We start from the raw sequence: 143,746 nt of genomic DNA, 5'->3' as shown, positions 1-143,746 counted from the left end.
TTGTGACAGTGCCGGGACGACTTCATATTCTTTCAGGAGACGAGACTTTAGACTGAACAGTGGTTGTTGGACAAACGTTATGTGGAGGATGTCAGAGTCCACTAATATTTCCCAGCTGCTACTCTGGAGATAGAATCACCGATTTCTGATTGTTCTCCTACTCAGCGAGGAGAACTACAGAAGTTAAGTTAACATTATTGGCAGTAACATCTCAATGAACTCCAGTGAAAACATCAATACCTCTGATTCTGGCTGATTTAAAACAGTGTTTGTTTTTGAATCGTGACTCTGAGGGTAACCATGTTGGAACACTGTGTGAGCACAGATCAGTAACACACAGTTTCTGTAGACGTGCCATGAATGCTGGTATATAATTTAGCACATCCTTGATTTGGAATTCATGTTCATCTTCTTAGTTTTCCATGCATACTCAATGTTTCTTATGAGTAATTACACAAAGAACAGATGTTTTTTTTTGCATATGTCTACTGCATATAAACTTCCCCTGGCAAGAAAAAGTAAAGTCACAGAATCAAGTTCATCCCCTGGGGACCACGAACAACTTAAGTAGTGAAAAGAGGAATCCACAGACTTCTGCATCGCCATCTGTTGTGACCTGTAGCTAACGTAGCTTAACGTAAAAATAAAAACATTAAAGATGGATAGTATATTTCTACTAACGTGGAAAAACAGAGCCCTGGGTTTAGACTCAAAACAGATTTTCACAAGAAGCCCAAACTGCAAACTGTGTGTGTGTGTGTGTGTGTGTGTGTGTGTGTGTGTGTGTGTGTGTGTGTGTGTGTCTGTGTGTGTGTGTGTGTGTGGCCTTTGTCCAAATCCAGCTTCGCTCAGTATAACATGACAGATAACAGACACACACACACACACACACACACACAGACACTTCCTGTTGAAGACTCAGGTGCAGTGAATCATGCAGTATGGACTGTGTTCAGGATCAGACCAGTGATGTATGTGTCCCTGCAGAGAAGTGGAGGAGGCCTCTTCAACAGACTCCAGGAGCCTGTGGCTGACACAGAGAAAAGCAGAGTCCCACAGTGGATGAATTATATTTGACTCTTTGACCATCAGAGGCTCAGATTCCCTCAGAAGGAAATCCTGAACATCTTTTTTGACTCTCTATCCCTGAGCAGTGTGATGAACCCTGTGCGACTGAAGCCTCAGCATCTGTCTGAACTCATTAAAGTGTCAGAGTTTGCTCATTAGCTCACGTGAAGGAACCTTCTCCTTCACTTGTAGTAGCTGCAGATCTGTTTCACCTGCTTTGATTGACACCTCGTTGAAAACGTTCCTTAAACTCCAGATATTTTCACAACCACATGTTGTTGTTTCCCCCCCCCCCCCCCCCCCCCCCCCCACCTCTTTACACCTGTTGTTTATGCGACTTCATTAACACAACTGTGCTTCAGGTCATTGACTCATCAGTGTCTTCGATAGTCAATGAAAACACGAACCTAATTACTTCCTGGAATCCAATTCACCACCGAGCGATTCACAACCTCCTGAACTAGGGACTGATTTAGGACACACACTTACTTTGTGTGGTTTTGTGTACAGCAGTGTGACCTCGGTGTAATTCCAAACTCACACGGAGTCGACCGACAACGTTACGGCGGATTTCTGTTCCTTTCATCGTCCGACCGAGAGACGAAATACAATGGAAGCAATTTCCCAAATACCTTGATACTATAATAAATCAACAGAATAATAACTGAGCATGAACACACACACACACACACATGCAGTATGTTCACCCTGCAAAAAATTGTACAAATACGCAATGAATAAGTAATTACTACACTGCTGCTAAACGGGGAATTTGCATAATGTTTTTCCCTGGTAACCAGATTCGGGGTCACGGCGAAGGACAACAAAAACCCGAGGCTGTTTGTTTACTTGTTGGTTTATAGTCTCTGAGATTGCTGCCTCCAACTCAATAGCGTGTAGGTGAATTGAATTCTGTTTGTGGTGCTCACAACATTAGAAGGAAAAAAAAACACAATTACATTTTAAAATATTCTCTTTTTCGAGACGCCGTTCCCCTCAAACGCCGACTCGCCGAAACAAACAGTGAACCGTTTCCATCGGAGCTATTTCTTGAATAGAAAGTCGATTATTGTGAAGATATATTTTTGTAACTGCTCGGACAAGCAGTTTTTGCAAATGCCGACGCTTGAGCGTTGAGAAGTCGATGCAATTTGGGGCCAAGCTGTCGACTTCCTGTCCTCAAGTCGATAGCAGGTGGGACTCTTCTCCTGCAGAGCCCTGTGAGGGTTCCAACGTGTCGTTGTGTTGTGTGTGTGTGTGTTGTTGTGTTGTGTGTGTTGTGGCACCTCGGGGCACGGAGGAGCTGTGACAACTGCACAGTACAGTACATCTGTGGTGACTGCCAGGTTCTCCGGGGTCACAGTGAAAGATAAACGATCAATAATCTCGACTATCACGTGTCACCTCTGGGAGGAATCCACATATTTCTCCCATCTTGCCTGTTATCCCCCCCCCCCCCCCCCCCCCCCCCGCCTTGTTTCCCCCTCACACACCCCGTTACTTCCATCCCGCTCCGAGGCCCATATTACCAGCCTATTGATTGACCCCCTTTTGCTTTTTCCTCCACTTGCTTCTGCCTCCTGAAAAAAAAGATGGCGCCCCGTCGATACCATTGCTTGTCATCTAGAAACAGAAATGATGTGTGGGGATCAAAAACAGGTAGAATAACGCTACAGGAGAAAGAGAGTGAAGGTAGGACGGGAGTGTGTGAGTGTGTGTGTGAGTGTGTGTGTGGGTGTGTGCAGATGAAATACAAACAAAGGTAATATTCATCCATCATAAAACCAGAGGAGAGAGGCTGTCAGGTCCCTTGTTTGCAAAAACCTCAAATCCTTGTCACTCCACCGCGGTTTCCCCACATCACGGAAACTCAGGTGTAGGTGCCGGTGACAGAGAAGGAGACGTGGGGGCAGAAATAAGGATCTAAACCTCCCCCCCCGTCCCCTGTCCCCTCCCTGTTTATTCCAACCAGCTGAAGAGGGAGGCGGTCTGTCGTCACCACAGAGATATGACAGGGATGGGGATCCACGAAGGGCCTAAGCCTCTCATTTCATCCATGACAGAGAGCACCGGGGAGGTGGGCTTCACAGAGGGCTTCTGTGAATACCTGATGAGTTCAACCTGCCAGAGGAGGAGGAGGAAGAGGAGGAGGAGGAAGAGGAAGAGGAGGAAGAGGAGGAGTAGAGGATTGTGGTGGTGGTGGTGGTGGGACGTAGGTGCGAGGCCGTCTCATCCTGAAAAGTTTCCTTCCTCCCACCTCCTCCATTTCTCTCTCGGAACACCTCTTTCATTCCTCCTCCATCCTCCCTTCCCTTTCTCTCATCACAGCGTCACCGAGTTGCGTCTCTCTCTCTTGGCTTCCCCCTCTGCGAGTCTCTCTCTCTGTTGCTTCATCACTCTCTGTCTCCTCAGCCGCTGCATGCCGCGGTCCCAGGAGGGCCACTTTAGCTAAACACGGGATTTGAAGATCTGAGGCCAATCTGCAGTGAGAGGTAAACACAGGAGACTTCTTCTGTCCTCGGAACAGACGGAGCGGCGGCTGGGGAGGAAGGTATCAACTGGGCATAGGCACTCAATTGCGTGTTAAAGGGTTTAATACTGATATGAGTCATTGACAGCTCTTAATTGAAAACCAGCTTTGTGCTCCCACTATGAGGTCAGGAACTAAATGTGTTTCTCTAAGACACAAGCTCTACCGTAGCGGCCGCTCTGTGCAAACAGCCGATCACGGAGGGGTCAGCCTTTTGTGTCAGAGCAGCTGAAGTAGACAGAGAAGTGACGGCTGAGTGAGTTCCTGCTGCTTCAACACATGCTATCATATCAAACCATAACGTGCTGTTCCAGTGTTTGTCCATCAGGGATCAGCGAGGCCACCGCCGCGTGATCCGAGAGAGAGAGAGAGACGGCATCGATCCTCATGAGCCGGGAAGCAAAGTCAATAATCATCTGAGAAGACACTCGTCTCGCTGGTGAGACATATTTTCTTTTCTATTTTAAATGTTGATTTTCTATTTTGTACTATTTCTATTTTATTTTTTTTGGTTGCATTGCTAGAAGAGAGCCTGTGACTCAAGCATTTCATTGCCAGCAACTGCTTATTGTTATTGTTGTGCATTTGACAAAAAAAAATCTTGAATCTTGAATCTTGAAAGTCGTTAATATGATTCAGTTTGTTCACTTTTAAAACTGTTGTGGTTCGAAACTTTGCTGCTAAACTCTGCTCTGGCCCTGTGACGACCTGCGACTGAGCTGGAGACATCATCTGCTCATATTCATTCATTCATTCACTAATTTTTTATTTGATATATTTTATACTTATTTATATAAATGTATTAAATGTTTGAATTGATGCAGAAATGCAAAGACGTCACCTCATGCCGACCTGGATGATGATTTCTCACCAGTTCCTGACTGAAGTGAAAAGATTAATTGTGCAATCAAGAAAAGCAGATTATTGAGCAGATAAATCGTTAATGTAAAACGATCATTAGTTCCAGGCTCAGTTGTTGCAATAACACGACCTTGACATCGGACACATTAAATATTCAGAAACTCTCATTATGACATTCACAACACATCGTCGTCCCACGCATCCACTTTACAGTCATAGCTGATACCGAGCACAGTCAGTTGTTTGCAGATGAATAAACAGAGTCGGCCCCAAAAAATAAAAAAAACATTTCCTGCTGCTTCATTAAGAAGATCTGCCTCCACAGTCTCGCTGATCCAGGATGACTAAAGGAGCACAGAGAACCGTTTGTTGCAGTTACATAAGACTGTGCTGTCGTCGTGGAAAGAGCACGTGAGAGGAAACGTGATGCACAGTAAAGGTGGACCGCTCACCTGAGGCCCACTTACAGGAGGGGAAGGCAGTCTTTGTGTATGATGTGAGGCTGCAGCAACACACACACTGTGGATGTTACACTAACACTAATGAGATGAGTCCAAGCAAAGAGACACCACCTCCTTATTGATTTCCCTTCTTTTTATAAAGGAGCAGATTGATATAAAAGAGGAGCAGATGGTTTTTCAGGAAGATCTTTAATCTGGGAGAAAATATAGATTGATTAAAAAAGGGAAAAAACGGTCTGCAGTTAAGCATCAGGGATAAACTGCACATTCAGTCCATCTCACACACAGGAGCTGCGTGTTGTGAACAATTATTAGTGACTAAGTGGGTAGTTAACACACAGGAGATAGCTGGAGAATAAACGTGGTAATAAAAGATGATCACCCACTGAGGAGGGGATCCCCCGCTGCAAAGGGCCTCGCCTCAACTCCTGCTCTCGTTCCGAGGCCCACGTGAACCCATGATGCATTGCGGCGGCGGCGGCGCACGTTTCCACCCACGCTCGCCCCGAATCCACCGAGAGGCGCGGGAACTCCTCAGCTGAGGGGAAAAAAAGGTGTTGGCAAGTTGCAGACCGCGGCTCGGAGAGGGAATATGCAAAACGGGTTTGAGATGAGAGAGCGTGACAAAGATAAAGGCGGCGAACCAGTGGAATATGTGTTAATTGGATACATCTGTGTACTGTTTCTCCGTGCACCCTCCCATTACTGCTGCAGGGGGGAGCGGCCGCGGAGGCGGAGTGATGGCGGTGGACCACAGCAGGGCATTGATTATGCATCCTGGGGGAGACAGCGGCAGCAGCGGGACGAGGCTGTGTTTAAAGAAACGCTCTAAATGCAGCCCCAGCCCGTGTTATGTGTGGGCGTTCACACTTTCCTACCCAAGCCCCCGAAGGGATCAGCCCCGAGGACTGAGAGGCAGTTTTGAGACAGACTCGTGACGGTGCCTGTGAAGAGCACTCTCTGTGTCTGCTACCCTGCAGCTGCTAATTTCTATCAGTTACCTGTCCAGATCCCTGTCGTCTCCGTTCAGCGTGTGCACACAGCAGCAGAGCAGCAGCAGAGCAGCAGCAGAGCAGCAGCAGCAGCAGAGCAGCAGCAGAGCAGCAGCAGAGCAGCAGCAGCAGCAGCAGCACCAGCCTCTAATCACATACAGTAGCAGTCATAACATCACTCTTATAACAGCAGCAGAGCAGCAGCAGCAGCAGAAGAGCAGCATCAGAGCAGCAGAGCAGCAGCAGCAGCAGAGCAGCAGAGCAGCGCAGCAGAGCAGCAGAGCAGCAGCAGCAGCAGAGCATTAGCAGAGCAGCAGCAGAGCAGCAGCAGCAGCAGAGCATTAGCAGAGCAGCAGCAGAGCAGCAGCAGTAGCAGCAGCAGCAGCAGAGCAGCGCAGCAGAGCAGCAGAGCAGCAGCAGCAGCAGAGCAGCAGCAGAGCAGCAGCAGAGCAGCAGCAGAGCAGCAGCAGAGCAGCAGCAGAGCAGCAGCAGAGCAGCAGCAGCAGCAGAGCAGCATCAACAGCAGCAGCAGTAGCAGCAGAAAAGCAGCAGCAGCAGCACCAGAGCAGCAGCAGCAGCAGAGCAGCAGCAGCAGCACCAGAGCAGCAGAGCAGCAGCAGTAGCAGAGCAGCAGCAGCAGCAGCAGCAGAGCAGCAGAGCAGCAGCAGAGCAGCAGCAGTAGCAGAGCAGCAGCAGAGCAGCAGCAGCATCAGAGCAGCAGCAGCAGAGCAGTAGCAGAGCAGCAGCAGAGCAGCAGCAGTAGCAGAGCAGCAGCAGAGCAGCAGCAGCATCAGAGCAGCAGCAGCAGAGCAGTAGCAGAGCAGCAGCAGAGCAGCAGAGCAGCAGCAGCAGCACCAGAGCAGCAGAGCAGCAGCAGCAGCAGCAGCAGAGCAGCAGAGCAGCAGCAGCAGAGCAGCAGCAGAGCAGCAGCAGAGCAGCAGCAGCAGCATCAGACGCTAATGACTTACAGTAGCAGTCGTAACATCACTCTTATAACAGCAGCAGAGCAGCAGCAGCAGCAGAGCAGCAGCAGCAGAGCAGCAGCAGAGCAGCAGCAGCAGAGCAGCAGTAGAGCAGCAGCATCAGCCTCTAATCACACACAGTAGCAGTCGTAACATCACTCTAATAGCAGCCATTATTTCAGTTTTACAGCCGCAATCTCTTCCCACAGAGTCGCGGTGCGTTGTGTGCTCTGCCAAAAAACAATCAGAGTCACGACGACTGCAGGAATGGAATCGATACACTTCACCAGCTAACGGGCAGGGGTGGGGGGGGGATTCGAGCATTCATTTTGCTCTGTTAATCAGTGGATGTTTGTGTGACAGACGTCTGTACAACTCCAAAACCCCATCGGATGTTCCCGGTTGCCACATGTCATCCTCGGGGCTGCGGGAAAATGGATGTGCTTCATTTCACCGCCCATCGTATCTGCAGGGGTAACCACTCCGGCCCCCAGAGGACACGTGCTGCTGTATTAAAACTGTCCATCGTCTTGGCGGTCGTGTCTCCTGCCTCCCTTGCACGACCTACCAGGGGGTCCCAGAGAGACGAGGGTCTCCAAGGGCCGCTCTCTTTCAGCTCAAATACTGCATGAATAAAAAGGATAAAGGGAAAGAAACTGGCAATGACGAGGTGAGGGATGGAAGATGAAGCGTGTCGGAGTGAGATGCTGGAATTAGTTGCTTTTCTTTAGAGAAGTTTAGCTCTTTTTTCCCCACTATACAGTTTTGGGTTTTATTGAAGATCATGTTTGAGCACGGATATTTCTGTGCTGCTTCTCTTTAGTGGTGACGGCTGAGAACATGAAACTCTTTGAGCAGTCGAGGTCAGAGTGGGAAAGAAAGAATATATGAATCTGCGTAAATAACTCAAGCTCTTTTTACGGCCTTAACTTTTCTATTCAAGTCCAGAACATTCAGCTGAGGGCTGGTGCCTGGACAGAGGAGGAGGCAGGACAAAAGCTCTCCAGTCCTCTGCCTTTCCAAATGGACTTCTTCTTCTGTGACCTCTATTTATTTTTATTTCATCCTGAGATGTGTTTTCTTTGCATCCATCGGCTCTGGAAACCTCAACACGCCCACTCGCCCACTGCAGATTCTCAAACTCTGGAGGATGCTGAAAGCAACTGGTCCCTCAGATTTCCTCTGGAAAAAAGCTCAGGAGAATATCAAGAGTTCAGTACACAGGAGCATCAGTTCGGTTTGAAAACTAACAGGCAGGAGCAGGTCACTCTGCAGCACTAATACACATTAAATAGGAGAATATGGGTCTTGCATCCTTGTCATTAAAGAATAACATGGGTGGGAGCACATAATCAGTTCACATGTTGCACAGAGGGGAGAAGCTGCACAGGAGGTTGTGCACTGAAGGCTTTTTGTGGGTGAAAGAACTTGTAGCTCACAAACAAGCCGCCCGTCTGCCTCTGCATTAATTTTTTTGACAGCAGCGAAAAATGTTTACTCGTTCACCTCTATTGTTTATTCATGCCAGAGAGCACGGCTCGCGAATATTAACGAAGAAGAAGAAGAAGCATCACACACACACGAACCTTAAACATTCAGTTAGTTTCTTTTTTTTCACAAATGTGTTTTCGATAAGAGTCACGAGAAATTACTGGAGAAGAAACCTCATCAGAGGCCGGGCACCGTGAGCAGAACCCGGAAAACAAGAAAAGAAAGAAAGTCTTGATTATATTTATTTCTCTTTTCTTATATTTCTACATTTTTTTTTCTTTTTCTCATCAATTCTATTCCTAGGCAGTAATGGGTAACATCTGATACTCATCTATAACTCTCAACTGCCCTAAAAATGTCATCGCGGCACCACCACATCTCCCTGAGGGCCAGTCTCCTCCCCCCCTCCCCCCCCCCCCCCCCGCTGCACCAGTGAGAGACTCTGCCTCCTTGTCTCATCTCTTCCTTGCCTCCTCTACCCTTTCAACTTGTGCTGCGAGCCGAGGCCCCTCTAACGCTTCTGTATTTTCTTTTTCCAGAGCAAAGAAGTGAAGCGCAACATGATCAGACCGGTTTTTAAAACAAAGGCTTCAAAATGACGTAAGATAGCTCTTTGACTCGCTGTCGCCTTTGTTGTGGATGTGGACGCCCGCGTGCTCTGGGTTTCTTGTTAGTGATGTATCGCATGCATAGAGAAGGAGGGCGGGGCGGGGGCGGGGCGGGGGGGGGGGGGCCTTCAGGATTTTTGCAGAAAACGTTCAGGGACACCCACTAACATTCTCAATGACATCTGGCTGGACATGACAGGAGGAGCGGCAGCATTCTGCAGCGTCCCTGTCTTTCGGAACGAGCCGATCATATCAGTCGTGGTCAGTCACCTTGCAGCCTCCCCCCCCCCCCCCCCCCCCGTGCCCCGGCAGCGTCTGTTCTGATCACTGACAACCGCAGCGTATCACCCTCTGCAGTGGAAGACGACACCTCGACAGGATGAGTTCATTAATAGGTCGGAGATAACGCATCATCCTCTTCATCTACCACGACGTTGTGTCCTTAAATCCGCAAAGTGAAAAAACAAAACGTTCTGAAATCCCTGAGGTGATAATAATGAGTATTTTTTTTAGCAGCAACTAACTGTTGTTCCCGGAATAGGTTCATGATGGACATACCCTAATGAGCTACCAGTCTAGTTGTAAGGTTATTTATTTTTATTCCTATAGTGGTGTGCGGCCTGGTCTCCAGCATGGGCCCAGTAGGACTCCAATTTATCCGGCGCAGCTTGATGTCATTGTTCGATCAGCTCCACCAAGGAAGCCGAGGCTGACGGATTTCTCTATTCATCAAGATATATACGCGGGGAATAAAGTTGCAGCACACCCGGGGTTCTAGGTAAGCCATGAATAGCGATTCCTTTCATTTCAGTCACAACAACATGGCTGATATATAACACGTTACATGTCCATATAGCTGGAGGAGAGATGGCAGAGCCGGCGAGGGAAGAAGTGCAGCAGGAGAATCACCTCTGTGGCCCTGATTTGTCTTCCACCTCCATCTCTGCGGCTCCTGGAGGAGGAGGCTCTGTGCTGCAGTCTCTACTCCCAGTGTTCGCTTTGTTGTCGTTCTCCTTTTCTCTCGCTCTTTCTTCACCTTCCTCAGATCCTTGACACCTTATTCCTCCTCTGCCTCACTCTGCTCTCCCCCCCCCCCCCCCTCCCCTGTAAGATTCACTCCTGCCTCCTCGTGTACCCTATATGATTCATGCGCTGTGGAGAATTTAAGCTTTTAGGGCGTGTGGGCCTCTTAATCCTGCATGTACCAGCGCCTGCAGCGGCCTGTGGAGCTTCTCTCTGATCATTCCCAGCGTCGGCCTCGCAGGTCACCGATGAGGTCATGTTGTAGAAAACCGGCCCCAGAGAGAGAGAGAGAGTTGTTTCCAGCAAACACCCTCATTCAATCACTCAAACCAAAGCTTTGCTAATTCAATTTTAGAGAAAGAGGCAAGAGAAAGTGCTGATTTTCAATTACTTTCAATAAGAATCATTAGTCATCTAATTAGCTAATATTGGATTAGGTGGTGGCATAACGCGGCGATGAAAGATTAATACCTCCAGAGGTTCCCCCCCCCCTCGCGGGCGTCGGCTGTGCTGAGCTTTTGCTTCCGTTTGCTGAATTTCACCTGACGTGAGCATCGAACTCCCGATCGCAGAGTTAATTGTTCCTTTGCTTATTTAAAGGAGAGGCTGCGAGATTCACTCCGTCCTGTGGTCGGCTGAGCACAGAAGAAGATGACTAATCTCTTTTCCCGAGAAGCACTAATGAGGATATTTAAGGCTTCAGAGTGACCGAGACAGATGGACAACAAGTGTTGCCGAGGTTGGTCTTTTTAAATTTTCTCTGAGTCATGGCCGCTAAGGGGAAAAAGTGCCGACGTTATAAAGCGATGGATCATGCTCACCAGACTTCTGGCTCCCCTGAGAGCTCGCAGATAGCCGAGGAGAATCCTGGAACAGAATCCTGGCAAATTACAGTTTCTGGCTCGCCCCGAGGAAAAAGCACGGCTCCAAAATAACAACGGCCTTTCCTGCAGCGCTCATCCAGGAAACATGATTCAGCGGCGATACAGAATAATGACTCTTACTCCAGGGGCAAAGGAAAAAATGCTCTGACTATGATGCTAACCTGTTCTAATAGATGTAGCTGCGAGGAGCCTCTGGGAGCGTGTGACCGAGATGAGTGGAGTTTGGTGGGAAGGGGAAGCAACACGGCAGCAGACGGGTGTTGTCCTGTCGTCTTGGTTCACTGGGATGTTAAGAGGGAACTCATTTGGGTGAAAGACCGATTTTGTTTTAACCCGGCTCCGAGTGACCTCCGACCCCAGAGATGATGTTATGAAACACTACAAAAGAAAAAAGTCCAGAGTCCTGATATTTGATGATAATCCTGACTCGTACTCCAGGGTTTGGATCTCTGACTGATCTTCAACTCAAACGTCACGTGGAGGACTGGGATTTGTTATTCTACTCGCAAAAGGTTTAATGGGAAATATCACAGTTTGCACAAATCGAGCAGACACGGAGCAAATTAGCCCGAAATCATTACACAGTGAGTTGAATTTTATTAAAGAAGCTAAAGAGGAACAGATGCAGAATGACACATGTTACCTCCCACATAGAGCAGGTCATCCACTGTCAATAACAGAACATTTTCCTGATAAATACTTTTTTTTTACATTTCCATAACAGTTTTGATCAAGATAAATGAAAAACATCTTCCGCCACCGGCTCCAACTTTTCAGGCTGATCAAGCTCAATAAATCAGGTGAGTTCAGATCCACCTGTAAACAGCCTGGGATGGGACCCGGGGACGTGACGACCCCCAGAGGAGAGATGACGGACGAGGCTGCACACCACATTATACTCACTTATCAGATTAGGCCTCAGACTACAGGAGGCGGCTCATTGTCGGCCGAGCTGCACCGTCATCTGCCTCAGCTGCACATTTATTTGAATAAGCCGACACTGCAGAGCGGCACGAAACACCGGTGACGGGCGTGAGCTAATGAAAGTAAAACAGTGTCCGGATAATTCCTGTAAATTGAGCCTGATCCGACCAGTGCCTCCTCCACAGAGGCTCCCTACTCCTTCCATCCAAGGGGGCTAATGTAATGTACCGAGCGGAGAGAGGAGCACAGCCTGTCTCAGGATTGTTTTTTTGCCGTACGGGTAAATATGTCCCGTTAGTTCTCAGAAGGAGCCGCAGAGGTCTGATGCTCTGGTGAACGGACTGATATATATATATATATATATTTATATATGAGAGGCAGAGTGTTCCACCTCTGTGACACAAGCTGTCGGGGAGAAAGGAGGCAGTTATTCAAACCTTCATTAAGTCTCCACTCAGGCTGTGTGAGAGGGTTTTATGGAAAATCTGTATTTTACTATTCCACGTTGGGGCCTAATGACTAATTTGTACTGTTACTTCCATCCTTGTTTTTTAATAAATCAGGGATGGATGTGAAATAACTGTGAGGGTAGTTTTTTACAGCAGTAGAAGACGTTGCTTGATGCCAGCTCACATGATTGTGAGCGAAACAGCTGGAAGGGAGTCGTGGTTCAGCGAGTGCACATCTGTGTTTCATTTAATTGCTCAACAGATGACTTTTCAGAACGGTATGATTCATAAATTAAAGTGTATTAAGTGTCATCGGCAACATATTTGAGTGTCGCACGAGCTTGTTAAATGTGACATCTGTCTGGCAGCAAAAATTCATTTTTCTAGTGCCGCTGTGCATCCAGCATTTTCTAGATCTGTTTGGTTTGTTCATCAGCAGAACACTTGATGGAACATGGGTAATTCATAGATCTTGTAGATAAAAATAAGGCCTATTTAAGGGAGTGATATCTATGAGTGTGCTTGATTTACCTTGATTTAATGTAAAGGGACTGCTGGGTCTTGGCGGAGGCATCGACTCCACTCAGTGACTCTCTCTGTGTTATTAGGACCATGAATAATCAGTGTGAGTTGTGATCCGAGGTGTGAAACCAGCGATATGGAACAAATCATGGTTGAATTGTGTCTTTTATTTATTTATGTGCATTTAAAGTTGAAAAGTTGACGTTTTAACTTATAAATCCAACATGTTTTTTTTTATACTTTCTTGATTTGTAGTGACAACTGTGCTGCAACGGTATCATTTCATGTTAACGTTTTTATTCCACTCTTCAGTTTCGCTCACTCACAGCGTTTTGCACATTAGTTTATAACACTGTGAATAAACTCATGTTGCTGCTGCAGGAATCACTTATTGTGCACTGGGCAATTTATATCAGTGAAAATCTCCTCAGCACTGGTGTGTTAGTGGCTTATCAGAGTCTATCGTGCAACTCTAGACTAATATGACAAATGTGCATCATTATTTAGACAAAAATTACTGTAAATTATCGCTGCAAATTCTTTAAATTGCTGTAAATCTCCGTAATGTTCAACCTAACAACCAACAACGCCTTTTCCCACACAGCAAGGTGCTGAGTCTCTGTCTTATCCTAACAATACTAAGTTCCTGCAACCTTTACAAAAGTGCTGCTGTCGGTCTGACAGCAATTATCAGACACGGTTGTGTTGCGTCTGAAAGTTGCACCGGCTCAGCACCACGAGGAGGCCTGCTAGGGGAGTGAGCTTTGTGTAGTTTTTAGGTTTTACACCAGTTCTCCCACAGAGGAGGGGACATCATAATTGAGAACTTCTTGAAAGCTAAAGAGACATATTGTTTTTTTTTGCTTATTTTGGTATTCATAACACACATTTCCTTTCAGAATACATTGGTGCTGGTAATGGTCATGAGGAAGTGACAGGCGCCATATCGTGATCTTGGAGAGTGTGTGTGTGTGTGGGTGTGTGTCTGTGTCTGTGTGTGTGTCTGTGCACATATAGAGAAAATGACAGGTGTGGATGGAGGGAATAAAAAAGGATCCGGTCTGATAATGGCTTGAGAATGACACCTCGACTCCCCAGAGGGCCTATCACAATGGGTGTTTTATAGTAAGAAATCCCCCCCCCCCCCACACACACACACACAAACGCACACACACTGCCACCCTCACTCACGGCCAATATACTGGGCAGTGGAATGAAGTCGTTAAAACAGCAATCAGTGCTTCTTAATTACTAGGCATTTGGTCTGGGGGGACCGAGGGACATTTCTTAAACGTTCAGCTCTTTTCTCAGTCAATTACGTGGACTTGCTCAAGACTCTCCATTTCCATTCAGTCCTAAAAACAGACTTAATGAAAATGCCCAGCTGTCTGAAAAGCCTGCCGCTTGTTAAAAGTCAAAATACAATCAACACCAGACCCTAACTTGAATTTGTGTCAGGCGCTGCGTTAATCGCCTCTCACGAATGCCATCAACAATAGCCAGGCCCTCTAAACAAGCCTAAGCACAGCTCAGGGTCAGCACTCGCTTGGAAGGCAGGTAGATACGTGTCCAGCTTTGCAAGGTAACGATACACCCCCCCCCCCACTCAGTTCGTGCAATAAGCCTTGCGTTCTCGCCGAGCAAGAGAAATAAGTCCTGACATCGCTTGCAATTCAATGAGCTTGTTTGATTGGATATGGCCTGAGGGATAGCTGCATAATCACCAGACATGTTTTAAATATGGGGATGTGCCGCGTTGCCTCTGTCTCTGCTTCACTCCTCACAATAAACACAGTTTCTCTTCACATGCCCTCAAACAGGCACATCCTGTATCCTCGCAGGGGCGGCACCAACAGTCAAGGATACTCTGTGGGTCCGTGTCTCTATGTCCCAGTCTCACTTTCTGTCTGCATCAACAGCAGGTAGCGTGCCCTGTCCAGACCGAGCCCTGCGTCCTGATTGGTGGTGGCAGTTCCTGTGAGGACAGCTTGGAGGGCTCGTTTGGAATAAACGCTCGTCTCCAGGACTGGAGGTTAAGAACCCATTGAGATGCTCACAAATATTCTGTCTGACTGAGTGGGATCTCCACTGAGAGAAGAGATTTAGAGCAGCACTTCCTCCAGCCTCAAGGGCACAGGAGGCAGGAGGTCACCTCATCGATGTCGGGGTCAAAGCTTTACGAGCCAATCAGGCAAATCGAAAGCAGTCGTTACTCAGCTCCGCCATGGAGGTTGTGTTTTCTGTTTCCTTGTTTATTTGTCTGCTGTATTATGTCAAAACTACTGAGCTGATTTTCCACCAAATTTGTCGGAGTGATGGGACCCGGGCCTCGGAAGAAGCATATTTAATGGCCCAGGATGAGCGTGTACAATGTGGTGCGGATTCAGCTGCTACCTATTTTCAGATTTCTTTAAATAATTTGTTCCTAAACTGATGTTTGTGGTTGTTACACTGTCGCTTGTCTAGTTTTCATTTTGTGTAACCACAGTGGACGCATTCACATCAACCTTGTTTGGTCTGGATCTCTGGACTTTTTACTTTAGTCCCAATGATTGGTCTGCCATGTAAAAACATTTTGTTGGCTAGTTCGGACTTTCAGACCAGTTGCAAGAAGTTGAGACGGCATAAAGCGATAGAAGAAGAAAAAGAAGAGGAAGCAGATCACAGGATCACTTGTAGTCTTGTGTAAAGGATATAATGTTTGAACAATGAGGACGTTATTCTTGTTGGTAATAATACCTTAATGATATACATTAGATTTTTACCTCCATTCAAACAGAAAGACGACTTTTATTAAAATGCTGTTTATTCAAAATAGTTAGGAAATACAACGGCACACACGCCAACCAATCATGTGTAGGTACACAACTCCAACGTAGGTGATAACATGTATATCATAGTTAGATGAGCTCTCATAAGAACAATGTAAAACCAAAACTAGCTGGATCAAATGTAAACTTTATAATAAAGACATGAACCTCGGTTTGTTGTGTAAGGTTTATTGTTCTTGAGCAGATTCATGTAGGAGCCAAACAGTCATGTGTGGGATTGTTCGGCCTTGGTAGAAGTGTTTGCTCTACTGAGTGTCATTCTAGTTGATCCGAGTATTTACCTTGAACAACAACCCATGTATGGGCTCCAACAACTTCTGATGAGGAAACTCCACCTCACAGCTCCACAGCCGCAGTTTAAAGTTTGATTTATCGAGATCAAAAGTCAGACTTTAAGGGAAAATCTTCCAAGGAGACCTCAAAACAGCTTTGAACCTCCGAGTCAGCCTCCTGGTTTTCGGGCTTTGCTGCCTGTTGTGCTTCGAGTGGTGTTGTTAGTAAAGGTCCTCGCTCTCTTTTCAGCTGCTCCGGATTAGAATGTGTAACCGCCAAGCCCCTGTCGGTTCACGGCGTGAAGCCATTCACAAAAATTCAGCATCTCAGCATCTTGACTCCTCTGTTGATGCATACATGAATGTCCAAATAGCGTTGCTCCTCGAACACGGGGAGTCGGCTCTGTTTTCCTGCACATTAGACAAGGTCAAGGTGTAGGCTCTCAGCAGGGGGGGGGGGGTCGGGAGGGTGAATCCCAAAACTTTATGAAACTCAACAAAGCGCTAATATGGCTCGAGCTAACCCAAGGAGCCTGGAAGCCTCTTTTGGAAAAAAAAAAAACAGATAAACGCCTATCAAGGAGTTGCTGAATTATTTATCACCTCTGCTCTGCTGTCAATTTGTTCCTGCCATTCGGTTTTGCTGTAAATAAAATCTTTTTGAGCAGCAGATGGAATACAGGGGAATGGGCCACAATGGAAGACTGGGAGGGGGGGGGGCGGATTATGCCTTTCTTTTGTTTGCTTTGGACTTTTGTGCAACATTACCAAAGCCCCTCGGCAAACAGAATCATCTCCCAACGAGCAATCGGCAAACAGCGTCGGCTTAAGAAGATTTAATTAGGCCTAATTGTATCTCTCTCAGTGTGGTCCCATCAATCAGTCGGAGCCACTTTCAGGCTCTTATGCATATTTGAATAGAAGGAGTCGTGATTCTTTGATACCGACGAGAGGGTGGGAGGAGAACGTGAGGAATCCACGCTTATATAAGACGCCGCGGCTCCTATGCTCAACATATCAAGGCTCCGGGTGCACGCTGCCATTGAAGTTGTTGTGTTTGATCCCCCGCTGCCATCAGTCGGACTCGGCGTGTGATGCAACCGACGAGAAAGAACGTCGCGTTCCAGCCCGCGGCACAAAAGAGTGACATGCCACAAACAACTGGTGTCACGGCAGCTGACCTCCAGACTGTTATCTGCAAACCAGTCGCACAGAAGTCGCTCTCCGTGCACCCCGGTGTCATCGGTGTCGGCCCGTGAATGATGGCCCCGGAGGATGAGCGCACCCCCCCGCCCGACCAGGGGATTGGTTCCTCTTCCCTCTCAGCCCTTGAAGTATCCCTCTAAACGGCTCGAGCTGCCTTCTCTCCAGCCTGTGTTTATAATAAACCAGTATATACTGGTGATGGCTTGGTGTGTGCAGATCAAACCGGTCATTTTTATCAAGTTCTGTTCATTTAAAACATCTCCAGCATGTTGTCCTCCTCCGTGATGGATCAACTCTAAACTGCTGCTTTAGTAACTTTAATAAATGTAAGATCTGTGACAACTGAGACTTTTATTCGACATGATTTTACAGTTTCTCCGAGGTTTCAACATTCTGCTTCAAACTGAGACTAATACTTTTAACTTCCCTGCAGAGACTGGACCCCACTCGCAGCAGGAACTGGGGGCGGACACATTTTGAACTCGATGGTTTCAGAGCCAAGATGTGAGTGTTTCTTTCATTTCAGTGCTTCAGTTCTTTAAAGTGGCCGTATTATGCTTTTCAGGGTCTTATTAAGCAACAGGTACATCGACCGAAGAGAGAAGACACAGCTCCTGAATCACCTCGTCTGTATTTCAAAGTACTACTTCACATACTTGTGTGTATATCAGACAGGAGGTGAGAAGAGACACTGCAGCAGAGGTATGAGACTTATAATGTGGATTTTAAACATTACCTCCACGTTATTCAAGTCGAGCCTCAAATTACAGTCATGAGCCTGTTAATGGCCTGAAGAACGGACATTAAGTCGAAAACAGTGTAACACAAACACAAAGTACAACTGAGGCTTGATGGGCACAACAGTGTTCTGAAAGGTATTAGATCATAATGATGATGGTCAGAGATAAAAGGCTCAAGAACTTTCTGATATCACAAATTATCCTGAGAGCAACTTGAAAGTCTGTTTTAAATTTCAAAGCATCAAAGCACAGTTCCCGAGATAAAAAACCTCAAGAGACAGAAAGAGACGGGATCATATAATCATCAATTTTTAATTCACATGGCTTTTTTATCACAAATTACAGTTGTCTCAGTAGAATATTAAGTGTTATTGTCAACGACTAAAAACCCCTTTTGCATTATTGACAACTTCTTATTACACTAGCTGTTCATATTTTAATCATTTTAGACGTTTATGTTCCTGTTCCATGTTGTGATCAAGTGTTAAACATTCACTATAACTTCTATCTTTTACAAAATTTAGTATTTTTAAAGAAATTGCACTTTTTTCTCAAAGGCAACTGAACAAATATTTGATGTTGTTTCAGTGTGTTTTTGTTTTAGTGGATGTTTATAACCCCTTAATGCCTGAATTAATTTCCAATTATATAAAAAAAATATTATTTGTGTTTTTGGCTGTCATACAGATGCTTAATTAATTGGAGATTGTTAAGATCAATATATCATATACAATAGATATTAAATTCATGTATGAGTCAAATTAGCGACATTAGGCATAATGGGGCATAACCTTGATTTAACACATTTTCCAGTGTCTGGTGTGTAGATTGAAGCTACTTTTGCTTGAAATTGAATAACAACATATGTTTCTGTACAATCATTGCTGTTCCATCATCACAGTATTTCAAATACAGCTTAATACCCCAAAATAACTTTGCTGCGCAGTCGCAAGGGGCTTGTATATATTTTCCAATACCTTCCTTGGTATGTGTAGTATTTGCACCATCAGGCACAATCGTCACCTTGGCGGCATTAAGACCGGAATGGGGTTTGAGGCGAATTCGCGACATTCGTCCACAAGGAGTTAAGTGCATGTCTTCTTTTAATTATCCTTAACCAATGGGCCTTATTAATAATGTTGTATTGTCCTGTAAGTGGAATCCTATGATGATGTTCAGCTGTTCTCGTGTTTTGTCTCTGTTCCCTCTCTCTGTGAGTGAAATTCAATTTCACTTCAGGCCAATTTAATTCTATTTGTAGAGAAGCCAAATCACCACATCCAGAGAGACTCTGTACAGAGTAAGGTCGAAACCTGACACTATTAAAGAGATATGAAACCAACAGTTCACATCACGAACTAGAAATCCTTTAACAGAGAGAAACCTCTGACAGAGGCAGACGTCCTCTGAAGTCCTGTCTGGGCAGAGAGGACAGGAACTGGGGAGCGAGGCTGTTTCTGTCAGACTGGTTGATATAACGTTCATAACAGTGGTTTTACATACAGGTGCAATAATAATAGTAATAAAAAAGGTTTTCATTTTAAATAAAGTGTGCATTTTCCACAGCGTTGATTCCAGTTCAATCTTTTCCTTATGAAATGCTCTGTCATCACACGTCACGTATGAAATGTTCTGGTTTTATTACTGCAGCTGCTGCAGCAGGCCGACTTGTCACCAGACCCCCGAGCAGCTCCCTCAGTCTAATGATACTGGCATACTTACCCTGTCACAGTTTGAGTTACTGGCATTACCCAAAGAGACGGCCGAGCATTTCCCAAAGACGACTTATGCCGCCATTACTTTCATGTTTCATGTGTAGGTGGGGGGGGGGGGAGTGAAATGATCTGCTATAGAAACTGATGGCCGGCGTGATATTTCAAAAGGTTACGCTGCATCTTGCTCAGCGATTGTTTTCCCGGAGATTTATATTTGTTTAAAGGGGGGGTTGTGGTTGTCAACGATAACAAATTCACTGACAAATAACTGGGCCGAGTGCCATTTGGAATTCATTTAGCGAGACAAGGTGGAGATAAAGGCGCTAGCCCGACTGTCGGTGGGCGACACTGCGTAAATCAGAGCGGAGCACGGATGAATTACGCCGCTGAGGAAAGTCTCTCCTCTGAAGGACAACAGCAGTGTATCTATTTACAAGCAGCTGGCCTCCGGCATAGGTCAGCACTCACTCCTCCTCGCTCTCTGTCCTTTTGGAAATGTCACACCGGGCCAGGCTGCGGCGGCGAGCGGTGAGAAGACAGAACACCGAGTGTCAGTGTCGCTGCTTTAAGGCCCCGACGAGGACTGAGGGGATAATTTAGTGACTTTGTCTGCGTCTCATCATTCATTACCGTCCGGCGATCAGTGCGCCAGATCTCTTAAATTAGACGGGTAATAAAACAGAAGAGGTTTGCCGAGCAGTAAATCTCGAAGTGATGGAGACCTGCTGGGAGACAAATCCAGATTTATGGAGAACTGCAGTTATTTCCCCTTTTTCTTGCGGTAAAACAAATGATTTGCAGTATTTAGATTGAACCAGTGTGTTGTGGTGTTGTTAGAGGATAAATCTCCTTCTTCATGGGTCTCTCCTAAACTCATTCATTTCAAGGGATGAGAAAGTGATGTTCAAATGTATGTATGCGACTTGTTTTCAGAGAGATTGACGAGAAAATGTTTTTTTTTCCGCAAATGAGGAAATAAAAAGCTCTTTTGTGAGATCGAGCCAAATTTTCCATAAATCAAAACGCAGCTTTGATTTTCTGGTGAATTTGCGAAATATGTTTTAAAAGCCTTTTTCAGAAAATGATTCCCCCTCCCCCCCCCCCCGCGTAAAACACACAAACCACTATATGCAAATTTCAAATATCAGGGGCGCAGTTAAAAGCTCATCTAGCAGAGACCATCGCACACATCAGACACACAATGTGGACTCTTCTGCCCACTGAGCAATCTTCATCACGACTGAGGAAAGCGAAGGAAACTTCCTCTTCGCCGGCTTGGGCCAAGTTTGTCTGAGTCAAATGAGCCGGAACGAACGACGTGATTTCAATCAACTTTATTGACCCAAGAGTAAAACTTGTCAGCGGCTGAAATTAACCAGAGAAGATTTATTTGATATTGTGTTGACCTGCAGAACAGAGTCAAAATGTTAACGGCCAATTTACGCTTTAAATCCATTATCCCACATTGGATTAAACACTGACTTTCCCTCTTGTAGTAGATACTCATTTCCTGGTTTGGTCAACCGAGATTAATTAGGGGAAAAATCTGTTAGATTTGTATAAAATATTAATATAATGTGAGTCAGTCTTTCAGATTCTGTCCACATAAGCTTTTGTTTAAAGAAAGACAAGAGGATCCAGTGAGATACTTTCGATGTCATTGCCCCTGAATAAGATTAATGGGTGTCGAGGTGGGGGGGGGGCTCCCAGTGAAGTGACCCACTTCAGGGGCTGGAACCTTTGGAGGAAGACGTCCACCTGGTCCACAAAGGTCACAGCCTCCAGGGACTGAGGAGTCCATGAAGGCCGAGCCGAAAGGAGACAGTCTGGTCCACAGAGGATTTTTTTACTTATGTCACTTTAAGAGCATGTGCTTAGTGCAACTCAGCCACCTGCGAAGGTCATAAGCTTCACCACCAAGTGAGGAAAGAATCCCGGGATAGTTCGGCCCAAGAAGGATCCATTTCTGAGGAATGGAAGGACACATTTGAAGGAGCCTTGGAAAGTGGGACAGCCAGGTTGTGCTGTTATGATGCACTTGATCCTAAAGGATGCCGAGGATGCAGCTCCTGAACTGGGACACATCTATTTTGATACGTCCACTGGGGGCACCGGAGGATATTTAAAAATTGAATTAAAAAGTGATATCCCCAGTTCTTAACCCTGCCTTCGAGGTACAGTACACCCGGTGATCAGATCAGAATCCAGTCCGACATGACGTGATTTCAAAATGATGCAGATTCATTCAAATTCGTGGAGCTTTCGCTGAGCAAAACAAGATTTAAATTTGACTAAAAATCAGATTAAAAATGCAGCATGAGCATCCGTCTACCTCCGCGTTTCATTTAGTTTAATGAGGAGCGTGTGTTTGTTGTACAGGACAGATGATGTTTCCATCTGTACCAGATTTACGTCCCTGGCAAAAGACACATTAATGCAGAACGTGGCGATCGCTAATGAATAAACCAATCAGAGAAGCTTTTCTAGCAAATAGAAGTAAATACATCACAGTTAGTATATGTACATGGAATACTCAAATCATGTATATTTACAGCCACACAACAATAGCACTTTCCAGGGTGCGCCTGTAAGTAAAAGGTACAAAGATGTATTTATTATTTGCAAATGCTCGTGGCTGTCGTGACATTGAAGAGTATAAATGAGTTCCAACTCAAATAACAAATATGTTTACTCTAAGTTTCCCCTGGCATTCAGCTCCACAGTTTCGCCAGCTGAAGAGCAGAGAAAGGGTGAAAACAGACAAACAGGACTGATCCATAATTTCTCTCCTCCATGTCTGTATTATGTATGCGGAGTCCAATATTTATCCACGCCAGGAGAAGAAGCAGAAATGCGCTGAGGTATGCAAAAACCTGCAGTGCAGCTTGAGATACTTGTGGCATGATTTATTTCAAGAGATAACTTCAGAGGAGAGACGTGATGGGAGAAAAGGGCAATGTTTTATTCCAGGGAAAGAATGGCAGCGTGTTGGAGATTTTCTTATCGTTCATCAAAACGCCAGACGCTCTGCAGCCGTCTCCCCGTGTTGGTCGCAGACAGCGGCATGTTAAGGTGTATTATTCAATGTCACCTTACCTCCCGCTGTTTACAGGGGCTGACGCGGGTTTGACACAGTTGCGTTATCGGTAACGCAACTTTGTCGATACATCATCAGGAAGCGATTCGGTGTCCCGCTCCATCCTGGACCAGACGTGAGGCGTTCAAGGTTCTCAGTTTGACAACTTGTAATTGTGTTAGAATGTAAAGTGGAATGTTTAACTTTATCCAATAGAAGGGATCGATTGAGGTCAGCGAGTACTTGGCAAAGACTGTTGATGGGGGGGGGGGGGGGGGGGGAGTGGTGAAGGATGAGTCTGGAATGATAATGAATTTTCATATTGTTTCACAAAAAGCCTGAAAAGACCAAATCCAACAGAGTGTTTGACGTCTTTCAATGAGTTTTTGATTTTCTCATCACGTCTGCGCCCTACGTCCACTGGCTGCTGCTGTGGAAGGGCCACACATATGGCTTAATTTATTAGGGAAGAAAAAAGTCATTTCCTAAAACAGCTGGACACTTTCAGACGAATAATACTTGCGAGGAGGTGGGAGCCGTTGGGGTTCTATATCGGCAGCCGGGGATTATTCTACATTTTGGAACAGGAGCGAGTTTCTTGGACAACGTGAGATTGACTCAGAGGGAAAAGCTCCAGGGACCAATAATGAATCAACATGTCAGTCATTGCAGTGGCGTGGCTCAAGGATGTCTGCTGCAGACAGGAATGGGCGACATCGACTTTATAGTCAATACCATTCACTGGGAGAAATCCTTGGCTCTGCTCTATTCATTGGATTTGTCGTCATTAATTAAAATATGGAATATCACCAACTTTATTCTCTGAGACGTAAAATGCAGCTGACGGAGTGTTGGGGGGGGGGGGGGGGGGGAAGAATACGTTTGCAATATTACAAGAAATAATTAGGATATGATCGAGAATAAAGTCCTGATTTTAAGTAGGGGCATAAATATCAGGAGTCATCTGTGTTAAATGAGGAATTTGAAACTTTAGCATAGGTTTCAAAATTAAAGATATGATCTGTGGCTCATTAGCTCAACACTAAGTATAAGACCTGATTAAACTGATTCTATTCCAAAGAAAGAACAACCGGGACATCTGGGTAATGAATTGTTTTCATTATTCTCATAACATTATGACTATTTTTCTCACTAAATCACGACTTTATTCTCGAAAGCTTTGAATTTTCTTCCTTAAATATGGCTTCAATATTCCGTCTTAACATTAACTGCTTTTTGCAAACAGATAAAAACCCAACGAAGCCACTAAACAGGAGAAAAGCTCAAATATAAGGTGATATAACAAGAGAATTTTTCCCAACAGAGTAAATTGCAGATGAAAATATCCGAATCGCTGGATTCAGGTCAGCGGTGGAGTCAGTTTACAACAACAGACTTTGTGAAGGTTACCCTGAGTACTTCATGTGGGGCAGGGACGGTGCCCGGCTTTATTTCTCGAGCTGAGTGGCAGATACAGCACAACGCTTCATTGCACTCCAAGCACTTTACTCCGGGCCCAAGCATGTGGCCTTGATTTAGGTGAATGAGCACATCCCATTTATATTCCAGCAATCAGCGTTCTCTGCACAGAGACACATGCATCCCTCTCGCTCTCCTTCTCCCTCTTCTCCTCCTCCTCTGTTTCACCAGCCAGCGATGCTCATTACACGGCTGAGACGAGTGAGGGGAGAGAAAAACAGAGACCCCAGCAGACACAGGGGAGATCTACTCCCACACCGGGCTGTTCAGTCCACGCCAGCAGTCTGAGAGTCAGTGATCCTGGCAGCAGCTGCCCGGCGCCTCGCCTCTCCACTCTGCCAGGGAGGTGTGGAGTGACAGGCCCCCCTGACTCGGACCTCCGGGGCCCCCAGCACGACGCTCACGCAGTGCAGGTGCTGAGTGTTTCTGCGGGGGGGGGGGGGGGCTTCAGAAGAGCAGGTTGGAGGCAGTAAGGAAGGTGGGGGGTGCACGGGAAGGTAAATTCAGCTCGGCCCAAAACTGACAAGGCTTTAACTTTCCCTCAAACCATTTTCCACATTCAAATTGTGAATTGGATAGGCCACGCCCTTAATTTAGGCAAACTGGGGGAAACAACCCACCGAGCTGCAGAAGCTCTCAACTCTTGCATTTCTTTGTCCCCCTGCCGGCACCAGATAGACCGGTCCATTCTGTCCACCGAGGCCCCGGCAGACTCCTCTTTTGATGATGAACTTTATGATTTGATTCGTTCCCTTGGGGGCCTGCATGGAGAATGGTGGAAGAAAAGATTCCAGTACAGGACCGAGCTGAGGACGGTATGCAGGGAAGTGGCCAAGAAACCCCGGTTGAAGAGTTCATCGCTCGAGTGGCTGAGGGACTTTTGCTGATCCCCAGCCAGTCTCCCGGGCTGCTGGCCACTCCGGTGTCCAAGTTGGCCGGGCACCAACCTGTCCCTGGGTCAGTCGGCCTCCAGTCTGCGTCCCAGTCGACGAGCCTGTTAGCCTCAAGCCAGCGTCTCTCTTGGCTCGCCCGCAGCCTGTTCGCCTGAGGCAGCTCGTCCTCGGTCTGCTCCTGCTCTCCATCTGAGGAGCTTCCTGTACGATCCCGACCCTGCAGCCTTTGAGCAGTCACCTCTCCTTGGAACTGGACTGTGGCTGTTTCCCTGAGATATCTCTGGGTTCCCTGCCCCTAGAAGAGAGAGACTCATGCTTAAGAAAATAAACCAGGTTGTATGTAGGTGTGAGTTTTATCTGAGTACATCTACACCTGATATTAGGATAATTCTCCAGTGTCCACTTTGAAATGTAATTGCTCAAGCTGCCAGATTTTGTTTTTGTTGTGAAGATCGATGCGTTTTACTCCGGAAAACTGTGCAAAATGTAAAAATAACATTTAATCCAATGTCACTAGAATTAAAGAAATAAAGAAATAGGAAGTTTGTGCCTATGAACCTCTGTTATCGTCTTTTCTTGCTTTTCGAGAGATATATAGTATTGAAGTTATCCTTCAAGTTGTTTACCCTCATCAATGCTGCAAAAAACTTTATTCTTGATGATGTTTTTCTGCACGTGACATCGTGGGATCCCTCACATGTGGCTCTCTCTGAGGTTTCTACGTATTTTTACCCTGTTAAAGAGTTTTTAGTAGTTTTTCCTGACTCTTGCTGAGGGTTAAGGACAGAGGATGTCACACCCTGTTAAAGCCCTATGAGACGAATTGTGATGTGTGAATATGGGCTATACAAATAAGATTTGATTGATTGATTGATTAACTAACATGAGAGCTTTACCTGCGTACATGTTAATATGACTTAAAAACGCAACAGCAGCTACATTTGAATCCAATAAGGTCACAACACGTCTTTCGGTGCATTTGTACACGTGTATCTTCATGTGGTCAAGCAGCATCTGATTTCAGTTTGATCGCCCAAAGCACAACTTTAATCCCAGGTATCAATAAAGTGTACAGGTTTCAGACTGCTGGCGTTTTAGAGCGAGGAAGGCCCACACAGTGTAAGTGTGTCTCTGATGGAAAACCACAGGATTTAAAAGCGTCTTCTGCTTCTGCTGAGTCAGAGATGTAATTATTTTTTGGGGTATAAAAAATTGAAAGGAGCAGAAAACAGAGCCCATTTTTTTTTGGTTCCCTTTTTTCTTTTTTGGACACGGCTGGTTCCAGCTCCTGCAGCTGTCGCTCCAGATCCACACTTCACTCACGTGCACAGGATTATTACAGGAAGCTGTCAGCACGGAGGGATTATGTGCACAGCTTAATTAGACCACTGCTTTGCTTGCAGAGATGATAATAGTCATTATTATGTGTATGTAATTGTAGCCAATGATCAGTTGAATAATCTATTACACTAAATTGAATTACACGTAACATTGTGGATTTACTGGGAATTATCCTTCTTTCCATCGTGGGTGGATGGTTCACAAATGTTATTTATATGAAATCAGATCCCATCGTTCTTGATGCATGACACAGACATAGGCAGTGAGGATGATGGAGGAGGGATGGACAGGTTGGGCTGAAGGGACGGGCTGATGATGACAGGTCAGGCGAGCCGGGCTTCATCTCGCCTCAGGTTATAATCTAACCATCAATCTGCGCTCGACCACGCCGGCGTACAGAAAAACACACGGCCCCTGAAAGCAGCGCTGTTAATAACAAATGACGCACTAAATGAACAATGACTGAAGGTGTAATGCGATTTCCTCCGTGAGCAACAAATTTCTCTTTCCAATATCACATTAGGGGCTGTTCATGTCATGTGAGGGGAGGGGGAGGGGGAGGAGGGGGGAGGGGGAGGAGGAGGAGGAGGAGGAGGAGGACTTTTAAACACCCTGCAACAGATAGTCCCTTTAAATAAAGTGGACGCCATCGCGCTCCCTGATTGTGTTTCTTGGCTCGGTTGGTTGTCACTGATGAGATACAGCATGACATCATCTGCAAAAAAACATTATTTTTCTCAAGCACACACAAACGAAGGGTAAAGACGGATAAGCGGGGATTAGTGGCAGAGGACAGATATTGCTCTGGGAAGATCACACAAAACGGAAGCTTGTGTGTTCATCTGTGAAAACACTCCATTCCACGCAGGCCACGTTGAATCCATCACGCCGGGGGAGAGAGAGCCCCGAGTTGTGTGTCGGGAAAACATACGTTGTTCCGTATGTCTGATTCCCTGAGATGTTTCCCGCTGCGCCTCATGCCAGAGATGCCCGGCGACCCCCCCCCCCCCCCCCCCCCCCCCCGAGAGAGGACAGATGAGAATTAAATGACATCTCCTGTCAACAGTGGAACACATGTCCCCGTGTCAGTAAAGCATGGCGCTGCTATAGTCACAGGATACACTGATGAGTGTCTCAGGAATTGCAGAATATTGTCGAGGGTTTCCTCACTCCCCCTCGCAGCAGAGCCGTTGCTCTATGCTCAGATAGAGACACTTCTTCTTCAGTCACTCCCATGCAGGAGCTAAATGGAAATAAGACTCTTGTTTTTTTTTTGGAGAAGTCATGTGTGCTATTCTTTTTTCGGGCCCTGCAAAGTTCACGCTAGGTTTTGGAAAAACTTTCCAGCGAAGCTTCACAACCCAGAGTGGCTGAAAGTCCTAATCCGCATCGTCACATCGATGCACGGCCTGGAGCTGCTCCATTAACTAGGATAACGGGGGGGAGGGAACAAACTCTTCTCTGTTGGTTCTGTCTGTGGAAGACTCACTAACACAGGCTGAACTCTCCGAGGGCAACAAGATGACATATTTTAAAAACCCTCAATATGGCGGTTGGCTTCTTTGTATTTCCACCACCTCCGAGGCTTCAACAACTATCGCCCGTGGAATTCTGATGTTTCTAAGCACAAGGCTGGGATTTCCGAGGGAGAAAAATAATTCTAGTTCACGCTTGGATTTCTATTGTTTCCGAGAGTAAATTTTTTAACGAGCATGACTCAAAGTAAACTTTCCCACCCGTACAGGCCTCGCTGGGAGCTTCCAGAATAAACTCTAGTGTCTAATCTTTATTGAAGTTTCTTCCTTCTGTCCCAGTGGCTGCCTGGTGAGAATGACTCAGCAGCGCAACCTCTCCCTCAACTCTATCCCAACTCCTTTTATCCACCACGGGTCCGTAGGTGCGAGGCGTTACTCAAAACCCACTTCCAATTCGCCAGAGTGAGAATTTCCTTTGCTTCAATATTAACTGCAAGGGAATGTGGGGGAATCTGTCATTTCAAACTAAATTAGATATTTATATATGTAGGTCTGTGGATATATTCTGAAATACTAGATCACACTTAAACTTTCTCGTCTCCCCCCTAAAGTGCCACTAAGAGAGATGTGAAATGTTTTGATAATGATGAATCATAACATGTTTGAAAAAAAGCAGCACGGCAGCAACGTGTGAAACTTGATTCAAGCAGATCTGAACGCATGAGAATCGAGACTTTCAGCTGAATCCTCCGACGCAGAGCAGCTTAAACATGCTCTGTGTCTGGCTCCTCTCTCCAACTCGGCCTCGCTCTCCGTCCCACCAGCTCCATCCCTCCTCTCTCCCCCCCCGAAATCTATCGCTCCAGGCTTCCTCCTTCTCAAGCCCATGCTCTCTATCTCCCCTCATCCTCCTCTTCCTCTCCCACCTCTCCCTCCATCCCTCCCTCTTTTTAGTCCTGTAAGCTAAAAAAAAAAAGAAGCCTTGCTCCCATCTTATCTCCAGCCTCCATGTAGCGACATCAACCATGACCAAAAAAAACACTCAGGACTTACATGTCCTTGGCCGGCTGTCATCACCTCGGCCTCCCTCCCTCCCTCCCTCCCCGCGGCTCTGGCAGGGTCATGTATCTGCCTGCCAGCAAACTGAGACGGACAAAGTAAGAAAACAGGGAAATGGTCCAGAGCTGCTCTACGTCCACAGGAGTTGGCCGAGCGGCTCCTTCAACACCGAAACTCTTCAGGTTGAGCAGCTGACTCCGACATTACAGGTGTTTACTTGGAAATTTGGGAGGAAAAGGTCGACACTGAGACTATTTCCGAAATCATAAGGGTTCTACAAAACAGTGATAGAACTTATATTAAATATATTAATCGTACTGTAAGGAGCTCAGCTGTAGGCTCAATAAAACCAACGTTGCCAGAAAAATAAGCTTGAACAAACATAGGAGTGATAAGAACTAGTTCAAATCTTTGAGAAAAGTTTGATGTGTGCTTTGACCTTTTAGTTTGGCCCATGTCCCATCCACTAACAAGGAGGAGGCCCATACTGCTGCCAGTCACTACCTTAGCTTCGCTTTCACAACAAGCCATTAGATAGTTTAGTTGTTTCAGTAAATTCAAAGAACTAAAGTGATTTAGTTAATTCAAAGTCAATTTAAAGAATTAAATCAAAAACAACTGCTGAATGTCTCAATTTTCTGTTGTTCTAAGTTACAACTTTACGTTAGCTTAGAATTAGTTGTTAGATTTTGATGCAGGAGCCAAGTTTAAACAGTTTGTGCTTCAGCATCAAATACACCAAAGTGTGTGTGTTTTTTGACAAACTAGCTTATTATTTTAAGATAGCTACTGGTAAGCTTTTAAGAATCCCACCTTAAGAATAAGATGAAATCCCAGCAGGACTAAAAGCTAACACAAAGCCTCTTAGCTCTGACGATGAATCCTAAGGTGCAAAAAACTTGTTAAAAAGTCGGGAGGACGAATCTCGTGGAGCTTCAGAGTTTTTAAAGCAAATGTCCTCGGGAGGAGGCGACGGCTGGAAACCGCTGCAGCCTCCGAACAACGGGGAATTAGAGAGATGTCATTTGAGATGTGTGAGTCGCTCAGTCGCTGCTGTTAAATCCTCGTCTTGTCATGAAAGCTCTCTCAGCCTCCGCTTTCACCTGATGTGTGCAAATTGCCAGTCTACAAATCAGCATTAATGAATACATGGTGCGGCCCAGCTGTTGTGTGCGGCGGGGGTTCACTGATGGGACACATTTGCATCATTGCTAGACTGCTTTTATTTAGCATGCCTGGTTGTGTAGTCTCTTTTACCACACAACTCTTTTACTGTGGGTGAGAGCCACGTTCACCGCGTTTCCAAATGTTTAATTGTTCTAAATATTTGATGAAGCAGGGTTCTCATCAGCGAGAGGCTCACAAAATAACACAAATCGGATTTTCCAGAGAAGATGTACGTGAGAACACAAATGTTTGAGTCAGTTGCTTCCCCAACTTTTCTGGAGCTTTTCCTTCCAGACCCCAAAGGTCAGAGTGAGAATACAACAGGAAAATGATTTAAGCACATGAATAAAACAGACACCACACGTAACTGAAAAGTTTAGGAGGAAAAGAAAAGGAGGATCTCATTGGCCCGTCATCCAATTTTAACAATCTACTCTGCTAACGTAAAGAAAACTGGAAGTTCAGACTGGAGACATTGCTCCTCTCGTACCTAATCCAACCAAAAACCAAAGAACACAAATATCTTCGGATGAAAAAGAGGTGTCACACACTTAAGATGCCGACAAATACGACAAATTGGAAACACAATGAGATTTGAGAGACATTTTCCCGATGTCCTGAACGTGTCTGAGCAGATTATCTCCTGCTGTGTTCTGCATATGTGTCCGGAAAAGAACCAAGAACACATTTTGAAAATGGTTCACTTCATTCAAAGCCTATAAGGTTCTTATACTCAATCCTGAGAGTGAGTGAGATCTTTCCTGAATCCCTCCTGTGCTGAGGAACATCGTTTGATTTCTGTTCTCAGGAATATACCCCCCCCCGAAAAAAAATAATTGTGAACACATTCATAACAGTATGAAAACATTCTTCAAGTTGTGTTTAGAAATCATCACAAATCACTGCGTGTGCCCTGAAGATCCATGGCGGGGCGACACGGATCAATAAGTGTGTTTACCATGGCTGCTGAGTGACTCACAGATACAGAGTCTCTTTCCAGAGTCAATATGTCCTGATGAATAATTCCTTGCATGTGAAATCCTTCTCGCACAGAGAAAATAAAACCATGAATGGTGGTAGCAAAATGGAATCGTTACCACAGTGGAAAACATTGGATGATATATTGACAGATTTCCATTCCAGTCCAGAGGCAGATATAGAATTCGAGCATCACGTCTGTGTGTTACTGGTGAAATAGTGTGTAGATGCTGGCTACACACGGCAAATAGATGTGTCTGTGTCGGCAGCACTGGTGACTGCAGCACACGGCCGATACCTTTCTCCTGTGTGTTTGTATCAGAACATAATTATGACACCCACGCTGTGACATTATTATTATTATTATTGCAACCCGACTTTCTATTCTACCCAAACACTGTGAGCCCCGGCATAATAAATAATAAACAAAACTGGGAGGGAGGAGAGAAAAAAAGAAAAGAAAGAGGAGACGCCAGAAAAGCCAAACCATATTTGCACTGGAAATGATGAATAATTGAATCTGGGAGGCATACACACAAACTCACACACCGACACACACACACTCACACACGAGTGCAGACACAGACATGGTTGCATGTTACACACACACACACACACACACACGTGGGAGGGAGACCACCAGGTCTCCAGTGCCATCTAGAGTTATTTTCCTGAAATGTGCATAAAGATGCTAATGTTTGGATTCTGTTTTTTTTGGAGTTTTATAGTCATGGTGGCTCAAAGGAGTGTTTTCACCAGGTTGTGTGTTTTTTCCTGCCACTGTTTAACCGTGCAACCAACACACACTCGCATGATGATGAGTGATTTACATTTATTGATGTTAATGCTGCATCTCCTCCTGACTCTGGATATTCCGTGGATGCGATGACAGGTTGTTGTGTGGAAACTGAGGATGTTTTAGTTTGGTTCATCTCTACAGTGAGAACTGGAAGCTGTGACCCTGTGAGCAGCGGCGTGGCTCGGCCGAGGGGCCCGGCGTGTTCCAGCCCCCGTGTCTGGCAGCTGTGTGGACTTCCCATATGTTCCCCCGGCCAATAATGAGTAGATATGTCATTCTTTGGGCCGGCTGCTGCTCCACACAAAGCGAAGGAGCCGGGCACGAGGTTTTTATCAGCTTGTCAACACCAGCCGAGCGATTACCCCTCGGTGTCGGTACACGGATTGACTTCTTTCCTGCATGTTCGAGGAGGGTAACAGCTTCCACAAGCACCAGTTGACACCAGCTCCACTGTCAGTCTCTCACCCCCCCACACACACACCCGCTTGTCGAGTGTGAAACATTTCTCTTGCTCCTGACTCTGTTTGTCTGATGGAATGGGAGGATCTCGACTGGCACTCAGAGCTGCGATTGTCTCTCATTTGCACGGTGATGCTTTTTCCTCTCAAATGTTATTTCAGTGTAATTTGCAGATCGCGCTCTTCTTCTTCTTCTTCTTCAAGTGTCTGTTAGTTCAGAATATATATAAAAATGTGATGCAACACATTCGCTGAAGTACTGGAGTCAAGTGGAACTTTGAAATACTTGCAATTGAGCGATTGGAATCCATAGGCTACCTGTACTACCTCAATACCAAGACATGTTGTACTTTTACCTTAACTACATAGATTTAACTACTACAACCAGACTTTAAATTCTATGAGGGTTCGATGTGGTGGTCGGATCATTCTAGATAAAAAAACAGAAGGATGGAGAAGAGTATCTTCACAACAACAACCCTGCTTCCTGGTTGTGTCAGAACCAACCAATCAGAAGCTAGAGGGACTCAGAGGTAAAGGTGCGTGAGAAACAAAGATTCAGCAAATAAGTTTAACCCTTTTAAAGATGCTGATGTAAATAATCAAACTTTGTGAATGTATTTCAATGAATTAACTTAAAAAACATAACTATAAATCAGCAAACATTGGCTGCTACCTTCCCGTTCAAATGGGAAAGTGCATCTTAAATTTGAAATTATTTTGCTGCACTTTTATTCGAGTAGATTTGTTATAGTTTCATAATTTACACGGTGCCATATTTTCTGCCGCCTGTAGAGTTGATGGATCCACGAGAGGAAAACACACACGAATGCCACTGGCCGGACCTGGACCTCCGTACATGCCCCCCCCCCCCCCAACTGGGAATCGACCACACTGGGCAACTGGAGGTATACGTCCGGGGCAATTTTAGTTGGTTTAGAGAAATCGCTGATGCTGCTCTTTGGACACACTCCTCTGTCTTTTGATCCGTTTTTTTTTTTCTTGCACAGTCGAGTTGAAACTGGAACGAAAAAAAGAAAGGGAGCAGCCAATACTGGGAGGTGAAGAGATGGAAGGGAAACTTTTAATTGGCTGTTCAGAGCACAGCTGTGTTTTGTTGTTTCCCCCAAATTCCATTTGTCACAAGTGCCGAGCGCTGTGATAGGGAGGCAGCACCTGAAACTAATACTTACAGTAAGCACTGGGGTGTGGGGGGATTTACAGTCAGCTAACTAACCAGTGCACTAGTATTCAGATTGCAAGCTGTAATATTTTGGGATGTTCGGAGGCTGGGTCTGACCCAACGTGGGTCTGCACACACAGGCAGTTTTCCAGTGTTACACTAACTTTGATATGTTTTATTCATTCTTCTTGATTCTACCAACGGGAGGAGGATAAGGAAGAGGAGGAAGAGGAGGAGGAGGAGGAGGAGGAGGAGGAGGAGGAGGAGGAGGCGAATCAGACCGTGTTTCCAATCAGCATCAGTGTCGTCTCATTTCGCTAATCATTATTCAAAAAGCGATTGATTTGCTTCCCCACCCCGGTGCCTAGTTTGAGCGAAACCAGTTCAACCAGTGCAGCGGAGCCGAATGTCTCCGAGAGGGATTTGTACGGTAACCCCCCCCCCCTGCTGAATAGCGGCTGAGTGGTCCCCAAGTTCATGACAATAAGCTCATGAATAGTGGAGCAGTGTTTTATTTTCCTCTGCCTGGCTCGATTCTACTCACTGTCATGAAAGGAATGGAATCCACTTGAAAAGAAGGCCTTTCAGATCATCTGCATGCGAGCTGGGCCCAGTAATGGAATGGAATATGACACCAATTTAATTACTGCTTCAGATTCCTCAGTCTCGCCTCGCAGTATAAATATTGATTCAGGCTTCTCTCTCCTTGGATTCCCTTCCCCTATCCCGTTTCACTTCTTCTGCTCTTTCTTATTCCAATCTGTTTCTCAAACACACTCGCTCTCTATCTCCGTCGCACACTAAGTAAGTGCTGCTGCATCCCCCTCTCCCTCCATCCACCTCTAATCAGCCCCCCCCCACCCTCTCGGCCCAGCCCTTATTTTGCCTGGGTCAGGTGATGCATGTCATGTTCTCGGGGCAGAGACTGGGCAAATGAGCAACAAATATGAGACTCTGCCCCGGGTGCCTCTTCCACTCCTGTGTGATGATAGCAGTGTGCTGTATGCATGCCCGCACTCTCACCGGTAACAGCCCCTGAAATTACACACAATTTTCATAGCAATGGGCTTTGTGGGAAGTAAATGTGTCCCTGAGGGGCGGCGGCCACCCCTCTGCAGTGCAGGCCAGCGCAGGGGGAAAAGAAGATGGGCAGTTTGTTGAAAAGCAGAGTGGAGGAGCAGGGGGGGGGGGGGGGGGGGTGGGGGTAGTTTCCCGCCGCGTGGGCTTCTGTAAACTTGTTGGCTCTCCTCCTCGAGTGTTTGAGGGGTTGGCCTCATGGCAAACCTCAGCGCTCAGCGGGGGGGAAACCAGCCCAGAGATGTGGCCCTGACTGTGAATTCACTGGCCGTCGCTGCCACGGGGGCAACGGGGGGTGAAGATAAACTGCTGGCAAAGTCCAACACAAAGGGAGGCTGTAATGAATTAAACACGTTGAGCTAAAAATGCTCCTTTCACACGTCTAAATGGAGGAGATCAGAGAGCGCCGCTCCGAGCTCCTCGGTCCATTTCCTCCTCCTCGGAGCTTTTCCAAGAGTCGAAGGTCAGAAAAACATGCAGCATCCTTAAAAGCACCAGGTGTTTGGTAAACAAGTCTCCTCACAAAGACTAAGTGTTTCTCGTGTTTTCCCTGAGCTTTTAACAGGCTGAACGCCTATAGGGCGTCTGAACAGGAGACGGAGGACTGGATCCTCGTTGGAGGAGCTCCATCCATTAAAAGTGCAGCATCAACATCCTCTTAACAGCTCGTGTTGTCTTATTTATATTAAATAGATTCCATTTAAAAAAAAAAGTCACACTAAAGAAGTGAACTTTTCACTGAGTCAGTCACGAATGGAAGCCCGGGAGACAATTAGGGAGATGGACCTGTCGGAGTGTTTGTGCGCCAGATCTGCTCCACACACATAAAGAGGGTATGTGGGCTATTAGGGCGCCTGCCTTTTAGAAAGCCTGCACTTTTAACCAACTCGCTCTCCTTCTGGCAGGGTCAAGAAAACATCCATTTTCTAATGGCTCACTCATGTGAATCCCGGCAACACGGCCTGAAGAAATGGTGACGCGTCGTTAAGCGCGCGGACCTGGAGAGGGAAAAGGAAAGAAAAGGGGGGAAAGGCAGAGACACGGCCTGGAGACAGATTAATCCCCCAAACAACAGAGCTGAGGTCAGTGCTGAGGCCGTGAGCCGTGCAGCTGTAATCACCGACGCTGAGAGGCAGGAGAAGTAACATGTCAGAATGTTTTGGCACCTTGTGAAATTAAAGAGTGTTCAGAATGCACGAGGTGTGAAAACTGCATTTGGAGGAAAGTGTGGAGGAAGGTTTTTATTTCTGTGATTAAACACCTCAGCCTCCGGGGCTCAGAGATGATTATGCGACAACTGCAGCCTCTATTTTTATTTGTATGTCTTCACGTCACTTTGGAGACTCTTGTGTTGAAATACTGGATTTGATTTTCTGAAGTAGCTTGTGATGATGTGTTTGTGTCATTTACATAAACTTGTATTTCTCTTTAAGGCAACGCTCGGATGAAATATATAATCGGATCAATTATCAAATTCTTCCCAATTAAAAAAAAAGCCTTTGAAAAACATCTGAAAAACACTAAAACCCCAAAAGTAGCTTCTTATTTCCCAAACAACCCATCCAGGATTTATTTGAGCCGTGGTGAGATTTCTGGGTTTCCAGCTACAAAAGTCATTAGCGACCCCAAGTATCCCTTTAAATATGTAATAAGTATATTTTTTTCACTGCCCCATAGCACAAAGCAACCATAATACATCATCGGGGGGGGGGGGGGGGGGGTTGCTGGGGTTATGCTTTAAAAAGTCGTTTTCTACTACACACTCGGTTCTGGAGGAGAAATGTCTCCCAGAAGCATTTGAAGACACAAGCCTCCCACTTCTCTATTCTTCTCAGGGCAAAACTGTCAATGACAAAACACTAGTTAAATTAGTCATTGATGCATTTTTTTATTGGTACGTATTAAATCTTCATGTGAAGTTTCTGCTTGTGCATCTCTAATGTGAGGATGTGACTTAATTGCTACTGAGGATTGCAGGGGGACTTGTCCCTGGAGGCTGTGAGACGGGTGGGGGGGGTGGGGTGAGCGTGTGCCACAGATATTTGTCAGTGATGCTGCTGCTCCATCTCCAGAGACGCAACCTCCTAGTTCACAAGCAGCTCCAAGCCCAAAAATTCATGTTTGGAATAAAGAAGGGGGCCGATCCATCTTTAAATCTCACCCAGATTGCAACAGAAGCTCATCCCATCAGTGTGTGTGTGTGAGTGTGTGTTTTTCATTTTGAGCCCCAGCTCAACGGCTCCAGCTCTGCCAACCCTCAAAGGAAAAGGGTTAAAGGTCAAGGTCAGGGATAAGGTTTAGGCTTTCCACAAAGAATGGACGTCAATGCAAAGTCCTAATAAGGATAGCTGTGCAAACCTACTTCTGTGTGAGTTGCAAATGCAGAAAATGCATTCTTATAAATCTGCCGGCCAATCACTGGCCTGGTCATTAGAACTGTTCAGGTCCCTGTGCAGCCACTGTGCTCCATTGTGTAAACAGCATGTAAAACCCATATAAAGACAGTAATGTGGTTTAAGTGAATAATACAATATATATTAGGGTTACAGAAGTGCTTTCCATACAGTCCAGTGGGATGTAATTTAAAAAAGAGATATATTTGATCATTTTCATTTTAATCAAGCATTTCTGGGAGTTGGCATCGTTTCGCTCCCGGAGGAACTGAGGGAGCAGAGAGCAAACATTTGAGAGTCCATAAAACTGGAACAAATTTAATTCTCCAGCATTCTCACATGGAGACACGGGGCCTCTTAACCTTGATGAATATTTCATTTTCTCTCTCTGGATGATTCGACGAACTTGTTGCACGACGACTCAACACACAAAACACAGAGAACGAGTGGATCTGGTGAGAAAAAGAAAGACTGAGAGAGAGAGAGAGAGAGAGAGAGAGAGAGAGAGAGAGAGATACAGGATGATATAAATTTTCTTAATAATTCAATATGCAATGTTCTGAAAAACTTGGCATCGTGTAGGTGGAATGAAGATGTTTCGTAGGAATTTGTAGTATTTTTTAATAAACACGTCTTCTTGCAACTTCTTGCAGAACGTGGAATAGCAGGTCCATTTTATTCCCATATAATAAGAAGGGCTCAGAATATTTTGCAGGTTCTCTTGCTGCTGGAATATACAAAAGCAGAATGGACGATGCACGCGGACAGAAACTCCTCATCCTGATTGACAGTATCTGTCAGTCATACCCTTAATATAAAGCGTAGCCCTGAGAGCTGCCAGAAAATATTACATTTAATGTCACCATGTTATCTTTGTTGTTTACTTCCCAGTTGGGAAACAAATCCTGTGCATTATTTATCTTCAGATTCTCCGACAGGCCTTGTTTGATGTTTGAGGAGAGGGGTTCAATCCCAGTCATCCCAGCTCCGGTTTAATTGCTTCCCCGTCAGACGCCACCGACTCCACAGCAGCTTTTCCTCAGGTCAAACCAGGTAGTTATATTTTGCAGCTTTTTCACACCTGGTCAAACCGACTCTTTATCTCCTTCCCTTAAAATAGGCGTGGGCAGCGGGCAGAAAATACACTTTGGCTACCAAGTCAGGAAGCTTGTCCCGGACGTAATGAAGCAGGCAACATCCTTAATCCCCCCAGTTACCAGTGCAGAGCATTTCTGTCTATCTGAGCAGCATGTTGTCCCACGCAGGCTAATGTCAACTCAGCTGCTGCATCTGCCCCAGCTCTCCAAATCTCCTCCTTAATTCCTCCAGCAGGCAGCTGGAACCAGCCGAGGGGACGTGCCAGAGATGGAGAAGCAGGTGGCCGCCTCGCCCCCCCCCCCCCGTCACCAGAGTGAGAATAAAAGCTTTTTTCATAATTCGATTTCTTACAAAGTGTTCCCTCTTCAGAGCAGTGATGTATCGCAGCTCGCCATCACTGATTTGTAATGGCCGCTGCACATTTCCACACGCGGCGTATCTGTGAGAACGTGTGAACGATATGCTTTCCAGAGTACCGGCACTGAGTGGAACATTTAAGAGATTTCACAGGGCGCTGTGGAGATAAGGGCAATGACTGTAATAGTATACTAATCCAATTACAGCTACTCAATTACATTAAATTACCCAAATTTCCCCTTTAATACCGTTTTATCAGTGGAGGGGTGACGCTGCGACTAGGTTTCCATGGCTACAGACAGTCGTAGTTAAATGAAATATAGATTTGGAATATGACACCCACACACTGCACCGCTTCCAGACTTCAAATATCCCCCCCCCCCCCCCCCCCCCCCAATCGGCTGGTGGGTATTTGTCAGGGAGAGGAAACAGATGGAGTCACACAAGTCAAACCCACGGTTGTGAATTCATATAATTGATGGATGGGTGTGCGATGATATTTATCTAAAACGGGCCGGCAGTAAATGAACAGGTGAGATAAAAGAAATGAGCACATATTTTATCCAGACATCCCCAGTGGAGGGAGGGCGGCAGGGAGAGGAAGAGAGATGAGGGGAAAAGATGAAGGCTGAGGTGGGAAACTGGGATAAAACCAGTGGGGGACTGCACTGGAACTACACTGTCAGAAACGCTGATAGGATCATACACTATTTGTTAACTGGGGACTTGAGCTTTGTTCCATTCAACAGTGTGTGTGTGTGTGCATGTGCGTGTGTGTTTGTGTGTGTGTGTGTGTGTGTGTGTGTGTGTGTGTGTGTGTGTGTGTGTGTGTGTGTGAACAGTATCAAAACAAGCCCCATCACATTTCTCTGGGAGACCAATTAAACCATAACCGAACATGGAGCTTGTTAAATTATCAAATTTGACAAGTGGCCTGAAGAGGCTGTGTTTTTATTTATCTGTTTGTACCTCTGTGATCACTTTGGGAGGGAATGTTAAAAAAAAAAAAAAACATCAATTAATAAAAGCAATTTTTCAACTTGACACGCGGCATGATTCAAATTACAACACCGGTGATTTCTGAAATGAGATTCCAATGTTTCCCATTAACAGACTCAATTGCGTGGAAGATGGCACTCATTCATTTCCATTGAGAAAAGCTGCTGCATTGGAAATCAGTGCAAAGAGACAGAATGGCCCAGTATCTATCTCACAGCTTCATTCTGAGCCGTGAGTGAGGAGAGAGAGGTTTCTCTCAGAGTGTTGTTTACCTCTCTAACGAGCCCATTAGCTGAGTCCCGACTCCGGGGCCGCGTCCCTCTGAAGACTCATTCTACAAAGGCCTCCATAGACGTGGTGGTCCACAAAGGACGAGGAGAAGAAACGAGTCTACGGAGGATTTCTTATTTGCGTCATCGGCTCATCCTGCTCTCACAGTGGAATTCGTTTGCCACTTTGAATGGCTGCGTCACCGACATGCAAGGAATCCAGGAATAGGACGCAGTAATGGAAGGACGCCGCCGAGACGCAATCAATCTTCAAATGCTGCCTCGGAAGGATGCAGCTATTTACTGCAAACAAAGATGGACGACATGACAGCTCCCAAAACATCCTGATCCTCCTCTGGTGGCTGCCTCCACTACGTTAGCAGATGGGACACGGACCAAACTAAAGAAGTATCAAAACATAATATTCCAAAAATGGTAACTATCTTTTTAGGTCGTTCTTGTTCAAGTTTTGATTTGTTATTTGAAGCTGTAGACTGGTGGAGAGCTCGTACCTGAAGGCACCTTGACCTCCAGCTCCGAATGACATCACAAGGCACAAGATGGCAGCGCCTGCATCCAGGATATTTTGGCTTCATTTTGCGCAGTGAGAGGAAGTGGAGACATTTTTAACCCGGCCTGGAAGTAAACATCGAGTTTGTCCCAGATGTGGAACAACATCTGCTGAGCGAGCTCCTCCTGCTGCAGGTCTGACATCTTCTCATCCTTCCTGAACTTCCTGGACGCACGTCAGACTGGACTTCATGAGCTTGAGACGTGTCAACACTTTAGCTTAAGCAGCGTGACTGAAACTGATCTGAGGACACACTGAGCCACCACTGGCAGACAAACCTCAGCACTGCTTCAACACTGGCCTGACATAAACGGCAACTTCCCGACAACACAGAGGCTGCTCATCCCCACCCCCCCTCCCCCCTCCCCCCCTCACCTCCGACAACACACCTTAGAGGACACTCAAACTATGATTCATACTTATCATTAAATTTAGGAGCAAGCCATTTATCTGTATTGTCTTCTTTTCCTTACACAACCCTATAATGACTGTAAGGTTTGAGGGCCACAGAATTACAGGATACAAGCATCATCAATCTGTCACCGCCTCTGAACTTCTGCTCCGCTGGCAAAGCCGTGAATTAATCAACAGAATCGTTATTGCCAAATTACTGACACGGGTTCAAAGATAAATGTCTCCTGGCTGACGCCGGCTGACAGCCCCCTGTGAGTGATGCATTTCACTCCACCGCGGTGATTGGCAAGAGACGTCGCACCACACGTAATCTCATGTTCCTTATTTTTTCCCCATAATCTGGATTACAGCAGAAATCCTTATTGCTTTGCAGACGGAGGCGGTGGCGAGGTATTAATTTATGATTGAAGCTTGAGAGGCACTGAAGCCCGATGTTCAGTGTCACTGTGTGTTCTGAACTTGAGCTGGAGGAACGAGTGAGTGAGGAGGTGACTGTGGGACAAACACAGTGACGCTCAACTTTTAGAATCATTTTCTCAATTTACGTTTCGGAAAATCCTCGTAAAAAAGCCAACCAGCTAGAATCATGACCATAAAACACATTATTAAAAATATAGCAAAGGTATAAGCTTCTGTACGTAATTATTTTAAGAGTTAAGAAACCACAGATCCCATAAACCATTGTGAACCCACTGGCTGGTCGAGATTTCACTCATCCTGGTCGCTCTGTGGTAAACGTAATATGACGGTGAACAGTCCAATCATAGCCGACATGATTACCATGACTGTGGTCAACATTTCCAAGGTGACAGAGAGCTTCACCAATTAGAGATATGGCTGTCACATCTGAGGATTGTGGGTAATGTAGTTCTTCTCATTGACATTATGAATAAAACATGTGTCTCTGAGAAGCCAGTTGATATCAAACAGACTTGTGGCTTCTACAGGAGCAAATAAGATCTTTTTACAATCTTTTACAATATTATGGCTGAAAATCAAAATCTCTTTTAACAATAAGAATGGAAAAGAGAGAGTCAGAGAAAAGTTTTTTCCTCTTTGTGTCCAGGGATTTATTTTACACATAATAAAACCTGCTGCATATAAACATGCATCTGTATCCATTACATGAAAGACACATCTGGATCGTTTCTCTGAAAAAACCTCCCTGCAAAAAGTCTATTTGGTATAACCCACATTCACAATAAACCATCTCTAGATATCCAGTCACACCCCGATAAGAAATAATCAACTGCAGCAGTAATGTGTAAGTGGAGTGAAAACATCATCACTTCTGATCTATGCCTGTTAAACTTAACACTCCTATGAGTCTCTATGTGAGTCCCGTGGAGAGAAGATCAATCACATCCATTATCTGGATTTTTGTGTTCATCACGTTTCTTTAAAGCTGCAGCAGAGAAGGAGGTTAGATTGCTGCTGAACTCGGTGGGAAGCCGGCGGTAAAGAGAATCATCCTTGTGCCAGATACCAGCAGCACGAGCGGTGGAGGGGACCGACGCTTCTTTTGTTTGCTCGGCGTTCGAGGCCTCGCGAATTTAATGCGTGCGGGCGACTGCAGATTCTCCTTCTCCCACCTGCCCTGAATGAAAGAGCGGGAGGAGACGGGGAAAGCTCACGGACAATATCGAGTCAAGGCAATATACTGCCACAGGTGCCGGGATCTGGCTGAATTCCTGCATAGTGATGAAAGCCACTAATAGAATTTTGTTTTCAGGGCTCAGAATTGGTTTGTACCCGCGCCACAATGCAATCATCCTGTCGTGCCTTCCTTCAGAAAGGAGAGCCGTGTGGCCCACCTGCAGTAAAGCTGAGGCTGGGTTGTGATGTCTCTTCACTTGAGGATTGAACATTAGTATTCACACCAGCTGCCGAGTGTTCCCAGTTCTGCTCACAATCTCACTGACTTTGAGCTGCTGGAAACCAGTATTTACACTTCGGTCCAACGCTACAATGATGTGAGGGAGAGGGATCTGTGATGAGTCGTTTTCACACAGAAAACATATTATTATTATTGCCTGATGTGTTTCTTCAGGTTGTGAAGGACATTTTGTGTTTGATGCTAAAATCCAAATAGCCTCCATGTATTGTTACAGGCACCAAGTTTATGTTTTAATCTGTTTGTTTGTTTGTTTCTTGGTTGGTTTGTTTCAAAGCAAGATTATGTAAAAACTACCCGACCACAGAACTTACTGGAAGGAATGATTTGGGTGAGGGAAGAACCAGTTAAATGTTGGTGCTGATCCAGATCAGAGGGAGGATCCAGGTAGTTTAAACATGACTTCCATATCATGTCTCCTACCAATGAACAAATAAAGCCCTACTGAATGCTACCTGCCTGTAGAACCGAGGAGCAGAAAGATAAAGTTAGCAACTAGCTGCTGCACATTGGGGAAACATTTCCCGGATAATATATTTCTCAGGAGTTACTGGAGACCAGAGTGAATACAGAGCATTTGGCAGGTGGCAGGAGACACGGCTTCAAATGAATGCTAATGTTGCTCTGTATCTGCGGCTCTGTCTGTGAACAGGCTCACTGTTTCAGCTCTAAAAGGTGATTATGTCAGTGGTCATTTGTGTATTTACAGTTTTTTTTTTTTTCTCGCCTCCCTGGGATCGGAGAAATCGTTTTAAAGCTGATGTGCACGGAGGCAGGAAAGTGGCTCAGCTGAAGTCGGTCCCACGATACACATGCTCGACCAATCACGTGTCAGTCTCAGCTGTCAATCATGATTTTTCAGCCATCAATAGCATCAAATTAAAAAACACATTTACTGGAATAATGACGTGAGAACAATGTTAGAACTACCTAAAATGACAGAAACCTTTATACGGGAAAAAAGTATTCAAGATGACTTTTGACTTTGCTCCATGTCCCATCTGCTAACATGGAGGAGGCAGAGTTTATATCCTATACTGCAGGTGTTCACATTTGGGGAGCTGTCTTGTCGTCCATCTTTATATGCAGTACACGATGGGACCATAAAACATTAAAACATTATAAAATATAAGGGCACCATGATGAAAAGTGCCTGTCTCCCTCCCTCTCTCCTGTCTGGTCCCAGTTCACACAGGCTGTTGATGACTTGATCACGACTCTCACCGAGACTCCACGCTGCACTAAGAGGAGCGGGGAGTACTTATGCTAGTTTCCAGAGATCAGTGAAAGACTTTGCCCCTAAGCCATTTGAGAGCCACAATGTCAGGCTGGAATCCAGAGCCTGATTAGGCACTGAAACACAATGTCGTGCAAGGTATTCAGATGAGATGAGAGGGAGGAGGGATAAAAGGGGAAACGCAGGCCTGATCTGAACGGTGGACAATGTGATTGCCGTGAGATAGACGGCCGGGAGGATCTGCAGCAGAGTGCGGGAGATAAGGTGAGGGGAGCGATCCAGGTGGAGGCGACTGGTTTGCAGGCGGCTGAGAGTGAATGGCTGATCTGTTTCCACACGCGTACACCTCGTTTAGAAAACGCCTGGTTCTTCACCTTCAAAGGATTCCCACACCCAGGAACCACAAAGGAGCCTTTTGAAGCAATATCTCCGGGTGATTCAACGGGACAGCAGAAAGAAAATCCTCCTTAATGTGCAGATCCACCCGCCGCCTGCTGCTTCACAGATGTTTAATTAAAACTGGACCCTGCTTTTTCCTGTGAGATTCCACTGAGAAGATATTGCAGCTGCGGCATTTTCACATATTTGATATTTTCAGCTCTGCTCAATGAGGTTGTCTGTTGTTGTTTGTCTTTCTATCTGTTAGAAGGATCTAGGCAAAAACAGATTGCAATGGAACTTGGTGAAAGAAATTGGTTTTTGGTCTGGATTGTCTCTAAATTTTGGTGCAGGTGGGAATCAGAAGGGGGATTTTTCTTGCTTTCTTTAACATTTAAAGATAATATTTGTTGATTTTTAAGAGAAAAATTCCTGGATCTTAACGGGTAAACATCCATTTGCTTTTCCTGTGTCTTCTCTGCTTTTGCATAGCAACGCCTCCATCTTCAAAAAAGGAGATTTGTCCTCTCTAATGAGCAGAGAGAAAACAAGAGAAACTTTATACGCACCAGTGGCACAGTATAGGTATCTGACTGCACTGAATTATATATCCATCCATGAGGCGGTGGGGTGCTGGAGCCAAGCTGCATTGGGTGAGAGGCTGGGTATTGTATCCTGGAAATCTTCTCCCGGCTTCAACGTATAGAAACAAACAACCATTCACACAAAATGTTGATTCTCTAATTAAATTGATCTTCGTTTCAAGGATGAAGCCAAAGTAAAACCACAAAGAAAAGCCCTGAAATGGAATTTGAAGCGAGAACCCTCCTGCTAAGAAGTGACAGTACTAACAACACTGTGCCACCCAGGTCTGAATTATGAAGATGGTTAATCGTCTGTTCTTATATAATGTTTGTTGACCCTTTGAAGGGCTTTATGTTATTATTTTCACGCAGTGCATCTATGTGAAGTGCTTTCTCTATCATATAACACTCACATTCTGTCGGCACACAGCACACAGGTACAATTGTATCTTGCCCAAGGACACTTCAGCAGGCAGAATCCAGCAAACAGGGATCTAACCTCTGACTTCATGTTGTTGTGAGCAGACGACCCACTCTACATCCTGAACCACAGCCGCCCCAACAACCAAATAGACCAAAACAACCAATTACCTGATAAAAACCCTGGAATACACTGTAAAGTAATATTCCTATGCAGGCTACCAGACACACCAGTAGAAGGGTTCGATTGGTGCAGCGTTCCACATCAAATCCAAAATCATTTGGAGGAATATATGTGACATGAGGTTCCAGAAGGCAATTGATAAGGGGATTACTCCACAACTGCTTTCTGGAGTGGGCCGATTGCCCGTTCTGAGAAGTCGGAGGGATTTGGGGATACGACATGGCTCTTGATTCCGGTCTCAACGAGCACATGCAGCGATGAGTGCACAAGCACACAAACATGCCGAGTCTAAACGCACAGGCCTCGGCCTCTTATTGCAGAGGAGAGCAGAGAATTCCCCCAGAAATCCCTCAGCAGGGCCGATATCAAAAGCTTGGAAGAGCGGCTCGCCTGCCACAGCGAGGCTCGCACCGCTGGGAATTCTCCCCGCTAACATGAAGCCGAGAAGAAAGGGATTTATTGTCAAAGTGTGTTTCGATTTGACTTATACTTACATTAAAGGAGGGAAAAAACAAAGCAATCTGGAGCGTTTGAAATATCCCATCCATTGTTTCTAATGAAGATAAGATGTGGACGATGGGCAGGAGACTGAGGCACTCTTTGAGGAAATGGATGAATGCTTAGCCGCTAATTTAAAAAACAAAGCAGTGTTTATTTCCTGCTGCCAGTTTCCGTCTCCCAGTATCTTTCATTGTAACACCTCCCATCAGTCGACATATGGACCTGCCAGGTGTTGTGTGGCTGTCACCATCCGTGCATACAGGAAATGTGTTGTTGCTTTAATTTTTTTTATGATTCTTGCAATCTTGAGAAGAACATTGTCTCTATGAATTATACTGTGTAACCAGGTTGTGGTTAAAATGATGTATGTGTACTTTACTTAAGTAGATTTATTTTCAGGTTTTCATTAGATAAACCCCATAGAAATAATTAATAAGGGTATAATTCTTGAATCAAAGTTAATATAGGGTAGATTTGGGACTGCTTTGTTTTCCAGGTGTTATCCATCTTGGGATCCATTCTGAGGACATGCCCGTACATTGCATCTGCCGACATCTTATCTATAGCGCCACACTCTGTTTTTTCATATATGTCTTCAAGCTGTATAGATTCCTGGTTTGACTCTTGGCAGATGAACCAAAAACTGCATTTCCTTCCCCTCCTCTCCCCATGTTCCCTGTCTCTCTCTCGACTGTCACAAAACCAGACGAAGGCAAAAAGACCAATGAGAATGTACTTTAAAAACTAGACATTGAAACATATAGACACAACAACTATAAGCAAAGAATAAGCAGGTTTGAATAACCCCCTGGGAGCATATTTTTTTTAAACAGCAACAGGTTTTCAAAGCCGGCTGCAGTTCAGGAGCTTTACAGGGAGGTGAAGACACGGCTCGGTAAAGGGATGAGGTAAACAACATAAAAACATGGATTAAGGGAGGGTAAGAAATCCCGATAGTGGCACATTATAATGGCATTACTGCCTGGTGAGACACGAGTACACAGAGCAGGCTGGAGGTTTTTCTGTGGGATGATGGGACTGACACGCCGGCGTCTGACTCACAAAAGCTGAGCAGAAGGACGAGGATCACAAAGACTGCTGCTCGGCTGCGAGAGCAGGAGGAAAGCTCCGGTGAGTCACCTTCGCTGGTTTCAACCTGTGTTACTCAGACTTGTCTTCATACAGTATCTATAGCTGTAGCTCTATATGGAATTCTGTGTTACGTGAACTTCCTCGTCTATAATGAGATTCTTTTTTTCTATTAGGGTTTCTGTTGAGACTTAATGTGATCATGAGAACGTTGTGATTAAGAACACATTAATCTTATTCTGATATTTATTCCAAGCATATGTCAGTGGGATAAGAACTACCTAAAATCACAGAAACCTGTATTTTAGGTGTATTTTGACTTTTAAATTTTGCTCATGTCCCATCCACTTACCTGGAGGAGGGTGGCGATCAAAAAGCTCCCACTCACTGAACTGAAAACACGACTAAACAGTGGATATTACCCATGATCCCCGGCTTCCTGAACAGGAAGAGCTGCCGCTGCAACAAATCCACCAAACTCTGTAGAATTCTTCATATTTTAAAAGTTTCCTGCTGAATATTAGGAGATAAACACTGATTTATAATGACTTTCTCTAACTGATCTACAGCTCAGCTTTGCTCTTCCACTTGCCGGATGTGATTCAGTCAATTTAAAAACTGCGACTCTCAGTCAGTTCCACGCTTCTCACAGGAGAATCGTACCCACTCACCGAAGCTACATATGGAGCAGGATCAGAAGTTCAGGGTGAGGAGTGGGAATGAAAGAGGAAACATTCCCAGTGAACCATCAAAGTCATTTTGAAGCTGCTATTTTAAAAAGGTAAAAAGTTGCATCGCGTTGCTTTTAAATGCCAAACTACTGCAGTAACTAACAGGGGTAATTATATTGGCTTTATCGGTTCATGTAGACCTGCACAGAAAATATCTGAACCCGAGTGCAACAGCCACAAATCCTGCTAAGCCCTGCAGCAGCAGCACCAGCAGCAGCAGCAGCAGCGTGTTGTGTAGTGTGTTGTGTAGTGTGCCTGATGCTGACCTGATTCATTCCAGGAGCTGCCCGGTGGTCCCATGTACCTAGTTCATTTTGCCAAGCTTTCCCATCCAAGTCAATTTCACAGCCTGGCTGTCGAGTTTCTCTTTTTTTCTTCTTCTTCTTCTTCTCTTTCCCTTTTCGTCTCTTTCAAACTCAATTTCAAAGAGTTTCCGTGAGACAGCAGCAGTGGCCTCGGTGTCGGTCGATCACATCTTCCCATTAATTTAAAGGCACCGTATAGATGCCTTCCGATTACGCCATGAATAAGAAATAGGCCTCTGGTGGGAGTAGCCCTGTTTAATTCACCGTCTGACCACGTGCATTAAGGAAACTGCTTCTGCACGGTGAGACAACAGGAACAGCTTCAGACTCAGGGACATTGTTGTTCCAGACTTAATGAACAACCCACCAGGATGTGTCACAGAGGGATGTTCCAGTGGACTGAGCTGCACAGAGAAACAGTGTCAATGTAAAACCACTATAACGCACAAACTGGTGTCAGTTGTGATCCTGGCGCATTCGTTCTATGATCTGTTGCTTCACATTAACACCCCCCCACCCCTCCTCCTCCTCCATATTTCACTGTGATTATGACTGTATCACTTCCTCAGATCAATAGCTTTGATGAAACTCCAATTTGCAAAGTAATTACAGATTATGACAAATCTTCCCCACGGTGATGAAAGAACAACCTTCAAAAGTGAGAGGCAGAAGGTGGAGGAATTTACATTCTGGTGCACAGCGAGCGTGCTGCAGGCGGGGGGGGGGGGCACGGGGGGGTCAGCGTGCATCAATTCACGAGTGAGGAATTACACCGATCACAGGATCTTTGGCATCTTCAAGAGATCGCCATTCAGCGGGGGTCTTCCTGATTATCATAACATTAATGCTACATGTGAGAACCGCCATTCATAATTCAATGAGTTGTCCGCCTCGATGAAAGCACTCGGCTCTGGTCACATCTCCTGTTTGCTCGACACGTGCTGCTCCTCTGCATGATGACTGTCAAGGTGTTATGTCTCCCCCTAAAGGCACCCTGAGGAACAGGAGGGGGGGTCTTGTGTTTGTGTGTCTGTGTGTCTTTGTGTGTGTGTGTGACAAGATCCTGAACTGATAGGCAGGATAATCATATAAACACTCGGAGCAGTTTTCTAATCACAGCCAAGAATACATCTCTGTCATCTTTAATGATACTTGAGGTACATGTGGATGTGATGAGGTTTTTGAAATGAGTGGAATTCAGGGGGAGATACTATCTGCATCTTATTACAACTTACTATATCTGTACAGTTATAAATCACAAATAGAAATAGTATATTAAGTACAAACCACTATTAATCCAGTTGTGTATTATTCAATACAGGTGTTTTAATTTAACATGGACAATCACTTTAGACAATAATCTGTGCGTTCTGTACAAAATTGGCTAAAAATATACAATAATGTTTACTAAAGGGTAGAAATTACATGAATTCCCGAAGTTTCTCCTTGACTTTCTCCTCGATGTTTGCGTGGTATTTCATCTGGGCGAGAAGAGCTCTGGCAGTCTGAAGCTCCGCTGATTAAAAAAGACAAAGCGTGCAAAAAAAAAAGGAGATTGAATCAATGACTCACTCTGCGACTTTAAGGTAAGCTTCAGCATAGATTATAGAACAAACAAACGAGCGCGTGGGCGGAACAGAAAGATGCTTCGCTGCGGCTTTATACCTTCACGAAGGGCAGCGTCTATCCGCTCTGTCAAGTCTGCCAGCTTCCCTGCAAGTGAGGAGGAGACAAGTTCCAGTTCTGCATAAGTTAACAAGACATGGGAAACATCATGCTTTTCTTTTTTTCCCCTGGAAATTCAAAAGCACGCTCGCCTCTGAGATGAAGTGCTTGATTTGAAGTGGAACAGACAACAGTGAAATCAAAGAGTGTCAACACAGTTTGATGCGTGTATCATCCGGTACTCGAGCACAGTTAAATACATATATATATATATACAAATACAGGCAAATATACAGTAGATCTGTCAAGCACGCATCAGTTAGTGACCTTATCTGCTCTCTATATCAAAGGCAGGTATATGTATGGGTGTGTCACTAGTTCACCCTTTGTTAAAGTTGTAATCCATTATTTTTCCATTAAATCAAATCCCATAACATCTGAGGTTAATATATTAATCTGGAATTACTGTGATTTCTATGTATTTTGCTTCATTATTAGAAGTATCTTCAGCAGACACCTACTCACCTACATGTTTGCTTCCTGTGGCTGCATTTAAAACCGCACAAATCACATGCTCATCACCTGCTCTTGTGTTGTGTTGTGTGCTGTTGTGTAGCTGCTCCAAAAAGTGATGTCTGTGGTGTGAAATGACTTGCTGTTACCATGGTAACCGCAGGTATCGCCACATCAACGGGGGGGGGGGGATCTCGACAACTTTAACCCTTAAAATAAGGCACATCTCAGCTAGGCCCAGTGAGCAATTATGACTTTTAATGCTTGGATTTAAATAGTTTAAAGGCCCGGAGATGTCAAAATATTCATTTAACTTATCATAAATCTGAAATAGATGATGTGTCAGCACCAATTAACCAAGAACCGGTCCACTTGAGCAAATGTATGTTTCATAATGAGCTGAAATCCCTCCGACAGTCTTTCAATATATAAACTGAATCGGTTTTGTTTACCTTTCGTGTCTTGTCCGATCTTATTGGCTTCCTCCGGAGTCTGTGCCTCATCCACAGCTTCATTGATCTCCATCAGCTCCAACAGAAACTCAGTATCAGCCCCGGAGTCGGTGCCCTCCTCTATACGCATCCCCTGCAGCTCCAGCTGAAACACAAGGGGGGTCGGGGGTTCACCAGGCTCCTTTAAATGCATGTCAGTTCTCTCCAACGTCAGATGGTGAAGATGTTTCCGTCTGGACGAGGGATCAGACACGCAGAGCTCGCAGTTATGGAAATAAACTATTCGTTAGGAGCAGAGGCAGCGATTTCAGACTCACCATGTAAAGGCCGCGACTCAAAGGCTTAAGCAGAGTCGTGTATGCTTTGTTCACGAGGGCCGATTGGCTTTCTGAAAACTCCTGCTCCGTCTGCAAAAAGAGGGTTCGGTTAGGTGTCTGTCTGTATTCATTTGTTGCACAATGGAAAGAAAAGCTGTGTTGTTGTTGCTTCCAGACGTGAGCTGGGCTCCAGGATGGGGCTGGATCGGAGAATGCAAATGTCTGGGTCGGTGGCTGGGGACATTCTCTGGAGTTTTTATCCTGTCAGCCACCGAGTGACATGTCCGAAGAACAACCGAGAGAGAGAACACTACAGGAACAATGTGTGGATGCAAAACTGGAAGAACACAAATATTTTAGGATGAAAAAGAGGAGTCACACTTGTAGAAGATGCGGAAGCTGATGTCAACTTGGAAAGACAAGAGGATTTCAGTTTTTGGTCATGAGGGCCGAACCAAAGAATACCCAAAGACCATGTCTGACAACAGCTTGTGATGCTTTTGCTTTTTGAACTACAAATATGAACATTATCAAGAGCTTCACATCAATCCGTCACAAAGGGGAATTCAATCTGAGGCGGGTTTTCCCTAATCGAATCTGTCAATTCTCTAAAAAAACCAAATCCTTGGTGATCCTGTCAGTGAGGTGTGTGACATGCAGCTGCATCTTCACAGCCGAGCGGTTTGAGACCCTTCAAGGGAGGCAGGTGCAGCTTTGACACAACAGATGTGTAAGAAACAAGGAGGGGAAGTAAAGCATCTCGGAAGTGGTTGGCAGATCTGAGTACATTTCCCAGCTATCAGCTCTGTCAGCTCTTGTGAAAATCAATAGGCTCAAGCGCTGGCCCATGGGCCCATTGTGTGGAGCTGTTTCTGTAATAACAACCAGTGCACTAGGTGGCTGCCTTGTAGCCTTGTATAAGTAATGAGTTTTCTATAGATGATGTAGGCCCCCGAGGCAGGAAGATGTCTAATTAAGAAAAAATGGCCAGAGGTGCTGATAAATAAAACAGAGTCAGTAGAATATTGGACAGGTTGTGTGTGTGGAAAGCGTTCCGGCTCGGCTGAACGCGAGTTTAGCTTTCATATCGAGTCCTGACAACATTCTGCATTGTGCTTTTCCACCTGAGTGTACAGAATAAATTACAAGTGGAGCAACAGACTACCGCTCCTCCCTCTATACAAAGTGATGGGAGATCATTATCCATTATTATTTATGACTCTGAAATAAACTCTGAACACATTTGACTTTAAAGTGCTCTGATGCATCGGAACAAATCTCATTTCCTCACTGAGAATTTCTTTTTAAGATGATCTTGTTGAGGTTTTTATGCAAAATATAGTCTCTCCTCCGCTTCAGGCCGATTCTGATTTACCGAGCACCTCAAATCTATTTCATCCATAACAACATTCTGGTGTGAGAGACGTCTGGTTTATAAAAGATAGACAAATCAAAAGTGAAGAGGAGGAGAGTTTCCTATACAACAGTGAGTGAGAGCTCCATCCAAAGACAAGAGGAAGAACCATAATCACATCTCTTTCCTGAATTGACTTCGGTATCCTTAAGTATAAACATTCACAGTTTGCTTTGTGAATCCTATAAATTATATTGGAAGTTTATTTTTTAAGCAGCAAAAGCAGAACTATCCAGATTTTTAGCCCCTGGCATTTTAAAGCTCCAACTGTAGCCTACATCTCCCATAATGCAACTTGCTAGAGGATCTCATGAGGCACTGTGTGTTAACCACAAAAAGAGCTAGAGCAAATACTGAGGTATGAGTAGTTCTCAGATATCCACCATATGAGAGCTGAAATTATTTCATCTATCAATTTGTCTATTTATCGATCAGTTGATGAGCTGATCAACAGAAAATGAATCCGAAGCCATTTTACTTTAAATTTTTCAAGCAAAATACACAAACCTTCATTGTTTCAGCTTGTGTTTCAAAAGGTTTTATACAAACAAAAGTTATTTACTCATCATACTATTAATGTCAATTAACAAACTTCAGACAATTGAATTTTCTTTTGAATTTCTCTTTCTCTTTTCTTTCTTTACTTTTGCCTTTGTTTTTCAACTTCTAAAGCATATATATATATATTTATATATAGTTTATTATTTTGAATCAGAGCTTTTTCCCCAGGGACATTTTTAAATGTCAGGGTAATGAAAAACATTGAAGAATTCCTCAAATAAATTCCACTGTCCTGGTGTTGCTGTCATGCTGGTTCGCCCCAATCTCCTACTTAATCTACTTTATTTTACAGTTAGCTCTTTTTACCTTGCTTTATTGTAATGTATCTATTGCACTGCTGAGCTGAACAGTTTCTTCTTGTCCAACACAGTTCCTTGTTCTGTTGACCTTGTGTTCACTTGCAAATGACAAATAAAACTTGAAATTCTACTATATTTTCCATTTTTGAACATTTTGCCATTGTTTCTTCTTTCTCAAAGCAACTGTTCACTTCTTTTGAATTCTTGAACTTGCTTACTGGGCCTTGACCTTATTTGCCTGATAGCCTTATATAACCCTGCAGAGATGTGTCCAGACTTAGTTCCTTGGCCAAATCACACTAACAAAACAAAAGAAAGTGGCCTATCAGGGAAAAGGGGTAAGAGCCACGTGCCACACTGCTGCAAATAAATAATAATGGTTCAAGTTTAAAGTTGTATTTGTCATATGCAAGTTAACAGAAGGTCAACAGTAAAATGAAAGGTGCTAGACAACAAGTAATAGATGGCAGAGCTTCCTCTGACTCATATAGACCATCTCCACCAGCCTCCCCTCTCATCCCCCAGCCTACCACAGACTTCTGGCCGAAGTTGTCTGGATGCAGGGCCCTCTGGAGCTGCAGGTATCTCCTCTGCAGCTTGTGTGCGTCCAGGGTGAACGTGTGGTCGCTGCAAAGAGACAACACAGTGTCTCATGACATGCTCATGAATGTGACATTAATGGGGCAGAGACAGGACACTTACCAAGCCATGATCTCGAAGTAGGACGCCCCTTGTTCTGGGGGCTGAACCGCTTCACATGACTGGCAGAAGAAAGCAGGTATTTTGTCCAGAGGCTGTTGACACCTCCAGCAGTTCGGATGGACCTGACCTGTGCAGAAGTTCCTCGGTGAATGAGATAGACTCGTGTGGTAACTCAGTCCTCTGTCCTTCACCGGGGCCATGCTGCAGGGCCATGTGTCCCCTCTGGGGAGGAGGCTGCTGGACAAACTGTGTCCCGGACGTGCCGCAGACAACCGGCTGGTCCTCACCAGAGCGGCTCGGGCAGAGCACACAACCCGCAGTGAGTTCAACATGTCTGGGGTTAAAACACGGGATACCGCAGCCACAACAAGTCAGGAGGCTTCTGTCAAAACATCAACATCCTCCTGTCCACCATGTGACAGGCAGAGGCGGAAGCGTGCTCTTCTTCGTGTGGTTTGACCCACCACTCTGCTGCCTCCCCTCGGCCGGGCGGTGTAAGGTACACACGTTTACAGCTAGCTAGCCGAGCCGCTAGCATCAGCAATCACTACGTCTCAGAAACCAACGGTGTTAAGAGTTGCGTTGGATTTTGGTCGCAGTCCGGCAAACCGTGTGAGTTCAACACCCCTGTGGGGTTTTAGTAGCGTGTTAGCAACGCGCCGCCGCCATTTAAACATAGACGCAAACTTCGAACATGACATAAAGAGCCCGGGTGGTTAGCATGTAAGCTAGGTTAGCTTGCTTGCTAGCGTCAGCCTAGCTTAGTTCGCTAACGTGCTTTAACAACACTGAATGTTATTGTATGTTGTTTGTTCTGAAACTGTTATTTAATTTAAGCTGTGAAGTCCTGTCGTTTTAATGATAAACAGAAAAAAACACACCCAACTTTTAACCTGCGTTTTAAATGCTAGCTAGCAAGCTACTTGACAAAGACATCTCATGCTCCGGCTACGAGCGGTGGCTGATGGGTACTTCTTAGTGTGTTATTAACATGACTGTTAGACAACACATGTGTATCTGTGCTTTAATATGAGATACAAACACCCACATTGTTTACACTACTATTATCGTGTAGATACAACAAAACCAACACACACATATAGGTGATTTTCTCTTCTGTCCAATATGTCTCACTCCTGTTTATGCTTTGGCCAGATTTTTGATTTCTCCATGGTTTTTGTTTTATTTTCCAGCTCTTCTATAAAAACCTCATGGCGATGAGCTTGGCGATGTTTAACCAAGAGCTCTGGATACACAGAGAGTGGCTGGTCCACCAGAGACACCAGCAGACACCGGAGCACAGATAACATCTTCCACACCGGTGAGCTGACTCTTATGGTTGTCGTGTTTGTTGGTGCTTCATCATCCTCCCACTTCTCTGGAATCACTGCAGGAAGATTCTTTGAACATGAGCCAGTTTATATCTGCTTATTTGGCCTGGGATCAGAACAGGCGTAGACACTTCCAGCTTTTACAGTTTCCTCAGAAAGTACAAGCCGGGACGAAGGCCATCTCCTGGTACTGTGAATACGTGTGTGTGTGTGTTGTTTTGAGGGGGGGTGCGGCGTCTGTGAGGGTTCAAAAGGTGACGGCAGAGTATTCCAGAGAGACAGTGGTTGGAGACAGCAGCTTCCATAAGGTAAACAGGATCTCCTCCTGAAGGTCGAGGGAGGTGCTTCTCAAGGCCCCCACAGACAATACTCTGGGTATTATTAACGGAAATGGCTAAGAATAGAGAGGAGGGGAGCGAGGTGGCTCCTCTGTCGGCCGTGTTGTTTGGGTTAAACCAGCCAAAACGGAACATCATCTGTGGAAGAGTGACTTCTCCAAGCTTAACATGCTGGGTGTGTCGCTCTCTCGCGAGGCTAGAGGTTGATTTGGAGGGGTTTTATCGGGCTCTACTGCACAGCAGCAGCCGGGGAGTAGTTGTGGATCTTTCTTTCACTCGTTATGTATACGGAGTTATTGGGTTTTACAGTGTGGATTTGTAAGTAGAACCATCTTTCCAGTGGCTTAAAGAGAATTTCTATCTATCCTTGTGCAATAATATGCTGTTCATGCATGCTTTTTTAATTTGCTATATCTTCATAACAACAGGTTGGAGTAATAACTCAAGTCTTGCCACCTGAGTACAAGGTGTATATTTGGGGTAGCATGGATACACAAGACTTTTTCCTGTACAAATTATGACCATGCAAAGTTTCTCAGGGTCAGAGCAACTATTTAATCTCTCTGAGTGAATATTACTACACCATTCACTTTCATTTAGGTTTTATTAGTCAAAGAATAGATCATCCTGCCTGTCATTAATGTTACCTCACATAAGATGTGTACCCTCAGTGATGGACATGCTCCTCAGTTTGGAAGCAGTGGCAGTTATGCATAGTGTTAGATACATTCCAGCATATACCTGTTGTTTCCTCACTTGGTTAAAATTTCAGACAAGTAGCACTGTGTCTCCTCCTTGTGAAATGAAACTCTCTCTCTCTGGACTGTTTCCTCCCCCCAGATCGCCATGATTTCTTCTTGTTGTAAGTTTCCAGCAGCATAGAACATTTATATTATTGTTTTGCATGCAAAGCTATAACAAATGCATACCAGCAACAATGGAAGGAATTAATAAGCTTGTGGATGTGTCTGATGATTTGAAACTGACAGTCAACAAGAGCCAGTTCTTAATTCCCCTACCGTGTTAACAAAATCTTTGAGCTTGTATCTTACGAGGTTTCTGTACCTTTATCCAAATATGTAAGTTTTTCTATGTATTAATATCATATTGATAACATATTTATGTACTAAAATGAACTACACAATTTGTAGCACTAAGTTCAATTGTCATAGGTATCATAATTGGAATCGGAACAGGAAAATTTGAATTTATATGTCCCTAGTAATTATGGTGCCCTCTTATTGGAAAATCAGACGTATCAGGTTCTTTATGATTAAACCAATCAAACATGACTGTTCTGTTTGTTTGCTCGGTTATTTATGTTTACAGCCTCATAACAGTTCATATGGATAACTCGTTAACTCCTAACCGAAATCTTGTCGGGATTAAATTGAAATGCAGAAACATCGACTTCATATTTTATCGATGTCCGGTTTGCCATTTGGCCACATTTAAAACGCTTTGTCTAGTGTGACGCCCCCTTTTGAAGGCCGATTAATTGTGTGTGTTAAACAATGGCTAAATCAATAACACAGCAGCCCACCCAAGTGAAGTCACTCAGGCAAATCTTTGTAACAACAATGGGGAATCTCTTTTTCATTACTCCAAAGCACCCTTCAAATTAACTGTCTGGAATGCTCTGATGTATGACCTTGTTAGTTGGTGTTGTAATATTGATTCGTCAGCTTGGTGTTGTGTTGTGGTTCAGGCATTGATGGAATGGAGATTTTTTATATTTAACAAAACTGTACAGTACACCACTCCTCTCTTAAATCTATTATATCTCTTTTTCTCCCAACACAGATAAACCATGATCCCCATCACTGAGCTGCGGTACTTTGTGGACACTCAGCCAGCGTACCGCATCCTGAAACCATGGTGGGACGTGTTCACGGACTATATCTCCATTGTTATGCTCATGATTTCCGTGTTTGGAGGGACATTGCAGGTCACCCAGGACAAGATGATCTGCCTGCCCTGCAAATGGGTGGTCAATGAGACCTGCAGGAAGAACTTCAACACCTCATCACTGTTCCTCGAGCCCAAAGGGATCCAGTACGATCTGGACCGCCACCAGTACAACTATGTGGACGCTGTGTGCTACGAGAACAGATTGCACTGGTTTGCCAAGTATTTTCCCTACCTAGTATTACTCCACACCCTTATTTTCCTAGCTTGCAGCAACTTTTGGTTTAAGTTTCCACGGACTAGTTCCAAACTAGAGCACTTTGTGAGCATCTTGCTGAAATGCTTTGACTCCCCATGGACAACTAGGGCACTGTCAGAGACAGTGGTCGAAGAGAGTGACCCAAAACCAATGAAGATGAACGGCTCAATGGACCACAAGGAGTCCGTCATCAGTGAAGATGTTGAAGCAAGTGTCCCTATGCTCCAAAGGACAAAGACGCGCTTTGAGCAGGGCATTGTAGATCGAACGGAGACGGGGGTTCTGGAGAAAAAAGAGGGCGAACAAGCAAAAGCCCTGTTTGAAAAAGTGAAAAAGTTCCGTATACACGTTGAAGAGGGGGACATCGTGTACAGGCTGTACATCCGTCAGACTATCATCAAGGTCATCAAGTTCATTTTGATCATCTGTTACACAGGGTATTATGTGCATGATATTAAATTCAGCGTTGACTGTTCGGTAAACATCGAGAGTCTGACGGGTTACAGCGTGTACCGCTGTGCTCATCCGTTGGCCACACTTTTTAAAATCTTAGCCTGTTTTTACATTAGCTTAGTGGTGGTGTATGGCTTGATCTGCATGTACACACTTTGCTGGATGCTCCGGCGCTCTCTTAAGAAATACTCCTTTGAGTCCATACGGGAGGAGAGCAGCTACAGTGACATACCCGATGTGAAGAATGACTTTGCATTCATGTTGCACATGATCGATCAGTACGACCCCCTGTACTCGAAACGATTTGCCGTGTTCCTCTCAGAGGTGAGCGAAAACAAGCTGAGGCAGCTGAACCTGAACAATGAGTGGACATTGGACAAGCTCAGGCAGAGGATCACTAAGAACTCTCAGGAGAAGTTGGAGTTGCACCTTTTCATGCTAAGCGGCATTCCAGACACTGTGTTTGACCTGATGGAGCTGGAGGTCCTTAAACTGGAGCTCATCCCAGATGTCACCATCCCACCAATCATCGCCCAGCTGATCAACCTGCGGGAAATGTGGCTCTATCACACACCAGCAAAGATCGAAGCTCCAGCTCTGGCTTTTTTGCGCGAGAACTTAAAGTCCCTGCACATCAAGTTCACTGACATCAAGGAGATTCCCTTATGGATCTACAGTTTAAAGAATCTGAGTGAGCTCCATCTGACCGGGAATCTCAGTGCGGAAAACAACCGCTACATTGTCATTGACGGGCTACGGGAGCTCAAGAGGCTCAAAGTTCTTCGTCTGAAGAGCAATCTCACCAAGCTACCTCAGGTGGTGACTGACGTGGGCATGCACCTCCAGAAGCTCTCCATCAACAACGAAGGCACCAAGCTGATGGTGCTCAACAGCCTGAAGAAGATGGTGAACCTGACAGAACTGGAGCTCATTCGCTGTGATCTCGAACGCATACCGCACTCGATCTTCAGCTTGCACAACTTGCAGGAGATCGACCTGAAGGACAACAACCTGAAGACCATTGAGGAGATCATCAGCTTCCAGCACCTTCATCGGCTCGTCTGCCTTAAGCTCTGGTACAACCAGATTGCCTACATTCCTATTCAGATTGGCACCCTGACACACCTGGAGAAGCTGTACCTGAACAGGAACAAGATTGAGAAAATTCCCAGCCAGTTGTTTTATTGCCGCAAGCTGCGCTTCTTGGACCTGAGCCATAACAACCTGACCTACATCCCTACAGACATCGGAACCCTGCAGAACCTCCAGTACCTGGCAGTGACAGCCAACAGGGTGAGCATTTCATGGTTTGATAACCATTTAAAACTTAATGTTGATTGATTGTATCCTTTGTTATGTGTGCAAAGTAACAAATTAAAATCTCTCTCCTTTTCTTTCCCTTCACACCATCCTCCCTTCCTCGGAATAAAGATTGAGAGTCTACCAAATGAGTTGTTCCAGTGCAAGAAGCTTCGCACTCTGAATTTGGGGAGCAATTGTCTGCACTCTCTGCCATCGCGGTTCGGAGAGCTGACTGGTTTGACACAGCTGGAGCTGAGAGGAAACCGTCTGGAGTGTCTGCCCGTGGAGCTGGGCGAGTGCCGACAGCTGAAGAGAACCGGACTTGTGGTGGAGGAGGACCTCTTCAACACGCTTCCCACCGAGGTCAAGGAACAGTTGTGGAAATCCGACAAAGAACAAGCTTAAACAGGTCAAAGTGTCACTGTTAGTGAAATCGGATACCCACCGACTTGGCCCCGACACTGGAGGAATACTGGAGGACGTAGTGACCCAGAGGACTGGCTAAAGGCGGCGGTAAACCTGCCGCAGTGTACTGCCCATGAAGTTGGATGATCGAGAACCAGTGCCAGTTTGGCAAAACCAAAATACAAAGTGTGGTAGCCTCTGGTTGGTCTCTTAGTTCCTTACTGTCCAGTAGAGTCTTTCTCTTCCCTTACACTCAACCCCTCAGAATTATGCTTTTCAGCAAACATGTAGCAGGTGCCATTGTGATTATTTTATCCTTCTCAATTGTGGTGAAGAAGTTTGAATACTTCAAAAATGTATAGGGTTGGGCTGATGGACGATGGCTCTGGGTCCCTCCCCCGCTCGACACTGACAGACGGTTGCAGACTGACATGCACAGATTCTCTACTATAGTTTCTACTATACTACAATTTCAGAGTCGACCATAACCTAGAAATTTGCCAGATATACACTTGAGCCGTAGAACTGATGAATATGTAGGATAGGCTACTTTAAGGAGTATCATCCTGATGCCCGGGCCGTGATGACTGGAACAACTTGCTTTTCATTTTTGCACACATGTTGACAGATAGGAGCGGCCACACTGAAGCCGTGCTGCTCATCTAGAGATGAGAGGACTCGCCGATCTTCTGAATAGCACACGAGTATTTTAATTTAAAAAATGATCTTTCACCACAGTTTTAGTAAAATCACCATAATTATCTGTTGAATGTGTCACAAACCTAAATGTTTGCAACACATCCTGTACACGTTTTTAAAAATAAAAGCACTCCAGCGTGTCTGTTGACTCAATCCATTCATTTGTTTTAACAAGGCCTTGATTGTTGATGAACCAGAAGAACAGGGCTCGATGCGTCCTGGCAGTTAGTTGAGTACACAATCCGACTTTTATTCAAGGAAATACAGTAGTTCTACAATATATAGCAGACACGCTGCCAGTGTGAACAACAGCCGCGACACGCAGCAGAACCGTGGCACAGCCGAGCATCTACCGCCAGTACAAAACTAAGTTATATCGTTAATAACCCTTTTCACGATAGCCCCCCTTTGGACATCGTCCATCGCTATGTTTCACTGCATACATCGTGATTTGCAAATTTAAGTAAACCGCGCCCAACCCTACTTTCCTATGTTTAATATCCAAAGCATTCGGTTCTTGTCCAATCAAGAGCGATCACACAACTGAGATAATTTGTCCAGTGAAATCCGAAGGTAGCAAACTGATCTCTGAGACCTCTCCCTCCAATCACTTGCTCCAATGTTTTTGATCTTTGTTAAACTCCTAACTACCGAGCATGCATAAGTAAGAATATGAAATTGGTTAAGGCAGGAGGCTGAAACTCTTTATTAAGATAGGAAAGTAATAAGGTAATATTCATAGCAATTTTTATCTAGTTGTATGGAATGACCTGTATCAATCACAAGCATACTACACAGGCAAGTTAGCAATTCTACAAGTTTGAACAAGAAGTTTGGCTCTTTCGTGGATTTGATGTTTCTTGTCAGTTGTCCAGAACTGACCTGAAACAAGTTTTAGATCGGGTGTGAAGTGAGTCACCTTCAGAGGGAAGGTTTGGTTTTAAAGATGTTGAAATGAGAGCATGACACAAAATCCTTGTCGTGATAGATGCTGAACTCCTTTGTCTGTGAGAAGTTGTTGGACGAGGGGGGATGTATAGCAATATATTTGTGTATGAGGAGCATCACAAAACATAAACATGCACACAGTTAATTTAGTAACGCATCTTCTGTCAGTATGCTAATGAGTGGGAATGTGAGCATGGCCACGCTGCATTAAAAAAGTTAGTTTGCAATGAGTTGCACAAAACAAAATGAACAAATTTAGGGGAAATGCTGACGAGCTTTGCTCAACGGATACACAAACCCTTTATTAGTATAATAACAATGCTGTCTTGGTTATGATGGTCTACATGTAAACACTGACAGTCGAGTCGTAAGACAATGACATGTCTTCACATCTGTTGTCTGAGCACCTGGCCATTCATGTAATGTTCATGTAACATTGTAATGTCATGTTTGTATCATAATAAGGAAAATTATCAGTTTAATCTCACTGAAATGCATTGATATATTGAGCACCTGTGCTTGAGTTAAAAGCCATCGTCATTGTAATCAATATCAAGTGGGTTGAATTATAATTGTATCTAATTATTTATGGGAAAGAAAGAACATTGCAATAGGTTCATTTTAGGGGAATATTCCTGTTTCGATAATGCTCCTTTAAAAGTAACAGTGAAACACTTCCCTGCTTTCCACCACGTTAAGATAGCAAGGTGTCAACAACACCTCTGAAAATACTTCACTTTAAAACCAACACACCTGCGGGGGCTCAGACACATGCAAGGACATTTTCTATTTAAACAACACAGGCACTAGACTGCGTTGGTCTGAAACCAGTTAACACACGTGTCGTTATTGGCACCGCTTTGCACGGGGTGTCAAATACATGTTCTTATATGGAAGCAGAGCAGTGGAATTAAGATTTCTGTCCATGAAGTTCAACAAGATCCCTGCCAGGGAAATAAAAAAAGACAAAATGGTAGAAAAGAGCCATATTTACAAAGTAATAATTTATAATTTTAACTTAAGAGATAGTTAAGACTAACGTGTCACCTTAATTAAGCACACAGCTTGAGCATCAGTTGTGGGTTCTCCTCAAAGCAGATGAGACAGAAGTGTAACAAGAAAAACACGTGTGTCTCTGAGAACTATACTGACACATGTAATTAAGTTTCACAATGTTTTCTAAACCAATCGCAGTTTTTACTTGATTTCTCATAATTGTAGGAGATGTTATGATCATGTTTATATATATTTGTTTTTGTGTCCCATCGTTATTGGTCTTCCGTACTCTCCAGGTCAGGTCGTGTCGTTGTTACCATGTTTGTTTCTCTGGTTTCAAAGTGTGATAATTTCTAGACAGAAAGTTTCCAACTTTTTTGCCTTCGACAGACTTTTACTTCACTTGTGTTTTGTTGCCACCGTTCAAGATCAATGCAGAGCTCAGACACAGTTCAACACACAACGGGGGGGCTCCTTGTGTTTACTCTGAGAATTTAAAATAACAACCTTCAGTCTACGTTTTCATAAACTTAACTGCAAGAAAACTCAGAGCAGTAGCAATATACAATAACTGGGCTCAAAAACATTGGAATGGTTATTGTGCATGTATTTCATGAACATGTTAAACTATCCTTTACTGTGCAATATTACCTTTATTTAAACTATGTAAACGTCAGTGGTGATGTCGTTTTCTGATGTGCATGGACGTTTATTTCTGCGCTCACTTTAACAAGGTGATGGTGATTTCAAGTTGATTATAGGAGAATGCTTTTGCACTATAGCGCCTCTGCCACATGTCACATTTAGCTCAATGCAAACACTGGTATACAGCTTACTGAATACAGTGCATGTTTTCTGATATGGGAAGGTTGAAGAGAATGACTGCCATGAGATTATAAAAAGTATTTGATTAATATAATAAGTATTTTTTCAGATCTACACACTTAAACACGTTAAGTTGGCTCCTTACCTTTAAATCCCGAACTGGAGCATTTCAAATGTTTTCCCAGAACTCCTCAGCAATACGCCACAGATTAAGACAATCAACTTTAAAGCTGACGAGCTCACGAGTGTCAGATGTAAAGTCTTGTAGAGAGAAAATTGCAAGTAAATGGTCAGTATATTAAAAAAAATCACAGTGTAGGTTGCTAGTAAAGTGATTTAAGTAGATAGATTTTGTCTCATAGTCATTGATGATATTCTTTTTGTATTTTACGGCTTTTCTTTATCTTTTTGTATTTTTCTTTATTTTGACAGTTACTAGTATTATTATAGTGAAACTAAATTTCTCAGGAAACCAGCTGTACTCACTTCTCTTATGAGTTGATTGCCTTTTTTTTTATTACACCAGGATATTGTTATTTATTTAAACAGTTGTGTTAACATTTTATATGCATTTCTACACATTATTTTCTAGTTTGTTGTGTTTAACATCGACTGCTGGTTTAAAACCAAAATAGTTTTGTGTTTTTAAAGAAGCCACTTGGTTTAACCCTGATTCTGTGTTGTGTGTTTTTTTGTTTTCCATCAATGACCGGGTTTTAATTGAGCTGTCGTGTCTGAATTGTTTGAATTGTGATTATTAGCACAGATGGAAGTGTTGTATGAGAGCTTTGTGTGTGTTTTCAACATCCCCCCTTTCCACTCAAATCGTAGGTGATGTAGAATACATGATTTTGTGCAGTGATTTTATTATTATGATTCTTATTTTTTGCCAAAATGATTTCATTGTTAAAGGAAATCACTTACAGTCTTGGCCTGTGTGACTACGAGTCAGGTTTCTGTTTGGACATAGGTCTCATCCTCTTGTACACCATCCCCTGGGGTAAAGTCAAATAAACTTGGTTGACCACATTTGTATCGGTGTCTGTTCTTCTTCTGCTTTGGTGTGAAAGAGACGGTTCACTTGTGTTATCACTTCCTCCAATGCCTTATAAGATATTGGTTAATGAGATGGTGTTAATACTTATTCCGAGTTTTCTTAGAGATAGCAGTAGCTCTTTCTATTTGATGAACATGTAATAAACACAGAGTTGTGTTATTGCTGTTAAGGTTTTGTTATTTGTACGACATGCTAAGGGCCTTGCACTACATCCCATTTTTGTACTTACAGGTTGTAAGGTTGGCCTCAAATGTGTCTAATCCACTTTTATGTCAGATATGGGTTTATGGTAATCAAATGAACCCAAAGAAAATCTGGAATAATCCAATCTAGAATGCTTTGAAGGGAATGGGAAGGATTTGGGGGGGTTTAAGGGCCCAGATGTTTATTTTAGGTGTATTTGTTCACGTCTTCACAACATCATAAAGTAATAACCACACTGCATGTCCAGTTTAAGTTTTTTACTACTATGATAACATTTAAAGATCTATTCTAAATGGAGAAGGCTAGTTTGATAACATCATGTCGTCAAAGGAGCCTTTGGTGCATTAAACAACACTGGATATTAATACGGATCATGTTTGCAAAGCTTGTGTAACAAAGGGTTAAAATAACAGTCAAATCAAGCGGAACCATTCTACGCCGGGTAGCTTCGCGTAGTCGGACACATTTCCCCGACACACGGTCGAAGACGCAGCGTTTGAAATGGTAAATTTCATTGTAGGAATTTACATCCGACTTTTTTCAATGTAAATTCAACAAAACAGCTGAAAAATTGATTGACTCGTGTTTTGTATGCATCTCAGTTAACGTAGCTAAGATACATTTAGCTCAATACGCTTGTTTAACATGTTATTAGCTTAGTTTGGCTACATGGGCTACAGGCTAACAGGCTACACAGCTAGCATCACCACCAGTGTCACGCATTTCATTGTGTTTACTTCTGCTTCTCAGGCTGTTACTCTGCACACGGACCTGGGAGAAGTGAAGATCGAGCTGTTCTGTGAGCGAACACCGAGAGCTTGTGAGGTGAGTGACTCTGGGTTCGATTCACACTTCACAGTAACTTCCACTGTTTACACAATAACTCTGAGGCAGGTTTGAATTCACATGCATGTTAGAAATGGACTCGTGCTTCAGGATTTACAACTAAACTTATGAGTTGACTGAGTTTTAATATTAAGAGTTAATTATGTAAAACTGTGTGAATGTCTTTACACTGTGGTTGACGTGTTTGGATATGATTCACCACCATATGGATGGAAACCCATTCATCTGAAATAGTTTTTGTTCCAAATAAACAATACAGAAAAAATAAATGTATTCATGTTAATATTGTATTTTGATTCAAGTTCAATATATGTGGTTGTATTCATGTTTTCTTTTTAGTTATACAAATTTATGAATAAACTGTCAAATATCTAGCCTACGGTATATTTCTGTGTCATATGGGGTTTATGAAGAAATCATCTGGTTCAGGGAAAAGTTGTTCTTCTTTTAAATTGTCCTCAGGATTAATAAAGTATCCATCTCTCTAATGTTTTTTTATTGACAGATATTTCAGTATACAATTTTGTAATAATCCCCGATAAAGGCATCAGCCCATATCAGTCAGGTTCTTGTATTTTCCTCAATGAAGTCATCATATTTAATCGCATGTCCCTTTTTATTTTTATTTTACAGAACTTCCTTGCTTTGTGCGCCGGTGGCTTCTACAGGGGTTGCGTCTTTCACAGAAATATCAAAGGCTTCATGGTTCAGACTGGAGATCCCACAGGTTCGTCACAGCTCTCAGATCTGATCAATACCTGAAAGGTCAGGGTTCACATTTCTCACTAACATTTATTATTTTTATTTATCTTCCGACTCTATTTTGCAGGAACGGGTAAAGGAGGAACAAGTATATGGGGTCGCAAATTTGAAGACGAGTACAGTGAGCACTTAAAGGTGAGTTGGCTGGTTTTTATTAATCATTGTTTTTCACTCAGGTGTTAGAGTTCAATGTCGTAACTCTGGTGTTTTTTAATTTTGTCTCATTTCAGCATAATGTGAGAGGGGTGGTCTCGATGGCGAATAATGGCCCCAACACGAATGGATCCCAGTTTTTCTTCACATACGCCAAACAGCCACATCTGGACATGAAGTACACGGTCTTTGGAAAGTATGTAACCTGTATAAATTAATTATGTTGTGTCATCAAATTAGTAGTGGCAATGTAAATGAGAGTAATCCATAAATGCTGTCAGTTATTGATCAAACTTAATTTATATAATGCATCATAAATTGAAGGGAATCCACCGACCCTGCATGTCTCTGCATGACCTCGGTTCAGTTCAGATCACCTGACCTCTCACTGTCTTCCACACGCAGGATTATCGACGGCCTGGAGACGCTGGACGAGCTGGAGAAACTGCCCGTCAATGAAAAGACGTTTCGACCGCTGACTGAAACGCGGATAAAGGATGTGACCATTCACGCCAACCCCTTCGCTGGATAACCAACCTGGACTTCAACACACTGACTGGCTTTGAACAGATCATGAACTCACATATTTTACAATAAACAAAGTGTTGCAGTGTCTTAACCTGTTCATTTCCATGTTTTCACAAACATTTACACCATAGAAAGAAGTCTATATGACACTGCTGTTTCTTTTAATTGTAAATTTGTTTACAAATAAAGCTTTTGTACTTACTTGTTTACATGTGGTCACGTTCTTAATTCCTTAGTGTTTTTTTAACTAGCACTTAGAAAAGAGACAAGTAAAAGGATAAAACAACTGGTAACATTGACTGACTGGATGGGCCAGTTGCAGTTTTCAAATAAAGCCATATTTATGTATATAGTATATGTGCTCCCCTCATCTCTATCAGACATTTTCTTATGTAAAAATACAAATACACTTCCATTATGTTAAATATTATATTTGCATTTATTTATTAACATAATTTTATTGATCAATGGGTAATTAAACTTTTCACTTTTCTGTGACTCATTATTTATATAATTTATGCTATCAAGTGAGCTTTGTATGTTAGAGTTTAATTTTATCACCATGAGGTTTATAAATTATAATAAATAATCACTATTATTTATTATGATTATAAACATGTAGTGGTCTGAAGCCTATGACTACATATCCATGGTGTTGGAGGTGTCACTATAAACTACATACGGAGGGCCTGGCTCGTCGCGTGACGTCATCATTAGTGGACAAAGCATGTCTCACGGGTTCATGTAGACGCCACAGACAGTTTATATAACAGACAACACACTGAGTCCTCAGAGAAATGGCCTCAGACAATGCTTCTAAAGTAAGTTCACTGTTTCCTGTTCAATGGCCGTTGTGTCATTAGGATAAACCGCTCCTCGTTAAAGCTGCTGTGTCTGTGTGTGTTTGTGTTTCTGTGTGTGTCTGTGTGTGTGTGTGGCAGGTCTCCTCTCTGAAGGGGAAAGTCACTCTGGTGACCGGGGCCAGCTCGGGCATCGGGGCAGGGACGAGTCTCCTGTTCGCTAAACTCGGAGCTTTGCTGGCTCTGAACGGACGAGACGTGGAGAACCTGGAGAAGGTGGCTCAGCAGTGCGTCGACTGTGGAGCAGCTCAGGTACACACTCACATACACACACTTTATAACACACACAGACCATGTACACACTATATACATAGCATAATAATAATAAAAGGTAAAAATGAGTCCAGTAGAAGTGCAGTGAGATGAAAGTTGAGCAACTAGAACTAATACAGAGCTGTCACTGTAAAGAAGGATGTGTTGCTGGAGATATTGACAATACAAATACTAATCCAAGTGTAAGGTGAATGAAAGACACAAGTACTGAAGTCAAATATAAACACACATTTAAAGATAGATAACTGAAGGTATACAAAGTTGTGTATTAGACTAGCACAGCCGGTCAAATCATGGTGCAGCAGATGTAAGTGTATTTAAATGTCGTGTGCAGAGATTTATTCTGAAGTTGTGCAGCAGGGACGTAAAGAACTTGTTGCTTTTACCAATTTCCAAGTGTTTTAAGATTTCTTAAGTCGAAGGACTCACCTTAAATCAGTCTGCTGTTACTCCAATTATTTTCTCAGATGAACTCTTCTGCACAGGAAGTGTAGCCTCTGATAATTATGCTAATTATTATCCTAGTTCACACTCACTCAAATACGCACATGCTCATCAGGATCGCACTTCATTTACACACTTTTCTTAAGATAGAAGCCTTTGTTGAATCTGACGTGACGTTCATGCACGAGGCTCAATATTTGACTATAGAACCCACATGTTGAATCAGTTTGAGTCCAGGTTATGTTTAATGTAGTTCTTGGTGCAGCAGAAGAAATACATTGTTACAGTTTATCCATTATTTGAATGGAGTTTGGATCTGCACCAAATTGCACACACTCATAAATATCTGTCCCCTTAACACGTCTGATTTCATTTTCTTCTTTTATCAAGATCAAAACATTCTTTGAGCAATCAACAAAATGTTGAAAAAAGCATAAACATTGAAAGAAAGGGAAAGTTCTTCCTTAGGTCGATTCCTCCCCAAGATATAATGGAAATCGGTTGAGTAGTTTTTGTTGAACTATGCTAACAAACAAAAATATGAAAACACAACCTCCTTGGCAGAAGTAATATATCTACACTACTGTTGCTAGTAGTGTAGATATTGTTCGTTGGCTCCTGTTCCACCTTCAACCTTCCAGCAAAGGTTCTTACAAGATCCAGAAAGTATGAGCACAGCCTCATTGCACTGGTTCCCTGAGGTGTTCTTTATTCCTTGTCTTTAAATGGTAAACTGTTAAAAACTCAGCTGCTCGTCTTCTAAGTGGAGTTAAGAGGCTCAATCGTGTTTCACACGTTTCAGCCACGTCACAGTGTCTCCCTGTTTGTTTTAGGGTTGATTTGTGAGATATTATTGATTTATCTTCAAGGCCTCTCCCTGGTCTGGCTCCTAAGCGTATGTTAGACTTTCTGATCCCATGTGAAAGTCAGTGTGGTTGAGATCCTCGGGGCAGAAACCTCCTCACTGTTCCAGAGTCCAGGCTAAAAAATTAAAAGGGACACAGGCTTGAGGCCCTGAAGCTCTGGAATGAGCTGCCAGAGGAAATTAGGCTCACAGAGGCAGCGCTGTCTTTTAAGTCCCTTCCTAAAACGCTCTTCAACCAAAAAGTGCTCTGTACATTAAGTTTATTAAACATACAATAACATTTCAAACCAAACAAACACACAGTGAGTAGTTCAGTATCTGCATGAATAAATGTTATAAATAAATGACCACCTCATGAATGATTTGGCGGCTCTTTGCTGTGCAGCCTCTGCTCGTTCCCGGAGACCTGACGGACGAGGAGACGGTGAAGAAGACGGTGGAGCAGACCATCGCTCACTTCGGCCGCCTGGACGTCCTGGTGAACAGCGCCGGTATCCTGGCCATGGGCGGCATCGAGACCTCGGACCTGGCCCAGTACGACCGCGTCATGAACATCAACGTCAGGTGGGATTTCAGGGACATGACAACCTGAGAGTACGGTGGCCTGTGAGCGGAGCAAGTGAATTGCATTTATGTGGCACATTTCTTCAACGCTCATTCAAAGCACTTTACACCACAAGCCTCATTCACACACACATTCATACAGTGTTACTATATGCTACACTTTTCACACTCTGACAGTGTGTGAATGACGTGTGATCCATGAGGGTGGATCCTCTACACAGTACGTATGTGCATGAAGCTGTGCAGGGGCGCGACTGAAAGTGTGATAGTGGTTTGGTTTGATACCAAATGGGCTCATGCGCCTCGAGCAGCCGGTTCACATCATCCCCCGACTCTCTCACTTCAGTCCTGCCCTGGCTCCAGCAGAAATAAAGACAAAAGGTCCATAAATATACATAAAATGATAAAACAAAGTTAGACTACTACCCATATACAAGTTTTTTTCAAATATACACACATACATCATATAAATACACAGAAACATTAGGCCAATGGCAGCATTCACCTCATTCAAATGTACTTGTATAGATGTGGAGCTGCAATAGTGCTGTTGTCATACAAACAAATGGTTCACATGACTGTTTCCTTAAAGTAAAATCAAAGTATCTTGATTGCCATCTGGTGGCCGGCTGCAGTATAGGTCATAAACCCTGCCTCCTCCATGTTAGCATGGAGACATGGACCAAAATAAAGTACATGTCATATAAATGTTTTCTGTCATTTTAGGTCGTTCTTATCACACTTATATATGTATTGACATTTCTCTCAGTGAGTTTGGTTTTAATAACTTTTATAACGGGGATGAAATTTTATGATTGACAGTTGAGAGCGACATGGCAGCCAACTTATCTGTGATAATTTGGCTTCACATCTGGACAACAACAGGAAGTAGAGACGCATTGTCCAGCTTTATAGAGTTTGTAATCACACTGGTGAGTCCAATAAAAAATGCTAGGATATAATTGTCCTTGAAAGTTACAAGAAGACAAAAACTAATATTTAATATGATTTGATTTTCACATTTTAAACCTCCCCTATGCTCTGTCTCATTTTCAGATCTGTCTACCATCTGACTCAACTGTGTGTCCCACACCTGATAAAGACCAAAGGCTCCATCGTCAACGTGTCCAGCGTCAATGGACAGAGATCAGTGAGTGTAGAGCAGCTGGACCAGAGGGTTCCAACATCACCCTCCACTTGCTCTTTATCTACCATCAAGCCTCTTTGAGACCTGTGACATGTGTGTGTCCCCCTGCAGTTCCCTGGTGTGTTGGCCTACTGCATGTCCAAGTCGGCCATTGACCAGTTCACACGTTGTATAGCACTGGGTGAGCCACCTAAGCTTTTTGTGTTCATCACTGTTCGAGTTCATGTTCAAAAGGTTCACAGGAAATCACAAGACTGCTTTTTATTTCAGAGCTGGCTTCAAAGCAAGTCCGAGTGAACTCTGTGTGGTAAGTGGACATTTTTAATATTCAATATTTTCTTCCTCCTTAGCTTTCAGTCATTGCTCACATGCTATCTGTGATGCAGATTTCAAAATCTGTTTTCTCTGTTGAAATTGAGCAGTTCTGTTGTACTATTTATTTTTTATTTATTTAGAATATAGCACAAGATGTTGAATAACCCCTCTTAAGTTCTTCTGCACAATTTAAGTTACCAACTACCAGTAGATGTTAGCAGTCGATAGCAGCCACCAGCAGATGTAAGGGACACAGCTTCAGTGGTGCACCTCAGCGTCCAGTGCTTTGGCCTTGTGAGGCTAAAGGCTAAAGGTCTATCTATGTTTTTATCTCCTCAGCCCAGGTGTGATCATCACAGATGTCCACAAGAGAGCAGGACTGGATGAGGAGCAGTATGCTCAGGTAACGCGACACTAGCGGGTTGGGATCTGTTTCTTTTTCCTCTTCTGTCTAGAAGCAAATAACTCTAAAATGAGAAATGCTAAATATGTCTTATTTTGCCGCCAGTTTCTCGCCAAGTGCAAACAGACCCACGCCCTGGGTCGGCCAGGCGAGGTGGAGGAAGTGGCCCAGAGCATCGCCTTCCTGGCGTCCGACGCTTCCAGCTTCATCACCGGAGTCAACCTGCCTGTGGACGGCGGTCGCCACGCCATGTGCCCGAGATGAGGCTGTGTATTTTAACATAGAGCGGTTCTGCTAATATAAAACTTTCAAACTCTCACAGTCTCTGAGTCTCTGTATCCATCGACACTGTGGTTGACAGAATTCGCCGCATTGCCACTAAAATTAAACCGAGGAGAAATGTTGCGGAGAGGGAAACAAACAACGAGGCATAACTTCAAGGACTCCATTTTTCTCTGTGTTTACAACGGCACAAGCTGTCAGGACGTTGACAGTTCCAGGTGTGAAGTGAACAGAAGGAGGGAAAAAATGTACTTTTCCAAACAGGCAGTTTAAATGCATTTTGTTATCTCGCTTTTGCTTTTTCGCTATGAAATGTTCAACGATGAGAGAGAGAGAGAGAGAAAAACTTCAAGCTGCTTCTCAACAAAGGTTTCAGAACATTTATTAAATTACCTTTTTCATTAGACTTCATTCACACGGCATAAAATGTCTGTACAGACCTGTGAGCTCATGAATTGTGGTAGTTTATTGTTGTGTATTGTGAGAAATCCTCTGAGTGTGACATAGACATTTGAGACGAGCGACAACTGCTGCACAAATGAACCGACAGTTAATTAAATTAAGCTGCTGATTGTCCAGGACTGTGACTTTGACAAAAGCAAAGACTGAAGAATCTTTAAAGCTCCAAATGACTGAAGATGTGCTTCAAAACCCGGCCTTGATATCTGGATGGATTTGAATCAGGATTTAAATAGACTCCCCCTGTGGATAATACAAGTTGCATAGTTGTACATTTACATTTTAACAATTAGAAAACAACTGTATTCAAAGTGTCAGACTCGTAACAAAAAGAACTGAAAATGTAAGAATACCATGAAAACATAATTTAATGACTTTGTAATGTGAGTGTGTGTGTTTTACAATCTTCCCTTTTAGTCGTGAAGCACAGACTTTGCTTCGCTGGGAGCTGACGGAGGGGGGGGGGGGGGGGGGGGTTATCGTAGGTGTGTGGACCGTTGCAGCACCAGGTTTCACCTCCGCCTCGTCCCACTTGTTCACCGTGGGACGCGAGGTGCGGTACGAGGTAGCGTCTTGACACACTGTGGAAACCACGGCCCCACCTAAACACGGAGAGCCCCACCCAGCAGCTGTTTGTGTGAAAAGCTCTGTCAGCACTGGACAGCTAGTGAAGGCTCAAAACGACATGTGGCAGCATGTGCCTGTGTGTGTGTGTGTGTGTGTGCGGCACACCGTTTACCTGAATGAGTGAGTGGATGCTGTATACGCCCAGAGGCTGCGGAAAACCATAACTATTGCACGTTATATTACAATATACAGTACATATACATGTATAAATAATATCTTCATATTAAAAATAAGAATTATCGTATTTGCAGATGTAACCGTTCCTTATTTCTGTACAGATATTACTTTCAAGTCTCTGAACAAGAAGCTTATTATTGTTTTCCATAGACTGATCAGTGCCTCGAGTCTTAACTCTGCATTTCCAACCGGCTGCCTCTCTCTCCGGTGCCGACTCCTGTGGCTGCAGTCCGAGCATGTTTGGTAGAGAGAAGATGGAGGTCTGAAGGAGGCGTAGCCCCCCCCACGCAGTCCCTCCTTTAAGGAGTATTCCTGACCTGCTCCACAGGGCCCTATAAGAAGCACACAGGTCCGACCTCGAGGTGGTAGCGTGCGCCAGGTTCTGCTGTCGGTAGATCCTGCACATCCACTATGGGGAGCAGGTTTGGGTCCTGGGTCTGGAAGATGAAGTGGGTCTGATGCCAGCGTCCATCTTTGATCTGAAAGTGAAGGATGCATCGTGTCACATGGTGCGATAATGTGAAAGTAGCATTCAAAGGGTTGGTAGATTTGGTGATCATGTGATGGTGCGTACCCAGCAGTCATCGATGGGGATGTGCGGCTCCAGGAGGTCCCCGGCTCTAATCCTCTCTCCGGTCCAGGCCTTGAAGCTCACGGCCCTGGTTGAAGGCTGCAGGGAGGGACCTGCTGCCCACACCGCCGTGTTGAGGCAGTGGACGGTGATGTGCTGCACGGCCTCTGTGCTCAGGAGGTGGATGAAGTTCATCTGGATACGACCCACTCCCATATCCAGCTGAGAGGCAAGGGGAAGTTACTGAATGTGAGTTTCATTATTTAAAGTCAGAATCTGCCCATTGTGTGTGTGGATTGAATTTAGAGTGCAGGCCTTTCAGGTTTGTGCAGAATCTAGACTAAAATACATTATATGGACGAAGCTATTATATGGGACAAACTACTCATGACACCTACAGGAGCCTGTATGACATCCACTTGTTAATCCATAGGCATTGATTTCCCCCTGCAGGACTAATAAAGAAACTTCTTATTCTTCTTCTTAATATGGATGTGGATTTGCTCCCCTGCTTCCACTCTTCTGGTTCGGCTTTCCACAAGATTCTGAAGTGTGTCTGTGGAAAGTTTGGGCCCATTCATCCAGACGAGTGTTTGTGAGGTCAGACGCTGAAGGTGGACGAGAGGACCCGGCTCACACTCTCCGTTCTAGTTCAGCCCACAGGTGTGTGATGGGGTTGAGGTCAGGGCTCCTTGTCAAGTTCTCCCACACCAGACTCACCCAACCATGACTTTGTGCACTGGGGCAGAGTCATGCTGGAACAGAAGACATTCCCCCCCAAACTGCTCCCACAAAGTTGGAAGCATAGAAGTTTCCAAAATATCTTGTTAAGATGAAGCAGTAAGATATTTCCTTCACTGGAGCTAAGAGGCTGAGTCCAACCGACTGAAGCACCCGAAGGGGATGATTAAGAGGTGTGTCCCAATTCTTTGACTCATTTAGTGTATGATTCCATTTAGGGATTCAATTAAGTGTCTCATCGTGAGCTCCAGTGTATCATTGTTTTAAGGTATGTTCAAATAGGCCTGTTTTTAATATGATGATCATAAGCTTTCATAATATAAACATTACTAAATGGATATAGTTCTTGTCAAGTGTTAGTCAACTTGAGCACATTCACATTTTGGAATTGAGGACGGGTTCCAATCCTGTTATAAACTGCATCTGGATCACAGATTGTGTCTTTGAGTGTCATTGTCTGTCCGCATTATTTTATTTGCTGTTAATACAGGGATTAGATCAGGGTATCATTCTTTTTGATATAACTCCAAATCAAAGGAATGAAAGAATGGAAGACAGCCTCAGATTCTACAGGTTCACTCGCCAACTGTGTGTGTGTCGTTTGGATGATGACTCGGCCAAGTCTAAAGATTCTATCTGACTCCCTATGATCCACTGAAGGATTTATCCGTCCGAATAGAGCCGGTGTTTATCGTACGGAGCCAGAAAATGAGCCGCTGTGCTCCTTTATTTATCACATCGATGGCGTTACATAGACAGTCCCACAGCCAATCTAAAACTCTGGGCTTCTCTACTTCTGGAGATATTCGAAGACAGCATGAGGAAAGCGTTATCCTCGAGGACATGAGCACTCGTGGATTTAATATTCATCTTCTGTCTGCACAGAATTCTCCCGAAGTGATCCCGTCTCTGTCTAAGTGATACGTGTTTAAATCTGATGGGCTGTTTTATCTGCGAGAGGCAAACCTTGGATACTGTGATTGGCTTCAGGCAGGTTTGTCCTCCAGCGGTGAAGTTGCACGTCACCTCAACGGTGTCGGCAGTGCAGCCGAGGTTTGGGTCGACCCAGTACGTGCCTGTCAAAGACGGGCAGGAGGAGGAGGAGGAGGAGGAGGAGGAGGAGGAGGAGAAAATGGCTCTTATCAATCAAAACACATTGAATATATGCATCGGAGTGATGGAGCGGTTTGAAACGTCTCCTCACCGTCGTACATCCTGTGTTCACAGTTGTAGAGGTCTCGGCAGATTCGGGCAGGATTGTCGTGGGTTCCCAGCGGGTTCTTCAAACTCTGGATCAGAGTGCTCAGATGCTGCAGGGTCTTGAAGATCTCTGTGCCCTGGTCCAACATGGGCTGGTCCATGTTCTGAAAGGGCTGCATCAAAAACATGTTTCTTATCACTTTTCTCTTTTACCATATTAGTTTGTTCCTCCTGAGGCTGGAGATATATTTACAGTTTAGTCACGGTGGTTAGAAAGCAAGTATATCTCTGTTCTTTTGCAATGATTCCGTGGGCCATAATGAGTTATAATATTCTGGAACAGAACAGTCAAACATGAATCTTTGCAATGAGCTTTATTTCCCTTTTAAAACTGACCTCTTGCCTCAGAGCAGTGTGGGAATCGATGATGACTTGAAAGGCGGCACCAAGAGCCTCATTTCTCTACCGAGGAAGAAGACAGCGAGACAACAAGTTAACCACAGCTGCACAGATCATTTCTACGTGTCTCCGTTCCCCCGTCAGAAAAACCCTGAAGTGGTAATGAAGAGAAACATACTCACAAGTGAAAGGGTAGAACTGGGAAGACCCTAGAGGACAGAGGGAGAAAACTGTTTTAGATTCTGTCCCTGATCTTACAAGCAGCTAATTTAGTTTAAAGTTGGATTCAGGATGCACAAAGACAAAGGATCATTTTCTATTTCATATTCTGACTCTAGATCTGTCTTTTTTTGGTCTGGAAAAATAAACAAAACTAGAAATGTACATGGAGAGCACATAGCGCCACGAAGGCTAACACTCTCCTGGATTTGCCCTTTTCTCCGGATCTGTTCCAAACTGAATGGCATCTTCCTTGCGTCATGCCCCCCCCCCCCCAATTCGAAATTTAAGAGAAATCTTTTCAACAGTTTCTGAGTAATCCTGCTGACCAACAAATAAATAAGCAACAATGAAATCCAAGGATAATGAAGAACTCACCGGTGGTCCTGGTGGCCCACGAGGACCCGAAGACCCCTGAAAATTCACAAGATGAGAAGCTGATCAAGTGATTCATTCTGTTGCTCTCAGCCTGACTTGACCACAGGCCTGAGCGAGGAACTGTGACTAAGCTGCAAGAGGAACTACTCACCCTTGGTCCCTGCAGCCCCTGATGGAAACCAAAGAAAAATGAAATCAATATTCAGAAGCGAACAATTCCACAATAAAAGAAAGAGTCTGAAAGCAGATGTGATATTATTCTGTCATGCACAGCGCAATGTCATCTTCCTGCTACAGATTCAATACCATGTGTTCCATTGCTATTGAATTGCACTTTTGCATCTTTGCAAGCCTACACTCAGAAATCTTATTTCCGCACAGCAAACCCACACGCGTGTGTGTGTGTTGGCATTTCAGCTTTAGAGCTTGTGAATTATGCCCCGTGTACGAGCACTCAACCAACCTCTTTAAAAAACGCTGGAGATGAGCATGCACCCAACATTTATCACCCTGACAGGAATCCACAGCATCTAAGTGTCACTGCGAGTGTAACAACAAACAGTGGAGTACAACAGGAAATGAAAAGTGCTGAAGGCAAAGCGGGCCGAGCGCTGCGCCGTCTCCATACTAAGTATCCTATCCTGTGCTCACAGTACAGACAGAAAGGGATTCATCAAAAAACAGCAGCACGCACCGTCTCCCCCCGACTTCCTTTGTCACCCTGGGGTCCCTGATGGAGAGAAAGGAGACACAGGATCACTCCATCACTGCCGAAAAAGCAGAGGGAACTCGCATAAAGCTCGGCAGAGAGGATGAAATACGAGGTACATACAGGATGGCCGCCGGGGCCAATGATGCCAACGGGACCCAGAGCTCCCTCCATACCCTGGAAAGCAGTGGCATGTTAGTGACTGAGGACACATGTGATGGAGCATCTGATGGAGCGGCGCTTATATTTCATGGCGGCTCTGCAGTTTGTGAGGGTTCAGCTGAAACGCAGCAGAGATAGATGTCACCTGAGGGCCGTTCATCTTCATCTTACCTTTAGACCACGTGGTCCTCTGGGGCCCTGTATCCCTGCTGAGCCAGTGTCTCCCGGAGGTCCCTGGAAACACAAGGGTTTGTTTCATTCATGGATAAGTTATGGTAAATCAAAGGTTAAACCAGTGATGTCAACTATTGGTTTTTGAGAGTTGCCATTTCACTGAGGCCATCTTGGTTTTTTGAAACCAGAAGAAACCATATGGGGTGAGCCTGACTGAGAGCTTAAGGTCACGCCCACCTACACCTGCACCCTGCACCCATTGGACGGGTACTAGCTGTCAATCACAGGATATCCATGCCCCAACCAAGACCATGACTTTACTTCCATTATGTATTCAGTGAAATTTCAAACCAGAATTAACTAACCAGTGATATTTTTTTGGCCTAGATTTCTCTTCAAATGGCAGCTGCCATTGTTAAACACTGAAGCTGCTGAAATGTCTTAAGCTGCAGTTCCAAAAATGGTCACTAGCTGGTGAAAGAAAAATGATTTCCCAATCCCTTACCGACATATTAATACCCGACGACATGTGACATATACTATCATAGTATGCTGTTTGTATGCAATATTTTGACAGGTGTCAATCAAACTAACAGCCGAAGAAAAATCTAAAAAGTGTTTCCCCACAAGAATAAATGCATTTTTTTTTATCTCTGAAGAGTTTGTGGACTTATCCCACTTTAAATAAGTCTATTGAGGCAACAAGTTGATATTACTATCATTAATAAAAACAACATGTCACGATTATTTACTTCAGAGTCTATTGTGTGAAACATCTCACCAGGAAATACCAAAAACCCTCACATATGTGAAACTGGAAACCTGTAAATGTTTAGGAGTTTGGCTCAAAATCACAAATCCAAGTGCTTCCTGATTTTCTGTTCATAAACTTTAATTGACTTACAGCTGCAGCATAATATAAAACCTCCTAATTTCTCATTTCACTTGCCTAATTAACGTTACACGGAACTCTCGGACCTCGATGTATATCCAAGGCTTAGAAAAGAGGCGCGCTTGGGGTCGTGTTTGCTTCTCTAACCACAGTCTCGGTCTATTACCCTCCGGTGGGGCTTACCACTCAGGTTCCCCTGCTCTCCGGAGCGATACGTCCAAACACACGCTTCCAAGCGCTCGTTCACAAATGCGTGCAACGGCGTCACACAGATGTTTTCATATCGTTTATGGCTCCATACGTTCGTCTTTGTGCAACCGGGCAAACAAAACAGTTACCTCCACGGTAGAAACAAATGTGTTGTCTTTGTGATGTGATATTTGCATGGAAACACTTCACCAACTGCTTAATGGAACATGTGCTCCAAGTTTAATCTCAGCAACTGCCGCTGTAGAACTGAAGCGTTTGCAATAATAGTACCACAAGCAACAACGGCCTCTGTTCGATAAATGAAGTAGTTCTGAGGGAGAGGAAAGTTTTGTTTTTAGCAAACGAGCATAAACGGCTTCATCTCTATTTTTTATTTAGAATGAGGTCAATGCTTTCAGGGTTTAACAATGTACTTTTAAGGCCTTTGAAGAAACATTATGAAGATAAGTTAAGACCTCTTTCTTGTCCATGTTGGTTTGAAGACCCATGTTGATTTCATTTTGTAGCTAATGAAATTCAATAAAAGTTACATTAACGTCATGATACATTTTCAGAACTATCAAAGTGTTTAAATTTAAAGATCCAACATTCAGATGAATGATTGGATTTAAAACTTGCTAAGATGACCCGCAGCAGAAACCCTGAAATCCCTCCAAGACCTTTATTTCTGCCTTCACCTTAAACCCATTGCTCCTGAATCTAGACTTATATACTAAGCACTGAACACTAAAGCTCATCTGCTTCCCACTGCTGTTCAACTCCCACTGTGGGAAAATATCCAACGTCACTCTCAGGGTTTTGAATAGAGAGTGGGACTCGAGTGAAGCCCGCTTTGTTTCTTCAGCTGGTAATAATCTACAGAGCCGCAGCGCTGTGAGTGAAGCAGAGTTATGGTGCAGCAGATGTTATCCTGCGGCACGTTACATTAATACCGGAATACCTAACAGCTTTCATACCGTTTTGAGTTAATGTCATGTACCTCCAGACAATTTAAAGCATTTAAACTTCACACAAAAGTACTTAAACTAAAGTTAAACCCGGACATTAAAAGATATCTGACCTTGGGGTTAAGAGCTTGCAGCTCGTGGCTCTAAAGCTCTGACTGACGTGAGGTAATCACTTTGTGAGGGGAACCTGATGGGATCGTACCTTTGGCCCAAAGAGACCGAACACGCCTGGAAATCCTTGTTCACCGTTATCCCCCTGATGCACAGAGAAGGGAAAGTATGACAACCTCCATCACTGCACAAGGACTGGACAGGGGAATGAGCTGCAGTAAATTCCTTTCACAAGTCAGTGCTCACTGGTTGCCCTCGAGGTCCCAGGTCTGCTTGTTTTCCTGGAAGTCCCATCCCACCAATCGAGCCTCTTTTCCCAGATGGACCAGTTTGACCTGGGAGACCCCTCTCACCCTGGAGAACACACAAACACACTGAAAGCACATTCCTCACATCTCGTCACACAACCTCCTGCAGATCACGGCTTTGGATTCTGGAATAATTTGACAATGTGCTTGAGAATGAGATTTCTCTGATTGTGGATTCTTTTCTCACAACATTGTGACGCATTAAGCTTTTAGATAGTTCACTGTAGTGCCTTGGATGGTTTTGCATATTGTTTTTAGGCGGCCATGTTTTTGCCTTCTACTGCTGATGATGAGGATGATGCTGCATTTCAGACTTTTTCTGCACATGGCTATATTCTTGCTTTATTTTTTTCTAGCATTGTTTATAGTCCTGTGATGTGAATACTTGTATTGAGTGTTTGAACTAAACCACAATAAAAAGCTTACAATCTTTCACTGGTTTCCATCAACGGACACTGCATTTAATTCAGACCAGTTAGGAAGCACAAAGCCAGGAGTGGAACCAGGATATAGTCCTGGGCCTAGAACCCTACATTAATCATGTGCCCCTAATGATGTAGAAAACATAAAATGTCCAGATTCAGTTTATTTATGCACATAAATCACCAACACATGATGCAACGTTATGCCCTCACCCTCAGGCTGTGAGGTGAAAACTGCCTCTTACCACAGCTCCAATAAATAAAGCCCCTGTGTTTGTTACAGTCGTGAATATGAACATTTTATATGATATTGTTGAGGCCATATAAATCAAGATTGTGCCGACTCATTGCTCCTTTGCAGCACTAACTCCTTTGCAGCACCAACACTAACTTGAGACACTGTGTAAAGTCTCTGTGCAGACGTTGGCATTAGAGATCAGAAAATGCTCCAAATATAAGAGCAGCATGATGTTGCCCTGGCACTGTGATGCTGCTTTGACAATATCCACTCGATACTGTCAATAAATCTGCTTTGTAATCTTTGGAGAAAAAAAACAAAACGCGTGTGCAATAATTTAAGATGAAACTCTATGTGAATAATGTAAAAACTTAAGAAGTTGCATCTTCTCCTGCATCCCTCTCACCTTTGGTCCGAAGGAGCCTTGACTTCCAGGAAGCCCGGTCACACCACTTTCCCCCTGCAGCCCAGGTTTTCCAGGTAAGCCCACTTCTCCATCTTCTCCTTGCTCCCCCTTCCGACAAAGAAAGCAATAATCAGAGCTGATATTCATTTAATTTAGCAAAACAATAAGTGCTCTGATCTGTCCTCACCTCGACTCCTTTACCTCCATCTCTACCAGGCAGCCCGTCTATTCCAGGCAGCCCCTCGAGTCCCTCCCTGCCCACCACTCCCCGTGGGCCAGGAGGACCCACTGGACCCTTGTGACAGACAATCAAAAGTGTTTATATATATGTATTCATAGTTACACATCGCTTGACTGTGAGTTCAAGTCACAACAGATTTAGTTTATTTAGTCCAATGTCACAAATCCTCCTCAAGACAGTTACGTCTGAGTACAACGCCTCCAACTCACTGGTGGTCCTCTGGTCCCAGCTGCGCCTGTTGCCCCCGATTTTCCTTTCTTACCCTGGAGTGTAAAGAGTTCATGTTGCACAGTTCATGACATGGTTGCATGACAGAAAGTAAAGTCCAATAACACTGCAGTGAGTTTTCTCATCCATAAACAAAAATCATGCCACTTTTATTTACGTCCTTACTTGATCACCTTTGGATCCTTTCATCCCTGGTCTTCCCTTTGGCCCAGTATGTCCCTGAAACGATCATTAGTGTTTGATTTGGATTTTGTTGGACAGTCTGACTGAGTTTTACAATTCTAGAAAAATAAATTGGATACTTACAGGAAGCCCGGTGGCACCAGCTTCACCTCTCTTTCCATCAAAGCCTAGTTGACCCTAGAAAAAGAACATTTCTGCAGTTCAGTGTATAGAACATTACTTAAACATCATTGACTCTCCACCTGCAGACAAATGCAATTGGAACAATAATTGTTCTTATTTCACTTACAATGTGTCCCGTGTCACCTGGCTCTCCTCTCTCCCCTCGGTCTCCAGGAGGACCCTGGATTCATATAGAAACAAATCAATGAAACCTTCCAGAACCCCGCTAACAGACAACACAAACACGTCCATGTGAGAAACTCACTCTGTCACCTTGGGGACCTGCAGGACCTTCTACCTTGCTGTCATCCCCCTGTTCGCCCTGAACAAGCAACACAGGGACACACAAACAACCACAATCAATGGCATTTCCCCCCAAAAACCTAATGGTCTGTGCAAAATCAATGCATGCTTTGTTTGAAGCAGTATAACAATCGTCCACTCTCTTTTTGCATGAACAGCAAATCATTGCATGTGCTATTACCCGCAATGATCCCATTTCCCATAATGGTGCCAGTGTCTGTTCCAGTGTCTTGATGGAATTTATTAACCAAAAGCCACAAATGTGTGTATGATTTTATTAGTCATGTGTTGTGCATGTGTCAGATTAAACCAAGGCCGGGAGGCATCAGAGAGCAGGACGCTGGTTATCAATGTCCAGGAGACGAGCAAAACTGACACTCACACAGGGGACAATGGGGAAATGGTGCATTTAACAGAACCGTGATAGGATCTGTTCTCATCTGCAGCGTGGTTCAGCGTCAGGGTTACCTGGCTCTCAATTGAAAATCATACATTTTGTAATTACCTGTATAATAGCGTGATATTGATTCAATTATAAAGCAGGCACGGCCATCGTTTTGAGGATATTGGCAAAGAGAATACAACAAACAGCCGCGTCCAGATGGCTTCTGCCCAGGGACTTACAAAAAATGCAAATTAGCGTCTCGCTAAACTCTGCTGCAGTGTGTTCTATCGTGTGCTGCTCCTGTCAAATAAACACAAATTATGGTTCTAATATCCCCCAAAATAATGAGCAGGGGAGTCCAGGTGCTTGGCTAATTATATACATTTGACAGCGCTTAGTTAATTGGATGTGTCCTAGTTCTTATCATCGATCAAATTAGGGAGGAGTTGAGGAATCCTGCAAGGACAACAGGACGGACAGAGGAAGCACTAATTAGGGACACGGCTGAAGTTTCCATGCATCACACAAACTGACCATGTAGTTAAAGGCAATGGGCTGCATGTTAAATAATGCAGCCATTACAGGCCCCTGGAGCTCCTCCAGTGCAGACAGCCATTAGGAACAGCAAATACGTTTGTGAATGTACCTTTTCACCTTTCGGCCCAGGAGGTCCCAGTGGGCCCTGTGGTCCCATGTGACCCTGTGACAAGAAACAGAGTTAGTAACTGAATCATATTTTAGAACCGTAACTTGCACTGTAACTCACATCCAGTCAATTAACAATTTGATTTTACCTTAGTATTAGATGTGTAAGTATTAGGTCCTAACACAAGAAGTCAGACTAACAACATATACACCAGTTTTAGAACAGACAGCAAACCTGAACACCAACTAGCAGTACAGTAGCATCAGACTAGTTTTTCCAGTTCACCCAAAAAATGACGGTTTATTCTTTAGCAGAGGATACACAAAACATTATCTACTTTATAATGAATAATAGGAAGTTATATTAAATAGAAATAGAAAAAGGATGATTCATAGATCAAGTTCAATGGCCTTGGTCACAGTTTTCAACATTTTGGATTTGACAGCAGCAGAGTTTTGGAGGTTCCCTCATAACTTCCTTCAAGGAGACGTATCACTCCACCACTGAGATGAACTGCTCACCTCGTAACCTGATAAACCCGGGTTTCCTTGTTGGCCCATTCTCCCCGGTGCACCCTTGGGAAATTATACACATATATTTAGTCCACATCCGCCAACCAACCAATCAAGTGCTTCAATTCGCTGTTGAGAACTCACCACTGGTCCGATAGTGCCTCTTGTTCCCTTCTGTCCAGGAAACCCCATTCCTCCGTGCTCACCGATTGGCCCGGTCTCTCCCAGGTGACCTTGGTGACCCTTGCTCCCCTGGAAAGAGGCCGTCAATGAGCAGGTATGCAGTGAATCTACAGAGCTTCCCTGAACAGCTGTGTGTGTTATTTGTGTTGTTTGACAATTTCAAACATTTAATACGAAAAGTCTGCCTGACGAGCAGCGTTTACAGCGAGATATGAGAACTATTCAACTCCTCCTACAGGAGAACAAACTCACAGGCATCCGAGAAGGAAAGGTGCATTTTAGCCTCGAGCAAAGTGAGCTGACAAACCTTTTGTCCTGGTTTTCCTCTTTCACCGAGTGTGCCGGGTTTCCCCTCCTGGCCCTTGGAAAGAAAATTGAACGTGGGCTGTAAGTGGACAGAAGGAGCCGCCTATTCACAGGAATTGAATGAATTTCTGAGTCAGCTGATGAGACACTCACCCTCACACCAACCAGTCCAGGGGGCCCGGGAGGTCCTTCCTTTCCTTTCAGGCCAATTTCACCCCACTCACCTGTGGCCCCCTCCGGACCAGCTTCCCCCTTTTCACCCTGAGAACAGCAGAACAAGTCTATGAGCAAAAGGTCAGTGTACAACTGTGTAGGAGCTTGATTTTGAAAAGCTTTGCACGTTTTATACAACATCTTAAATTGAATCCAGTGTACAAAGGCCACCGCTGACACGAAGCCTGGACAGGACAGATGTGAGCTCTATGTTAAGGTCTTCTGAGTTAGCTGCAGTTTCTACAGTGACGGCTCAGACAGGTACACAACAGTCTGTAACTTTAAACTACATCACAGTGATTTGACATGTTTTTTAGATGCTACCATCATGAATCACTTCACCATTCATGTTGCCAAGACTTATATGTATATATGAAATATACAAAAAGATACATATATCCCAATCTGGCACAAAGAGTTATTTTGTGTAAGAAATGGATGCGGACAGAAAAAGTTAAATATGTTTATAGACAATGTTTCTCTTTGTTTCCTAAAGCTCTGTAGTACTTTGTAAAAAATTGGTTCTCCTTGATAAACACTTAATATTATCCCATCGACACACCATGTGTTCTAGACTGCAAATTAACACAACTATGATTATCCATTCTCCTAATACTTCACAGTTAAAGCTGTTAAATCTATCCATCCGGAGCGGCTGTGTTTTCCAAGCAGGAGCTGCACTCAGGCCAAGAACCCCTCTGAGAAGTTGACTCTCCTGACTAAGACAAAACACTGCGTCCAGAACCGAGACGAACACTCAGGTTGACTCTGTTCTAATCCCCCGTGTCCTCCCCTGTGTCCTCTCCTGTGTCCTCTCCTGTGTCCTCCCCTGTGTCCTCCCCTGTGTCCTCTTCGCTCACATTGGACCATCGTTTCCAAACCCAATGCTGCTTGTGGCTCCGGCTGTTTGTGGCCGTCCTTCCAGCAGTTTGGCTCCGACCAGTAGATCTGCTTTTTGTGCTTTCTTTTGTTTCTTTTTGTGTGTGTGTGCTGTCACAATCCTTCCCAGACAGTAGAGCTCTTAAAATAGCCGCTCTATCTGTTTTCAACTAAGCGTCAACACAATGCAGCTCCAACTGTGCAAAGGGGCAAACAACACGCAACTAGCTCTAATGAGAAGGAGCCTCTGCAATAAACAGACCACCAGTTCATGGGGTTCACAGACTAACAGCTTCAGGACAGGGAGGAAAAACATTAATGTTGAAATCAGTGACAATGTGATTACTATTTGCTGTGGCTGATGATGCATGTCTCTAATTCTCATTTACAGTTTATTTTATTGTCGCACTTGCCTTGGCTCCATCTGGTCCACTTGGTCCAGCCTCCCCATCGATGCCTGGCTCTCCCTGATAGACAAATTATAAAAACATTACGGATGCAACCAGGGACGTTGGACCCTCAGTCACAGTTGGGGGGCGCTGACAGAGGATTTATATTATTATGACCTCATATTAAATGCAGAGCGATCGGGCCACACACGTGATTACAGCTGTAATTTGAACTCTACATCATCGGGTATAAGTCCCGATACTGTTTCCCTTGCAGTTACACCCCTTGCAAGTAGGGGGTGCTCCACTCCCCTCTGCACCCCTTCTCCCAGTGCCCCTGGTTGAATCATGTTTCCACGACACAGGGACGGTTATCACGTCAAATACATTCATGCATCAAGCACATAGCAACACTCTTAGTTCAAATTAATAAAAAACTATGGTTATACTCTGTGTTGCAAGTGACTCGTCTACTTCTGAATATTATTGAATAAAAATTCACTGACAGAAACCCATTGGATACTCACTCTCTGGCCAATCAGACCCTGCTCTCCCATGATGCCATGCAGACCAATGAAGCCCTGCCAGAAGAAGGAACAGGATGTTACTGATGTGTCTCCCGATGAGCCGCCTTTGGTTTTGTTTCCACTGGAGCTATTCTGACCAGTTTCTCCTCAGTAATAGAGACGAGTATTGAATTATCACTGAACCCCCGAATCTGGAGGTTTGCAAAACTTCATTTTGAATAAAGAAAAAGGAGAACAAATAAAACCCACAATAATCTAATTTGATCGTCCACCTCAGTGCACAATAAGCTTTTTCAGTTTTATTTGCCAAAACTTCAAATTGAAAACTGGAGATGTGATTTCTGATTGGGCTTTGATAAACTCTATAAACAGATTTTTAACGAATCTGGCGGCGAGGGCCGGATTCGTCTGGTTTCTGTTTCTACTGTGACCAAAAAATGTTTTAGCTTTGGTTTCTTCCTGGTGAACAGTGTCTGTGTGTGTGGAGAACTAAAAAGGATGAACAAATCAAATTGCAGATGGCTTGTTAATGGAGATTAGCCAAAATGTTGTGTGTGCTTTAAACCGAGATAACAAGTATCAGTGTTTGTGTTTTGTGTTGAGACACATTAAACTAGTGTGATTAAAGAAACTAAACAATTTACGATGAACACCAGAAGCCCCCGAAATATTGGCCGTTGTCCCCAGAGGTTAAGATTTCATCAGAGTTGGATGTTGGATTATATTTTTATTTACAAAATATAATTCAAAATGTCTGATCTTGCTCCCAGGACTGAAACACAAACATGGTTTCATGAAGTGAGAGCCCACCGCCACATCCATTACTATTTACTACAGCAAAGGTTGCTGTAATGTTATCATCCACCAGATCAATCAATAAACATTTCCATATCATATTATCCTCTTCACCTTCTCCCCAGTTTCACCAGGCGGTCCTCTCTCTCCATCCTTCCCTGGTGGACCCTGTCAGAAAACAAACTTTACTTCTCAGCGCTAATGTAAAAGTCAGTGGGAGCTCTGCCACCGGCCGTTTGATCCAACTCACCGTTGGCCCCATCTCCCCCAGGGGCCCGATCGTTCCCTGTGGCCCTGCTGGCCCCTGCGGCGACAGAAGTACAGGCATCAATACGAGGGTTAAGAGAACTCTGTAATCTTGGACAACACCTCTGAAAGTGACGGCAAAGGGGGAAAAATATGGAAAGAAATAAGAAACCGGCCAGAAAAGTGTGGATTTGTGGAGATAAGTTAATCTGCAGGGCTAAGAGCTTTGAAACAAGGAGCCAAAGCTTGTGTAAGGGATGGAAATGGGCCGACCGTTATCGAGGCACATTCAGGCTACAATACAGCTGCCGCTCCAGGAAGAGGAGGTGTAAATCAAATTGTCTCAGACTCACTTCTCAGCTTGTGTCTGTGAAACTCGGGCAAATAATAAAAGGGGAAAAAGGAAAAGGAAGAGGATAAGGACGAGCAAGACTGTGGGTTTTGAGGATTCACTGAATAAAAGATGTCAAAGTTGAGATTGAGAGTTTCTGTGTGAGGGGAAGAAGACGGGACAGTCACAGGTGAGACTCTATTTGCGGCCTACATCCACTTTGAGTTTCTTCTACTTCCAAATATGTACATAGCTGCATCAGACAGAGAGAACAAACTAAGAAAAATAACATTTATTTTGAAATATGGAACCAAAACCATCAACTCACAGGCTCTCCTGCAAATCCTTTGGCTCCTGGAGGCCCTGAGTATCCTTGAATACCCTGAAAAGAATACAGTTGTTTATAACAGTGTAACCACAGCTGGTATTCATACACATGTTGAACACCCACTAACAGAAACCACACAACTCTCTCCCCTATATCCACCACAATGTCTTCGCCCCAATAATCCAGTCAGAGCTGTTTAGCCCCAATCACTTACTGGAAATCCCTGAGGCCCGGATTCTGCTGCCTCGCCGAGCTTCCCCTGCAGCGACACCACAAGAACAAAGAGGTAGGTTCAGTCAGACTGGTTTTAATGGTGCTGTCCTAGTCTGATATCATCGGCATACATTTGAAATGGACTGCATTAATATAGCGTTTCTTCACGTTTAAAGGTACCAATGTCTCATTAACCAATTCACCACACTAAGGGAGTCTATACAGCTTTTCAAACAGCCACCAGGTGAGACTCAGGGTTCAGTGTCTTGCCAAAGGGCACTTCGGCACGTGCATTGGAGGAGGAGCCATCCATCCAACCACTGGGCTTCATGCAGGCAAGCCTTACATAATGGAATTATTCTAGCTTGGGTGCATCTGAATAAATGGGAGGATCTATCATTTATTTATCTATTTTTTATTTCCTTGAACGTATGGAGATAGGGTGATGGCCTTGGTGGAGGTGTGTGCTCTCCCTCGAGGGCCCTTCTCATTTCCAATAATTGGCTGTTTTGCACAACTGAATGATGCTACAGGTTCACAGACCAGTTGAGGATGCACAAACATCTGTCCGTCACAAAGAAAGAATTAAAGAACAACCATTTTAGTGTTATTCGTTCTTTATTAGCCGTTTTAATAGATGTTTGTCCTACTCGACGATGCACTGTGGGAAATAACAAGAGTGCAGCTAATTTACTGCAAGAATGTTTCTCCTCCACTGCTCTAATGAGGAATTTCTCTCATTAGGACTAAAGTTTCGACATCATTTATCCGAGATTCTTATTTCTGCAGCCCAGAGAGAAAGAATGACCAAATGTGCTCAAGCCAGAATCCCCACTAAAGCTGCTGATAATGTCATAACAGTTTTGAATGGAAAGTAAAGACGCCAGATTTTTCTTACCATCTCTCCAGGGAGGCCCAATTTTCCTGGTGGACCGTCGGGGCCCTGCAACGGAAAAAACATCCACATCAGTAAAAAACCGAGCTTTCGAAAGTCCCCAGAGTTAAATTGTTCCCGTCTTCGAAGCACAACCGGCGACATCAATATTTCAGGACTCTTGGATTTAACGTTGCGCTGTAAAGATTTGCAAGTTAACGAGTGTCCTCTGAAGATTCTTTAGATGTTAAAAATAGTTAATAATTACAGACTGCTGAACAAAGCTGCTTTGAAAAGTTCTCGTGATTCTTTTTTCCCTCCGTGAAGAAAAAACTTGAGTCATTTTGTTTATCATCACTTTGCATGGGAGAGATTTGATGAGTGCAATTAGGAGGCTTAGGGCCCGACGTGGCTCGAAGGCACTTTGGCAGGAAAAGTAACATTATCAACAATTAGACACACAATTGAGCTTTTTTATTAACTTTGACTTTTTTCACTATGTGCTCACCTTTATTCCTTCAGAGCCTTTCTCCCCCACCGGGCCATCGGGACCCCTTGGACCCTGCACAGAGACATACAGTAAGTTGGCACTGATGAATAGCTTTGGAGAACCTGGCCTCTAACAGACCGAGGCACATGTTGTTTAATCCATCTAGTCAGTGAATTTAGCCGAGTCAATCTCCATTCAATCTCCGCTCAGTAGAGCCTGGGAGGCAGTCTCCCTGTTTTCTAGTGAACTTTGCGTTTACCCACACTGCAGTGACACGATCGAAGATTGTGGAGCGGTTTTGCAAATACTTGGCATTTGTGATTTAGCTCCAACACTGTGCCCAATCCCCACTGTGTGGACTTTGTCCCCCCCCCCCCCCTCCCCCCAGTCCTTCCAGCATCACACAGAGTGGCGTCGCCTGCACACTGGGGTTATTGTAAAGACGCCCCAGGAAAAGGTCACAATAATCCTGTAGCTGATTCATCCTTCAGCTTTTTAAAAAGTGAACCGAGCTATATGCTGTCAGAAAACATTAAAGGACTGAAAGCTGCTTAAGTGAACTGAGCAGCACCAGAGCAGAACACAGCTCCTTCCTATGGAGGCCCTTACTGATAACTGTTACTGAGGAAAAGCTGTTGTATCTCTGTATGTGGCTTCCTGTCATTATCTGTGTTCTTAAAGCTTCTCAAATTAAATAGAAATAGATAAATCCACTGGACACAGTTATTTCATCAGATGCCCCGTGAATTTCATGATCAGCTATTTACAGGGGACTGTACATCATGATAAAAAACCCTTAACAAACAAAGTAAAAGAAAGTAAGGAATAAGAATAACACATATTCCTTTTACTCCTTGCCGTGGATCACATTTTAGTGTGTCCCAAGGAATAAGGTTGTAATCCACTTTTTCTGAAGGTAATGTCACTTTTCTTTTAATTGAAACAAATGTGCACAGGAAAAGGTTATCACTGGTTTTTATCCCTATTCCAACTGTGACTTACTTTGTAATTAGGAGAATGGTGTTTAATCATCCTGGTCTGAAAATCTAATTTCCAAAGCCTTGATGTAATTTTCAGCCATTAGACTTATTCAATATTGCATTTGAGACTGCTTGTAATATTAGGGGGGGGAGCCGTGTTAAACAAATCCAGAGAATGAAAAGCCTTAATTACACCGCTTATTCATGTTACATCAATTATTCATTCAGTCTGATGATCCCGCTGCGCTGGAATCAGTGGAATTATCCCGAGCTCATGGCAGACACAGCGACGCACACACGTTTCCAGGTCCCGACTCTCCAGGCTGTTTCTGGAGCAGCGTGTCGGGACAAGCTCATTAGCATATTATAATTCCTCTGCTTTACTAAAACATGGTTCCACGTGTTGTGTCTGTGTAGAAGTCGTTTTCGATGGTTTGTTTCGATTGATGTCGGATTCACATTTACACAGAAACAGTTCTTCCAGTTATTCAGAATAGAACCTTGTCGCAGTTTACTCCACTTGGATCTTCTGCAAATATAAAATCGCTGTCACGACGCTTGTGGCTTTGTGAAGCTGGAGTTTAATGCTGAAGCTGTGATGGAGACATTTGGTTGTAGAGTGAACTGTTGTGTTGTATCCTTCGTTGACACAGATTTCAGTTACTTGCCATGATGCCTTTGGGCCCTCGGATGCCGATGGATCCCTGTGAACCAGGAGGCCCCTGAATGTGAGGGAAGAAATAATATTTGAGTTTTACTATATCAAACTATGGAAACTAAGATATAAGGGACAGTGTCTAAGTCATAGATACAGTAGAATAACCTATTTTTATCATAATGTCATCTGTCAAAGCTGCTTTTCAATGTGTTTATAGATGATATGTTGAGTTAATAATACATTTTTCTAAGCTTTCAGGGCCGGTTTATGATTTAAAACTAGTTCTGAATCTGTTATTTCTCTCCTCCTCAGAAATAAAATGTCTTATAGTCATTATATTATTATTATCTCAAAAGAGAGACACAATATGATTTAAAAACAGCCTCTCAACTTTCAATCATAACGCAGTTAAGCAGTTTTTCCGACATGACTTATCAAAAACGTCTGTTCTGTAAACAATATAACTGAACAGTCATCTCCCATAAAGCTGTGAGGACAGTGAACTGGTGAACTTACTGGGATCCCTTGTTCTCCACATGGCCCAGTCTCTCCAGGTATTCCAGTGTGACCCTGACGGACACAACGTTACTTAAACGATGAATCTATATTATTCCGACACATCGTGAATTTGCTCTTTGATATCTGACCTTGAATTAATCCTCGTATCGGACGAATATTATTTAATCAGTCTCTCTTAACAAATCACACCCCCTTTCCTTACGTATGCAGAATTGAACGCCCCATGGTACGAGAGACGGGGTCCAGACTTACTCCTTACCATCGGCCCCCGTTCCCCTGGCGGCCCAGGGGTGCCCGTTTGCCCTCGATCCCCCTGAGAAATTAAAAGCAACAGTCAGAGAGTTCATTTTGAGCACAGATCACACGCTAGATGGACAGACAGAGATTCATCAGATTAAAGTTGGCGTTGGACACGACACCAGATCGTGACGCTAGCAGACCGTGACAAATTGAGACCGTGCTAACCTTTTCTCCGGCGATACCCGTCTCTCCAGCAGGCCCGATGAAACCAGGCAGTCCCTGAAGGAGAGAGAACACGCTGTCATGACCGACTCTTATTAGTTCTACTGAAGTTATATTTCCCATAATGGTGCTGCTCAGCTTTGGGGCCCCCGACAAAAACTGACACACACACACATAGACATAGACACACACTTAGCATCAAACAGAAATCAGCAGAAAGAGGGAGAAAAGCCTTTACCCTCTCGCCAAGCTTTCCGACCTCGCCAGTTATCCCAGTCTCGCCCTACAGCAAAGCAGCCAATTAGCATATCACAAACTTATTCATGCCTTTCGTTTTTAGTTCAAATCAGTGGAAATGTGCTCGGAGGCCCCGTTCCCCTGTGGTAACGGAGGATTAACATCTAATTTACACATATTCAGATGATGTATTATCATAAAAGAGAACCGGGGAGAGACTGTTCAGTTATGGATGTCAGTGGTTTTGGCGGCGGATGTGAGAGACTGGTGGGTCTGACCTTGAGTCCATCTGGGCCCGTCAATCCAGGGAATCCCTGCCTCCCAGGTCTGCCCTGAACAGAAAGCATAAAATGACACAAGGAAGTGTACCGCAGCTCCACACAACGCACACAACAACAGAGTCTCCGGTTGTGTGTGGTTCCTCGCTGCCTCGAGAGGCCGCGGCACAGAACCGACCGACAACTGCTGCCAAAACAACAACAACAACAACAACTTCATCCCTTTTTAAAAAAAAAACGAAATTATCCTGCAAACAAAGAGTTTTGTTTTCAGCATCAAAGCATCTTATTATCACTGAAGCCACCGGGTCATTTGTGTTTGTTTGCAGTAATCACCTGTGGGTTCCACTGCTGGGAAATAACAGACTGGAAGTTAACCATTGCAAAAATAGTGTCATTGGAGAAGTGTCCTTTGTTGTTTAGTGTGGGACGACTCCAAACAGACACTTCACTGGACCCAGAGAGTCACTGAGGACTCGGATCCAAGATGTAGAGCAGCTCAAAGCCTCTCTGACAATTATAAAACCATAAATTCGCCTCCACCGTGTTCAGGTTATAGACTATAAATAAAGATGGAGGACGAGTCTCTGCTTCCTTCCACTATCCAGAGATGAAGCCATGATATACTGATTGTAACCTGAGCAGATACAACCAAAGGATGGAGATGTGGTATCAAGGTCCTACTGATACACATGCTCAACCAATCACAAGTCAGTCTCAGCTGTCAATCATGACGTTCCCCTCCTTCAATTACATCATGACAAATTATGAGATTGTTTATAAAGATGGACGACGTGACTGCTCCCTAAAAGTGAAGCCAAATCATGTGGATCACCCCCTGGTGGCTGTGTACAGTGTTGTTCATGTACTCCTCCATGTTAGCAGATGGAACCAAACTAAAATATGAAAAATAAATAAATACAAAAATGGCGTCTGTCATTTAAGGTGGATCTTATATCACTGATGTTTGTTCAAGTGTTCATGTTTCCATTGAGTTTGGTTTTTAACCGCTATGATTGACAGCTGAGATGATTGAAAAGCAAGATGGCGACACCTACAGGAAGAAGTTGATATTTATGAGTCGTCATAAATCTACATATGGTGAAGAGATATTTGAAAAACAAACCATAAAAGGGACCAGTTGATTTATCTCACAATTTCCGTAATTTAAATATTCATATCATAATTCAAGAATTTTACGAATCAGTCATCACATTAAACTTTATTTGACGGTAGCTGACAGTGACTGACAGCTGCTTACAATATGTTTTAGAGTGGTTTCTTCTTTATGATAGAAAAGGGCAGCCAATAGCAATTTAGAACAACAGAGCGATCAGTCAGCGACAGACTGTCTGTCCATATGAGACCGTAGATTGCAAATGAGACGTGTGGTGCTATTGTGTAGAATGGCTCGTGGTCTGGGGTGTGTGTAGAGGACGCTGCATGATTATGGTGCCTTGGTGTTTTCTAACTGGTCCCTGGGTTCATCCACTCACCTCGAATCCAGCGGGTCCAGCTGGACCGACTGGTCCCTCATCTCCCTGAAAACATAAAATCGTTGTGGAGGATGAAGGGGAAGAACAAACGTCTTTATCTCCACTTCTATCTCTTCTGTAAAATATCAACACACCAAAGTCAAACTCACCTGAAGTCCAAGATTTCCTCTCGGACCTGGCAAACCGCTAAGCCCCTGCTTCGCCTGTGGATGAGAAAACCCAAGATCAACTTTCACTGCATTTCTCAAGCTTGACGCTTTATGTCTCAGTTGTAAAATCCACTCGGCTGACCTTGGGTCCTTCGGGGCCGTTTTGACCTGGTGGGCCGATGTCCCCTGGAAAGCCCTGACAGAGAATAAACCAAAACTACATCATCACACAGTTTCATACTTTCCTGCATATTACAACATAGAGGCAGTATAAATATGCATCTTGTCAAAATATTAGTAAATACAATCTGTTGTACCTCTGGGCCAAGAGGGCCAGGTAAACCATCCGGGCCCTTTTCCCCAGGTTTGCCCTAAGAAATGTCACAAAGAATCAATAATAAAGTAATAATTTCAGTGACATATAACATAACTTTCAATTATTCTGTTCACATTATTTGTATTATTAGTATTTAATTAGTATTTCTTTGATTAATGTATTTTTTCTCATCATATCCTATCTCACACATCAGTCAACCACCAAATAACTTCAGCTCATGCAGGAAACATAATCAAGTAAAACTGAATCTGATATTACCCTGAAAATAATAAGAAATCTCTTAATTCAAAGTAATTTTGGGAACATTATGTTGAAGTTACAAGGAACCAAACCACTGGAGCTCAGAGAGGAGGAGTGAGTGGAGCTCAGGTGGTGGGAACAGCTGAGATCACTGGTGTCAGGATGCAGATCTCATGCAGCAGCGCCAAAGCAAGCGGGTTTTCCCAGGAATCTCAAAGCAGATCAGCGAGCACTCAACATATTAAGGACACTTAGGAGCACGTGTGCCAGCTGCCGTGCCGAGCGACGGATTAGCCGTAACGCTCAGGGAACATTCAGACTTGGAATTTGCCCGTGTCCTGCTCTCTGAGCGGGTTTGCTTGTGGTCATTGAGCTTACATTTCTTCAACTGAAATTCCCTCTAAGCACGAGCGACAGAAAATCTGCTTTTCAATACATTTGAAGAATTCCACTCATTGTTCTTCCTGAGCACCGGAGGTTTTTAAATCGGCTGCATTGTTCGGAGTTTTGAGTTATTTCAACACTACATTTTTTATCGGAAGCAGCTAAAGCAGAAAAAAAATCAGATTAGTACTTTATTAATCATTTATTGATCGCTCACAGTGTTTTACATCCTGAGAACACAGATGCAAGCAAAGCAGTTAAGCATGAAAAGAAGTTCCTAGATGTAAAGAGTAAATATGATGTTTTTATGAAAGTGTGGAGCTGAAGTGTGCTCTCACTAATCACAGAGTAAATGTGCAGTCTGATCAAGGAGATCCAAACTTTTTAACTACATGTTGTGTTATGTTGTTGTTGTTTCTTGTTCTCTGCTGGCAGTGGGGGTTTGAGAGTAGCCTACCTGCGGTCCAGGTTTTCCACGGGGACCAAGTAACCCAGGTGAGCCACGAATACCCTGTCACATAAAATAGACAAATCACATCAATAACAATGTTGATATGATACAAAAACACCAAAAACCACAACATGCGCTTGTCCAGTAGAAGTAGGGAATCGAACCACCAAGACCTGCTCTACAACCTGAGCACACCCCGGCACACACGTACCTTGTCCCCCTGGAATCCGCTCTCCCCTTGCTCTCCTGGCAAGCCATCGTCCCCCTGGGAAAAACACAATGAAAAACACCAGAATGTTAGCAGAACATTTTTCAATCCACATGCACCACAGGAGCATTGTGTCATTTACTACACGTCTGTGCTGTGGCCTCCAGCAGTCAGTGATTTTACAAGGTTAGTGGTGTGAGAAAGACGTATGCAGATCACCTTATCACCTTTCAGTCCTGCGTCCCCCGGGTTCCCTGGAACTCCCTTGAAGGCAAAAAGAAAGAAACGAGTGTTAACATCATGTTGGCTGTGTTTGACCCGGTGTCGTCGGGCTGGGAGAGGAAGATGTGACCGGGCTGTGGAAGAGAACACAGAGTTTACAAAACTCCCCAAAATAGCAAAGCGTTTGACCCGGTGTTTATGAGCAACTCCCGCTGGTCACATCTATATCAAAACCAGAGACACACAACATGTCCACTCTGTTTACCTTGAGTCCTGGTGGTCCCGCTAAGCCCATGATGCCGAGAGGGCCCAAGTCTCCCTGTCACCAACAACAAACACACACACATACACTTGAACACTCAAATGAATAAGCAGATAAAACTAAAAACTACACAAAATACACCCTCACAGTCACAGCTGTTTGTATTAACCATAAGTAGATGCGGATGTTGTAAGATCTGATAGGAACATGTTTTCATACACACATACATTAATTAAAAGATAATATATCCATTGGCCAATGGATTTTGGAGAGAACCAACATGCATTATGGGTAAAGTGTTACATTAATGGCCTTCCAGGATTAATCCATTATCTTCAAACTACCTTTGAAAAACCTGTCTTTCATTTTCACCACTTTGTTTTCAGCAAACTATGAAGTTTAACTTATTTGATACGTTTCCTGGATGTTTACTTGATGTCTGCAGCTGATTGTACGTGACAAATCAACGAGCTACACAGCATATGGTCTAAATAGTGTTTATCGGTTTTCTGTTGATTTCATGTGGAAGTTTGGTCTGGTCTAATAATTTGGTTAAAATGATTTATTAATCTATAATACTTAAATTAGATCAATAAGGCAACTACGTAGAATTCACCACAGACTCTTTGTAAAGACGGATGACATTGATGCTCACTAAATCATCCCAATTGCCCCCTGGGGGCTGGCATCATATAGGTCATAAACCCCAGCTCCTCTATGTTAGTGGATGAGTAATGGGTCAAATTAAAAAGTCCAAAATAGTTTGAAGTTTGTTCAGCTTGGTTTAATTAGTTATGTAATGCCAGTGATAGGATGTGGAGACAACAGAGATGAGTATAAACTCTAAGTCACTAAATATAAAACTTTTAAAAGCAACGAGAAATATACGACACTCACAATGAGACCAGGGACTCCATGTGGCCCAGGAGCTCCCAGTTCACCCTGAGAGGCAGAAGAGGAGAGAGAGAGGAGAGAGAGAGAGAGATGCAGAGAAGATGCAACATGAGCGGAGGGAGATAGAGGTGGTGAACTGCATGAGGAGGAGGAGGAGGAGCGTTCACTACGTTTGTTTACTCGTTTGCTCCTGCACTGATAGCAGTGTAATGTGCCTCTCCAGTCGGTTTAGCATACTGAGTGAGCACTTGGCTCTCGACACAGAGGCTTGTTGTCCGAGCGATGCGCCCCGCGGCCACATGCTGAGTCCACATCCTCTCAGAACCACGCAACCAGCGGAGGGATGGATGACACGCGGCCCGGTGTGGCCTTCCGGTCGCCGCCTCCATTTGGTGGTGAATGAAAGGAGATGAAATTCAGCCAAATGGAACATCCCCCTCGTTCCCTCTGCTGGGAGAGGAAATGAGGCCCGGAGGAGGCTCTCGGGAGGTCAGCCAATCACAATCTAACCCCGACCCTGTCAATCCCGAGCAGTGTGGGTCAAACTACAGAAAGAGGAGAGGCGAGTGAAAGTGCTGATGCTGCCCTCGTATCAGTGAGGGTGATGATGGGTGAGTGAGTTGCTTCGTGACTCCGTGGATTTACTCCACAGTCCATCTTGTGCAGAAATAAAATGTTCCCTCAGCAGGAGAAAATCTGAGTAAAGCTCCTTCAGGTCTAACGGGACATAGACTGAAGTGAAGAAGTGCTGGAGTAGCACTTTTTTTTTTACTGTCACTTGATCTTCATAAGTGTATTCTTCATCTCTTCCTCTGAGGGTTCAGTCTGAAACCTGTGCCAAAAGGGAACAGTGGGAGCATCTGTGTCTGTATCATGTCACTTACTGGGTTCCCATCAGGCCCAGGAGGTCCCCGCTCTCCAAAGTCCCCAGGAAACCCCTGAACACACAAACAAACAGAGACAGTTGTGTAACCAGAGAGGGAACGGAATTTCTATCACGTTCATTCAGTCCAAACATCCATTGTGACGTTGAATTCATTTAGACATAGGGTTGCAAAATTCCGGGAATATCCAAAGTTGGGAACTTTCCATGGGAATAGTCGGGAATATACGGGTATTAACGGGAATTAACGGGAAATTGTGTGGGTAATTTATACTAACTGTATTTACCTTGTCATATACAGACATAAATATAAACATTTGTTTTGTCATAGGCGGATTTGAGCCCTGAGGAGACTTTGGGCACTGGACTATATTCTTCTGCATCTTTGTGTCATTCTTAACATAGGTCTTTGCATCGTATTTGCAAATGTACACAGCCTTTCCTTCTACATTGGCTGGGGTGAAATGTCTCCACACATGAGATAGTGCATGTGGCAATGGTGTGTAGAATAAGATGAGAAAAAAGCTTGTAAAAAATCACTAATGCAATGCCAGAAATATAAATAGTTGGCATCGTTGGAATCGTCTTTAAAAATATTTTACAATTGATGGATTAATGAATAGAAATAGGCTAAATGAACAGATGAACAATCCTCAATCAGCATGTTAATATATTTTCCACAGTAAAATCATCAAAACTTACCTGACTAGTCCTGCACACTACAGCAGGCCTCACTAGCTCTGCTGTAGTGTGCAGGATGCTGGGAACTATCTGCACAAGTGATGGAGAAATGCACAGTGGAAGGTTGAAATTCAACATGCAGCGCGTGCTGCATTCCATACATCTTTAAAATAGAGTTTTGAATGATGTTTTATTGCTCAGCGTTTAATTTGCGTATATATCTTTTTTCAAAATTCCCGAACTGAATATTCCCATGGAAAGTTTCCGGAAAGGTTCCGGAAATTTACCAGAAATTGTCCGCCCATTTGCAACCCTATCTAAACATCACACTATTTGTCAGGGAAGTTATCAACACCAAACACGAGGGATCGTGTTTCCAGAAACGGACGTTTTCAGAGCGAATCCCACCAAATGTGATCCTGCAGCCTTATTCCTGGTAGACAAGCAGGAAATTCCATGGCTGAGTGTTTCCGAGCGGCCGAGTCTCTGCTGGTGCACGTGCTCGGCCCTCAGCAGCCGCCAACCAAACCCCCAGGACTCGCCTAAACGGCTGAATAAAGCTGTTTGGCCCTGGAACTGCTGACTGCGTCGTTTTTTCTCTTCTTTTTTTTGCACGGTGCTCGTAATTCTATTAGAGGGGCAGAACAGGAGGCGTGATGCAGTCGTGAGGCCACACGCTCAACATGTGCTTGTCAGTTTGCCAAGGTCAACGTGCAGCCCACCGCAACATCACGGCTCGGCACTCGCCCACAGAGAGCGAGCGCCGCGGTAAGAGAAGTGATGAATAGCAGAATAAGAGAGAGAGAGAGACCGCTCCTTCTCTGTCTGCACACGAGCCGAGAGGACGGAGACCTCGAGAGACGGCAGGGACGGGATTCGTTTGTGTGGCAGCCTGCGTCTTCAGAGCATTAGGCAAATGTGGAGCAAGTAATAACGAGGTAATTGGTGCAACATGAAGCCCACAGGAAATGTGGAAAACCCTGCTTCTTTCCAAAAACGTCAATAAACGACCGGGTCTGATCAGAAACACATGCAGGTCTTTGTTCTGGTATCGACAACAACGTTCAGCGAGTTCGGCAAAACCCATTCATCATCCGGTCTGTCCAATGGAAACCCCGCCATTCTGATTAGCACAAGAAATACTAGATACTAAAGGCTACTTTTGGTTAAGTCCTTAAGAAGTTAATCATGTGCATCTCTGCTGGAACAAACTCTTCTTCTTCTCTTTCACTGCTGACTCAGGACAGAAATAAAGACTTCTCACCACAGAGGAAGAGAAAACGCTTGCTCATGGCTTGGCCATCAGCGGCATACCTTCGGACCTCAGACTGTGTCACAGACAATTACTTCATCATAATATCAAAAAGAAAAACAACCAGAACCGAACCTGGGGAAAATACCAGATTTACATAAGCGCGTTTGTGCAGTGTTCATGTTTTCCATGTAAGCCTGGAAGGACAGGGAAATTGACTTCCAGGCGCCGATGACGATAGACTTCCCTGGTCTGTGGGCAAGGCCTCCGGAGCCAAACCCACAACTGACACATCGTGTTATCATAGAAATGTGATGGAAAACTAGCAGAGTAATAAACACTGTATAACAGACAATGTTTCCTAATCACCTTCAGCCACAGAGAATGAAGCAAACAGGATTTAAATACGAGGCCAGTAACTTTTTAAAGAGGAACAGACTGAGAGTTTGAATGTAATCCGCTGACACTTGAATATTTGTGTTTCCAGAACATTCAGTTCAATGTTTAGGGTCTAGTTTTCTCCCTAAATGCCTAAAAAATCCATATAATAATCCCTATGGCATCATTGTGCCGCAGCGTGGAAGTTACCACAGCTTTTCTTTGCAGATTTACGACTGAGGCCAGGGGAGGATTCAGAGAGAACTGGAGTATCTGTCAGAGTAATGGTCAAATAATACACTTTAAAGTAGCTCTGCACCACAGAAGGAGTCCATAGATCAAGAGAAAACATCCTCACTTTCATTAGGCTGCATTAAAAAATGATGGTCTGAGAAAAGTATGTTGAGAGAAAACTTTACCGGCCTACCCATCTTGCCCTTCTTCCCCTGAACGCCGGGAATACCCTGGAAACAGAAGAGAAAACGAGAGCTGAGAAACAGGAAGAGAACACTGCTGCATGATGTCAGAACAGAAATTATAATTTGATAAGACTGAATAGCTTTACACTAGCGTTCCTGTGAAGCTACAATGCTTCTTACATAACAGGAAACACGTGTTCGGATCCCGTAACAATGGAGTAAACAACCCTCTCAGTTTCGTACCACTAACGGGGCACGAATGGAAATAGCCGACTCAGCTGTTCAGGTTCAAGTTCAAGTTCAAGCTCTCAACTATCATCGGACAAAGGTTTAGTTTTTTGACCCTAACCCTAATTACCCTAATGTTATGTAGGTTTTTCACCCCTGTCCATTAGTTCACCAAAACCGATTAATCGATTTCCATTACAGTTTGTTAGGGACTTGCCCCAATAAGGAAGAGCACATTCAACTTTGGTACAGATCATTATCATGGGCTGGATCCCAAAATATTAACTAATTTCCCCGGATATAACTCAAGGATCTTGAGGGGAAAATCTGGTTCATTAAGGGAACTGGTATTTACAAGAGTGTGCAATTTAGTGCAGCTTGATTGAAGTTCAGAGGATTATTAGTGGAGGAATGCTCTTTACTAGGTGTCATTCTAAATTGTTTATGTAAAGTTAAAGCCCAAAGTCCATGGTAAAGGGAACTCTTCCCCCCCGACAGAAAACACTGAAGCCCCTGAAAAACCTGGTCAGACGTCCTGCACTTATTTCCAGATGCTACATAACACAATACACAACATTTGCAAAATGCATACATAGCAGCTGGTCTGGCCTAGTAAAGTGAGAAAAGAGTGTCCTCTATCAGAAGGGGGGGGCCTTAAAGAGACAGGGGCTCAAACCAGGTGTTTCAGACAGAGGCTGTAAAGAGGAGCTTCAGCAGTGGACAGTATGTGGAAAAAGATGTGTTTGTAATAACACATATAAAAGTAATCAAACTAAATTTAATCTCGACTGTTCTTTGAGTAAAATGCTTCTCAAGCATTCTATCGTTTATGACGTTTTGTTTACTTAAGTGTTGGATCAACTCACCAGACTGACTGATACATAGATCATACAAATTCGCTGGTGCCAGTTGGCTGGGGTGGCTAAGAAATGAAAAACTAATTCCAAAATACTCAGGAGACTGTTTTTATCCACTACCTGAAAGTTTCATATTGACTCTGTCTGGCTTTAAGTCAAATTAAATCTACCTCGGACCATTATATCCTGCCAGCGGAGACTCGGAGATGTAGGTTGTCTGTTCTCACAGGTTTGATTCAATACAGTTCGAGGCAGCTTGCTCTACTTATTACTTATAAAAGTGATTTGGGGAAGTGTGCCTGGAGTACACAAGAAAAAGTAAAATGCAGTCTATTTCTATTTCATCAGTTTGGCCCATGGACAGTCATATAATTCAACCCTGCAGGCATTTGCTCCCAAAGCCGCTAATACTCACTCTCTCGCCATCAGGACCGGGAAGACCAAAAAGCCCAGGGTTGCCGATGTGACCCTGAAGGGATGAATAAAAGATGGAATGGAGGAGCACATAAGGCAAAGACAGATGAGAGAGAGAAGGGAGACGGACAAGAGGGCACAATGAGACAGGGAAGACATGATGGGGACGGACAGCAGATGTCAACAGCACCAACACACATGTAAATATCTGTACAAGATGATACTGTGATCTAATTACAGCACCGCAGGCTGTTTCGCTTCAGCCGAGTGGTCGTGACGAGTCAAGCCTTGAGGCAAGTGTATATGCCCATGGACTGCATGGTGCTGGCTTCCACGATGTAGTCCAAGGGCACATACCCACACATCAGGGATCTCTGAAGATCTCACTCCCGTTCCTGCTCAGCGGAAGAGGAGGGAGAGAAAAAACGTGGACAAGATGCAGAGGGGGAAATTGAAAAAACGTCATCACACGAGATCCTAACTTCTGAATGTGTCGTGTCTGCAGTCGGCAGCAGAGCGATGTAGTTTTATGATATTTGCCTAAGCCTGTAAATGACTTGAAGTCAGCCAGAGGTAATTGCTTCTCCGGTGCATTAAATATATATTAACAAAACCATCTGTCATTATCATCCTGGAGTCAACAAGAGCGGATGAGGGGTGTTTATTACATTAGCCTTTTGAATATACCAACAATGGACTAGGTAACTAACTGAGCATGCATTTCAAAGTTCTAACTAACCCACACTGGTTAGGTAACTAACTGAGCGTGTATTTCCCAGTTCTAACTAACCCACACTGGTTAGATAACTAACTGAGGGTGTATTTCCCAGTTCTAACTAACCCACACTGGTTGGATAACTAACTGAGCGTGTATTTCCCAGTTCTAACTAACCCACACTGGTTAGATAACTAACTGAGCGTGTATTTCCCAGTTCTAACTAACACATACTGGTTAAGTAAGTCACTCAACATGCATTTCCCAGTGTATTGTAAAAACGTTTATTGCTGAGCAGAGAGGAAACATGCTTCTCTCCTCTGTGGCCTTCAGGATTCCGGAGGGTGTCATTCTCCGAGTGCTTTAAAAACTTTATGTGAAATACACAATGGACACTTTCAAAGCACATTTTAGTACCACAAAACAAACGCACATCCATAAAAATGGGAATTACTAATTTGTGCTAAAGCTGCATTTTCCAGCCTCTACTTACCCTGACTCCCTGTGGCCCCATTTTTCCTACAGGCCCCGGAAAACCCTAAACACAACAGACAACAAAACATATTTCTGTGGTTACAAACAGCGACAGGGCTTCAGTCACGATGCTGCTTCACTTCTTTATGAGAGAAACACTGAGAACAAAATGTTTTGATTTGATCTGAACATCCTCACGACCTGATGAAAACCCTCGGCTTTAAAAAAAAAAATTCCAATTAGCATCTTGGCTGACATTTGCAGCGTTAATACTTCAGCGGCATTCACATCAATTTCTCAGAGACGCTGCCAGAAAAACAAACATCCTCCTGCAACTATGAAGATCAACTCTCAGCTCGGGAGAACTTCCCCCGCAGCAGGAGAGCAGCATTTTGACATGCACCTACAGCCCCGGTTGATTCACAGCATACAGATGGTAGGGGGTGCTAAAACCTAATCCAGCACACATCATTAAGTGTCTGCAGGGATCACAGCTCCGACAGAGTAAGTGCGCTGAAGCACAGAGGCGACCGCCGGGCCCCGTGCCTGAACCCGGTGTTATCATAAACATCCAGGGAGCGTGAGTGAGCGAGCGAGCTGCTGCCCAGCTGGTTTGAAACTTTAAATTTGCCTAAAGCTAAAAGGAAACAGATTTTTAAATGCAGAGGAACTCTAACGCGGCCTAGTTTTAACTTCTTCTATGCGCTATTCCTCGAAGTGCAGCGATTGGAAGGACACAGGAAGCTTATTTGTCCCTGGGGAGCTGTGGCATTAGTCACACTTTTATTACCTTTCCTTTCTCCGGGGTAGTGCTTACTATGGAAACCTTTTGACATTTTATTTCCTCACTGGACCACGGGCATCCATCGCCGAAATTCCACCACAGGTGCTTCAACAGTTTAGAGCTGTTGTCGCTCTTTCTTTTCTTTCATTCGGCCGCGACAAACTTTTTATTTGGATTTACCAAATTAGGTTTCTTTGAGGCTGAGACGCCCGTGGCTGAGACTCTTTCCAATATCTTTAAATGTGATTTTCCGGCCACAGACACGACACAAAAGGGTTCAGTGTTTCCCCTTTAATTCCCATTTCATTCATCAATCTGAAAGTAAACAAAAATTACCAGATGAAATTTGATTTATTGAAAGGTCACAATCACCTGTGTTTTTTCAAAAAACCTGAATTCTGAATTAACGATATTACCAACCTCTGTTTTTTGTTATATCCTGGTGTGTGTTTCTTTGTTTGTATGTCTCTCTCTCTCTCTCTCATGTGTGTGTTTGTGTGTGTGTGTGTGTGTGTGCGTATGTGTGTGTGTGTGTGTGTGAGTGTGTGCATGTTTATGTGGCTCTATTCGACCAGCACCGCAACACTAGATTTACTGCACCTGCCTGCCAGGATAGCCTTTGGCCCCCGGGCTTCCATCATCTCCTCGTTCACCCTGTGGAGAGAAAGATGGAACCGAAATCAGCACCGCAGGGGGGGGGGGGGGGGGGGGGGGGGGGGGGGGTGAGAGACTGAGACACGGAGAAGGAAGGAAGGAAGGACTGAGGGACGGAGGGAAGGAAGTGGTATCCTTCAGGAAATATCCTTCTTTTATCCACACATGGAGCCTGGCTGGTTGGAATGATAGTAAACAAAGGGATACGGTTCGAATCCGTAAAGTCATAAACAACACGCAGATATGGAAGAATCTAAATCTCTCGTCCTTCCTACAAAGAGCTTTTGTTTAGTCGAGTCAGTGCAGCTTGAGGAGAGAGAGACGCCACTGCGGCTGTGCCACCTGAGCTGTTCAATTAATCCTGCAGTAGGTGCTGTTACAATGTGGTCGAGCCGCAGGCTGTTAGGACGACTGCTGTGAGCACAGTCCTCAATATGTTTATCCTCATCAAAAGCACCGAGCAGCTCGTGAGTCATTTCTTCCTCGTGGTGAGAGGACGCAGCCAAATGCAGCATCCAACCGGGAGGAAGGTTTAATTCTACACGTATGGAGAGAGCCAAACTGGATTAGTTAGTTCAAGACACGCAAGAAATTACAGAATATATTTAAAGCCAACCACTGGCAACGGTTTCTGCTTTTTCAGGTTTTAGAATCCTAGTGAACGGCCACAGAGAATTAGCAGTGAAAGTGGCAGCTGCATTAGTCGGAGTAGTAATAGAAGCACATAATGACTATAGACAGTTAACGTTACTTTTATTAGGTACACCTGTGTAATCTGATGCAGTCCGATAGGTCCTTAAGTTCTGCTTCTGTTGATGTTTGTTTTTATATTTTATTTTGGTGAGGTATGGCATTTTCTTTTTACATTTTTGAAAATAATAATCTATGCTATATATATATAATAATAATGTAATAATCTTTATTTTAAAAATGCAGGCGTGTAGAGTGCTAATTTCTCTGAACAGATGAAATCTGGTGCAGATCTGGAAAATGCAGATTAATATTTTTAAGAGGTGATCTTTACTCAGTTAGTATACGCCAACAAATATTAATTTCAAATATATCAGAGAATAGATATTTTGTGTTTAATGTGTAGTTTGCAGCACGTGTACATTTGATCTCAATACAGGCCAATATATCAAAAGGGAAATTTGCCTGATCTGCTTCATATTTCTAATCGTGTGTCCAGCTTATTTACACTTATTATGCAGAACATTAGAAAAACCTCTCAACATATTGCAGTCGATTCCCCTATTCCCCCGATCAACAGTTGGTGGCAGTAACACGTTAATAAACATAGCAAGCGGCAGTAAAGGGCAGGAGAGAAAACCACTAGCCTGTGTAAACAGTTCGGTTTAATGTAAATACTCTGACTTGCTTAGGAACGAGGAGGAGTGTGGTCACCAGGTCTGCACCTCAAACCATGTGCCGCTGTCGCAAGTCCTCCAAAAGACAAAAAGCTTGATCATCTCTTTTAGAGGAGACGGGAAAAGTTTTCTGCTTTTCCTCATTGTGACTAAGCACATTCTTTTCAGAGATAGAGATAAAGAAGATTTGAATCAGGGAGGAGGGAGAGGAGGAGAAGGAATGAGCCGGAGTGTCCAAACTTTGTAGCCCAATTGAACTGCTGCCAAAAAATATCTCTCTCTCTATTTTCCCGCCAAAGACGACTAACGAGTCTTTTACTCGCTCATCAGCCATCTTTATGTTTAACGTCCCAATGTCTCTGTGTTAATATATTCTCTCCCATTTCCTCCTCTGCTTCTCTTGTGTAACTATAAATGGAAAGAGGTGCCGGAGTCTTATGGGAACCGTCGCTGCAGACTCTTACCTCCTCTGTTCAATGAATAAACATACGTTGACCTGCAGCTGACACACACACACATACACACACAGACACACACTGCAGACATCACAGACACAAACAACATGTGCAGACAGCGTGTTGGGTCTTAAAAGAAATTGGGGAAAGACCAAAGTAATTATTTTATAGTTGTTTTCCTGATCTGTTTGCTTTTAAGGAAATCCTCATGACTGTTTTTAATCCTTGTTTTAATATTCACACTCACCTTGAAACACTTGAAATGGCCATTTAGCAATCTTCCTGTTACACTTATTGCCTTTAGGGGGCGCTTCTCTTTGGAAAGGTGCAATTACTGTGTTGTTTAATATCATTGAGGATGGACGACATGATAATATATAAAAGTTAAGCCCAAACTTCTAGTTGGCCCCCTGGTGGCTGGTGGCAGTGTAGGTGCTAATCCCCCCCCCCCCCCCCCTCCTCCATGTTAGCAGATGTTTTTCGCAAAGATGGTTTCTGTCATTTTAGGTATCACACTGATGTTTGACGAAGGGTTCATTTTCCTCTAAGTTTGGTTTTAAATCGTCACATGATATAATAACGGGGTTAAAGTCATGATTGACAGCTGAGATTTGTGATTGTTCAAACGCGACTTCATGGCTACAAATGACGTCCCCGGCACAAGATGGCTGCCCCCATATCCAGGATCCAAGTTGAGACACATCATTCAAATTTGTTTACAGTTTGCTTTAATTCCTGAGTGGCCCAAAGAGGAGTTACAGAGTTTGATAGACTGTGAGAAGAGTAAGAGTATGAAGCAAGAAAAAGTCAGATCGACAGCAAAGTGAAGTGATGAATAAAAAGTCGCCTACTCACGGGTTCACCCGGGAGACCAGCAGGACCATGAGGACCTTTGTGTCCCTGTTGATAGAGAAACATTAGGTTAGACTGTAGCTCAACTAATAAGGCGACAGTGTTAACAAGGGTACTTTGGAGAAAGAGATTACGTCAGTGTTGGTCAAAGTTTATCAGATTTCTGTTGTTTATCACTTGGTACTCGAGAGCATCTCAGTTAACAGCACTGGGAATGAAATCATGCGGGCGTGGACCTGATTTTGTTTCCATAAACAAATCAATACAATAACTTCAAATTACCAGGATGGTTTAGTTTAAATCCACAGAAACGTAATAGCTGTGAAGCTAAGAACTGGCAGGTTTACTTTTTAATTTGATTTAAAATGCTTCATTACGATTCCCATTGCAGTTTTTAGTTATTGTTGCATCAAAGCTGCAACGCTACGAGTTTGAGTTTTCGCCTCCACCACTTCAGGGACAAAACTATTCAGAATTATCCATAATAATCTTGCATTAATTAAACCAATAAACCAATTAGACGATAAGTGAAACTAAAGAGGGAAACTAATCACCAGCTTCATGGCCTGTGGGTTCAAATGAGCGCGCCTGCGAGATGAATCCATCTTTTCTCATGTGAAGTCATCACAGCCACCAGCTGAGTTGGCAACACGTCACCACCCAGGACCCATACAGAGCTTTTTCAAGCCTGCAGTCCCGAGTGGGCAGGAGGCTTCAGATCTCCGTCTGTACACCAAGCAGGACTCGACTTAAAAAGCTACTTAGCTCAGTTCATACAGGTCCGATGGTTATAAAGACGAGCAAATAGAACGAAGAATATGAAGACTAAGCTGATTTCGAGCTAACATCCGCCTCTTATTCAGTTTGCTACGCTAACTTTATTTTACATGCGACAAATAAACCAGGATCAATATTTTTGGGGATTAATTTACAGGTTACTAAAAGGATACAATCTCTGAAACGTCATTCATAATGCAGTGTGATACCACACATTCTAATATAAACTTTTATATGAAAGAATAAACCATACTGGTCCCCAAAAGTAAACCGAAGCTTCTCCATCGCCCCCTGTTGGACGTTGGGAAAATTTCTTAAAAATGGTTCTATCCTATTTTTGAGTTATTTAACGCTATAAATATGAGATGTACTGCTATGATTAACTGCAGAGACCGACCCGTGATTGGTCAAGCATCAACAGGACCCGATCTCGTGACACCATCCTGATCCCGATATAAAGATATTTTTGGCTTAATTACAATATATTCTATAATTTATACGCAGACAGGAGAATTCTTAGGCTGCTGATGTTAGAATATCTTGTACCATATTCAGAAAAGTCTGTGTCTGCGTCGCTCAACACTTTACTTTAGCTTCCTGGTGCCTACAACCAATAAAATATTCAAACCTAGGACACCATGTACTTTATAGGAGAATATTCCATAGTGGACGTGTAGGATCCGGTGAATTATTAATGAGTAATGGAGCTTGACATGGCTGTTGTCTTTGGAAACTTTGGACACTTGTGGCTGCATAACTTCGGGGGGGGGGGTTGAGCTGAGTGGGACTGACACGTGTGACGCGGTAAAGTGAGATCACGCTGTCAGGCTAACATACCATGTTGTTAAAGAAGCAGATAGCGTTCCAGTGTTATCATCGTAAATCCAGAGAGTACATTAACAACATCCCACTGGAGCGTTTCAATGGACCCACAGCTGCCGACCCATCAACCGAGCTGATGATGTCATGATGGGAGAGAGCTGCTCTGTAAATCCTCAACAGGAAGCATCAGTTGATTTTGACGTTTGGTTCTCAGTCCAATAAAAAGTCCTTACAGAGAGAAAACACACTCTGAGAGGCGACTGTTTCTTTAGATTCAACATTCAAATGTTGCTCCCACACCTCCTGCGGCTTTTGGACAGAGAGTGAAACCAGATGCGGTTCCACTGGCCCTCAACAATTCTATCAAATGCCGTAATACTGTAATTCTGTCGAACTGCTGATTATTTGTCTGTTTATCTGCGGTGAGGCAGCCATGTGCTTCTACTTAGACCTGTCTGATTGGCTGTTCCCGGGGAGTAGAGGAGTCTCCTGCAGGAGCCACGACAGGACATAAGAATGTTCTGGACCTTGGAGCGAGGCTAAGACAGCTGAGGACAGTGAAGGAAAGAGGGAGAAGAAGACACTGTCCCTGAAGTGTGAGGACGAGCTCAAACAGCCTTCACAGCTCTGTCAATCCGCTGTGTGATGAAGAGATGGCACAGGATCACATTTGTTCTCCCGCTCTGTGAGGAGCAAAGTATTTTAATTGGTGTAACTCACACCAGATCGTCCCTGTGGCCAAAAGGCAAAGTGCGGCAGCCGTGGTGCCCCCCCCCCCCCCCCCCCCCATCCGACAGAATGAGTAACAGACCAAAAACTATGTTGTTCTTTCCGTGAGTTTTTACTTTTTATTGCAAAACACAAAGTTATGAAGTCTGACACATATTTCTCAGACAAATCAGACTCAGCAAATAAAGTTGAGAACAGCTGAGGGGCAGGAAGGAGAAAGCTTGAGGGCCACACAGCTCACAAAAAGCTGAGCGTGATTCCTCGGTGCCATGATCAGAGTTGGCTGCGTGAAAAGGCCCAAAGGTCCAGTGCTGGTAATACTCTCCAGTGTTTCTGCTTTTCACACACACACACACACACACACACACACACATGCATGGCTCTCTTCTTAGTTTACAGAGCAGCACTGCTGACTGACTCCCCGGCAACCTCCCCATTACATCTTTACACATTTCCCACAGTGAGCGAGGTTTTCTCTGGCAGCCGACCAGATGCGAGCTCCGAGGAAGAGGGTCCATAAAGCCGGGGCGCAGGTCGCAGCTCGAACCGGCTGCTGGGACCAAAGCAGACAAGAGAACAAACCTCCGGCTTCAACTGCTCCAGATGATGGAATTTCGGTGTAATTTGAATACAAAAGTGCGCTGTAAGGACTTTTTGGCTCACAGGCCCAGAGTATGATAAAAAAAAAGAAAAGAAAAAAGACAAGAGAGTTAGGCACAGCTGAACACAGCTGCAAGCAATGAGGTGTCTGGTGGGTTTCAGCCGAGCCAAGCTGACTGCCTCGCTTTTATGAGCTGGATGCAAACAGCATTTTATTCATTTGCATGGCTGTCAGCAGTTCGGTGTCATCAAGGTTAACACACAGAATCCTACCTGAGCTGATCGTCACAGGACAAACAGGAAACGAGGGTCTGATCGGATCACAGCAGCCTCGACCAGGACGTGTGTCCACACCCAGCAAACATCCACAATCACCATAAATCAGCAGGAGGAATATCAGCTTTTTCCCATGACTCCACGCTCAGTGACTCACATGGCGAGAAGAGGTCTTCCTTTCTTCCCGCTGGAGTCCTCCCCACTGTACTTCGCTGAATGGAGGAGCCTTGAACACTCCAGATGGTTTTTCAAAGTCGGCGCAGACCAATTACATAACAGCTCGTTGGAGATCCCGCCAAGACATCATTGCACCATTGTTTCCCTGAATGATGTATGTGTGTCGCTGAGAAATACAAGTTGCTCACAAAGGACTTCTCATTTTTCCTAATTCAGATTTTTCTGATATCCGAATCTGAACCTTACTGACCTTTGCTGCGATGCAGGTTTTCTCCCTCCGTCTTCACCACGGTGTATTTCTGACAGCAGGACACAAAAGGCGTAGTGTGTCCAGTGTAATTTAAAAGTTGGCCCAGTCTGAGGAAATATATTTTTTTCTGTCCACAACTTTTTACGACTTTGTTTTGTGGAGCTGAGGCCGTTGCAACACAATGTCAGGTAATTCGGGCTGTGGCTCCCTTTCCCATTCTCGTTTCATCCAAAAAGAAAAACGGTCGGTAATCCACGAGGAAATTAAAGTCTATTTCAACTCCTTATTAATTAACTTCCTCCAGTGTTTCCCACTAATTACCTCGACTGTAGCCTCCTGCCACAATCTAATTTGTCCTGCCACAGTTTTATAATGAACGGAAACAATATTTGCACTTCTCATAAAAACTAAAAAAAGCTTCGGAGGTTTGTTGAATTATTGAAGGAAACAATATAATTAATCTGCTCGTCAAGTTAACCGGCGGTAGCCTGATCCATTCAAGTCTGTCCAACAATGGAATGAATTATATTAATCTGCTCGTCAAGTCTTATTTCTTATATCCATGTAGCTAACCCCTCCATCCACATGCCTGAAGCACTTCAAAATAAAGTTGACTTCACATTACGAACAGCTGTCACCATCTTGAGTCACGACACTAAGTTCATGACTTATTGGATCAGATGAGGACTTCAACCTGCCAGAGACCGTGAGAACAGATTCAGCAAATTGACAAGATACGAATCAGTCACTTAACAGCTGACGCACCGTGAAACTAGGATTCTACTCAGTCAAGCACCCAAATTAAAGAACAGCCGAAGAGCTAAGGCCACATTACGTATCTCAGCTACTCAGTGGTGGAAGTTAGAGGTTTGTAGTTGTTGAAGTTGGTGCCTGATCTGTTACCATACAGTGGCTGAAAAATGGCTAAACCCCAATGAAACCACTTTTAAATCCAGATCTTCATTAAGCACAAAATTCCTTCACAAAATTGTAGATCCAATATGTTTTTAGATCAAGATCTACACATACTTCTCTGATGAAATCTGCAAAAATGTTGCCAAACTCCTTATTTCATAATGTTAAAAACAATGAAAACAATATCCTGGATCCATCCCCTGATCACAAGTCTAATGAGTTCTAACGTCATTTCACCGGGTTCCAGATGCACTCAGCCATTAAGAGTTGTGAATGGGTTCGGCTCATAACCTGCAGGTATCAGCAAGCGAGTCACTGAGTGTTTTTTGTCTGCCTCAACTCTCGAGGACAACTCCTGTGGTGTGACGTCAGTTTGTGCTCTCAGTGTTAAGGTTGATTGTATCTGCGTCACTGACAGTGGAGACGCTAGAGGAGGAAGAGACGATGTAAACACCATAAAACCAATGGTCTCCCTGTCAAGACTTTACAAGGCTGATGTTTAATATTAGCGCCGTAGACTATGAAAGAAAATAATATGAGTTTGAAAACAATCTGTTGAATTGCCACCCGATTCCACTGAGTCAGGAAAACGACCCAGTTCCATTAACCAGATCTTGGGTCAGTCTGCCAACACTTGCAGGCAAACAGAACTTGGCGTAACACCAGTTCTCTCTACACCGCAGATACGATCTGATTCTCTGAGAAACACTGTCCTCATTTAAATCTTCGAGATTTCCTGCCTCTGAATAAATAGGGTGGTTTCCTCTCCATGATAATCCTCAATTAATATCATGTACTTGGGTTTCAGTGCAGTCTTTGGTGGTTTCACTGCTGTTTCCAATGTTTCAGCCATGCTAACAAAATAAATGTGGGTGAAACGCTGAGTTTGTTCAGTTTTTGGCATTGAAACTGTTGTCGCCCTCTCCAGTGATGGGTTGACATGGAAGATTTGATGAGGCCTGCAAGTTGTTGGAATAAACCCATACTAGAAAGCTAACAAGCATTGTACTAGACCATAACTGCACGCATATCGCAGCCCATGGCTCGATCCTCACAGCAGAGTGAAACTCTAACCGAACTGTGGTTTGAGGTACATTTTCTGTCGGTGTCCTACAAACAAGTCCAGCCTGCAGAGACAAATGGGGCCGTGTCACACGGCCCCATTGTTGCCCAAAAACGATCCACATTATTCCGAACCCCATGATACTCTCAATGAGTAATGGGCCCAACCTGCCATTATTCACCACTGACACTGGGTCGTCAGGTCAGACTCTGAAATCCCTCGGTAGGAGAAGGATTGTTTACATTATCCTGTTAGAGTGTGAAGTTTTACTTTCCTAGAAATCCCTCAGAAAAGTGACGACACTTTCTATAAAGCGTAGCATTAGCACACACGTGCAGGATGACATTTGATAGCAACATTTGCACATGAGTTACACAATGCACATGGGTGTTGTGGTTCATTTTGAGTCAATACTGCAGCCATCCTGCTGGTGTATAATAATTCACACCTTCAGTAAAGAATCAATGAGTCTGGGCTCAGTGCCAGAGACAAGGTAAGGAAGTTCAAAAAGTATCGAGGGACAGACTGATAAATTGTTGGTGTAACCCAGGTTATTGTCTGTAGTTTACAGAGTTACAGAGGTTCATTGAATGCATCACCTGAAGCGGGTGGTAGTTTACATAGCTTACAGAGGTCCCTTGAATGCATCACCTGCAAAATGGCAGCAGGTGTAGTTTGTTCTGAAGAATAAGGTAAGATATTAAAATGAGATCACAGAGTTTGTGTAAGAGTTGAAGTGGAGAAGAAACTAACCTCTGACCAGCATGTGCATTCAGTTTGAGAACAGGACAATCAGCTGTTTGTGTGATGCAAAGCGATGAAGTCATGTCATCTTATTGTTGTTATAATTTGACAACATCATCATTTTGCTATAGCAGCCTACCGTTCATTACCTAACCCTGCCGTAAATCATCTGAACTCACTGGTGCTCCAGACCTCAGATATTTACTATTCTCCCTGATTGTCTCCTTTGCCGTTGTAGGTCTTAAGGAACCAGCAATACTAAAATGAGACCATCTCAAAACCAGTTAAAAACTTAATTCTACATTTAAGTTGTTCATTAGGTCAAAAGGAACAGTTAAAGAAAATATGCATCAAGAAAATGCGCATAGAAAAACAAGATTGAACGGAGTGTTTTGCAGTTATAGGCTTTTTTCACACTATCTCCATAAATCAGTAATAAAGAAATCAAACAAACCCAGACCGCTCCAGATCACTATGCTCTTTTCTTACTATACAGAGTTGTGGTTGTGGTCCACTGGAGATGTGTAATTAGTGAGAGCAGGAGAGCAGAGTTTGGGAAAGGCCAAGGATAAAATGCACAAGGCCACGGAGAAAACGCTGCTAACCATCACTCCCTCTGTCGGGATCCCGGCACAGCGGCATGCGAAGGAGTCAAATACTGTAGACGACCAATCCCGAGCTGGACCCGCGATAAAAGGACTAACCCACATTCGTACACTGTCCTACTTTTTTTGAGAGCGCTGCTCTCTCCGGAGAGGGAATGACATAACATTCAGTCGGAGGGAGAATTTACACCATGAGCTTCACCCAGTAAACCTCTGCTTTCCTCACTCTCACTATGGAGGCCCTGTGATACTGGTGATGTAACATCCCAGCTATTCCGTCCGTTAGTGTTTCAGATCCCACGTGGGAGTCAGAACGCAGGTGTGCGCCTTGATGCCTGCGCTATGTTCGGCCGCTCTCCAAACAAGAGCTCAAACATCCATGTTTGGCTGGAGCCTCTAAACATCGCAATTTCACAGACTGCCGTCCACAAAGGCAGCTCAGAGGGCCGGGGGTGTACGATTGATTTACCGATCCTCCATATGCACAACTCCACTCCGTCATTTCCTCTCTGATTTATGTGTTACAACATTTGTTGAGGACAAAAGTAGAACGGACACAAAAACACAGAATGTAAACTTTGACCCATTTGGGACAGAGCCAGTCGGCTACTTTCTTTTTGGATTTGCAAAAAACACACAAACTTGTTTCCAAACGTGTGAGGCCTACCTTTCGTCCATCTTGGCCAGGCATTCCAGGAGGACCCACAACACCATACTCTCCCTGATATGACAAATTAGGCCACATATCAATACACCAACATATTTTACATGATTACACTTAATAAAAGGAGAGGCGATAACATGCATACTTTTTCTCCTTTTGGGGTTTGACCAGGGGACAGTCCGTGATCTCCTTTTTGTCCCTGCAACATAAGAACAGAGAACCTTTTCCTTTTTTTTACAGAGACACAAATAGAAACAAGATATTTCCTTGCCGCGGCCCAGCGTTCTCTGCATATTTGCTGCATTGCCGCAGCCCCTTCCAGAGAAGCCTGCACTTTGCATTCACACTATCAAAGAGTTATGACTTCAACCCACTTCTCAGTCGAGTGCGGTGGGTTTGTATTTACACAAACCTGCGCTCCATTTATGCCCTCCTGTTACTCGGTTTACACCAATGCAGTGAGAAGTGATGTGGGATGGGAGTGGAAGCGAACATTCTTCTGCCTTTTCGGGCAGTGGGAGTCTTGTTTGAATTCAGGGTCAGCATTTGATGTTCACTCATGGAAGAGCTGCCTGGTAACGTGTCTCTCGAGTTAAATGTCATAAGGAGGACTAGACGACTTCCAGAGAAACATGTAAAGAGAATTTTAAGCACGGTTTTGGAAATGCAAAAACAGCCGGAATCAGTCGATTTCAAAAAGCTCTGATTTAATTTATTAAACTACTTTGCTTGTGGAAATGAATCCTGCACTGAGACTGTCTTTGGTCAAATCTTCCAGTTGTATTCTCAAACCTCTTTTGCAAAAAGGCAACAGCACACTAGCAGGTCAGTCTTAGGTGGGAAAGACACACTCTGTTTTAAAGGAGACATATTCTGCTCAGACTCAGATTCATAATTGCAATGTGGGTTATTACTTGAAGAGGTTTACACGCTCGAATGTTCAGAAAACTCATCACCTTCCTCACTGTCCATCGCTGCAGCTCCTCTTTTCAGCCTCTGTCTGAAACACTTAGGTTTAGCTGCTGTCTCTTTAATGACCCAGTCTGCTGCTATTGGTCAGCTGGTAAACTCCATTGTGATTGGTCTACTGTTTCCAGCGCATATAGGAAATGTAGGCCCCTCGCCCGCCATTCAACTGGATTTGTTAGCAGGTCAGTTTTGCTGTGCATTATGTAAATATATGGCATTGTTGTCATTTAAGGAGCTTCTGTGTTTATTGTGGACATGAGGAACTCCCTTTGCTTCTGACCTTGGGCTTTTCAACTTTGCAGAACTTTTACATGCATAAAAAACTTCGTCTCAACTGAGACAAAATGTCCCATCAGCAGTATTTCGGCTCACTTAGACCTGCATGTAAGCGTCAGCCACAACTTGGCAGGGATCGGTCTGTGGGAACTTTCTCCAGACTGATTTCTCTACCGTCTCCGGCCAAGACCAACATACATAGATGAACACGTTGTTTTTAAAGGTTTTCACCTTAACTAGAGTTTAATCTCAAAGTGGAGCTAAATTAGGGAATTTTTCACTGAAAGCACTTCTACCTTCCACAGATTATACACATATTCCATGGCCGCATTCATTTTATTTCCAAGGCTAATGTTAGGCTACTTACAGTAATAAGTGATTGATAAGTTTCTTGTCTCAATTTATCTTCATTAAATCCGGACAAAGGGACGTGTTCAGAACAGACTTCCGCGAACACAGAGGCAGTTTTCTTGCAGCTGGTTCATTTCTCTTAAAGCAGAGAACTGAGTCAGACCAGACTGTCTGCTGTGTGGGGTTTGTGCGTAAATGAGTCAAACCGAGCCAGGCCAGGTTTGGTTATGCTCCAGCCAACACATGTATGATATAAGAGCTTTGGTTTTCTTCTCTGGTTAAACCAGGCCAAAGCATGGTATCAATTATGTTTTCTTGAAGCTCGAAGGCTGTGGAAAATGCTGAATTTCACTGTATCTGATAGAATTGGGTAGAGGCATGAAATGATTCTAGCAAAGTCGAACATGCAGCCTCCTTTGTGATATCCGGCTGACACATTATGGAGCCGACCAACCCTCTCTGTTGACAGTTCAAACCAGCTGGAACGCAGACTGATGTCAAGTACTTGCAAATTAGTCACACGGACATAAAACTGCTGTTTTCTGCTGAATGGACACAAATGGCTTTGTGAGAATGTGAAAAGGTGCAAACTACGATACAGACAATCACAAACAATCGCTGGAGGAACAAGAGAAACCACAAGAGATTGTCGCTCTTCCATTCTGCATTATTGTTTGAATATTTCCTCTTAGAAGAGGAAGTGATGGAATTGTTTAAGAGCAGTTCATTGTTCAATGTGATGAAGAAACTCGATACTTATTGACTGAATTACATTGGAGGTAATGATGATGGTAATTGGTCAGTCAGTCGTGTGGTTGGTTGGTATGTCAGCAGGAATACGTAAATATTACTGATACATAAGATAAACACTCAACAAGCACTTCATTAGGAACACTGCTCTTCTAGGGGGAAGGGGACAGGGGCTCACTTTGCTTTCCAACTGCCTCCATTCAATGTGGCTTAGATTCCACAGGATGTAGAAGAGATCCCCTCCAGATTCTCATTGCAAATTGTCGACAGATTTGTCGGCTGCGCAGTCACGCTGCGAGTCTCCTGTTCTACCGCATCCCAAAAGTGTTGTATTGTTTTCAAACCTGGGGACCATGGAGGCCGTTGAAGCACGATGAACTCATCGCCAGGCTCATAAAACCACTCTGAGAGGGTTTTTGCTGTGTGTCACGGCGCATTATCCTGCTGAGAGTTGCCATTAGGGCATGGCAAATTGTGGCCATAAAGGGATGTTCATGGTCAGCAACAAGACCCAGATAGGCTGCAGCATTCAAATGATGATTCATTTATTAAGGCTGCCAAGAGAAAAAATTCCCACACCATTACACAACCACCACCACCACCACCACCACCCTGGACTGCTGACACATGGACCCATGGGGTGATGCTGTTGATACCCAAGTCTGATGCTACCATCTGTGCACCTCAACAGAAATAATGATTCATTAGACAAGGCTGCGTTTCTTTTCCCCAGCTTGAACTGTCCAGTCTCGCCGGGTGTGTGTCCACCGCAGCCTCAGATTTCTGTTATTTGCTGACAAGACTGGAACCTGATGTGGTCTTCTGGTGGAGTAGCTCGTCTGTCTCCGGTTTTGACATGCTGTCCATTCTATGCCACAGTTATCTGATTAACCTGTCAGCCTGTCCATTCTCCACTAGCCTCTGTCATCGAGGAGGCATTTCCGTCGCCACTGGATCTATCTTTGTGTCTCTCAACAGTCTGAGTAAACTGCAGCAGTTTAGAGTTTCAGAAATACTCAAACCAGCTTGTCTGGCACCAACAATAATTCACGTTCTTTTTGATATTTAGCTGGATTACGTAAAATAATTCTACTGAATGCATTTCAACAAAACTTGCTGGAAGGGTGGGAAATGGGCCGTGAGAGGAATGGATACATTTAGGCAAAGAACCAGACAATAGGGTTGATACAGGAATTTTTTACTTTCTCTAAGATGAAGGGTCTATTGGACTTGATTAGTCCAAGATGACTTCTTTGAGGATTTAGATGAACTTATTGTGTTCTAGTGTTAGTCAAACTATTTGAAGGGAAACAGTAGATTCAATATAAGCTGTAAGTTTGGTTCAAGGCGAATGACTTTATCTCTTTGGCTTACAAACTTAATAACTCATTCTAGGATCCACTTAATGGGCTGCAGAGTACAGGTGTTATGTTCCTTAGAAAAATTTGAGAGATAACATTGTTGATTCATCAATGCTGTACCTTCACTCCTGGAGAGCCAGGACGACCAGGGTTTCCATGTGGGCCGGGCGGACCCTGGAAACAGAGAGACACACACATAATTAGTGAAGACAGAGAAGGGTGGTCATCAGGGTCATTGAGCAGGTTTCCATTTCAGCAGCTAAGGGAGGGGGGGGGGGGGTAGTGATATGTATGAGGTATTCACAGATGTAAGCACATATTGTTCCTTTTCCACTGCCTGTGTTATGGGACAGCTCAGCAGTGCCCCAGGATCCCCCTGTGTTTGTGTATAGATGCTCTGTGAGACGCTCTGTGTCTCTTGCCTGTCTTCCTGCCTGTCCCAAGTCCTGACATATGGATGTGATTTTCCTCATCCACACACTTTTCCACTGTTTTCTAGGTCCCCACAAAGTTAAGGCCACCATTCCTCAAATGCTTCATGCCAAAGCCAAGGTCATCTGTCATATATACGTAAAATGTGCTTAGACGTAATTCATGAGGGCATAAGCGCCAATTGTTTTATCTAAATGGATCATCTCCTGCCGGTCTGGCCAGGTGGGTAAGATGTACAGGAGCAGAGAATGAGGAGACAGATTTTTTTTCTATCTGGCTGAAAGGACTACAAATTAAAGCAAGCTGCAAAGAGTGATTGTTTGGAGGAATAAAGCCGCAACTTCCTGAGGCATTCAGCAGAATAGTCCTCCATTTAACTGCACACTTGAGTGGAGTGGGGTAGAACTGCTGAGCATGGAAAAATCTTCCCCCAGCAAAATCCAGAACGCAATGAAACATGTTCAGATGTCTCGAACAGGAAGCTACTGTATCTCCAGCCCCTTCTTTCGAGTTATTCAGACTTTCCATGGAGCTGGAGGTGAAAGTGAGGGGTAGGATTACTCTGAGTCAAACAGACGTTGGAGGCCAAGAGGTGTAAGTGTACGGCTGGGTGATCCAGCCGGTCTCTGTCTGTTACTTATCTGTGCTCTATTATCAGACTGTGGAGAGGGAGTCGAGCCTGGGCCCACCCCTCTTCCCTCAAACTGCCCAGACCTCTTCCCCCTCGCAGGCGCTTGCTGTTGGGCATATGGAGACACTTACCAGAAGCTCATCTACAGATTTCCTCCTCCTCCTCTATTCAGAGCATCCCCCCCTTTCCCTTGCTCGATATTAAAACGTATGGAAGTCATTACCTCCAGATAGGAAGCACGGGCAAGAGGAGACACAGAAAAATTGGGAGGTCAGGGCAGAATATTACAAATTGCAGTCTCACAGTCCATAAGATGCCGATGACTCGGTGGGCGGATGTTATCCCGGTGGATAAAGGGAAGAATGAGTCACCTTGTTCATCTATCTTCACGTGGGTGATAAGGGGAATAAACATCCTCTTTGCTTAATTATTTAAAAGCAAGACAGCATTTCGATTCCACCGAGGAGCAAACACCAACATGCACAGGAGCAGGACTATAAACCCAGTTCCGCAGCACACACACAAACACAGCTGAGGCCTGCAGATGAAGGGTACCTGTATGCCAAAGCTGTGATCAGGTTTTACGATGTGACTCGATGGCTTTTACAGGAGTCACACATGCAGTGCTTCTGTTTTATAGATCATTAACCCAGAACAGAGCCGCTCACACCCTCTCTGGACTGCGCGGGCGGAAAAAACACTGGGTCCTTAGCCTGGTGATTATTCAATATGATACATGCTCGGATAGTAGTATTCCTGACTGACTGTTATTTCAATTGGCCAGAATTTTGGTGCAAAGTTAAGTGTTGAATGCTTCTGATCATTGATCTGATTGAGACATAGAGCAGCCAGTAGCATGACAGGGTTAGCAACTAGCCAAACCACTGGAATGCTCATGTTTGAAAAGATTAAGTCATTATGGGAAGTCAAGCCTTTGCCCAGGATTGAATGATTTCTTTAGTTAAAAACCATCAAGTAGATTTCCCTGAAACCTGGTGAAAGGATGGGGCCAGTAAAGGACCAATTTATGGATCATTCATGGATCACATTTAGGGGAGTAATATTTATGAGTGTGTCCATTTAGGTGTGGATCGAAATACATTTTTTATTCTATTCTGATTGATTGACAGATTGTTTCAGTGCAGAAAACTGTACTGTAAAAGTGCTGTTTTATTTCTTACATCTGTTCAAGTACTGTTGCTGCAGCAGGAAATATAATCACACAGCCTGAGTAGTATCTGGTAGGTGGGCTTAAAATATACTGATATATACAGAAATACTTCCATCCAGTATGTATTGATTAAATTACAGCTTCTACAATTCATGCAAACTCAAAACACATTGTTAGAATTCCGGTCTGCATATGCTCCGCGTTACTGTCAGTGGAAGAATTCCTTGGTGATGAACTCTGATGAACTCTGTGTCACTGGCATCTGTGAAAACTCTGCCACCAGACTTCAACTCTCCCGATGTGCTCCCTGTTAGCTCAAGGGTAATAGTGGAGAAGTGTCTGTGTAACTAGTAATAACGGAGAAAATGCTAATCAAGCTTCCGAGAGGCTGCTCATCGATCCGTACACATGTGATTCATTTCGGAAGAGTCTGAATATGACAACATCCATAAATCAAATCTGTTTTCCACACCAATCAACCGGTGACATATTCTGAGCTGAGTCTCCGTCGTCATACAGTTCCAACCCTCCCCTCAGTGATTATGCAAATGTTTTCAATTTCACAAAAACCCAGCATATAGTGGCTTGCACGCTGGTGGGTCTGTTCCTCTGCACAAAGCCCTCTTTGATCCTCTCTCAAGCCTTCCCTTCGGGGCTGGGTGAACTCCGGCACTCTGCCGGGCTTATGGCAGTTTCGAGGAACGTTGACGCTCTCACATATCACAGATGCAACTCAGTCGCAGCAGCAGCGGCGGCCGCGGGGGCGATGAGGCTGTCGGCTCAGTCAGACATGACACCTCGCCATCGCTGAGGTAAATCCCTAAAGGTGCCGGCACATTCCAGCTGCTGTGGAGAATTTACGATGAGTAAGCTTGCCCAAGTTTTCCCCAGAAAGACCACACAGTTCCTGCAACAGCAAATGTTTCACATCAGATCTCTCCCCCTGCGACTTCTCCCACATCTGGAATGAAAGAGAAACGCAAAGGACCTTCCCATGATCAGAGTCGCTCTATGCAAGTCAGAAAATGCTGAGGAGAATAAAATTCATCACACGTGTCCTTCATTTCTCGAGGCCTGTTGAACTTAATAAAACAATAGGAGGCTGTTGTCTTAAAGTCACACACACACACACACACACAAACAACATTACGATTTGTTACTCTTCAGTGTGCACAACCCTCAGCCACCAGCCGTGTTGAGGAACAGCAGGGAAACATAAACAACAGAGTGTAATGACTGTTTGAGCAGCTGAATGAGGGGAGTTACCGTTCATTAACTCCTATGTTATAAAAATAAAAATCTTCTACTGTGGGTTGTGCAGGTTTTTTCCCCTGATCGGATCCACTTGAGAGTTATGTTTGGGTTCCAGGTGTTTCTTCATCATTTGAACTATTGACGAAAAAATTCTGACAGTTCAAGAAAACAATCAGTAAGAACCTGAACGGCTCCCTAAGGTTTTGTTGGAGCTTTTTGTTGCTCTGAGGTCGACGTGGCCTGCGGTTGGGTCTCAAGAGCTTGATGATGAATGAACTCTATAGAGGTTGGTGCGCTCCTGGATAGAGCTGCTGAGCTCCAGACAGGGTCTTAAATGGCTTTAATAAGATGGGGACAAAGCCCTCTTTCTTCCATGTTTAAAGAGATTGGGTTCCCACAGCCCACCCCTCTGAGGCCCGACCGCAGTCTCACGGGCTGTGGCAGGTAGCTCACACACACACACACACACACACACTCACACACACACACACACACACACACACACGAGTGCTCTGCAATAGGACTTCAACAGGAACTTTGCAACCGTCATTGCTATCTCTCCATTTTTTCCAAGTTTGCAATCTCAGTTGAAGTCCAACTTCTCCTCATTTCATTTTCAAATAGGGGCCGATTAAAAGGGCACAGACATCCATCAGTACCGGGGCAGTAGAAAGAAACCAAAATAACAAACTGTCACTTGGGACAAATCATATTCCAATGTCGTCGTCCCCCACCCCCCTTTCTTAAATGTCTTCTGAAAACATGAGCTTGAAATAACATCTGCTCTCACTCCTTGGTTCCATCAGGAGCTCCCAGTCGAGAGAGAAGGCTCCACAACTGAGTTTAACACACTATAGGCATTCACTCATTGTTAACATAGGACGTTTGCCTAATTTAAGCACCGCCGCTGTTCTCCTATATATAAATGCAGCGTATAAACGCTTGGGCAACCTTTTTTCATGTCTGAGTAATTCCTACCGCATGTGTTCGATTAATTTCAAATTGGCAACCTGCAGGTTTGTAGCTTATGGTTGTTTGGTCTCCAGCTTTACAGATGGACTTTGGCAGCGGAGACGCACAGCTTGATCAAACCCTGAGCCAAAGCAAACTAACGTCTGGATGAATAATGCTCCCTGATCCAAAGATGTCACTGAGTGCTTGATCATGAATGCTCAAAGCCCGTCCCTGCCAGTGCACTCAGAGCGGTGTGATGGTACGATAACGCGGGATCAGACACGATTAGGGCATCATTCAGGCTTTGGAGGGGTTTAGAGAGACATCATGGTAACTATAGAAAGAGGGAACTAAAGTAAAGGTGAATGGAAACTTGTCTCACCCTTGGGCCCCTGTTTCCGGGCTTTCCTGGCAAACCTGGAAGTCCTTGAAGTCCCTGAAAAGGAAAAAGATGAAGATGTCATGGACAGAGTGAAGTCAATCCATAAACAGCGAGGATGAAGCCTAGTTTCTGCCTTTTGTCGTGTCATTTCAAAGAAATCCTGGAGAGACAGGACAGTGTTCAGAATGAAGAAAGAGCAGATAAAAGACCCTCGAGGTCGATATTAAATCAGGAACTACATCTTAAGCTTCTCTGCAACTTTTAGCCAACGTCCATCAACAAGCACTCGGCCAGAGAGACGCTGGCAAACATGAGAATGTCTCGTTAGAGGCCGGAGCAGCACTGTTTTTCTTAAGCCAATATTATTTCCGTGCAAAATCACCACAGTGCACGCTATGTGAGGCTGATTCGTTGTCCTGGCAGCCTGTTCTACACTGGCCCAGGCACAGCCAGTCACATTAATAATGGACACCAGCTAGCTTTAAAACAATTTCATACTTGGATTAGCAAAGCTCTTAGAGGTCAAATCTAATGAGGGGTCAATCTGAGGGACCTGGATTTGCCCGAGACGTCGGATTGTTACTTCCTTTCCCATGGACCAGGACATTTAGAGAAAGAGGGAAAGGAGAGTGTGCCTGATAAACTGGGCTTCTTTAATAATGTCAGATGTATAGATCAATTCCGTGTGACTTGAATGAGATCAATATGAAACTCTCTCAGCCAGCAGCCTACACTTTGAAAAGCCACAGGGAATATAGAGGACACATGGAGATGGAATTGATCATTAAATAAAGATGGATGACATTAGAGCTCTGCAAAAATGAAGCCAAATTATCTTAATCTCCCTCTAGTGGCTGGCTGCAGTATAGGTCACAAACCCCTCCTCCTTTCTAGAATAAGGCCAAAGAACACGTTAAATAAATTTTTCTCAGAAAAGCGTTTCTTTTCAGCGGTGTGTTCAATGTGTCCTGGACCACATTGAATTGCCGCCTTCTTAACTGACGTCCTTAAATACAAAATGCATTAATCAACAAATGTGTTTCTGCACCCAACCAGTCAAAAAACCACAACAAGTTTAGTCTCTACAAACATTAAACTACATACATGTTTAGACCGGATGAAGTGAGATCTGATCTCATCACTCGAGACACACTCCAATGCCGAGTGTAAACTGACGTACTTAGAGCCTGTCCACATGTGACTGGATCGGCCCAAACCCATGTCAATACCAGGTGTGAACAGAACCTATGACCCTTAGGTTAGTCTACACACCTGATTCGCTGTGTAAACTGCAGCCGCTGTTGGAGTGAGAGCCAAGACTTGGCAAGATCTCACATCTGACATCTTTATAGAGTTTATACGGTTTATAAACTTCTCATGATATGCAACTCTGGCTCCAAGTCATAATTTCCCTTGAGGTTATTTTGTCACAGCTGTTCATGTGTGATAGAAGCAAATAGGGATAGATTGGCGTTAATTACTTCTGTCTGATAGAACCGGTCTGACTGGCTTCAGGGGCATTCAGAGCTGTGGTTTATAAAAGCTTAACTTAAAAAATATTTAAGTTATGTATTTAAGTATTGGTCACAGCTGATCTAATACAAGGCAAAGACATCCCTTTAACAAAAGAGAGGTAGAAGAACGGTGCCTAGAAGGAGCACATAGTCCGCTGCAAATGCTGCTTTATAAATGTCAAAATCAAATACTTGGACTCTGCTCAGTGCCAAAGCTTCGCCCTGAACTCAGAAAGGTCAGCCTTCACCTGCAGTCTTACGATGATCTAATTAAAATGATGAATGAATATCTCTTCACTAGTATCTTTTCATTTCTAACGCTTTGTCAGTGAAATCTACTGTACGTGGTGTGCATGCTGAGTAGATTTCATGCTTTTATTTTTATGTTTTTACAGACATTAAAAATGTCAGAGTTATCCTCAGAGCCTGTAAAAGGTTATATCCCATGTCACGGCTCTGTCACATGCTGACAACTCCACAATGTTAAAGAAAAGAAAAGGAAATAGAGCCAAGACAAAGCATATTAAATAAAAGTGAGCCTAAAATTGAACCCTGAGGGATACCACAGCTGCAGACACTTTTTTTTAGTTTTTTACCTTTGACCTTACTTTTAAAGTATCCCATCTCTAAGAAGTCAAATACAAGTCCTCTCAGAAGAATCTAACACCTCATCGCAAGCCACTGCACTCAGACAACCACCAAACGGCAAAGGGCAGCTTCAAACCTGACTGTTTCTACCTCTGCTGCTAAAAAACAAAGAAAGCACGATAGTCAGCACCAATTTGAAATTGATAGCAAATCTTTAACACCACATAAAGCATTTTAAGCTAGTCGGGAAAACCCATTGAAGAAAGGGAATGAAACAAATTGAAGATCCCCAATAGTTACACAGACAACTCTTCCATTGTCGAATCAGACAACACTCTAGAGATGCAAATGCCTGCCAACAAATTCACAAAACCACACAAACAAGAGACACATCAGCAGCGAATGGAAACATCAGAGAGAGGGAAACCAACTTAAGCTGTTGAGCTGCTATATCATTGTGATCTAAAGATGTGAAATGATGAATTAAAACATGCCTCTGTTACTTCACAAGGAATTCATTTTTAAAAGATAAGCACATAAACACTTTAATGTAAACATGTCACGAGATGAATAACAATTCTGCAGTGCCTGTACAAATATGCACTGATTGTGGGTGTGATAAATGTGCTTTAGTTTGTGCAAGGGTTTCTGGGGCATGTTTGTGTTGTGTTTATTCAGCGCTCACACACTCACCGGTGGTCCTGGTTCTCCCTTTAGTCCAGGAGCTCCAGCCAGCAGCGAGTAGTGGGTCGGTTCCTGGTCGAATGTTTGGAATCCATCTGTTGCAGCTGGAGTCACTAAAATAAGCGAGGTGGGTTTGACATCATGCATGTCGGTCACCCTTGGCTCAGGCTCCTTTGGAGGAACTGTGCTCAACTGGGTTTTATGGGGAAGGTAGGCGGTTGAAGGAGACACCTGTGTGGAGGCAGGGGTGGTCTGGAGGTTTGGCTTCATCTCCGATGGTCTAGTAGAGGCAGGTAAATCCATACTATCCCCATTGGCAGTAGTATCTCTTTGCTCTGTGTTCTTGCCGGCGTGTGAAGTTGGGTTCGGTGGCGTCACGTTGATCCTCAGCGATGTAGTAACCGTTTGAGTTGGAAATTTGAACGGGCTTTCCAACCCTGGATGAAGCGGTGGAGAAACAGACACAGCACCGGGTTTTGGAAACACAGATGTTTGGTTCTGCGTCAGCGACCGGTCAGTCGGGACAAGAATTGTAGTCCTGGTGTTTTCCGCTGTCAAAGCCAGAGTCGGCCTCTGGTCCTTTGTGGAAAGCTCTGTCAGTGACAGCGGAGCTACATGAGTGACAGGAATGTTTGGGTCCATGGAAAAAAGAGGTAGAAGGGGTGGAAATACGGGCCGATAGGTGTCGGCTTCTCTGCAGTGTTTCTTAATGTAATCACAATAGTTATGAGCTGCCTTAGCAGATGGATAAATGTCAAACTGACATATGGCGCCTTCAAATGGCACCGAGTTGTGGTTCATTTTGCCCAGCAGGAAAGAGCCCTCCGGATCCAGGGCCTCCTCCTTTTTAAAAGGCAAATCAGCATGTACACTTTGATTTCCACATGAAGTGTGTAGAAACACCTCATGGCCTCGGACGTCCAGGGCCAGACTGTGCCAGCGGCCATCGTGGACGTCATAGTCGAAACTCACAGAGCTCCTCTGCCCCACGTGGACCACAACCTTCCCCGGCACGAACTGCAGCGCCAGCTGCACTTTCCGTTTTTTGGACAGAACTGAGAAAAGAAAAGCGCTGTTGACGCGATGGACAGACAAGCTGAGGATCAGGGAGAGGTTGGCGGAGCTGTAGTTTGCAGGGATAACAGTGCGCAGAGGAACCTGGATCCGCGCCCTCGGGGTGAGGATGATTCCAGACTTGAAGGGGATGAAGCCATTAGGGATGGTTCTCGTGCCTGAAGATGATGCCCCGCCTGGCCTTCGCTCAGAGAGCCCGAGCTGCTGCAGAACATCCACATCTTTCAGAGAGACAAGAGAAGGAAGTCAGTGACTGGTAGCTTTATAGACTTTAAGTATCTAGAGATACTAAACAAGAACCACATGTTCGTTACAATACGATCCTGATTTCTAAGCTTATAAAACAAACTGATGGTTAACTGTCTTCCTTCTTTCAGGATCCTCCAGTAATGCCACAGACTACAAAAGGGAAAACAGATGACAATATATAAATGTCCAAAAAATAAACTATGAACTTAATAATGTTCTTTATTTAAGAAGATGCCATATTAATTCAGTCCCTATTCACAGTCTCCCATTCCAAAGCTCAAAGAAACATGTAGCAGTATAAGTGCTAATTAGATATGTTGGGATGTCAAGCAGGGAGTTCACAGGTTTAAAGTGAGACTAATGGAAATGCTGCAGCAGAAGCAATTTACAAAGGGCGCATAACATCTTACATCCATACATCAGCATCCAGTTGTTGAGATTGCAGCAAATTATGTAATCATTGCATCAGTCTGAAATAGAGCAATCTCAGGGAGACGGAGACAAGAGGACAGTGGTGGGGGGGGCAAGAGGTGTATTTGTGCGGAGACAGAAAATGAAACCTCACTTTCTCTGGAAACATACGATGATTAAAGCCGATCGCTCTGACAGGGGCGCGAGCGCGTGGACACGTACTGGTGTGTTTTCTGCACGCTTTAATTACCACTCGCATCTCATGGGAGGGAGATCCAGGTAATTTGTTGTGTGTACTTTCTGATTAGATCTGCAGTTTTATTGAGTTTAATTAAATCCATGTTTAACGGTAGCTACAAACAGCCTTTGAAGAGGCGATCCTGAGAAACTGTGACCCACTGCTGCGAATGTTGTAAAAGGATAACACAAAAAATGACTTATCCATTGTGTATCTATAATTAAATTCTGATTATTTGATATATTTCACGAGGAAATAAAGCTTCAATAATCTGAAATTACTGTATTTACTGACCAAACAGACCTGAAGTTAGAGCCACTGAAACAACAACACATGCTCATTTCAGTCTGAACAAAACAATCCGTGCTCTTATAGAGTCCAGTTATCTTACCATTGGCACCAGTCATCAGTTCTGTCAAACACAGGCTTTTTGGTTAGTTTACCAAGGTTGGAAAATAAAGAGCCGATCAACCCCCACAGCCAATCAGCATATCCTGAACCCAGTATGTAAATCCCCACACTACGTGCAATGCAGAAACTAAAGGCTTATATATGGAATCTCACATATCCTTCCTTTTCCAGACTAACGCAAACCAAATGTGGGCCACTCTGAAATAAACTGTTAAATTATGAATTATGGCTCAGCAGAGGAAACACAAATACAGACACGTTGTGTGTTTGGAGGGAACCCCCCCCCCCCCCCCCCTCAGTGTGTGCAGGCAGTGGGAGGCCAGAGAGAAAAACGACAGAAACTGAAAGAACAAAGACTTTCTTCAGTTAAGATACCAACACAGCACAGATATGAAATCTTAAAACGGTGTAAAGATAGCTAGGGTGTCTCTTTACTTTGTGATTTGTGAATATATCTTCACAGCTTTTCCCTGCTCACTTAAATCTGAGAGGACAGGCAGGTCACCTATGGCTTTTTGTGACTTCCTGGAGAGCAGGAAAAGATAGAAAGCGGAGTATTATAGAACATCCTAGGGACAACAGTCTGCCAAAGAGCAAACAACACAGCATTCCCAGACAAATGAATCTGTTAGTATTCAGTCAATGCGCACTGAGGTTTTCCTGCGGCTGCTTCAGTCTTCTAATGGAGACGATGAGTGGTAATTGATAGACAATTAACATAAATCTGAAAACTGTGCTTCAAGAACTCAGCATCCAGAGAAGTTTTGGGGTTTTGGGTATTTTGTTGGTCTGTGACTCAGCGAGAAGACTCTGGGATCGAATCTGAAATCCTTTCTGTGTGGAGTTTCTTTTTGGGGGGGAGAATTTGTGGAGAGTTTTGAGCATGAATGGTTGTTGTCCAGGTTGCACCCTTCCTCTCGCTCAATGCCCGGCCCCCCCCTGCAACCCTCAAAGGATGAGCTGTAGCGATAATGGATGGACGGATGTTTGCTGCCTAGAGGTGGAAGGTCATCCGGTGATCCCAGAGGCTGCTGGTTTAATTCCTGGCACTGACATATGAGCCATCACCTGGAAGATAGTTGGTATTACATCTACAGACCCCAGATCTGCTCCAGGGATGCTTTGCAGTGTCTGAACTCGATCAAGGCCCTGAAACGCCTGAGGAAACGTGGAGCTTAATAAGCATGTGTAACCATTTCATCACCTGTGCAAATCGAGAATTAAGTTTCCAAGGTGCAAACATAGAAGTAGATGGATTTTCTTGGGTGTACAATGGCAGACCTTCCATTGCAACTCATCTCCACATGAAAAGAGAAAACAACATAGAACACATCCTTCATGTGATACAAAGACTCTGCAGCTTTCTACCAGCAGCGGTGTATTACAGTGCAGCCTGCCTGAACAGATTTATAACCTCATTAGGATCTGAGCTTGCAAATGAGCACGTCCTCGTATATATATAGAATCCCCGAGTCTGTAGACACTCGGCAGCCGTCATGGGAGGAAAATATCAACTTACAAAGGCAGAATTACAGAGTAATTGCCAGACACAGTCACGCGTGGGCGCGTTATCAAAAGGCGTCTAGAAACTGGGAAGAGCTGGAACTGAATGAGATCTGGCGGGTTTTGGATTGACAGCAAAAATCCGACGACGTGCTGGTTGTGGGTGTTTAAGTTGTGTAACTGAAACCCGACTGCAGCCGCAGACATCAGGGCACAGCTGAGACTCAGTCGACATAACAGAGTGAGAGAGAGAGATTTTAAAGCTGAGCACGAGGCTGATGGGTCAAATAACTAGAGCCTATTTATCAGTTGCCCAATAAAACCCAGCTTTTCACATGTTGGTATAAATGTTTGCTGATATGAAATCTTTTATTTTACAGATTTAACAATGTAGAAAAGATGTGCATGTGTGTTTATATCCTTAATTAAAGTTCTGAATATTCGGTTGGACTTTAAAATATTAAACCTCGATTACATTTCATTGTCACGAAGGTTCCATAACAACATCTCAGGAATATTCGCTGAACAATTTTTCTCAATTTGACGTCAGTGCATCACACAACACATCAGGTTTTTCAAAATGTTTCTACTCACAATATGGGATCTAGCTCTAATTCCACCGTCATCAGACTGCTTAGAACACAACACCCCTTGAATTAGAAGCAGAGTTGTGAAGGACGTGTGCAGGTCCCAGCTAATCCACTTTCAAGTGTTCGAGCACACAAACAACCACTTCAATGGGACGAGGCAGAAAAGTGAAGCTCATCTCCGACAAAGACTTAATATTCTATCCAGGGATGAGTGAATGTATTGAATCGGAGACTTTGACCTTGATCGATCAATCAGTGATGCTGACGCAGCAGAAATCTACAGCCTGTGCTTGTTTTAGATCATTCCTGAATAACTTGGATAAACCTGTGAACCAGAAGGGACTTTTATCAGTGCCCTAATTTAGAATCTGGATATTCTCACTGTGTTGTAGTGCACAGGAGACACCTGAACGTGTCACTGGAACTTCCCATGAACCCATTTTAACTTCCCCCCCCCCCCCCCCCCACACACACACACACACATTACTTACCTTGCCCCTGTGCCAGCCTCAGAGAGCAGGAGAGAATCGTCCAAAGAATCAGAAATCTCCTGGAGAAGAAGAAAAGAGTTTGGAAACGTTATGACTGATAATCACGGGACCAGGTGATCTTAGATATTATTCAATTCTTTCAAATATTGTTTGATTAATGTTCGATCCTCTAAAATTTAAAAATAAGTGAATATCACTCAGCCCACTTAGTGAACGTGTTGTCATTACACAGGCTTGACTATTATCAGGTCAGTATGGCCCATGTTTGGCCCATGTCCTATCCACTAACATGATAATAAACTGAATAAAAGCCACGGCAATCAGAGTTGCAGAAGAGTGGGAAATGCGAGCTGCCATTTTGAAGCCTTCAATTTTTTTTGCGTTTTGGTCAGTGCCACCTTTAGGGGTGGATCCTGACGTAGAGCTGTACGCCCCAATGGATTCAATGCTTTAGGGTCTATTTGACTCTAAATGGGACCATGAGTTACAGAATGAACATCGTGCTGTATTGGAGAAGACTTGAATCTGGAGATTGAGACCATAAACTCCACAGGAAAATGTTTACTGAGTGAGAAATAAGTTCCTCTTCTCATAGACATCTATAGAAACTGACTGCTTATACCAAGAGACCTTCACTTTCGGAACCCACAGTCTACGTCCATTGGTATGTGGTTGCCGAAACTGCAATAAGCCTAAATTGAAACATGTAAAGATGAAACTAATTTGGAATTGACTCTGAACTTCACTCCTACAATGACTTTGCCTCAGAACGAGTGAAAACAGCAGCCGCAGCTTTGTTAAGAGTCTAACATCTGTTTTTTAAACCAGATAAGCTACTGCTCAACCGGCTTCTCTGTGACTGGTCCCACTGGAGCACCTCTGACAACCTGACACCGCTGCATCTCTTTCCACTGAAGGATATGATTTACACTTTTCAAATATAGGAATTTAGCTTTTTTCATGTCTAACGTGAACTTTCGGGCGCGATGGATGTAAAAGGTGAGGGATTTATTTTCTCAACCTGCAAAAAGTTCAATCAATTCCATTTTCACGTGGCGGCGGTGACATTTGTCGCCTCACACCAGCCCACACGCGGACAAACCTCCACCATTGATTTTGTCAGTGACATTTATATCTCAAGACAAGTGATGACAGGGCTGTTGAGAGCTCACACACTGAGCTGATAAGAGGTGTTGTATCATTTTCTGAGGAGCGTAATAGGATATTATCCCAGAGATGATGTTGGTTTTTCAGACTCAGTGGTTCTCTTGTGTGAAGCTCATGAAACCCGACGCCTGTTGAGCCGCTGGAGTTTGAAGTGGTGCAGGCTCGGTGACAAGTGCCATAAAGACGGCAGTTAGAGGAAATCTTTTACATTTGCGGTTTTTCCACCGAGCCGCAGCAAAGAAAACCCATCGGTCAACCACTGGCACACTTGACTTGCCAGTAAAAACTTTTCCTCCCTCCTCTTCATGTCCCACTGCTGCTCTGCTGCACTGCCATTAGCAACAGAAACTAAATAAACTGAAAAAAGTCCAGTTTGTGACCAAGTCTCTCTCTCTCTCTCTCTCTCTCTCTCTCTCTCTCTCTCTCTCTCTCTCTCTCTCTCTCTCTCTCTCTCATGTCCAGCAGGGTTATATGATGCAACTTTGTGTGTTTTATTTCCCCCTCCCATTGGGACAGACAGCCAACCAGCTGAGTGAGATGCACAGCAGGGAGGAGGAGGAGGAGGAGGAAGAGGAGGAGGGGAGAGGAGGAAGAGAAGGAGAGGACTTTACTCCTCCTCTCATACATCTCTCTCTCTCCCCCTGAAATCAGTCCCAGACCGTCTGGCAGCTCATTGTGAGACAAGCTGCAGAGACACAGCCTCAACAGCAAACTGTACTGAACTCTGTGTGGAGCAGAATAAAAACATGTTTGCATGCAAACCACTGAAACTCATTAACTCGTGAGTTTTGTGCATTTTAATAAAAAACATCAAGATTTTCCTTTAATTTCTTAAGATACCTCCACAAATCCTGCAGCAAGTTTGGCAGACAACAGATATAAGAACTTAGATCAACTCTTTACCTGCAGCTTATCTTTGCAAGAACGTGCACGGTGCATTAATTATCTTAAAGCGCATTAATGTCATATAACCGATTAAATATAGAGATATAAAGATAGACATGGACTCACCCCCCGACTCCAGTGGTTTTGAGTTTGGAGTGCGGGGCATTGTCCGGCTCCATCGCGGTTACTTCATTCTTTCCTGGGAGTTTTTACTACAGTCCACACGAGGCGGATCAACTTTTTCCATTCCAGGTCTTCGCAGAGGAAACGGCACCAAACAAAAAAAAATAAAAAATCACCATCAAACATAAATAAAACAGTCACACAAACTGGCAGAGAAAAGGCTGGTTTCTGTCATGCTGCTGCTCCTGTAAATCCCAGTGGGTGACAGTGAACTCAGAAGAATAGACGCTCCGCAGAGTTTCCACCGGTGCGCGTCTCAGCTGCTCGTGCGTCCTCCTTTACGCGCGTTTCGCAAAAAGTACAATGAAGGTGAAGTGAAGTGCGGGTCCAGCTTTTCCCGGGAACAGAACAGTGGCAGGACAGGATGACGACTGTATGTGTGTGTGTGTGTGTGTGAATGTGTGTGTGTGTGTGTGTGTGTGTGTGTGTGAGTGAGTGTGTGTGCGTGTGTGTGCATGTGTGTGAGTGAGTGTATATGTGCGTGCGGTCGACTTCCCAAAATGAAAGTTTATTGTGGAGCGAGGGAAATGTTGAGGAGCGAGGAGGGGGAACACCTCCCTCTGTCGCCCTCAGCTGACATCCAGGGAAGACTTCAGTTTCCATCAGCTGGTTGAAGGTGTGTCTTTTCCAGAGGTGTGTGTCTGTGTGTGAGTCTGCGTGTGTGTTTGTGTGTGGTTATGAATTGACTGGACACATCTGCTTGTTGCAGCTGCAGCAGGGCCGTTCACTGGAATTTAGAAATACTGAAGGCAGGAGTCTGGGCCCCCTCGGCCACCCCACACAAATCTGCACTAAATCTTTCAACAAACACAACAAAAACTCTTGAAACAAGTTAAATTATGATTTTTCACATGACATTTTGAGTAAGAAAGGCAAACACGCAAGTAAGAAAAAGAAGAGTCGATTTTAACCAGTTCCTGGGTGCTGGTACCATGATATAGACGTAGATGGCTATGCAGAAGTGCCTGAAACCTGTATTCTCTCGAATGACCAGCAGAGGGCGACTCCACTGAGACAATTATTCTACGTCTCATTTGATTTATAACGTCAGTGAACCTTTTCAAACAGAGTTGATGGTCTCAATCTCTAGTTTAAAGTCTCCCGTCCAGTGGGTACATAAGTAATCTCAAGTTAATCTCGACTTCAGCTGATGTGAGTTTGCTCACTTGTCAAACATTAACTGTTGAACACAACTTTAAAATCAACACGGACGAGAAATCAAAGAGGTTCTTTGAAGTTTGAATTCAACTGACAAAAGAAAATCCAGCTTTGATCCGGACAGAAGCGACACAACAAGTGTGTGAATGGAGCTTGAACCAATTAGTGCCCTCTTGTGGACAAACTTTACAATGACAACACTTTCCACAGGCTTTATTTTACATGTTTATATATCTTGTAATCAGCTGTTCAATTTATTGTTTTATTGCTTTAGTGAAAAGTTCATCAAAGACTGAAACTGAAACAAATTGATGGAATCTCGTCAAGTTTATTGACATTTAAAACAAGTACAAAAAAAAGTGAAGTACGCAAATACAAGAAAGATGAAATGCTAAAAGTAAATTAAAAACAACTCAAGGAAACTCATGTTTGTCTTCAGTTTAAACAAAAACACAAAACATGGCCGTTGGATCTAGAGCAATTTTCTTCCTTGTATATTCAGACCAGCCACAATAATCACAGCGGGACTAAACTCCTGATTTATATTTCATGTTGCGGTCATGTAACTTCAATAGATGAATCAGTTTGACCGATGAAAACTCGCCGTCTAAACACTGTTTGTGCGTCATCGTACAAATGACCAATTAACGTCATCAAGTGTAATTTGAACCAGTAGAGCAGCTGGTTGTGACGGCGCTCCTTCACCTCCTGCTTCACCAACATCCACTTCCGTTCTCACCAGGGTTGCAGGGCTGCTCCGGTATGGGTGTGTGCGAGTGTGTGTGTTTGTCCTTGTGTGTTTGTGCGCTGTCGTGTGCTGTGAAATTCCTCCGCCAAAGAAAGTCCTCATTGACCCGCCTTCAGCAAACACGCTATGACAGTGTCCAGGGGAGACCCAACAGAGCAGCGATTCAGCCGCCGGCAACTGGATCCCTCGTGCTCGCACAGCGCCCCCCCCCCCCCCCCCCACAGTCCATCCTCCCAGGGCCAGGAAGGAAGGGAGCTCGCCGCTTTGAAAGAGAACTTCCCCCGCGTACCTGTCCCAGCTACGTCAGATGTGAGCTTTTGTTACCGCGAGTTTCAGCTCGCAGACAAGAAGGGCAATGTCCTCGCGGCCTGTGGAGGAGTGCTGGGGAAGATCTGGATCTGGGGGGGTGTACGGTTTCATGGGGTTTTGTAAAGACCACTGTAGCAGCCTGTGGAAGTGGTTCTCAAGCTGTGGGCCTGGGACTGCCAAGTGTTCTAGAAGCCAAGCCAGGGGAACGACTTAGAGGAGTGGCTTCTGTAGAAATAGTCGTGTTTGATTTTCTGTAAAAAGGTAGATGAGAAGGTTGATGAATTTGTGATCGGATCAGACAGCATGGATGTTAATACCATATCTGAACAGGGTCAATATGGATATTCATGGTAAGGAAACCATAGACTATACAGTGATATAGGGCTATAAAGGTACAAATACTTGTAATGAAAACGTTCAGACACAGCTCCCCGTGGCATTTAAGACCAGTTGAGCAAAGTCATTATTCTATATGCTTAGAAGAATTCTTTTTATTTTGATTTGCTTTGTTAAATACACATTTTTATTAATGGGTTTAAGCCAGTTGCAGCATGCGGACGGAATGACAGTCTAAGTTTAATGTTTTGTATTTTCTTGTTTTCGTCCAAATCCAATGATTGTACCCAATTTTTTTATACCGTCACACTCCAACAGACACTGGTCTTTTCATGGAAAAGGAAATGATAGACTCCTTTAATTCCCAATGATAGAAGAAAAGAGGTTGACTAATAGCCGTGCATCCTTTCCAGTGCAACGCAGCCTGTAGAAAGTTATATAATACTTATGCAAAGTCTCCCCAGATATGGTTTCTTGGGACCATATCTTCGGAGGCTTTGTGGTACTGGTTCCTACGTTGGTGGTCCTTGACCTGTAAAAAGTTGTAAGAGCCCACTCCATGTTGGCCTTCGAGACACGGTGCCTGCAAGCGCACCGCAATTTTACTGTAGATCTCCTACCTGACAGCAGTTCAACAAGCACCTCGTTCCAATCCAAGCAAAGAATGTTTCTGAACCGAGGCCGAGGGCCCGTTTCGTGGAAACCAGGGATGAGTTCTGGTGGAAAGAGGAAAGAAAAGAGACATCCAGGGACTTTTTATTGGGCTTTAATGAGTTGATTTTTTTTCCATGCATCACATACGACTACCATGCTGGACCTCATCTCTAACCATTGGCAGGTGTGGAGCTAGCGACTTGATTGTTTGCTCTCCAGACCAGTGGAGGGTAATGGAAGTGAGTTGGCCAGTATATTCCAACAATACAATTGTTATTGTAGAAGTTCGGCATATGCAGGAAATTGTGAGGACACTCCTGCAGACAGAGGGTGTCAATATAACTGATGTTCCTATATCATATCCATATGAATCACCTTTAGTTTATAAAACAGTCACATAATTCACAGGAAACATTTGGGAGAGTGAAAGAATTATGGTGATTTATTCCATTGACTCTAGCTGCTAAAGACCTGAGGGGATTATGATCATTTGAGGCTATCCCTGTCCCCTCTCTATTTTTACAACAGGCCTTAACAATATGAACAACAGCACATGAATCCTTCCAAGTCATGCTTCAGCGATGAAACCGCCTGTCTGATAAACACAGAGTCTTTTGTTTTACTCTCATGTCTCGGGGAACTGGGGCCAGCTGAATGCAGTAACCTCTGTCCAGGCCCAGCTGGATCCAATAAGAGTTAGCCCTGTTTACCCACTCCATACATACAACAGGAAACTTAAAGAGAAGTTCTATCCATTTGTGTCCTGTCAGAACAAATTTAGAGTGAAATGTGAAATGACAGTATTATATTCTACTATGGTGCTGCTGTGGGATGAAACTAAAGCATCTAACAAAAGGACATTTTGAATAGATTTAAAAGTTAATCACAGAGAATTAACAATGATTCTTAAATCGACACAAGACTTGATGGCAACAATTCTAATTATTAATTTTGTTTTTCAAGCACAAATATTACTTTTCATCTAGTTCTCACATAGTGGAGACTTCAAAAGTCAGATATTTCCCTCAAAAGGCGTCGGAGACCGAAACAAAGTCAAAAAGAGACTTAATATTTAATTTAGATCCGTCTTAACACAACTCTTAATGAGTGAAAGTAGGGACGTTTTAAATTTAGTCACCAAGCAACTTTATAAGATTGTATAATTAATATATCTACAGTTATACCCAAAGACACCAAAAACAAACAAAGGGGATCAGGCTGGATGTTAAGTTAACTCATTTGTTTAATTGTCCTTGTGACCACAGGTCTGTTGCCTCCATCAGTCACCTGAGACGCCTCGTGACTCTGCAGTCATTCATACGTTACCTGCTTTACACATTTTACATCTCATTTAGAAAAGGGCAGAGTAATGGAGTGCTGCGGTGAGCGGTGAGGCTCAATTCAATTCTCTGCTTCCCCCTCAATAAAACGGCAATAACAACAATTTGAAAAGCAGAAGTGCTTCAGCATAAAGTCTTAATCTTTCTGAAGGCGGCATTAGATGTGGTAATTATTGCCAATTCTGTATCCCGCGGAGCTGCAGAAAGACAGACGCCGGTGCCAAGTTGGAGGCATTGTTGTGGTGACATTTGAGTGGAGGATCAAACCGCTGATGAATAATCCATATTGAAAAGCTGCTCTTTCTGCCAAATGTCAAACAGCAGCAGGAGCCATTGTTCAAGGAGCGGATGCTTAAAAACTTTTCTCTCACAGTGATGGAAATGCTGTGTGACATACTGAAGTGAACGTGGCAGCGGAGAGTCCACCGAACACACGTCTGGTTATAATCGGAATATTTCGAAGGACGGCAGCATATTCTACATTTGTGTGGCTCATTATGTATTTGGACTTTTGATGTATGCACTTAAAACTGAACAAAACATCTGTGTAACAGCCTTTCATAGGTTTAATAGATAATTAAAGGAACTATAAAGGAGTTTAGGCTCCGTTTGCCTAAAATAATCCTGGAAGAGAAAAAAACACACACATCATATTTTTCTCAAGATAAAAAGGAGATGATTTAATTCTTGTGTCCCATTAGTAATTTATGACGTCTTAGATTCATTATCAGATATTTTGTTGATACTTTACCCCCCCAGATGGAAATACTGATTACTGTCAAGTAAACAATATTGGTATTGGCATCGCATTTCAAGATCAAAGCACATGAGACAGATTTGTTTGATCTAAACGACTAAATTAAATTAAATTGACAGAAATACACGTTTTCTTTAGGCGTAGAAAATGTATATTTGTCCACATTCCTCTAGTTGCTGTCACAATCAGCTTTTATGTAAAGTGTATCTTTGCAATGCTTCATCAGGAGATCATATCTGGTCTATAAATTGCCATCCTGTTCATGACGATAAAGGAGACTTGCTTTAGGTCTTACATCTCAGAAACCTTCTCTCTCATCCTCAGCCAGGTCTGTCCACGCTCAAACCTTCTGTTTCACTGCAGCCAAAGTCAACTTCCTGCTCCCTTCTCGCACTCCTCTGCAAGATTCGGACCCAGGTCTTCAAGCTGCTGTTTATCAAGAACACATCATGGTTTTCTGTGGGCACCGTATTTCACCATCATACCGGCAAACAGGGAATCGAATTGGGCAGAACTTGGTTTCAGGATTAACAACGAGTATTTGTTATTTTTGAATTAAAAGGTTGCATGAGTGAAACTGGCTTCATATAAAGTAAACAAAACAAACTGTTGCGTGTGCCTGCACTCAGAATAGACGCAGCCCTTTTGGCGGAGGTTCACCGCCCCCCCCACGACATCCGTAAACACACCACCTGAGTTTCTAAATGTAGGTTTGAAACTGGTCCATTGTGCACAAACACACACTCCAACCCACATGGACAGAAACAACTATTCATCCCAGGCCACTCTGCTCACGCAAACCTCCAGAACACGGCAAACCCTTGACCTCTATGCTAACATACTTATTTTGCAGCATCTGTGTCAAGGGCCTTTCTCTTTGTTCTTCTCTCCCTCTCTGCTCCGTCCTTTCCCTTTTTGTCTGACCGTGGCGATCGTACGTTTCGCTGGTTGACTTGTGTGAAAAGTGGAGAAGCACGTAGATAGTTGCTATTTGCGTCACAGAGAGATGTGGCGACGCCCCTTTTGGCATCCTGGATTCTCATACGTCTGTCAACTCACTCCTGCTGTCAGTCTCCGTACAGGTCCGCTCTGTAATGCTCTCTGTCGTTTGGGCATGAGAGCAGGACTTGGCTCCACTTCACTGACCAGGTCCAGGGTTGAGTCTCGGCTAAATTTGGGACTGAACTGCCAAACAGGCGTTCTCTCCATTTAGTAAGAACCCGTCCAAGTTTCTGTCTTGCTTCTCAATTGGTCTTTACCTCCTCCAACAACAACCAAGTTACTGTAGTAGTTTTATACGGTCAGAATCCTCTTTCTGTTTTGGTTGCAACATGGAAGAAGAACTTCCTTTGGGGAGTTGAGCTATAACCCTTAGAGAACTCCTCGTGAGCGTGAGCAACCGTTGTTCACAGGATTTGTCGAACTCAACAAACTGAACTTTTCACTTTCTATTTTTCTAGTCGCACCAATCCGTCATCTGAAGCCCAACCCCTGTATGTCAGAGTATGAGATGCATGCAAGCTGCTGTTCTGACCAATAGTGTTTGCCCTGATTTTCTGGGCTGTTAAACGGTGGCAACAGTTTTCTAGACTAAACCTTTAAACTCCTAACATTCAGATTTTGTAAGATTTAAGACGAAGAAGTTTGTAACCCCGCAGGATTTGTTTTTCGGGCCAAACACAGATAACCTCAGCAGACGGACAATGGCGGTCACTGATCCGAGCTCTACATGTAACAGAGAAGCACAAAGACCTTATCGAAGGAGTTGGCAAATTACAGTGCGGCTCTTGTTTGCAGGCTTATGCTCAGCCGGGCATGGTGGTGCACCACTTAGTTCTGTATCCAATCTACTACAAGTGCTGCTGTTGAGATCTTGGGAGATTAACAGTCAAAAAGAAGCAGAACTGTGTGTGTGTGTTTTTAGTGCTGATAACACAATCGCACTTGTCTTATCTGCAAGGCTTCAGATGCAGAGATATTACATCACAAAACTTGACTCCATACACTTTGATGTCTGTTCTTTGCTGTACAGAGTTCTAAATATACACAACACCACAAACACAATGTCAGTCGGTGCGGGGATGTGCAGATGTAATCTTCAGGTGTGCCAGTCTCAGTCATCCTCCGGGGGGCTTGGGGGAGAGCGTCGTTATCGAGGTTCCACGGAGAGGAATTTGCGACGGCTGGAGATGAAATACAGAAGGATTGGTTTCAGCAGAATCACGACTGGCAGCCCGGTGAGGAGGAGATAATTACCACTTTGACAAGCTTTGATCACAGGTGCAGTTATTCTCAGGATGGCAGCGTTGATAGAACAATGAGAAGACGGCCCCCGAAATTCAGCTGGATTTGCCCTAGTTTTGCTTCCGTCTCCCCCCCCCCCCCCCCCCCCCCCCCCTCCTCGTGCTCAGATTCTGAATAGAAGCACTGTCTCACTCGTTGAGAACAGAGAACAACAAAATGAAGGTAGATGACGTGGCAATGGCTCAGCTGTCCGTAACTCTCTTTTGATTTGTAGAAGTGGAGAGAGGGGATCTAGCGATGGCTACTGAAATGCTCCAGGGGGGGTGGGGGGGTAAGTCAAGTCATCCGTGACCTGTAAATACTGTGGGTGGAATGAATCACTGCGGTTTCTTTTTTGTTGGGCAGGCAGAGAAGGATTCGAGGGATCAGTCGGCCTCATGCTCGTGTCAGTTTTAGCAAAGTAAGAGGTGTGGAGTCATGAGGGGCAACGCTGGTGGGAGGAGGAGGAAGAAAAAAAAAAAAAAAAATGACAAGGTGAATATGAAAACCTCCATCGCCACAGAGAAGACTTCTTCGTGATCTCTTTGAAAACGCATCCAGACCACAGAGCAAACCTCCTACGCCACCTGCCTGGGATAAATCAGGATGCAGCATTTCTGAGCCGGGCCACCCAGTTGTAGGAAGGGAGAGATCCTCGTGTGTGTGTGTGTGTGTGTGTGTGTGTGTGTGTGTGTGTCTGTTTGATGTTTGAAGGTCAAACCCGTCCAGTGAGTCACTTTCCCCCTTGTGACCTCTGAATGTAAACAAATACAAATGATCCAATGTGTTAAGGTTAATTCCTCCCTCCTGCAGAAGTCATTAGTATTTCACCTCCTCCTGGATCCTGCTCATCAGTCCTGCACTGATGTGGTTCTCCTGGAGGCTCAGGTGCCTCAGTGGGAGCCGCGCCCTGCAGAGCAGCGCCCCCATGAGGTCGTTTCCCCCGACGTCACTGATGCCGTTCCGGTCCAGGTCCACCTGCCGCAGACCGGTGTTCTCCTTCAGCGTGTCGGCCAGCAGCCTGACGCCCGGGTCCCCCAGGTTGTTCTCGTCCAGGATGATCTGAGTCAGCGAGGTGTTCCCCTTCAGGCTCTCGAAAAGTTCCTTCCACGCAGCCAGGTCGGCGGCACTGGTCTGAGCCAGCCCCAAGTACTCCAGATACGAGTGGTACCTCAAATACGAGGCCAACATCTTTACCCCCTCGCTGCCTAAGCCGTTTCCCCCGATGTCCAGTTCTAAAAGTGTAAAAACCCTGAAGGAGCGCCACCCGGTGGGCAGCTGCAGAAGCATATTTTGCTCCGATGGGAGAAGCATGGCCTGCTGGATGGCAGCAGCAGTTCTCGCTGTTTGCTCCTGCAGCTCCGCTATTCCGTTCAGCAGGGTCATCACACCATGGTCACGCAGTTTGTTCCCAAACAAGCTGCAGAGAGACAAAGAAAAACTGTGGTTACCATCGAGATGTGTGTGGATTCCTCAAAGAGCTGCTCACTTCAATGGAAAGCACCTCGATATGAAGTCTTCCCCTAACGTTGCACATGAATTATGAGGATTCAAACATTTATGTCAGAGTCACATACGCGTTTTTTGATCTGCTTGATCTTCTGCTTCATTACTTTTAATGGTAAAATTCTTCTTGTATGTCTCAGAGAAGATTTCCTCTTTCCCTGTCATTGACTCAGACATGTGTTGGTGTCTTTATTCAAATGTACAGTAGATCTAAGGGAGGAAGTGTTTGAACTGGTGTTGTTGTGATTTTCTTAACTTGCATTTTTCATCCTTGTTTTGTCAGAACTTAAAACCATTACATGAACATGTTGGATCCGCAGCGCGCATGAAAGAACTAGTTTGACATCTGGGGGGAAAAACTGTTGAGCTGAGAAGATCAATACCATCATGTCTGTCTGTTACTTATTATTCTACAGCCAGCAGCTGCTCCACTGATCTCTAAATACTGGAAATGAATAGCACATCTAGTTTTTATAATTCATCATATTTTACTGGGGAGGTT

At 44.1% G+C, this 143,746-nt stretch overlaps 5 protein-coding genes across 8 annotated transcripts; 3 read left to right on the top strand and 2 right to left on the bottom strand.

The window, feature by feature from the left end:
- Positions 1 to 49,249: 49,249 nt before the first annotated feature.
- hscb (HscB mitochondrial iron-sulfur cluster cochaperone) lies at positions 49,250 to 54,848 on the bottom strand. Its single transcript, XM_053420186.1, has 6 exons — positions 53,872 to 54,848; positions 53,700 to 53,796; positions 50,896 to 50,985; positions 50,579 to 50,723; positions 49,614 to 49,661; positions 49,250 to 49,464 (listed from the first exon to the last, which is right to left on the bottom strand). Exons 1-6 carry the CDS (start codon positions 54,201 to 54,203, stop codon positions 49,370 to 49,372), a joined length of 807 nt encoding a protein of 268 aa, XP_053276161.1. The 5' UTR covers positions 54,204 to 54,848; the 3' UTR covers positions 49,250 to 49,369.
- Positions 54,332 to 64,364, top strand: lrrc8ab (leucine rich repeat containing 8 VRAC subunit Ab). 3 transcript variants are annotated; one of them, XM_053420184.1, is made up of 5 exons: positions 54,332 to 54,483; positions 55,065 to 55,192; positions 56,381 to 56,402; positions 57,344 to 59,453; positions 59,592 to 64,364. In XM_053420184.1, exons 4-5 carry the CDS (start codon positions 57,351 to 57,353, stop codon positions 59,865 to 59,867), a joined length of 2,379 nt encoding a protein of 792 aa, XP_053276159.1. In that variant the 5' UTR covers positions 54,332 to 54,483; positions 55,065 to 55,192; positions 56,381 to 56,402; positions 57,344 to 57,350; the 3' UTR covers positions 59,868 to 64,364. The 3 variants fall into 3 exon arrangements, with proteins under 3 accessions (XP_053276159.1, XP_053276158.1, XP_053276160.1); XM_053420183.1 differs by lacking the exon at positions 56,381 to 56,402; XM_053420185.1 differs by lacking the exons at positions 54,332 to 54,483; positions 55,065 to 55,192; positions 56,381 to 56,402 and adding an exon at positions 55,219 to 55,858.
- Positions 64,365 to 65,028: 664 nt separating this feature from the next.
- On the top strand, positions 65,029 to 67,094 carry ppil3 (peptidylprolyl isomerase (cyclophilin)-like 3). Its single transcript, XM_053420182.1, has 6 exons — positions 65,029 to 65,100; positions 65,347 to 65,421; positions 66,076 to 66,169; positions 66,272 to 66,339; positions 66,435 to 66,553; positions 66,763 to 67,094. The coding sequence occupies exons 1-6, from the start codon at positions 65,098 to 65,100 to the stop codon at positions 66,887 to 66,889; spliced, it is 486 nt and encodes a 161-aa protein (XP_053276157.1). The 5' UTR covers positions 65,029 to 65,097; the 3' UTR covers positions 66,890 to 67,094.
- A 497-nt stretch (positions 67,095 to 67,591) lies between these two features.
- zgc:101858 (uncharacterized protein LOC449555 homolog) lies at positions 67,592 to 72,484 on the top strand. Its single transcript, XM_053420181.1, has 8 exons — positions 67,592 to 67,706; positions 67,827 to 67,997; positions 69,713 to 69,891; positions 70,948 to 71,041; positions 71,150 to 71,219; positions 71,309 to 71,345; positions 71,693 to 71,756; positions 71,862 to 72,484. The coding sequence occupies exons 1-8, from the start codon at positions 67,683 to 67,685 to the stop codon at positions 72,018 to 72,020; spliced, it is 798 nt and encodes a 265-aa protein (XP_053276156.1). The 5' UTR covers positions 67,592 to 67,682; the 3' UTR covers positions 72,021 to 72,484.
- Positions 72,485 to 72,956: 472 nt separating this feature from the next.
- On the bottom strand, positions 72,957 to 134,758 carry col27a1b (collagen, type XXVII, alpha 1b). 2 transcript variants are annotated; one of them, XM_053420180.1, is made up of 61 exons: positions 134,097 to 134,758; positions 131,919 to 131,977; positions 126,961 to 128,246; positions 124,166 to 124,219; positions 119,462 to 119,515; positions 115,780 to 115,833; positions 115,638 to 115,691; positions 108,016 to 108,060; positions 105,285 to 105,338; positions 103,920 to 103,964; positions 102,713 to 102,766; positions 101,213 to 101,257; positions 98,484 to 98,537; positions 97,603 to 97,647; positions 96,709 to 96,762; positions 96,441 to 96,485; positions 96,225 to 96,278; positions 96,020 to 96,073; positions 94,919 to 94,972; positions 94,744 to 94,797; positions 94,602 to 94,655; positions 94,453 to 94,497; positions 92,957 to 93,010; positions 92,680 to 92,724; positions 92,445 to 92,498; positions 92,239 to 92,292; positions 91,977 to 92,030; positions 91,471 to 91,524; positions 89,841 to 89,894; positions 89,357 to 89,401; positions 88,460 to 88,504; positions 88,246 to 88,299; positions 87,591 to 87,644; positions 87,455 to 87,508; positions 86,546 to 86,599; positions 86,043 to 86,096; positions 84,691 to 84,798; positions 84,539 to 84,592; positions 84,193 to 84,300; positions 84,058 to 84,111; positions 83,537 to 83,590; positions 82,468 to 82,524; positions 82,330 to 82,383; positions 82,164 to 82,217; positions 82,023 to 82,076; positions 81,839 to 81,892; positions 81,576 to 81,683; positions 81,389 to 81,496; positions 80,261 to 80,368; positions 80,106 to 80,159; positions 77,852 to 77,914; positions 77,642 to 77,695; positions 77,504 to 77,539; positions 76,961 to 76,978; positions 76,810 to 76,845; positions 76,395 to 76,421; positions 76,210 to 76,275; positions 75,818 to 75,986; positions 75,580 to 75,689; positions 73,876 to 74,094; positions 72,957 to 73,780 (listed from the first exon to the last, which is right to left on the bottom strand). In XM_053420180.1, exons 1-61 carry the CDS (start codon positions 134,147 to 134,149, stop codon positions 73,634 to 73,636), a joined length of 5,073 nt encoding a protein of 1,690 aa, XP_053276155.1. In that variant the 5' UTR covers positions 134,150 to 134,758; the 3' UTR covers positions 72,957 to 73,633. The 2 variants fall into 2 exon arrangements, 1 of the variants encoding a protein (XP_053276155.1); XR_008338274.1 differs by lacking the exons at positions 72,957 to 73,780; positions 73,876 to 74,094; positions 75,580 to 75,689; ... (1 more) ...; positions 76,210 to 76,275; positions 77,642 to 77,695 and having other exon boundaries at positions 77,504 to 77,576.
- Positions 134,759 to 143,746: the final 8,988 nt, after the last annotated feature.

The sequence above is a fragment of the Pleuronectes platessa genome, chromosome 4 (genome assembly GCF_947347685.1).
Source record: "Pleuronectes platessa chromosome 4, fPlePla1.1, whole genome shotgun sequence".
In the NCBI taxonomy this organism is placed as follows: Eukaryota; Metazoa; Chordata; class Actinopteri; order Pleuronectiformes; family Pleuronectidae; genus Pleuronectes; species Pleuronectes platessa.
The sequence above is the reverse complement of the archived record's forward strand: the minus strand, read 5'-3'. Positions and strand labels throughout refer to the sequence as shown.

Bases quoted from the DNA above. Each gene is read 5' to 3' on its own strand.
- hscb (XM_053420186.1), bottom strand. From the start codon at position 54,203: ATGTTGAACTCACTGCGGGTTGTGTGCTCTGCCCGAGCCGCTCTGGTG. The intron at 50,986-53,699 runs GTAGGCTGGGGG...CTCTTTTTGCAG, and splicing joins ACTTCGGCCAGAAGTCTGTG to ACGGAGCAGGAGTTTTCAGA. The intron at 49,662-50,578 runs GTAAACAAAACC...CCTCACTTGCAG, and splicing joins GATCGGACAAGACACGAAAG to GGAAGCTGGCAGACTTGACA.
- lrrc8ab (XM_053420183.1), top strand. From the start codon at position 57,351: ATGATCCCCATCACTGAGCTGCGGTACTTTGTGGACACTCAGCCAGCG. The intron at 59,454-59,591 runs GTGAGCATTTCA...CTCGGAATAAAG, and splicing joins TGGCAGTGACAGCCAACAGG to ATTGAGAGTCTACCAAATGA.
- ppil3 (XM_053420182.1), top strand. The intron at 66,170-66,271 runs GTTCGTCACAGC...TCTATTTTGCAG, and splicing joins TCAGACTGGAGATCCCACAG to GAACGGGTAAAGGAGGAACA. The intron at 66,340-66,434 runs GTGAGTTGGCTG...GTCTCATTTCAG, and splicing joins AGTACAGTGAGCACTTAAAG to CATAATGTGAGAGGGGTGGT.
- zgc:101858 (XM_053420181.1), top strand. From the start codon at position 67,683: ATGGCCTCAGACAATGCTTCTAAA. The intron at 69,892-70,947 runs GTGGGATTTCAG...TCTCATTTTCAG, and splicing joins GTCATGAACATCAACGTCAG to ATCTGTCTACCATCTGACTC. The intron at 71,346-71,692 runs GTAAGTGGACAT...TTATCTCCTCAG, and splicing joins GTCCGAGTGAACTCTGTGTG to CCCAGGTGTGATCATCACAG.
- col27a1b (XM_053420180.1), bottom strand. From the start codon at position 134,149: ATGGAGCCGGACAATGCCCCGCACTCCAAACTCAAAACCACTGGAGTC. The intron at 83,591-84,057 runs GTGAGCAGTTCA...TTCTTGTCACAG, and splicing joins CGGGTTTATCAGGTTACGAG to GGTCACATGGGACCACAGGG. The intron at 74,095-75,579 runs GTTTGCCTCTCG...CTTGCCTCTCAG, and splicing joins AGCCAATCACAGTATCCAAG to CTGGATATGGGAGTGGGTCG.